Source organism: Macrobrachium rosenbergii, chromosome 13 (assembly GCF_040412425.1).
Source record: "Macrobrachium rosenbergii isolate ZJJX-2024 chromosome 13, ASM4041242v1, whole genome shotgun sequence".
Taxonomy (NCBI): Eukaryota; Metazoa; Arthropoda; class Malacostraca; order Decapoda; family Palaemonidae; genus Macrobrachium; species Macrobrachium rosenbergii.
The window spans coordinates 54,415,694-54,559,872 of record NC_089753.1 but is presented as its reverse complement, the minus strand read 5'-3'; the positions used below and the strand labels follow the sequence as shown (position 1 = coordinate 54,559,872).

The 144,179-nt window shown below is 43.8% G+C and overlaps 2 protein-coding genes across 2 annotated transcripts; both read right to left on the bottom strand.

The window, feature by feature from the left end:
• Positions 1-37,593: 37,593 nt before the first annotated feature.
• Positions 37,594-101,317, bottom strand: mRpS2 (mitochondrial ribosomal protein S2). The gene is made up of 3 exons (XM_067115536.1): positions 101,222-101,317; positions 60,364-60,656; positions 37,594-38,121 (listed from the first exon to the last, which is right to left on the bottom strand). The coding sequence occupies exons 1-3, from the start codon at positions 101,262-101,264 to the stop codon at positions 37,765-37,767; spliced, it is 693 nt and encodes a 230-aa protein (XP_066971637.1). The 5' UTR covers positions 101,265-101,317; the 3' UTR covers positions 37,594-37,764.
• LOC136845318 (uncharacterized) lies at positions 101,222-136,427 on the bottom strand. Its single transcript, XM_067115534.1, has 2 exons — positions 124,753-136,427; positions 101,222-101,317 (listed from the first exon to the last, which is right to left on the bottom strand). Exon 1 carries the CDS (start codon positions 128,108-128,110, stop codon positions 124,853-124,855), a length of 3,258 nt encoding a protein of 1,085 aa, XP_066971635.1. The 5' UTR covers positions 128,111-136,427; the 3' UTR covers positions 101,222-101,317; positions 124,753-124,852.
• Between the last annotated feature and the right edge of the window lie 7,752 nt (positions 136,428-144,179).

Genomic DNA, 144,179 nt, shown 5'->3' with positions numbered 1-144,179 from the left:
GATTACTTTCCATAATTGTTAAATGATCCACTATCAGAGGGATTAAATTATTTACATATCCTTTTCGACCAAAGGAAACATTTCCAAACAGCCTGAGCTTGCTTTACTTTTCCAAATCATTAGCTTTATCTGTGAATGCTTTTATTTTGTAGGTCGACGAGAGGAGATTTTCATTTCCTTTTTGCATAGATACATTAGAGTTTCAAGTGTTGGAACATTTCAGTCAAGTATTCTAACTTTGAGATCCAAAATTCACATTCTAGAAGTTCACAAAAGTTACTTTTATTTTCTTTTTCAAAATATCCTAGCACTTCTGGTAGAAGTTCAAATACGTGGCAGAGTACCTTATCTCTTGATAACTACCTCATTTCTGTATGCAAAAGTAAGAGCTTGTTTTTCTAATCCATATTTTCACAAAGTAGTCCAAATATACAAGGTTTTCCTGGTAAAGTTTTAATGATATTTACCATTACTACAGCTTTCAATTTAGTGCCTAGCATTTTTGCCATTAATACTTCTGTGTGCAAGAAGGAACGAATTGTTATATGTTTGGATTCTGTCGTTTTACAAACAATAAAAGATTGTTCTGACACGATATACAAACCGTCAGTCCTTTACATTAGGAATTATTTTCAGCATAGACTGGAAGCGACCGTTGAACTTTCAAACAAGGTGGTTAGGCAGTTAACCCTTAAACGCCAACTGGACGTATCGTACGTCGACTAAAATTGTCTGTTGGGTGCCAAGTGGACCTGGGCTGCGTTAGTCGACTACAAAAAATTTCAACCTCCGGTCATCTTTGACTGAAAAATGGTCGAAAAACACAATTATAAGCTAAAATTCTTACATTCTAGTAATATTCAATCATTTACCTTCATTTTGCAACAAATTGGAAGTCTCTAGCACAATATTTCAATTTATGGTGAATTTTTGAAAAAACTTTTTTCCTTACGCCAAGACGGTAACTCGCCAAAAATTTCAGAAATTCTTTCGTCATTTTGTCGTAATTTTTGCACCGCTTTATATTAGCCGTTACATAAAGTTTTATATATGAAGATGTGCGCAATTTCATGTAAAATACAACTAAAAACAACCCATGGTTGTAGCTTTTATCAGTTTGGAAATATTTTCATATAAATCACGATAAGTGCCAAAATTTCAACCTTCGGTCAATTTTGACTCAACCGAAATGGTAAAAAACCGCAATTGTAAGCTAAAACTCTTACATTCTAGTAATATTCAATCATTTACGTTCATTTTGCAAAAAATTGGAAGTCTCTAGCACAATATTTCAATTTATGGTGAATTTTTGAAAAAAACTTTTTCCTATCGTCCGCGTCAGAAATTCTTTCATCACGTTGTCATAATGTTTGCACCATTTTATATTAGTCCTTACATAAAGTTTTATATATGAAAATGTGCAAAATTTCATGTAGAATACAACAAAAATAACTCATGGTTGTAGCTTTTATCAGTTTTGAAATATTTTCATATAAATCACGATAAGTGCCAAAATTTCAACCTTCAGTCAACTTTAACTCGACCGAAATGGTTGAAAAATGCAATTGTAAGCTAAAACTCTTACATTCTAGTAATATTCAATCATTTACATTCATTTTGCAATAAATTGGAAGTCTCTAGCATAATATTTCGATTTATGGTGAATTTTTGAAAAACTTTTTTTACGTCCGCTGCCATGTAAAAAGCGAATTCATGCATCATTTTGTGATAATATTTTCTCTGTGTTGCTTTGATTGTTTTACAATTTGTTATATACCAAAATCATTGCAATTTAGTGTACAATACAAAGAAAAAAAATAACTCGTTAGCTTTAACCGCTTTGCTCACAGTGTCGATTTGTATACAATTATATATGAAATTTTTTTTTTTGCTGTCATATATTTCAATATTTATATATGATAATGATATTTTTTTCATTTCTATGGTTGCATACTAAACTTCAGGCAATGACAAAAAAGGAGCCAAAAATGAACTCTTAATCTTGAAAACTAAGCGTGCTGTGATTTTTAAAAAAACTTTTTTCCGCTTCAGCGCTAACTCCCGAACGTCCGCTGGCATACGACAGACACTTTTTGTAAATAGAGGCTTGACGTTTAAGGGTTAACTACCATCCAGGAGGTGGAAGTACCGCCTGCCCCAATGTAACATTCCAATTTGCTTTCGGCCGTCAGAGACTGTGGACGTTGTTTCTCGCTCTTTGCCCAACTGTTGAGCTTTTTTCCCCGGTGGGAAATTTGCTTTTTTTTCTAGTATGAATGTTGATAAGCCCTTCAAGCCCTCCTATCCCCAGCGTGTGTGTCCTAGGGAAGGAGGCAAGAAATGTCATACCTTTAGATCTAGCGTTGACACGACCCATCAAAAAGCTGTCCCACTTGCAGGGGACGTGTGTGTTCACGCAAAGCCTTTAGCAAGTGTTGTTCCTGGTCTCCCAAGCAATAGAGGAGGTTTGAGGGGAGGAGACACTACCATAGGAAACCTGCAAGGAAATCACCCGAGGGTAACACGCCCCCGACGACTCCTGTGGTGGCTGATCCGTCAGGGTCGTTTCTCCCTCCCAGCAAGCTTCGTGTTCTTTCTGCCTCTCCCTCGGATGAGGACTCCCCCTCCCCTTCCTCATTCATTTCATTGGGTGTGGAAGGGCGCGGGGGAGCAGTTGCTCAGGACATCCTCTCTGGGGCCTCTCCTCGCTCTGGGGGCGAATTTCTTCCCCCGGAGCGAGTAGAGGCTTCCCTTTTTGACCCGACTTTATCCTCAGGTTTGGGGGTGGAAGCGTCTTCTGTTGGCCAGGTACCCGATCTGACATCTGTCTGGCTGCACCTGGGTCTGCCTGGTGTGCCGTCACTGGAGGGCCTGGTGTCACACTTGTCTGGCGCTCCGGTGACGACCCACACAGCCACCGCTTCCACCACCACGACTGTCACCGTGTCTTCTTTTGGCAAGCTGCCTGTGTTGGTGGCCTCGCAGCTCTACACCCAGGTTTCAGCTGCGCCTGCCACATTCCACTCTGTGCCGCTGCCTCCTGGGTTCCTGGCTCCGTTGTCCCTGCCTGGCCCCTCACACATGATGTCATCGGTGCCCTACATGACTATGCCTGCTCCTGTTGTTGCTGACTCACACTCGTTGTTGACCATGGTTTCGGCTCCTTGCTTCCCTGACACTTGGCCCGGCCTGGATCCCCATGCGCCACCCGTGCCTCCGACCCTGGCTTCGTCCTTGGACCCTCCTGGCTCCCGCACTGCTGTATCTGCCCAGGTAGCTGCTGGCCCAAGCACCATCTCCGCTACCCAGGTTGCACCTGCTTCTGTGGCCCCCCTGGTTGCTCCTGTGACTTCTGCTCCTCCTTTGTGGTTTGGGAACTTGACTTTGATCCTGAGGAAGATGGCGAAGAAGAAGTCAAAGAAGAGATCGAGGAAGGTGTCGTCGTCTTCATCTTCATCTTTGTCGTCACCATTGTCGTCTGCTGCCTCTTCTTCCTCTTCTCCTTCTGAGATTCCCCAGCCAAGGAAGAAGAAGCCTGCCTCTGTCCCCCCGACAAGAAGCCTCGTACTGAGACCTCTACTCTAAGGGACTGCCATCTTCCACAGGGAAGGCAGTGGGATCTCTCGCTGGCTCTTCCCGATCCACAGATCAGGGAACCGCTCCGCTGACCCCCGGGTCAGTCGTATCTGGAGCCTAGGTTGTGCAGACCACGGTTCGCACTCCCCCTGCTGCACCGAAGAAGCTTGCCTCTAAGGCTAGCGGGTCCGCGTCGGACACTCACTCGTGAGTTACTCCGAGTACTCAGGTTTCTAAGGAAACCCGAGTACCCCAGTCTGGTATGGGAGAAACCTCTCTCCGTACAGACTCGGGCATGGGGCGAGAGAAAGAGTCCGGGCATGCAGGTGCTTCGACTCTTCCTGCTGGTACTTCTTTTAGTACCAAGCCAGGTTCCCGGGAAGGTGCACCGGCCCCTCGGGTCCAGACACCTGGAGAAGCAGAGAAGAGGTCCCCTGCGCAGTCTTCTCGAGAGGTTTCGGCCTCGAAAAAGACAGGGGCGCATCAAGAGGACAGCGCAAGTTCGTGCCAGCCAGCCGCGCGCTCAACTCCTCCCAGTCCCCAGCCACATCCGCGCGGCCAGCCTGGCTCGGGGGAGGCGAGCATGTGGCTTGACTCGCATGAGCCGCTCCACTCTCCTCGGGAGACTGCTTCACCCAGGCGAAAGTGCTCTCCTTAACCCGGGCTGCTGTCACCACCGTGGGTTGATGACCACTCCCGGCCCACTGCCCCTGTGGGAGCGCCCGATCCTCCTCGCCTGTCCCCTCTACCTCCTGGGCTCCTTCCAGAGGGCGCGAGTCAGACAGGAAGAACTTTGGCGAGTTGTCTCCCCAGAGCTCTATCTCGGGGTGTACGTGCCTGGCTTGGTCTTGGTTCAACCAGGCCTTATGCCCACGTGGTGCAGGAAGGATCACGGGGTCTGCTGAGGTTCTCCCTCCTGCAGGGAGAGTAGATCAGGAGGACCGCACTCTGGAAGGACTCGAAGGTCCTCTTCCCCCGGATGCGGACACCCCCGAGATACAGAGGACGTTTGCTGAGGTAATTGCGCTAATTCTTCAGCACAACGACCTCGGGGAAGGGACCACGGCCTCGTCTGTGGATCGTCTGCCACGCCTCAAATCCTACTGGGGACCCAAGAAGGAACCCAAGGCTTCGGTGGGGCTGCTGTGGTCCATGCTTGCCGAAGGGGTACTCGATCAGGTGAATGGTCTTGTGTCTGGGCAGGACAATTCTCTCCAATCGAACCGCTCGGACAAGCTTCTTCCCCTCCCTCTGCCTCACCAGAAGTGTTTCTACGCACCGTTGGAGAGGTCATTGCCGCCTAAGCAGGTTAACCCGGACCTGGTTCATCTAGATCCGAGTCTCTTGTTGCCGCAACTTACTGCAGAGAGCATCTCCCTCTCTCAGCAAGAAGCCACAACCCTGGAAGCCACTGCCATGGCGGCCTTCCAGGCGGTCTCCTGGCTGGATCTGTGGTCCTTCACAGTATCCAAGGTGGCTGCTTCCTTGGGCGCTATCGTACCTGGAGAGGACTCCGCCTTCGGGAGACTGTGCCAGTCTGGAGGTAGGGCCATTTCCTACCTCGCTCACCAGACGGCAAACCTGTGGGCTAACCTGGTCCTGAAGCAAAGGGACGCTGTTCTTTCTCGCTTTTCCAGGTCCGTGGGGCCTGAGTTGGCAAAGACCCTGCGGAATGGACCAGTGCTGGGTTCCACCTCTCTCTTCCCTAGAGAGTTGGTGGATGCTGCGGTGTACAAGTGCCGGGCTGTCCACCAGGCAGTGGCCAAGACCTCTGGGTCTTTGTGATCCACTGGCCAGGCCCTCGGGTCAGGCTAGCTCTTCCTCGGCCCCTAAGAAGTCCCAGTCTTCGAAGGGATCCTGTGGAAACACCCAGCCGTCTTCTTCCGCAAGAAAGGGTGGGTCTTCCCGCCCCTTTCAGCCCGTTTTCCAGTCCAGAAAAGGGGGCAAGGGAAGAAGGGGAAACGCTAGGGGCGGCGTTCCCCCTCCAAATGCTGCCGAAGGTTGGGGGGTGCATGTCAAGCCATTGGGCAACATGGTAGCAACACGTAGCTGAGACCTGGATAGTGGATGTCCTTTGGGAGGGATTACTACCCTTCGAGTCTCAGCCTCCCCTCACCTACACTCCGGTCTGTCTCTGTACATACGTCCAAGGAACTCTGAAGGACTCCGCACCACAGCAAGAAGTGCAAGCCATGCTGAGCAAGGGTGCTGTGGAAGTCATGTCGGACCAGTCTCCAGGCTTTTACAGCTGTGTCTTCCTCGTAGAGAAAGCCACAGAGGGATGGAGACCAGTCATAGACCTCTCTCCCCTGAACTGATTCATTCGCCAGACTTGGTTCACGATAGAAACAGCGCGATCCGTGCTTGCCTCCATCAGGGAGAACAACTTCATGCTTATGGTGGACTTGAAGGATGCGTATTTCCAAATACCCATTCATTCGTCCTCTTGCAAGTACCCCTGCTTTATCCTCGGGGAGACGGTCTTCCAATTCAGGGCACTTTGCTTCGGGCTCTCAACCACTCCCCAGGTATTCATGAGAGTCTTCTCTCTCGTGTCAGCTTGGGCCCACTTGCACGGGATACGTCTATTGAGGTATCTCGACGACTGGCTCATCCTGACAAGCTCCCACTCGCAGTTGCTGCAGGACAGGGATCGACTCCTCGAGTTTTGCCACAATCTTGGGATCATGGTGAATCTCGAGAAGTCAGATCTCACCCCCAGACAGAGGATGAAGTACCTGAGCATACTGATAGACACAGTAGCAGCGAAAGTCTTTCCCTCGGACTTTGTATCAGCAGGTTCAGGCCGGCAGCACAGCTGTTCCTGTCACGACAAGAGCAGCCAGCCCGGGAATGGCAAGTCGTCATCGGTCACCTGTCGTCACTGGAGAAGCTGGTATCTCATGGGCGTCTGCACCTGCGGTCTCTACAATGGAGACTGAAGGAGTATTGGTCCCAGTCCCAAGACCCCCATCCTTTCTCATCCCTCTTGTCGAGGAGGTGAGAGAGGACCTCTGCTGGTGGATGGACGACAGGAACCTCTTGATAGAGTATCCCTGCATACTCCCCCTCCGGACATGCTGCTATTCTCAGACACATCGACCGAGGGATGGAGCGCACACCTGGAGGAGTTGCTGACTTCGGGAGTGTGGCACCGAGACAACAAGCACCTTCACATCAACATCCTGGAACTCAAGGCAGCCTTCCTGGCTCTCCAAGAGTTCCGGGATCAAGTGATGGGACACTCCGTGGTACTGATGAGCGACAACACCAAGGTAGTAGCATATGTCAACAAGCAGGGGGGGATCTAGTATCCCTCCCGCTCCACCAGTTGACGATGCAGGTGCACGAATGGGCCGTGGCTCACTCAGTAGAGCTGTCAGCCAGGTGCATTCCAGGCAAGAGGAATGTCGTGGCAGACAAGCTTAGCCGCCAGAATCAGGTGATAGGAACCGAATGGTCCCTTCACTCGGAAGTCACGGAAAAGCTATTCGACCTGTAGGGCCATCCAGTCATCAATCTGTTCGCCACCCGGCACAACAGAAAACTCTAGGTCTTCTGCTCTGTTGTGCCGGACCCATGGGCCGCTGCAGAGGACGAACTCCAGCACCCGTGGGACAACCTCAACGTTTACGCCTTTCCTCCATTCTGTCTGATTTGCCAAGTGATCAACCAAGCGATGATCACCCCGAATCTCAAAGTGATTCTGGTGGCACCCAAATGGCTGCAGGCCATTTGGTATCCCAACCTGCTAGCTCTCCTCTCCGAGGTGCCGAGAGAGATCCTCTCCCCCCCCCCCCCTTGGCCCAACCTACTGTGTCAACCCCACATGGAGCAATACTACCAGGCAGTGCAGTCCCTATATCTTCACGGCTGGAGGTTATCCACCATCTCCTGTGAGCGAGAGGCTTTTCGCGTCGTGCAGCAACGGAGATGGCCAGGTACCTCAGACGATCCTCCGCAGCAATATACCAGGGGAAGCGGTCCGTCTTCTCTGGTTGGTGTTGTAGATGGGGTATCTCTCCAGTTGGAGCTACTGTTCAGCAGGTCGCGGACTTCCTCGTCTTCCTTTGCCTAGAGAAGCTTCTCTCCATTTCAGTTGTAAAAGGCTACCGCACCGCACTCAGCCTAGTCTTGAAGCTGAAAGGAGTAGACATCTCTTCCTCCTTCGAGATCTCCTTACTGATGAGAAGCTTCGAAAAGTCTTGCCCACTCAGGCCCCCTGCGTGGGATGTGACTCTCGTTCTAATGAGCCTGACTCGTGCACTGTATGAGCCTTTACGAGAGTTCATCAGACAGGGACCTGACCCTCAAGACCGTCTTCCTGCTGGGCCTGGCATCAGCGAAGAGAGTTGGCAAACTGCACGGACTTTCCTTCGATGTTAAACACTCGAGGGGATGGGGATCAGTTACGCTCAATTTCGTCCCGGATTTCGTGGCGAAGACTTAGAACCCTTCGGTCCCTGACACACGGTTCAAGTCCTTCACAATCCCCTCCCTATAGGACTTTGTAGGTAATGAACCAGACGAGATGCTACTGTGTCCTGTTAGAGTGCTGCGGCGCTATCTGAAGAGGACTCAACGTCTCCGGCCTGAGTGTCGACGACTCTTCGTTAGTAGTGGCTCGACCAAGAAAGAAGTGTCCAAGAACACAATCTCTTTCTGGCTTCGTGAGACGACAAGGAGAGCGTATTCTGCTGCTGGAGAAGATGACACCGGTACGCCTCGTCCGAGAGCTCATGAAGTCTGCAGCATTGGTCCGTCCCTCGCATTCCGGAAGAAAATGTCGGTTCTGCAGGTGCTGAAGGCAGGTGTGTGGTCCCAACAGACCACCTTCACATCCTTCTACCTCCGGGATGCTGTTCACAAGTCCTTGGACACTTTTTCCTTGGGTCCTATGGTGGCTGCTCAACAAGTTGTGTAGCTTACCCGGCTCCTCTAACAGGACAGGTTGCATCTCACCTAAGATGTACGGTTGTGATTGGGAGAATGAATGTGGAGTGATTGGCCTCTCTTCCCACGGGCAAGAGCGGACGTGCTGTTACATGCTGGATCTGGCAGTCGATGCAGGTAAGCACCCATTGGGAGCTCCCATTCTATTTTCCGTTTAAGTTTATAGAAGCAACCCCACTCCTTCCCCTTGCAAGGGGGGAAGGAGACCATGACAATAAGACAAACCCAATGCTTGTGATTGCCTTAATGTCATCCGACTCCAAGTTCTTCTTGGCCTACTTTGCATGAACTGATGATTCCTCTTTCATGCAAAGGGACCCAGAAGTCTGAAAATTGATCCCGCGTTTCTTACAACCTGATCATTTTGTCAAGAGGCAGTTCCCTTCCTTTTTCTATCGACCAGGAAGGGAAGACAAGGTGTGGTGAACTCAGTCAGTTCATAGAGACTCACTCAGATTCCTCCCTTCAACCAGTGAGTCTTCCTAATGTAAAGGATCAATGTTTGTATATTGTGTCGGAATAAATCACAATTTTTAAAAGTAAATTGTATTTTTCCTAACTACACAAACCCGAGGTCCTTTATATTGTATATCATGCCCATCTCATGACACCTCTCAATCTGATACCTGGGCTGAAAGGCAAATTGGAATGTTTACATCCGGGCAGGCGGTACTCCCACCTCCCAGACGGTAGTTAACTGCCTAACCACCTTGTTCGAAAGTTCAACAGCCGTTTCCAGCCTATGCTGAAAGTAATTCCTAATGTAAAGGACCTCGGGTTTGTATAGTTAGGAAAAACACAATTTACTTTTAAAAATTGTGATTTTGAAATGAAGTGATACAGTATTTTGATTAGATTTCATACATACTTCAACACATGCAATCATGGGATCTTCTAGTCTTAGGAAAAATCTTGGAGAATATGCCTTTATATTGGAAAAATGTATATTTTGTTCATGAGATAGATGCTTGTGTATTTTTCCATGGAAAGAAAGGGCTGTTTAAAGGTACCTGATGTTTGTTTGTTGTAGTTGAAAGATATTTGAAGTGCTGTTTCTGCATTGGAGGTTGCATAGGCATCTGTACAGATTGCTTTCAAAAAAGAAAATTGAACAGCAAACCTTCATTATTGGTAGATTTAGTGGCAGTGTGTTTAATCCTCAAACTTTTGGAAGACTGCTGTTTACTGCCTTTTATTTGACTGAACTTTCATAATCTAGCAGACTTTTATTAACAGAATTGAGCTACTGTACCCTTTATTTGCTACTAAAATTTCTGTACAATGCAACCCCATTCATTAAATATATGTATATTTGTCTCAAATATACCCAGGTTTACCATTCTTTTGTCTGTTGGTAGGATGAAGGTAGTCTACCATTTGAATGTGTAGACCAGTTGTCAGTACTCCACCTAACTTTATGTGAATCTGCTATGCTGTAACAGCTCTTGTCTATGATTCTTATTTATTTAGTCATTTTCTGTTAATGTTCATTTAAACTTTTTCTTTTTCATCCCTCTTTGAATACATGACAAACCCTGATAACATCATTTAGTTGGTATTGCTAGATATCAGATTTGTTTGGAGCTGTTTGATGCCACCAGTGTCATCTCTGATTAATTACCCTTTATATTATTAGGGAAATTCAGTTTGGTCATACGTGGAACAAACCTGGGTCTTAACATTAGGATAAATCCTCTGGTGCCAGCTGGAAACTAGTAAAATACAACAATAATTGTTTATGCAAGGAATTGGTGGCATCTGGCATTCGTCACGGAGGTGAGATGGGAAGCAGGCAGTGACCTTATTTCAACCCCATGATGTCTTAAGTTTTCTTCTTACAGCCACTGAGAGAGGTCATTTCTTTCTCTCCTTCTTCTCCATAGCCAGTTGTTTTTGCCTTTACCTGTGTTTCTTTGTTGTATTTGTGTTCAGTGTTTGTTTAGTGTGCGTGCGTTTTGGTTTTTATCATGCAATCCCAAAACCCAGCTAAAAGTTCCTGTAAACCTCAAAAGAAATGCCCTGATGTAGGTGTGTATCCTTGCTCGCATTTTTTGACTTCCTTTGAGACTGACCCCCATTCAACTTATAGTAGGTGTGAATCGAATAATTGTAAGGTTACTAACCACTTGCCCTGCGTGTCGTAGGTGTGAATCGAATAATTGTAAGGTTACTAACCACTTGCCCTGCATGTCGTTTTTGGCCTCCTGTGCAATGGAAGAGATTTGCCAAGAAGCAGCAGCACAAGAGGAAATCGGAGGTGCTGTCTTGGGAAGGATTTTCTCCTCCTTTGATGGATGTTTCTCAAGTTCCTCATTGCTCTGCTTCTCCCCTTTCTTCTTCCTTGTCAGGTTTGTCTCCTTCCTTTTCTTCCATTGATTCATCTTTGGAAGCTTTGGGAGAAGGATCTCTGAATATGCCTCATGCTGCCCCGTCTCTCTCAGGGGAAAGTTCTTCCTCGCCGGGAGGGTGGGGGCAGCACCACCTTTTTCCTCTGTTTCAGGCTCAGATATGCAGAAGATGTCGGTTGTTTGGGCTTTGTTAGGACTATCAGGGGTACCAACCATAGATGGCCTGCTGTCCCATTTCATTTCTTCATGCATCCCAGTGTCGGACGCCATGTCAGTTTCCAACCCTCCCAGCCTCCACTCAACTGGGTCTCGCACTACGCCTTCCCATGAGATGCCACTGGTTCTCTCTGAGCATCATCCTGGGTCATCTCCCGTTCAGTCTACGGTTGCTCCAACAGCTTGTGTATAGAGTTTGTCTGCTCCCTTGACATCACCGCCTAGTTCTAATATGACATCATCTGCGGCAGCACCATCTGCTTCCTCTCTTGTTTAGAGTGTGCTTGACACTGTCGACTCAGCCCTTCAAGAGAAATATGGCCGTATTCTTAAGATGAGACGATGTAGATCTCCACCTTCATCTTGGTCATCTTCTTCGTCATCCTTATGTTCGTCGTCTGACCCTCCAGTTCGTTCCTGCATCAGATATTGGAGGATTAAGGACTTTGTTGCAGCTCCTCGCCCCAAGAAACAGACCATCTCTTCTTCTTGACCTTCGGACCATGGCCATGTTTCTCCTGCACACATACGTGTTCATGTGGAAAATGTCTCATCCATCAACCTTTTGCTACCAAGAATCTCATGCTGAGAAGTAGTCTACAGTTAGGCAGATCATACACGTAAAGGACTGACGCGCTGATTTTGCCGAGATTGGCACGAACCAGTCAATCTTTATCGTGTATTCTTCTTATTTTACCCTGCTTTTTCCCATTATTTGTATGGGGTAAGCATGATGCCTTCTTTTGAAGGACTTTGATTTGGCTTTGGGGTAGACTGTAGTCTCGATCGGCTGCCCTGCCTGACATCGCTTAGACTCCAGTGGCTCATGTACACATATCGTACCAAATCACCAGCTCCCTTTCTCCCAGCAGCGAGGAGAGTTGAGCGGTTAGGTCGACAGTTCGAGACATGTGAGGTGTCTGTTATGTTTTTAGAAGATGTTGGAATGGCTCTGTTTGTATGTGTATTAGTCTGTAATACCCGTTTACTTTTAGCAAACCTATCCGTTGATTACATACATAATCCCGGGGTGTCTGCACGGATAGCAAAGTGTTCGCCTCTCTGACCAGTGGGCTGCGGATTTGAACCCGCGCCACAACCTCTGTGAAGTCCAAAGCTGCTCTACTGACCTGGCCATCGAGGCTCTCCAATCTTTATCGTGTATGGGGTTAAAATGACAAACCCAGAGAGACTAGCCAGTCCTCTCATCTTCTCAACATGTTCAACCGGACAGGTCAGTCTAGCCAAGATTGGCATTATCCCCACCAGTCTGTGGTGTGTGTGGGGATGGATTAGCAGGACGACTGGGTTTACCCATTTATTTTGACCAGTATCATGCAGCACCATCACTTGATCAGAACGCGTAAACATTCAGTGGTCTGTGATGCGTACGCGTACTTCCTCCAGTTCCATAGAGATAATAGGACCATAGAGAAAGGATGTCTCAGGCCGCCAAGTATTTACCTCACGATTTTGTGTGTGTTTATCAAAAAATACAGAAGTCTGCCATGTTTGTGGAAAATACGAAGTGCAGAATATTCCAATAAAGTAAAAAGACTGGCAGCTTATGAGCAATTAGTTGAATTGTGTAAGAAAATGGATCAAGATGCAAACATAGATTATGTGAAAGCAAAAATTGCAACATGTAGAGGTTCATTTCGAAAAGAGTAGAAAACAGTTTTAGACTCGAAGAAGAAATATACACCCCATCGTCAGTCATTCGCAAATAATTTCTGAAATCGCATGGGTTATTTTCCTGCAGTTCCTTTAACAAAGACGCGAAAACTTCTCCTTGTTTTTTATCCGTGTCTTCACCCATACATCACGCTTTTTCTTGCTTATTTCAGGCTCCTCTTCCTCTTGTAATAATAGCACTGTTATTATCGCACTTATTTTTCTTTTACTTGGCGCCATTATGTAACCATCTATAGAGTACGTATACACTGTGAGGGAAGAGGAAATTAACTATCCACATGTTGGAGCAATGCTACGTCCTCTCCCATGTACGTATGATATGTGACTAAAAATTACGTAACCATGTTTACAGTCCTCTTGAAATGTGCCGGCAAGTCAGTAGCGTGTGTGGCTATTTTTTACCTGACAGGAGCCCGTCCAGTCCAGTGGGACAAACCCACTGCCATTCCTTTACATGTATGGCCTGCTTTAGTTGTTCCTTCATTTCCAACGTGTCCTGTTCAAGCTAGGAGAAAGGATGACAAGGCTCCACTCAAGAAATCCCAAGTGGTTGAACCTCCTAGAAGTCCTATCAGGCCTACTCCTTCTAGACATCTTCGTTCCAAATCATGGTCTCCCAAAATAAATCGTGATTCTTCTCCTGATTCCCTTGGACGTGGATGTGTGAATAGACATGGCCATGTAGATTGTGATTGACGTGCAACTGACGCCGCCATAGAGGTGGATATGACCGCAGTTTTTCATCTGACTTGCTGCTTCACCGTTCTCGACGGTGTTCTTCATCGTGATCTTCAAGAAAGGACCATGGCCGTCATTTGCCTTCCGAAGTCCATGGCTGTTGTTTGCCTTTCCGCATCCACAGCCATCATTCACCATCCCATGTCCACGGCCATTGTTCATCTTCCCGCGTCCGCAGGCTGCAGGATGATGCACATCCGTCGTACGAGAAAGGGTGTTCTGCATCTTGAACCAGTGATTAAAACCTCTCTCTTCCCTCTGCATGAAAACTTCAAGCTCCTGCGAAGGTATTAGGATCTGACAGATCTTATGCTCAATACTAAACCCTGCAAATCCTCTGGAGGAGGCAGACAGGGTGTCACGTTAAGTGATGGTTTTGCAACTGCTGGTTCCCGCTTCGTTCCCTTTTGTGGATTGCTGCCTCCTTACCTTCAAGTTTTTTTATTTTGATGTTTTCGTGGTGAGCTGCCGTTTTCTGTCTGCAGTCGGGTCTGGTAGGGCAGCGAAGGTAGCGGTTGTGGCAGCAGCAGCAGGCAGTTTTTGGAGTCGACGTTGGTCGAGTTTTTGAGCAGCAAATTGGAGCACGGCTGCGAAGTGGAGCACGACGAGGTGGGAGTGTGACCATGAGTAGTCGTGTGACCACGAGCTGCTCATCTTTGATGACAGCGTGAGGCTGTCCTGACGCCTCCATCGGGTATTCTGGTTTGTGGGTTCTTGTCCCTGTTGTGCAGCTGAGGGCTGTCTTGGTGCCCGATGGAGGACGTATGTTTGGTTTTTTTTTTTTCTGCCTGCTGTTGTTTATTTTTGCCTTTTTTTTTTGTTTTTTGTTTAAAGCTACTTTTTGTTTAACTTGGTTTTGTTTAGAGCTGCCTTTTGTTTCATTTTGTATTTATGGTTTTATCTTTTACCAGACCTGACTCACTTGTAAATTTTTGTAAATAAATTAATTTTAAGCTTTTTTATTGTTTTTGTTGTTTTCTCCTCCTTTGTTTGTTGCATCTGCCGTCAGTCATGACAGCCCCATCCTGAGTATATTAAAGAACCTGCATAATGGCCCACTCAGGTCGTTACAATGGCGACCATGACAGGATGGCTCTGTTTTGGCTGGCGGGGTTGTTACGACATTGGAGGGGATCATGAGTGTAAAAAAAAAAAAAAATAATCTTTTTTTTCTTTTAGGTGGGGAGGTGTCACGTTAAGTGATGGTTTTGCGGAACTGCTGGTTCCGCTCGTTCCCTTTGTGGATTGCTGCCTCCTTACCTTCAAGTTTTTTTATTTTGATGTTTTCGTGGTGAGCTGCCGTTTTTCTGTCTGCAGTCGGGTCTGGTAGGGCAGCGAAGGTAGCGGTTGTGGCAGCAGCAGCAGGCAGTTTTTGAGTCGACGTTGGTCGAGTTTTTGAGCAGCAAATTGGAGCACGACTACGAAGTGGAGCACGTGGAGTGGAGTGTGACCATGAGTAGTCGTGTGACCACGAGCTGCTCATCTTTGATGACAGCGTGAGGCTGTCCTGACGTCTCCATCTGGGTATTCTGGTTTGTGGGTTCTTGTCCCTGTTGTGCAGCTGAGGGCTGTCTTGGTGCCCCGATGGAGGACGTATGTTTGGTTTTTTTTTTCTGCCTGCTGTTGTTTATTTTTGCCTTTTTTTTGTTTAAAGCTACTTTTTGTTTAACTTGGTTTTGTTTAGAGCTGCCTTTTGTTTCATTTTGTATTTATGGTTTTTATCTTTTTACCAGACCTGACTCACTTGTAAATTTTTGTAAATAAATTAATTTTAAGCTTTTTTATTGTTTTTGTTGTTTTCTCCTCCTTTGTTTGTTGCATCTGCCGTCAGTCACTGACAGCCCCGTCCTGAGTTATTAAAACACAAAAACAAAATCACTAACAGTTACAATTGACCTCTGTCCAGGAGGCGGAGGATTTGGAGAATCATGAGTTTCTTTCTTCTTCAAACAAAGAGGTTTGCACAAATAAACGCCCGATTAAAGCTTCTCATGACTAAATGCACTTTTTGTGATAAAACTATTAAAATACTCAGGTATAAGCATTTTTAGAGGGTTTTTTGTGTTCGAACTCTCAAAATAGGCAGTTCTAAGTGTTTTTAGAGGAGTTTTAAGTATTAGCAGATATTAGCTATTTGCATGAGGGTGTGGTACACATTCCCCGTGAATACGGGGGTTTACTGTATTGATCTCATTTGTGAGTTTAATAATCATTCTAAAAAGACTGTGACTCCTTCTGGGATTGTACCAACAAGAAGAGAAGCCTTGCTGGGACTGAAGAAGGATTCGAAGACATCTTTTGAGTTGCCTTGTTCCAGTCACACTGTTTCAGTACTTAGTCATGTAAATTCCTTGATTTTGGGATGGGAAAACTCCCTTCATTCCAGCAGATCGTTCAAGTGTCTCCCTCCTCCTCAACCTCGCCACAGGAAGTATTATGCAACACCTCTCGTGCCCTTCTGAGTAGACAGGTCAACTCCAGTGTTGTCCATCTGAAGCCGGGGTTTGACCCTGGATCAGGTGAGAGCAGGTTCGTCTCTTTTTTTTTCAAGAAGCTGCTTCTTTGGAGTTGACTGCCTCTTCTGCCTTCCGAACTGTTTCTTGGCTGGATTTGTGGTCTTCAGCTGTTGTCAAGATTTCTTCTTCCCCTACGTCAAGGAATAAAGTCAGTGGTTCAGCTTACATCAGATTGTTGCAGTCTGGTGCTAAGGCTATTTCCTACCTTACCCATCTGAGTGCTAATTTGTGGGCTAATATCCTGCAGATGAGGAGAGAAGCAGCCCTCTCCAAAGTAGCTCTAAGTCTGTCAATGTGGATTCCTTGTTATCCTTCAGGAATGGCGATATTCTGGACTCCCAGCTGCTTTTCTCCAAGGATCAATTGGACGCAGCTGTTGACAGGCATCGAACAGACAACAATTATTGTCTTGTTCAACAAGCAATGAGTAAAGCAGCAGCTCCTTCTCATCCAAATGTTCCAAGGCAGAATCTGCAGCCTACTCTCAAGAATCCTATAAGACCACCTTCTATGAGCAAGACTTCTCAACCTGTTTTGTCACCAAAGAAGCCTTTCCAACAACATCCCTTTCAGTCACGCTCTTCCAGACCAGGAAGGGGAAATAGGAGCAGAGCTAGGGGAGGTAGATGATAGAGTGGACACCCATCCCCACTCTGTGCCACCAGTGGGGGGGATGCCTGGTGAGCCATTGGGCTACGTGGCAGAATTACGGAGTGGAGCCGGGGATGGTAGACGTCCTTTGGGCAGGATATCTCCTACCTTTCGACTTCGCTCCTCCTCCTCCTCTCTAATTGTCCTCTCCCCTCACCTCACTTATGGCAACTGGCGATTGAGACCGGTGATAGACTTATCAACATTGAACCTATTTATCAGAAAGACAAGGTTCACTGATGGTGACTCCTCCAGTCTTAGCAGCCGACAGAGACAACAACTACATGCTGACCATAGATTTGAAGGACGCTTGCTTCCAGATCCTATTCATCCCTCCTTCCGGAATTACATACCTGCTCTGAGAACTGTTGTTCCAGTTCAAAGTCCTTTGCTTCTGTCTGACAGCTCCCCAGGTGTTCACAAGAGTTTTTATCCTAGTGTCAACATGGGTTCATGCTCAGGGAATTCGCCTCCCAAGATATCTCAACGACTGGCTGGTCTTAGCAAGTTCTCAGGAAAAGCTAATTCGAGACAGGGACCGTCTTCTCCAATTTTGTCACGGCTTAGGAAAAAGTCCAATCTTCAACCCAGTCAAAAAATCCTTTACCTGGGAATGATCATAGACACTGCCTTGTTGAGAGTCTTCCCATTGGACCAGAGGATAGAGAATTTCAGACCCAACTGGCTTGGCAATGGCAATTGATCCTATAGTGCATTCACATCAGCCGACTCACTTGGTGCCTAGACTTGCTGTCCTCCTTTGACATTCCTGATTGGCTAGTGGTCAGCCAAAAAACCTGGTGTGCACTGCAGTCTTCTCTCAAAGCTCAGGAGAGTGAACATTCCAGAGACCTGACTACATGTCTTTCAAAAGTTATAACTTTATTTAAACCTCAGTTTTACCCAAAGGTTGACTTTCAGTTTCATCACGCCAATACATGTCAAGCCAATGGTTGAAACATTATAATGATATATGAATTATTTACCTCAATAAACTTGATGGTAAGATGTTTAGTAGTGAAATAAACAAGAAATTTTTAAAGATAAAATGTTATTTCTGTATTCTTTCATTCCTTCTGTGTTTGCAGTTTTTCATCATTTTGTATTTTTTGTCTCATAAAATTTGCATATATTGAAATTAAATGGCAATGCTACAAAATGTATTTCTGTCTCATCAATCAATATAAAATGACAAGCAAGCGATTAGGAATATTAAAATGTGCAGTTTAGACCTGTATAAGTTTTAGGCAACCATCCAGCTCTTTACAGTATTCATTTTCCTACTTCTAGAGGAATCTCTTGCTTTAGAACCAACATCTATTTGGGGCCATACTGAAGGTTTTGTATGTCAGATCTTGCATTATAGTTCAATAAACAAGCCTAGGATTATGTAATGACTCATCTATGGCCTATCTGCAACCAGCTACACTACTAATATTGTGAGCCTCCTTGCCCCCTGAAAAAAAAGTTACATACACAACCATACTTTTTATGTATCTACAAATGTATGTAGTCTATAATTACTCATTTTGTTTTCCGTATCGCAGCCCCTGATAGGGCGCTTTTCCGGTGAGGCCTTCTGTCAGTCAGTGCAGCTGGTCGCACCCACGTAGAGAAGTTACTCTTTATTCGGGGGCCATAGACAAGTCATTAAATAATTCTAGGCTCGTTGGTTGAACTAGAATGCAAGATCTGACATACAAGCACCATTCAAGTATGGCCCCAAATAACAACAAGCGAAAGCAAGAGATTCCTCTAGAAGTAGGAATGTGTAAAGAGCTGGCTGGTTGTCCGGGATAGGCTATAGTTTGCATGCATCCCGGCACATTTTAATATTCTTAATCGCTTGCTTGTTATTTTCATATTGATTGATAGCCCTACCTATACTTTTTAGGTAGCATTGCCATCCATGACATTTATGCTATGAAATTTTATGAGACACAAGACGATAAATGATGAATGCACTGCGATGCCATGTAAGGAATGAAAGAATACATTTTATCTTTAAAAATTTCTTGTTTATTTCACTACCAAATATTATACCATTAAGTTTATTGAAGTAAATAATTCATATATCATTATAATCTTTCAACCATTGGCTTGACATGTTCCGTGATGAAATTGGGAAACACTACTATTCTTTGGGTAAAACTGAGGTTTAAATAAAGTTACAACTTTTGAAAGACATGTTCCTCAGGTCTCGAAGCGATGTTCACTCTCCTGAGCTTTGAGAGAAACTGCAGTGCACTGGCCATTTTCCAGCGCTGTGATTGGCTGACCACTAGCCAATCAGGAACGTCGCTAGGCACCAAATGCACGGCTGATGTGAATGTACTATAGGACTTTTGACATTGCTAGAGAAGCTGGTTCCTCACAGCCGTTCATCTTCATTCCTCTGCGTGGACTGAAGGAATTTTGGTCTCCATCAAGGGACTCTCATCAGCTACAGGTCCCTCTGTCATCAGAGGTAAGAAGCGACCTTCTGTGGTGGTTGGACGACGAAAACTTGACAGTGAGAGTGCCTCTTCATTCATCCCCTCAGGAGCTCCTCCTGTTCTCGGACACTTCTTCCGGAGGTTGGGAGCACATCTAGGCAATCTCCTGACTTCAGGTGTGTGGAGTCCTCAGGACAGGAAACTTTACATCAACATGCTAGAGTTGAAAGCAGCCTTCCTAGCACTTTAGGAGTTTCAAGAAAGGGTGGTGGGGCACTCCGTTGTTATGATGTCGGACAACACTACAGTGGTAGCTTATGTGAACAAACAGGGGCTGGCTAATGTCATGCCAACTTCACTTGATAACAGTTCAGTTGCACCAGTGGGCTATTAACAACTCAATGGACCTCATGGCTAGGTACATTCCAAGCAAGAGGAATGCAGTGGCCGATAAGCTAAGTCATCGGGGGTAGGTTCTAGGGACGGAGTGGTCTCTGCATCAGGAGGTGGCAGACAGCCTTTTTCATCTGTGGGGGAGACCAATAATAGACCTCTTCGCGACAAGGTTCAACAGGAAGCCAGAGATCTCTTGTTCAGTAGTTCCAGATCTCTTTGCTGTGGCAGAGGACGCCCTTCAACATCCTTGTGACAACCTGGACATCTACACCTTACCCCCCTTTTGCCTGATCCGTCATGTCCTGAACAGAGTGATGGTTTCCCAGAATCTCAGGATGAGATTCCTTTATGACCTCAAGCAGAATGGTTTCCGGATCTCTTAACTCTGCTCTCAGCGGTCCCAAGAGAAATTCCCCCTTGGCACAATCTTCTCTGTCAACCTCATGTAGAGTGGTACCATCAATCGGTAACATCCCTATCTCTTCACAGTTGGAGACTATCCAGTATTCCCTGGGAGCGAAAGGCTTTTCTCGCAGATCTGTGACACAGATGTCTGATACCTCAGGAGATCTTCTTCAACCATGTATCAGGAGAAATGGGCTGTCTACTGTGATTGGTGTTGTCAACAGGGTTTCTCTCCACTTGGAACCTCTATTCAGCAGATAGCTGATTTTCTGATGTTCCTCAGAACAGAAAAACACCTTTCTGTTTCTGCTCTCGAGGGCTACAGGGCTGCCTAGGGATTGGTTCTTCGTTTGAAGGACGTGGACCTAACTTCATCTCGGGGAATCTCTGTGCTGCTTAAAAGTTTTCTCAAAAGTTTTGAACAGTCTTGTTCTAGAGAACTGAAACCTCCTACCTGGGATCTGACTCTGGTGTTAAGTAGTCTCACTTGAGGCCCATATGAACCACTGCATTGGTCATTGGACAGGAACCTGACCCTCAAGACAGTTTTCCTTCTAGCCTTGGTTCCTTCGAAGAGAGTGGGTGAACTCCATGGCCTAGGTTTTTTATGTTAAACATACCAGGAGTTGGGAGTCAGTAGCATTCAAATGTGTTCTGGAATTCGTAGCTAAGACTCAAAACCCCTCGGTTCATGATGACAGGTTTACCTCCATTTCCATCCCTTCCCTTGGGGATTTTGTTAACAACGATCCAGGTGAATTGCTCCTTTGCCCCGTCTGAGCACTGCATTGCTACCTAAAAAGGACTCGGCATCTCAGACTGGGATGCTGAAGACTTTTTGATAGCACAGGCTGGATCAGGAAAGAAGTGTCTAAGAATACTTTTTTGTTTTGGCTTGTGAAGTGATTAGGCATGCCTACTCCTCATTATTTTCTATTGCCAATACTGTGCATGCAAGACCACATGACATTAGAGGACTAAGCTCCTCCTTGGCATTCAAGAACAACTTATGCGCTCATAGAATTTTGAATGCTGGTTCTTAGCTCCACCAAACCACATTCACTTCTTTATACCTGAGGGACGTTGCCCACAGGTCCTTGAACATTTTTTCCTTGGGTCCGGTGGTGGCTTCTCAACAAGTTGTGTAGCTCATCCAGTGCCCCCAGCGGAACAGTTTTGTATTTTGCCTAAGATGATGGTATGAGAGTGAGAATGATTGAGATGACTGGTCACTTTTCCTTTCTTCTAGCTATGGGCAGTAAGAAGATGGTTCCATCATATGCTGGAACGGGCCATATACAGAACACGTGAGTGAAGTAGCCTTACTGTTAAATTGTTTTTATTCTACACAAATAAACCTGGCAGTAGCAAACCCTTCCTTTCTCTAGCAAGGAGAGAGGAATGATAAACATGTACAGGTGGCTACCTCAGTTTGTTATCCGAGCAGATATAACTTTTAACTTCCTCTAATGCAATGAATTTCTGCATTGGACTAAGCTCAGTAGTCTGACAATTGGATACCCATATATCTAACACATCAGAGGCTTAGGTTTCCTTCCTTTGAATTCCGTTATTCAGGAAGTATGACCGGGTGTGCCGAACCTCCAGTCGGTTCAGGATTCTCTTACTTCCCACCAAGAGTGAGTCTCTCCTAATGTTAGGACCCAGGTTTGTTCTGTGAATGAACAAATGACAAATTTTAAATTAATTTGTATTTTTCATAGCTAACAAACCTATGGTCTTAACATCTACTGCCCACCTCTAGCAACCCCTCTTTCAGTTAACCGTGGGCTAGAAGAAAAATAAAATGTCATGGCATGGAGTTGAAATAAGGTCACTGCCCGCTTTCCATCTCACCTCCATGATGGATGCCAGATGCCACCAATTCCTTGCATAAACAATTCTTGTTTTTTACCAGTTTCCAGCTGTCACCAGAAGATTTATCCTAATGTTAAGACCGCAGGTTTGTTAGCTATGAAAAATACAACTTAATTTTAAAATTTAAATTTTCTCCAGTGATTGCTTTATCCTAGTGCTTTTCTTTGAGTTGGTTGTGCATTTTTTGTTACATTAATTTGGCAAAATTTTTTTGTTTTTACATTACACTAAGCAGTTTCAACTCATTTGTCAATCCACAGGTGATGAAATGGCACATTGTGCATGGGCAGCATGCGATTGGCTGGAAATCAAAGTTTCTGATGTCGTTGAATTATTGTAATATTCAAAATATTTCTTGAGTAACATACAGTATTTGAATGTTTATAAATACAAAGACCCCTCTCACCTTCTTATATAAGTCATGTACATTTTGATATGTATTGATAATATATTAATATAAGCACACAAAAGATGATCTTGTATCAAACAGTTTACTGTACAGTAAACCACCTGTATTTCGCGGTCTCACTATTCGCGGATTTCTCTGTGGAATGTATCTACCCATTATTCGTGGAAAATTCGCCCATTCGCGGTATTTTCACTGAGAAATACTCACTAATTACTGCATTTTCATATCATTTTCATGACTGAATGCATTTTTTGTGATAAAACTATTAAAATACTCGGGTATAAGCATTTTTAGTTTTTTTTTGTGTGTGTAAACTGTCAAAATAGGCAGTTCTAAGTGTTTTTAGGGGGGTTTTAAGTTTTTAGGGTTTTTTTGCTATTCACAGGGCTGCATTCCCTGAGAATACAGGGGTTTACTGTACTCAGATCAAACACAAATGAACGGTGGGCTTTAAATGATTGTTTTATCTAATTTTAGGTCAATAAAATGTGATCTGGTTATGCAAGTGTGAATAAAAGGTATTTTAATAATTTCTTGCAAGTAAATTACAGGAGTAGGCTAATATTTTAAATAGCATGAAATATTGTTGAATAAGAGCTGTCTGGAAGAGGTGAATAGTACGGCTACCACAACATTTGCCGGTGGCATGAAATTTCAGTTAATGCATGGCAATGGTATTTTAGTTTTCTTTTCAGAATACTTTGCATATTTACATGAACTCGAGTATGCAGATCATTATAATAGCTCAATGATTGGGTGCTTTTGCTTAAGTTGTGTGTGAGGCATTGAAACGATACTCAAAAATAAAATATCCAGCAAACCACTACTATGCACATGCCTAGTGTTTGCATGTCCATCCCTTATGTTGTAGTGGTTAACATCATTCAGGGTTTTTCTTATGATACTTTAGTATCTTAAAGTTATTTCTATGCGAACATAGGTCTACATGTAACATGGGCTATACCAGACTTCAGAGAGAACAATATTTCATGCTATTTTGAATATTAGCCTACAAATATACATGCAAGAAGTCATTAAAAAAAATTATTTGTGCTTGCATAGCCGAGTATCTTTTTATTTACCTGCAGTGAGGTCAAACAATTATATAAAATTCATCATTCTTATTTGATCTAAGTAGACTGTTTGATACAAGCTTGTATTAAATAGTTGAGGTCCCCGGCATTAGTATGGGTTCTGTTCTTGCTAAATCGTCGTAGCAACATCGTTGAAAATCGTCATAAATCATAAGAAAACCTTACTTTTAATGCTCTGGGTGCATTGAAAACGATGTAAACTGCATTATTATTGAGTTTTACATCAAAAAACCTTCAAATTATGATTATTCTGCCATTTTGGGGCCATATTTCTTCCGTCGGATCGGCTGCCCAACTGTAAGAACATGCTGGCATAAGGCCAGAAATAAATGAATATATTTGAAAACTCATAACCTAAACGACAATAAACCGTCAAACCGGGGACTGCCTGTATTATCAGTACAATCAGCATGTTAACCCTTCTGTGCACAATTAGTGTGCTTGCACACTAGTAAAGATATTTTTTTTAAGAAACCCAGTAACAATCAGGAAAATGCACTTTATCAAAGAGGTTTGAATATAATGTCATGAGATATATGTATATTTATGTATTTTCTCTTTTTTATACATTGCATTATTTTATGGTATTTTTTAAATGGTTTATGGATGTTTTCTGAGTCCAGTCCCGTGTCAGCCGGTGAAATTCCATTACAGCACGAATTTCTAGGTATAACCTTGCTAGATATACCAGAGAAAAGAGCTTTCAGGAAAGCTGGGGTTACTACCCCAGTCGAGCGTCTTCTAGGAAGGCGCTCGGTATAAGAAGGGGTGAGTGAATTACCACTACCACGGAAACCTACTCGAAAGATCTCTCCTTATCAAAATCCCCGAACAGAGCGGTGAGCCGTTACAGCCCCCACACCAAACACCGCCAGGACGGCGACACCAGCGCCACCTACCTCATTCCATTTTCTAGCACGTGAAATCGCTGTTTCTTTTGTGTGCTCATCTTCATTATTTTGGGTTTTTCTGCTTTCTGCGATGGCGTCGAGCAGCTTTACCATTTCAAGTTAAGTACCATCTTCTTGTGGGGTTTTGTTCTATTTTTGGCTGTTATGGTCTCGTATTTTCATAAATATTGAGATCTTATTATGTCGCCACGGCGTCCCCAGCCAGCCATGTCGACGCGGCGTCTCCTTCTGTTCTTTTCAGTTGGTGTTGTCTCCTCGTCGTTATAGATATATTTTGCCCCCTTGGTTCCCTTCCTGGTGGTTCCTTGCGTGGCTCCCCCCTTATGAATTACGATCATTGGCCTACTGGCCTTTGTGGGAGTGATGCCCGTCTAGGTACCCCCAGGTTGGGTTCCTATTGTTTTTGGTCTTACTAGGCTAATTAATTTTGATTGAAGATGGTGCTCTCTTGTAGTTTTATTTTTATTTTTATTGTTTTTATTATTTTATTGAGTGGTTTACCTCGGGTGCTGGCGGCAGCCTCAGATCTAACCGCTTCCCCGTGGTAGGCTACGCTCTCTGTTGAGCACATTTTAGTTTTTATGAGTGATGGTTATCTTGTGGAGTAGGCTTGTTTGCTTCCTTCCCTTGCCCTGGGTGGGGAGTTCAGGTTGAGGGAGTTTTGTTGCTGTTTTCCTCCGGGATCGTTTTTGGTGGGCAGAGTGAGCCCCTTGGTTCTCTTCCTCCATTTGGGGGAATCGAGTTCTTGGGATGTGTTTCCTCTAGGCTATTCGCCCCCTTGCCTGCCATTCTCGATCCCAGCTGGTTCTCGGCACAAAATTTCTCTCCCAGTTGCTTCCTCCTCCCTTTTTACCCTCCTCGTCCTAGCCTATACTAAGGTTAGGTCCATATTAGGCTTCGCCTAGGTAGGAGTCGGGCTTGGGTTGGTTGCTTCCAGTCATATTACCCTCCAAGATTCATGGTCTGGGAGGTATGGTGCAGTTGAGCGGGTGAGCTTCTCCCGTCTCCTGTTCCTTCCTGGTAGCCTACTCCTCCTCCTTCCCCCCCCCCCTCCTCTCCAGCCTTGCTCTACTCGTGCGGGTGACGCTAGATGGCGTTTTCTCCGAGTTCAGGGACTTCTCCTGTTGGTTGAGGGATTCGCTCCCTCCCATATCGTCCCTAGCATCGCTGTATTGGGGTTGGTGGTTTGTTTACTCGAACGTGTTCGAGTCACTCCTCGTCTCCCCGTCGGGTTACGTTGATACGGTAATATATATTGCTTCAGCCTATGTTATGAACATACGAGCATTTTACCCGTCTTGTTCCTCCGGCGGGGAAGTAAGGGCGGAAGGTTTTTCATTATAGGGGAACGGATCCCTCCGTCCTCTTGAGTTCTTACCATCACTTGTTACTGTTTTTATTTTTAGATAAGTCTGTTATCTACAGGAGTACTCTCCTTTATTCATTATATATAAATAAATTCGTGAGTCCGGTCCTATACCAGGGTCTCCGCCGTTATTTTACTGGCAGCCCTTATGGTTAGTTCCTGGTCTCTCTTTCCTTCATTCCCCGGAGTACTCCGGGGTCTGAAATCCTACCTTCCACTCTGTGTAATTTAGAGCTTATTGGCCCAGTTTATGATAGGGAGTTCTTCTCCGCCGGAGTATTCCGGTTGCAGTTGAGTTTCCCGGCCTCGCCAGCTTTAGTTTGCTTAGGGTGGGAGGTTCATGTACTTTTCTACTTACAGACTGTTCGCTGTGAGGAGCCGGGTGCACCGCCTCCTCCAACAACCTTTGCACGGTCACGTTTTTGCCGGACCCACGCTGGTTGTGCGGTCCGCCTGGATGACCTGGTTGTTTGGCACCCTGATGGTTGTGAGGTTTGCTTCGCTCTCTGCACAACTGTCCAGGATGAGTTGGTAAGTGACAGTCTTTACATTACTCCTGCTTTATGCTCCTCATATTGTATATTATATATTGTTTATGAGGTTCCCGGAATGGTTTTCGTCCTAGCTAATTGTTGGTTTTCTTACAGGCGGACGAAACTTCCAAGAAGTCTGCCTTGAAATCCCTCCGGGCCTGGGTGGCTGGGTTTGGAAGGAACGTTCCGTCGGGGAAGCCCTACGCCCTCGACGCTAGGTTGAGGGACTTGCTCTACCCCTCGGCGCACGGGTGGCGGCGCAGTGCCTGAAGACCTGGCCACCCCTATCATCCAGCAAATCCGGGATGAGACCCAGCCACCCCAAGCGGATATCCTCTACGCTGAGGTCTCGGAGGATGTTGCCGCCATTAATCTTAACCTGGAACCAATGAATATAGAGCAGGACCAGGTGGTAAGTGGTGAGGTAAGTGAGGTTGTTGGGGCGGGCCCCCCTTTATTTGACTCCCCTGCTTCATCCATTTCTTCTTTTGCAGGCTTTGTGAAGTCTTCCTCCTTGGGTGATAGAGCTCCGTCTGCTATCCCCAAGTTGAAGTTGAAGACTTCATGGAAGGCGAAGGGCTACAAGTCCTCGACTTCCAAGAAGGCATTGCCCTTCCCCCCGTCGAAGGCTAAGGTCTCAGGACCTGTAGCCTCCGGGAGCAAGTCTGGTTCCTCCAGCAAAGGCGCGAGTAAGAGGGCTGCAAAACCAAGCCCTCCTCGCCAACCTGCTTTCGACGCAGAGGCCTTTGCCAATCAGCTTTATAAACGTTTTAACGGAGGACCTGGATTCAAGATTTAGTGAAATCTCTGAGAAGTTGGCCAGTCATGATAACATACTGGCGGGAATGGCTCACCCACCCCCAGCCGAACCACAGTATGTTATCCCCGACACTGCGGACCTCCGCCGTTCGATGTCGGTAACCCTTGGCGATTCGCTCTCCGGGCCATCCAACATGATGGCAAGCTGACACTTGATGGTCTTGGCACGAGACGGTTGGAGGAATTGGAGTTCTTCCCCGATCTCCTGCCCCCTTACCCAGGCTTCGTGAGGCTTACGGAGGAAGCTTGGGTTCGGTCAGACAAGGTTCCTAGGGACTGTCATCGTCCCCTAGGGACCAAGCTCAGTCGGCTCTCCTGCGCACTCTGACGGAGTGGCAGGCAGACAACACGGTTGACTCCTTTCAAGGGCAACTTTACCATGTTCACCCTGGGAGACAACCTACCCACCCCTTGCTTGGACAAAGTCGCTCTGGCTACGGCCCGAGCGTGCTTCGATGGTAATCCGTTACCACAGCTAAGGGAGACAGACCCTACTTCCCTGGTATTCCCAGGAAGTAATGAGTTCTGGTCAGACGCCCGTCCACTTTCACGGTCGGGAAGCTGGACCCCTCTGCGCCTCCACGCAATTCAGCGAGCAGCTCCCCAAGCTGCCGGAAGCTCTTTTGAAAGCGGAGTTTGATGCTCGGGTTAAGTTAGCCCGGTCGTTGAACTCTGTATGCCTTACTGAAGCTACTGCCGTCTCCTGCTCGGACGAGCCTTTCTTTTCAGGTTTTGGCTAAATCCTTGCTGGCAGGTTTCAGTCTGACCTATTTGAATTTATCATGGCCAGACTGGAATGTAGGAAGTTCATCTTCGCCGATGCGACTATCCGCCACGAGCCTAACAAGCTCGTGAAAAGCTCGATCTGGGGACCTAACCTCTTCCCTGAAGAGGAGGTCACGAGTGTTATGGCCGAGGCTACACGGGCCAACCAGAGTCTTCGTTCTCGCTGGGGTATTTCAGCCTATAAGCGTAAGACCCCAGAATCGGCCGGCCCCAATCGAGAGGAGGTAAACGCTTCAGGAGGCATAAGAGGCCCCACCATCAGGCGGTAGTCCAAGCCGTCCCGGTCTCGGCAGTGGCACAGCCTTCCACTTCTAAGGCTCACCCCAACAATATGTGCTGGTCCAACCAGCTGCACCCTCCTATGTGGCCTCACCGGCATACAACCCCACATATGAGGGCCGTGGTTATTTTCACGGCCTTAATAGGGTTGCAAGGGGAGGAAGAGGGAAGCCCAACACCACCCCAAGGGGAAGACCTGGACGTGGTAGGGGGAATAAACCCGCTCCCTCCCACTGAGAGAACACAGGTAGGCGGTCGCCTGTTTTGGTTCAGGGACCAATGGACCTTCAGCCCTTGGGCACACAGCATTGTGTCCAAAGGTCTAGGATGGAGCTGGATCAAAAACCCTCCTCCTCTAACCAGGTTTTACCAGCCACCCACATCAATCCTAAAGGATTATGTGACAGAATTGCTCAACAAACGAGCAATAAAGAAAGTAAGGCACCTAAAGTTTCAAGGCAGGTTATTCACTGTTCCCAAAAAAGACTCCGATCAGCAAAGAGTGATCCTGGATCTGTCGCGTCTAAATCTCTACATAAAATGCGACAAATTTCGCATGCTTACGGTAGCTCAAGTACGGACTCTACTTCCGCGTGGAGCCGTCACCACCTCTATCGATCTTTCAGACGCTTATTATCACGTCCCAGTTGCGCGAACTTCTCTCAGTTCCTCGGTTTCAGACTCGGGAATCAAGCCTACTCCTTCAGGGTCATGCCCTTCGGTCTGAACATTGCGCCCAGGATATTCACAAAGCTGGCGGACACGGTAGTACAGCAACTCCGGTCTCAAGGGATATCCCTAGCAGCATATTTGGACGATTGGATAATTTGGGCACCAACAGTTCCGGAGTGTCAGAAAGCCACGTCCATAGTCATCAGTTTCCTGGAGTCGCTAGGTTTCCAACTGAACAGAGAGAAGTCCCGCCTGACTCGGAGTCCCGGTTTCAGTGGTTGGGTCTCCAATGGGATCTGTCATCTCACACGCTGTCCCTTCCGCCTCCCAAGAGGAAAGAGATAGCATCTCTCACCAGGAGATTCCTCAAAAATCCATCAGCATCCCGCCGGTCCCAAGAAAGGGTCCTTGGATCTCTTCAGTTTGCCTCAGTGACAAACCTGCTATTAAAAGCAAAGTTAAAAGACATAAACAGAGTGTGGCGGAGTCGAGCCAATGTCAAGCTCAGAGACAAGGTCTCCTCTCCTCAAATCTTAAAGACAAGGTTGCGACCGTGGGCCTCGGTCAGAGGCCTGTCCAATACAGTTCCGCTTCAATTTCCCCCTCCGGCACTAGTAGTTCACACAGACGCTTCCTTAAGCGGCTGGGGGATATTCACCAAAACAAAAGTACAAGGAACGTGGTCCACAATGTTTCAGCAGTTCCATATAAACACCCTGGAAGCTATGGCGGTATTTCTAACTCTGAAGAAAATCCGCCCCAACCGATTCATATCAGGTTGGTATTGGACAGCGCAGTGGTAGTTCATTGCATCAACAGGGCGGCTCCAAATCAGGCCGAGTAAACCAAGTAATGGTTGCTATCTTCTCCCTGGCGAACAAGCACGGCTGGCACCTGTCAGCCACCCACCTAGCGGGGTGCGGAACGTGGTGGCGGATTCCCTGTCCAGGAATACCCGTTGGAGACGGAGTGGTCCCTGGACGTGGAATCTTTCAAGTGGATTTGCCGCCGGGTTCCGGGCCTCCAAGTGGATCTGTTCGCAACAGAGAGCAACTTCAAGCTCCCCTGTTATGTGGCCCCCAACCTGGACCCTCAGGCGTTCGCCATAGACGCAATGACAGTAGATTGGAACAGTTGGGAGAAGATTTATCTTTTCCCCCCAATAAACTTACTGCTGAAAGTTTTACACAAACTCAGGACATTCAAAGGTCAATTAGCCCTAGTAGCCCCCTATTGGCCGAAGAGCAATTGGTTCCCTCTTCTTCAGGAACTGGGATTACGGAGTCTTCGGATTCCCAAGCCCATTCTGACTCAGACAGTACAAACCAAGACTGTGTCAGCTTCCTCAAGAATTCAGAATGCCCTAGTTTTATGGACTTTATAAAATTCGCAGCTCAAAAAGGAGCGAACATTGACCCTGTCAACACTCTGTTTTTAGAATCAGATAAAAGAGATTCTACTATTAGACAGTATGACTCAGCAGTCAAAAAAATTAGCCTCCTTCCTAAAAGCATCTGAAGCCAAAATCATGACAGCTAATTTAGGAGTTTCCTTCTTTAGATCATTGTTTGAGAAAGGCCTTGCTCCGGCCACTATTACCACAATCAAGTCAGCATTAAAGAAAGTATTTCTTTACGGCTTTAAAATCGACCTTACAGATTCCTACTTTTCATCTATCCCCAGAGCATGCGCTCGTCTGAGACCAGTATCACGCCCACAGTCTGTTACGTGGTTTCTCAATGACGTCCTCAAGTTAGCATCAGAGATGGATAACTTTCATTGCTCTTATCAGGATCTGTTAAGGAAGACTTTATTTTTGATTAGCTTGGCTTCAGGTGCTAGAATCTCAGAGCTGTCGGCTCTCACTAGAGGTGATAATTATGTGAACTTCCTCCCATCTGGAGAGGTCCTCCTTTCCCTGACCCTAGATTTTTAGCTAAGAACGAAGACCCACAGGACAGGTGGTCTCCTTGGAAGGTGGTGCCCCTTCCTCAAGACCAGTCTTTATGTCCAGTTTATACACTTAAATCTTACCTTTTAAGAACTCCACAGAGTAAGTCGGGTCCTCTTTTTATCAGGGAGAAAGGTGGTACTCTTTCACTAAATGCTATAAGACAACAAATTTTATATTTCATTAAACAGGCCAACCCAGATTCAGTCCCCAAGGTTCATGATATTCGAGCAGTTGCTACTTCCATTAATTACTTTCATAATATGGACTTTTCGGAGTTATCTAAATTTACGGGTTGGAAATCACCTCTAGTGTTTAAACGCCACTATTTAAAAACGCTCGAAGCCCTGAAATTTTCTACCATAGCTGTGGGAAGTGTCATCTCCCCACCTTAATTAATCATATCCTTGTCCTTTCCTTTCCCCCCCGCCCGCCTGCCTCATTTACTTTTCTGCTTATTCTCCTGGTTGATTATACCTCACTGCCTGGCTCCTCATATTGATGTTTCTTGTACCTGTTGATGGAAAAAGTGTAATCTGACATGCCATGATTGTTTCTCTTGTGGGGTACTGGACAGTTTTTATTTGGCTCCACGTACCCCAGATGAATGTATATATTAATGCTCATTGATTTTGTCTCTTACGTGTTTAGCCTAAGTTTACGTGTATAGTATTAAGGTTATATTTGCAGTTATTTTGTGCGCTTTTCATGTTTCACCTTGCTTTAAGTAATTTTAAGGTTTTTTGGGGCTTTTTCTCCGTCGTGCCGGGGACCTGCCCATGTTTCATAGTATTAAGTTTTTTAATGTGCCTTAGATTTAATATGCCTTAGTCTTAGTGTTCTTGCTACACGGAAGAGATTGCTTAATTAAAATTATTTTGGTAAAACTTTTGCCTTTTCTTCAGATTACCCCTCCATTTCTTTTTCCTGGTAGTTGCAGCCTTGGCATGATTCTCTATCACGATTTCACCGGCTGACACGGGACTGGACTCAGAAAAGGGATTTTGACAAAGGAAAAATCTATTTCTGAGGAAGGTCCCGTGTCACCCGGTGACCCTCCCTGAATTACCTAGTACTCTCCCCCCTCTTGCACATGCCAAGTCTGGGGTTAGTGCTAGCATGGAATGAGGTAGGTGGCGCTGGTGTCGCCGTCCTGGCGGGTGTTTGGTGTGGGGGCTGTAACGGCTCACCGCTCTGTTCCGGGGATTTTGATAAGGAGAGATCTTTCGAGTAGGTTTCCGTGGTAGTGGTAATTCACTCACCCCTTCTTATACCGACGCCTTCCTAGAAGACGCTCGACTGGGGGTAGTAACCCCAGCTTTCCTGAAAGCTCTTTTTCTCTGGTATATCTAGCAAGGTTATACCTAGAAATTCGTGCTGTAATGGAATTTCACCGGGTGACACGGGACCTTCCTCAGAAATAGATTTTTCCTTTGTCAAAATCCCTTTTTTTTTCTTGTGCTTTTGTGTGTAATATGTTTTTGGCCAAAAATTTGTATGATTTTGAACACAATTTATCTTGCATTTGCAGATTTTTTGTAAATTTTTAATTGAACATAACTTACAACATTTTACTGTATGCATGAGTTCTTCTTGGCTGCTTACATGAGTAAGTTTGTTTATTTTTTTGGGAGGGTGGTGAATGCGTTGAATTATGTATCTTACTGGAAATGCAAATTATTTTACTTTTTCAGTGTGTAAATAAAAGGTGGATATCTCAGTTTACCTAATTTTTCAAAATTTTTAAATGTAAGTACATGTGAAATTTTTGCTTGTGTAACTTCTCTGTGGCTTTTCACACAAGTTTTACTTTATTTTGAGGGGTGCATTGTGTCATACATAACACATGTAGTAGTGAATTATATACTATATCATATGAAATGTAAATTATAGTACTTTCTCAGTATGTGAAAAATAGTACTGTATGCCATTTTACCTAATTTTGGTGAATTTTTGAAAAATAGTAACAAAAACAGGTGTCATCAATAACCTGCGCTATACATTCATTTCATTGTGCTTTGAATTATATATCAAAAAGGTAATTTATTGTAATTTTGTGTTGTATAAAAAAAATTTGGTATCTCCATTTACTAATTTTTGGTGAATTTAAAAAAGTAACAAAAAATTTACTATTTTGGCTAACTTCAACTCATGATATGGATTCTTTATTGTTTTAGATTTTTATAACATATCATAATACAGGACAACTCCCTAGCTTAACAGTGACATAAAAATTTATTAATGTAGCATAAAAGTTAAAGTTACACATAAAAAAAAATGACTGCTGCACAAATTTGCACAGCCCATGAGGACAGTGAATCTGCCACAGACCAAACCTGACAAGGTCATTATCATGAGAGGTAATATGATTTATATAAGGTGTGAGGTTTTGTATGTATAAGCACTGAGGTATATTAATGAAGAAATAGTTTACATCTTTATCATGGTAAGCCAACAATATCAAAAACATTGTTTTTCAGCCAATCACAAACTCGCTATGCATATTGCTTCATCAGTTGGTCTATGTTTAAGAGTGGACAATTTTAATAAAAATCCTGCAATTCTTCAGTAATATAGCTTGTACTAAGGTATGATGCCAGTTCTTCACAAGCTATGTAGTTAATTATGAGAAATGTATTTAAATTATGCTAGACAGTCTTATTTTTCTTTGTAATACAGTAAAGCAGTACTGTGCATGTACTTAACTGCATTTTCTTGGCAGCTTTCCATGTGATGTCAGTTGGTCTTTGCAATCATAGATACTATACATTTAGTGCTATTGTGTAATTTAACTTATACTCATTACCTTTGGCTGGCCATAATTTATGATGTTTCATTTTATTACAAGTATACATTAGGTAATATTTTCTGTGCTTTTTGTTTATTGCTCATATTCAGTGCACGTATTTTGCTGTGCAGAGTATTAAGCATTTTGCATTTGATATGTGTAATTAGTCACTTTACTATATAAACTCTGTTATGCGTGAGCATACCTACCAAGATATTCCAAGCAGGGCCTGTCACACGGTCCTGTCTTTGCTCTGCACCTATTGCAGTCATTTTATTGTATAATCTCTCTTCTGCCTTGGTATACTTGCCTACGTACTCTAGGCAGGAGTTTATGCCCTCTCACCTGTGAGATTTGCCCAAGTGGGTTGTGCTACCAGCAGTTTTGCTATGGTCAAACATACCAGCTCAGACATTATAAGAGTGCTGCTATGGATGTGTCTTTTTCCTGATCTGAGTCTCCTCTCCAGGTTTATGACAAAGACTTTACTGTATTTTTTATGGTTTTTGTGGAAGAGTATCAGGTCATTTCATGATGCTTTTGCACAGTCCAGCTTTCTTGTCCTTGTTATCAAATCAAATCTGACCCCACTCTTACCTCCAACCAACCTTTCCCCATTGACCATTCTGCTATCTCCAATCAACCTCTCCCAGCTGACAGCTGTGCTATGGCCACCTGTCCTGCAGCACTCCAACCCTGCTCGCCTGCTTTGCTAGTAACACCCACTCCACACCTGTTTTGCCAAAAGACTACAATAACCTGCCATCTTTCGCCTGTCTTGCCTGTTGACCAGACTGCATGCTCACCTTTGCCCTCTCTGTCTACCCAAACTAGTTCTCCTGTTCCCACAGAGCAACTTACTTGTTTGTGCTTCGCCTTGCTAATTGCCCAACAACAGGATGTGTTGGAAGTGGAAGATGATTCTCTCACACTCTGCTATAGTAAGTTCTTTACTTCAATGCATATACACCTTTGCTAAGTCATTAGTGCAGTGATTGAGATCGTGCTATACCCCTATAGTCATCTATCTTTATTTAGAGGTGCCTGAAGCTGTAACTGCTACACTGAAGTCACCCTCTTTTGACTATGACTGCCACAGATGATGATATCCCGTTGCTATTCACCCTCTCCTGACTTCCCTTTACTCCTTTATGGTCTGAGGTTACACTTTTATGCCACAGGAGCACCGACAGAAATTGGGATCCTGGCCATTGATGATTGTGTTGTCATGCTGACTTTGACTGCCTTCATATACGTGAAAGATGGAGAGACTGGACTGATGGTGACATAAGCAGGGCCTGTGACTGTGACCATCTTCCACTAGAAAGGATCACAAGGAGTCTGCTCCTCCCCAGCAACATTTGCCAAAGAAACTTAAAGGTATTTGCCCATGGGGCAGTGACTCTTCTGCAGAGATAGTTAATCCTAGACCCATTCTTCCTTCCAAAGGGAAGTTCTCAACTTGGTTGCTGCAAAACAAAGCTCAAGCATTGACAGGAAGGTCATTACACATCATCCATACTTCAACTTCTTTGAGCATTAATTTTATTGTCACTAGCTTCTGTTTGATGGAAGAGAGGATGTAAGACATTATAGGAAATTAACTTGACTTGCATATCTCTAGACAGCAAGTCAGGTGGTCAACCAAACTGCCACTCTGAAGGTGCCTTCTTTGTGGATAATCTCAATGACACTTAAGTCAAGGATGACCATGATACTAAGTGGGCTCTGTAGAAGTTAACCTTGATTCTGTAAGGGTTCTGCTAGATGAAGCCTCCATCTCCAATGTCTTCCAGTTTGGAAGAGACCCAAGGTGTAGGCATCAACTAATGAACTGAGGAGTGATGTAAGCAGTGCCTACATTTAACCAACAGTCTAACCTTCCTTAAGCTGCAGCCATTTCTCATGTTGCTGACATGCCTGCAGATGGAAGGGAGAGATCCAGCAAGGATTGCAACCATCCTATGGCTTCCTCACACTCTTTGTTACCTGACAAAAGTTCTTCAATAAGCATGTCCCTGCTTCTTTTACTCTAGGCCCTACTTCCTCATGTCAGAACATGAAAAGAAGTACAACCAAAGTGTCTGCTATGAAGGTGTGTTTGGTGGCATAATTTCTCAGGTGTCCAAAGGTTTGGATGTGCTTTCACCCAGATGTACATCCATTCTAGAGTTCTGTGTCATCGTCTACCTCCTAGTCAAGTCATGAAGGACATGGCTACAAAGGATCTCCAATCTGGTCCCTCACAGATGTCAAGAATCTGCAAGTCTATGATCCTTTCGACCCATTCCTGTTCTAGGATAGTTTAGCCCAGGGCCTTGCAGGGAAACTCAACCTCGCTGTAAACAAAGCACCGATCTCCATCATCAGTGCCTTGTCTTTTTCTTCATGACAGCAGTGAGTGCAGGAAAATTCATTGATAATGCTACTTCTTCTTCAAGTAGACTTAGGACAGCCAAGTCTCAACCTTCTACCGTCCCTCCAACAGGTCAGTTCCAGCCAGGAGACAGTGGTTACCCTTTTGAGCCATAACAGCGACATGTTTTATTGGGAAGTCCCTGGTAGAGGAGGGAGAAAAAAGTGAGGACAGTGTTCCACCATTGATGGTTCTTCAGACAGTAGGGGTTGTCTCCAGAAATTCAGGAGATTGGAGTTTCAATCCAGCCAATAAACTTTGTGACATACAGCTGCAACTTGGAAAGGTTCCAGGTCTTGGGCAGATAGACGAGTTCAGTAATTTGGAAACAGGCTATAAAGGAAGTGAGCAACAAGTCACTTGGTTTTTAATCTGCTATTCAGTGTATGAAAGGCAACAGAAATTCAGAGACAGATTATCAGCCACAGCCTGCTGAACAAGCTTTGTCCAGCAGCCTGCCTCCATGATGGAAACAGAGTAGGGGAGTTGATCCATCAGCAAGGATGATTTATCATTCCTGGACTTGAAGGGTGGTTATTGCACAAGCCACATGATTCATCTTCATGTAGGAAGATAAAGTTTTCTGGCTTTGAGTGTTGTTTTGACCTGGCAACAGCTGTTGACCCTTCCTGCCCCTTTGTTGGTCCAGAGACGGGTATGATATAGACAAAGATATGGATGTAAGTTAAAAGAATAGGGGGAAGAGGAGGGAATGCATGACTGATTTTTCTGCTTAGCCTCTTCTACACAACTATGAATGAGGTCTGGGCAAGTGTCTAAGAAGAACCAGGCGTACAAGCAGCAGGTGATGCATCAAGATTCCTTTCTGAGGTAGGAGTGCTTGCATTGTGAATAGCAGGAGCATTGGGGGTTGCATTGGCCAAGGCCACATGCAACAGAAAAGGTAAGGTTATCTGGTTAGCCTGAAGGATGTTTCCTGCAGTTTCTAGAGACAATTCCAGCACATAGTGGCATGTTCGGCAGCAGCGGCTCTGAATTATGCTAACTGTCAGCACGCCTGGCCCATTAATCCAAGAGTGAGGAAGAACATCCAGCAGGCCTCATCATTCCCAGGCCACACCTCTATGGCAATGGTCTCGCCAGAAATGGAAGCAACTCCAGAAGTATTTTGGGTGTGGAGGGTGGAACATTCCTACCTGATGATACTTGAGAGGACTTCTTGCCCCTCATCTTTGAACCAAACTAATGCCACTGAGAAGGCAGCCATATTTCACACTCCTAATAATGGAAGCCAGGGTACAATCAATCACAAAGATAGTTTAGGTAGTCACATACCCTTCAAGGACCACTAAAAGTTGAGAATCAGTGCCATGAGAGACTGACCTACCTCATGCTTGCCATGGTCTTGGGCACCATTGCATGAATCAGCTGTCTCAAACAAGGAAAATATTACCAACAGTGAAAATCACAACCAGATCAAGCCACAGATTGATGATGGCTTAAGAAAAAGTGAAGGTTCTGGAACCCCCCGCCCCCCACCAGCTTCCTTGTTACCAAGCTGGAGCAGTTTTTTTTTTCTTTTTTTTTGAACTTTCATCCTTCTTTTATGAATTTTATCAATAAAAAGAGATTTTCCATGGAAGGAAACATATAGAGGGAGAAATACAAAAACAGACAATTGAAACAATAATATTAAGTTGTTAGACCCTCATATTTTCCAAAATTTATTTAACACCCTGCTTTGTTTAAACACATTTTTTCCATGCAACAAAATATAGTCCAGTACACAAATTACACAAAATCCAAGGTATATCTTTATTACAAAAACTATTTACATATTCACTAATACAGTTAAAAGTAACCATACATCATACATAATATATTAACAAATAGCCTACCTTAATCACATATGAGAATAGTCTACAGCTTATAAAAAAAAATACTTTTGATAACACAGAACATTGATATTGCCTTATAATTTTAATAATTCTTCCCGTTTTTCTTTGCCTCTGAGTATTGCACTCTTGAACAATTTACAATACAAATGAATTGATGCAGCAGTATCGTCATTGCCTGGAACAGGGTATGTGATAAGATTAGGGTTACAATTTGTGTCAACGACTCCTACTGTAGGAATGAGCATTTTTGCTGCATCTTTAATACCTGTATGTTGTTGTAAGCCAGAGTCTAGTGTGTTTAGGAAAATAAGGAGATCTGGTAGTCTTGTAACGCAGCCAAACGAAACTGCTGAATTTGTTAAGGTTCCTTGGTACCAGAAACGTGTGTGGGCATATTCTCCACATTCTTTAGCACAGTTTTCTACGGTAATCTGAAATAAACAAAATTTTTTTCATTAAATCCATTACATTTACCACAAACTGTTGCCATTAGTATTCAAGAATAACACATTTGATAGTTACAGTCTACACATTTTCTATTAATGAACAGTTTCTATTAATGAACAAAAGTAAAAATCTTTTCAGACCCTGAATAAAGGCACTCAGCCATAATTGTTCCCATGGAAATTCAAACCCCTGCCTTTTCTTGATAAGTATTTCTCAGTGTGAATGGGGGCTGGGGAGGTATCCCACTGACTTGCTATGAGCCAACACTTTCTCTTCAGCCTTGAATGAGTATGGATGTGTATTGAATGCTGTTGAAACTTGATTTTCTTTACTGTGTGTACAGTATTTGTCTTGTTTACATGAAGAGTGCTAAACAAAAGTAAAGAATGGATGTGAATAGGTGTGTGGCTGCTCTATGTCCTGTCTGGTATAAACATTTTTACTCATTCTGCAGTCCTGTGAAAAGTGTGCTGGCTGGTCTTCACAGTATGGCAAAAAATGGAGGACAGCATTTGTTGGTGTCTTCTGGGTCTGGGTGCATGGAGCTTTTAATACTATGCCCTTGACATTGCTGAAGCTTTTTGGTGCCTTCCTCCTGGAATGCCCTCCCTCTCTCCCTTCCTCTTTTGCTCATTCTTCTCTGATTTGGTTAGAAGGGGGTACATGCATGAAGGCAAGTAGCATGCTCTCAAACAGTCATGGGCAGGTAAGACCATAACACACATGAACTTTGATAGTCACTGCCTATCCCTGTTACATTAGCTGCTCCTGGTATGTCTGCATCATTGGAGCACCTGCAGCTGATGTCGCCCACCTCACAAACCTTCTCACAAGAAGGTCCATTGGACTTCAAGTGAGCACCGTTTCTCAGGGTTTGTGGCAGTGTTCGCTTACCCAGGCCAGGGTTGACATAAGATTTTCTGAGGTGCTTGTAACCCCGTGAATCTCTGTTTCTTCCAAGGCAAGAGGATTGCAGTGGACTTTTCCTCTGTTCATACTTCAGCCAAAGTATACAAAAAGAAAATGGTACTACCTTCTCACTCGGCCCACTCAGCTCACTCAGGTGGTTAGGCAGTGACTACTGCCAGGTAGGCGAGAATGCCCGGATGTCAACATTACAGTTTGCCTTTCGGTCCAGGTTCAGATTGAGGGGTGGCATGAAGCGGGCATAATATGTAATATAAAGGACCTCAGGTTTGTATAGTTAGGAAAAATACAATTTACTTTCAAAAATTGTGGTTTGTTCCAACACGATATACAAACCGTCGGTCCTTTACATTAGGAAGACTCACTGGTTGGAGGGAGGAATCTGAGTGAGTCACCTGAAATGACTGGAGTTCTGCACACCTGGGCTACTCCTCATGGTTGAAAGAGCGAGGAGGAGTACCATGCCTCTAACATATGATCAGAGTGTAGGGACTGCAAGATCAAATGTCAGATACTGGACCTTTTCCAATGAGTGAGGAAACGTAACTCCTATGAAATAGGCTGGAAGGATCTAGAGTCGGAGGCAGTAAGGAAAAGCCGAGATAGGGTTCCCTTATTGTCAGTCTCTCCTTCCTCCCCTTGCTAGAGGAAGGAACGGAACTGCTTCTAGGATTCTATAAGAAAAACAGAACGGGTGCTCGATGTGTAGTCTTACTGCATCAGCGCCAGGTCCAGCAGCAATTCGTTCGAGTCCTATTCTCATCCTGAAGGAGAAGAAGTTGGAGGATGGGGAAGGAGGAGGAAGAGAGTCCAGTCGCTCTTGGAATCCTTCTCACTTCCAGAACCAACAACTTAGGTGAGATGCTACTCATCCTCTTGAAGGAGTCTGGTAAGACAACACAACTTGTTGAGCAGCCACCACAGGGCCAAGGAAAAAAGGTTCCAAGGGCCTGTGGGCAAGACCACAGGAAGACAAGAGTGTGGTCTATGAGACCAAGTCTTGCTTTCATACCAACAGAAACTTCCGGAATGCGAGTGATGGACCAAGCCATCGACTTCATGAGCTCTCGGGTGGAAGGTACCGGTATCGTCGTCGTCTTCAGCTGCCGAATACCTCCTTGGTCGCTTCATGAAGTCAGGAGGAAGATGTGTCATTAGACACTTCTTCCTTGGGAGAGAGAGTACTAGCAAAAACGTTGATGACATCCAGGTTAAGAATGTCAAGCCTTTCGTTAAATACCACAGCTCCCTAACCCTTTAACGCCGACTGGACGTATTTTACGTCGACAAAAGTTGTCTGCTGGGTGCTGAGTGGACGTAAAATACGTCGACAACAAAAAGTTTTTTTAAATCTTCGCAGAAAAATACTTATAGGCCTCGTTTACGAAAAATTTTAAATCACGCGCTTGAGGGATGCTGAGAGTTCACGGATCATGCTGTTTTGTTTACAAGCGTGACCCAGCTACGCATGCGCGAATTTCTTTCTTCTCGCACTACAGAGTATCAGCGACTCATCGTCAGAGAGCAATTTCTTGACGCATTCGTGTTTTGCCAAACTTGTGTTAGTGTTAACATGTTTGTGACGCAATAGGACGTACGCAGAGATGTCCCAACGTCGTCAGGACTCTGAAAGGCACGTACTGCCTGTCGGTAGTGAGTGTGTGAGATGCGTTTTAGACTTGGATGCTGGAGAGGGACCAAGCACCCAAGGTGATCCATCTTTTCAATGCCGTGTTGTACGGACATGTGTGGCCGAAAGTGACTGTGGGCCCCAAGGGCCATACCCTGTGCCTTTTACGACCCCTAGGAAACATCGGGGTGTCCTGAGAGGCATTCGTAAACATTTGGGAGGCCTCCAACAAAAGGACACTGATGAATACTTGTTGGAGCTCAATCGAGAGCAGGTGGAAAGTCCTCATTTTTATGGCAGTTGGTCATCCAGTGATGAGGACATCACGCCCGATGACAGTGATGACGAGTATTTTCCCCTAATGTCCGTACGAGAGCCAGAGCATGAAAGTGAACTCAGTGGTTTCAATGCTTATGAGGGAGAGTCTGAGGAGGAGGCGGTACCTATTGTGGCTGGTGGGGACGAGACAGAAAGTGATGGTGAAAGTGAGGGAGATGGGCCAGTGGGGGTGATTGATTGATTAATTGAGGGTTATCTGGCACAACTACCAGGGTCACCGACGCGAATACTAAGTGTGATCTTTTCATTTTCATAGTATGTTATAAAAATTAAAATTAAAATTCTGCTAAAAAGAACTACATATAAATTTTATTAAAAAGGAAAAACAAAAGAAAACTAGCTAAAATAAATAAATAAATATATAAAATTCTGCTAAAAAGAACTATTAATAGATTTGATCAGATAAACAGTATAACTTTTAGAAAAAATATATATATATATATAATTAAGACAGCACAGCTGTCAAATATATTTGAGAAGACCAGCTTCTTTGATAAAAGAGATAACATTATTAATACACATACTTTCTCCCAACAGTTTTGCCATGTTATAAATTACCACCTGCTTCACTGCTATTTGATAAAAAATCATTCCTAAGTTCCACCAGACTGGGACACTCAACCAGCAAATGCCTAACAGTCAGTGGAACCAAGCAATCATCACAGAAGGGCTAATTCTCCCCATTCATCACAAAGCCGTGAGTTAAACGTGTATGGCCAATACGTAATCTACACAATACAACCTCCCACTTCCAACGGGGGGGGGGTGAAGTTGTGCCCTTGCACGCGCACGTGCCCGTAGAAGGTCGCAACATTGCGGCAGCCTAGGTGAAGGCCGTTCGTCCGAAAGTGATGAGGGGTGGTTGGAGGACCCCATCCCACCTAACATGCACCCATTCACGGCAGTACCTGGACTGACTGTCCCAGTGCCTCTCACTGCACTGGGGTCATTCAGCTCTTCCTTATGCGGGAATTGCTGGAATACCTCGTTGCAGAGATGGCGATTACTCTCGGTACTGCCGTGAGGAACTGCAGACGACGTTGTCGTACCGATGGCAGGGCTGCAACCTCACGGACATGGCGCATTTTTTGGGGCTCCACATTTTTTTTGGAATGAGGCCTGCTGCCGACATCAGGCAATATTGGAGGCGGAATTTTTTTTTAAGTACGCCCAATGTGCCCGGCATTATGCCCCGTGATAGTTTCCTGGCGTTGGACAGGTACAGGCAGTCTCCGGTTTATGACGGGGGTTCCGTTCTGACGACGCGTTGTAAGCCAAAAATCGTCGTAAACCGGAAAAATCGTCGAAAATGAAAATGACATAACCATTTTTATTGAGTCTTTCATAGAGAGAAGAGAGAGAGAGAGAGAGAGAGAGAGAGAGAGAATCTTTGAGAGAATTATATTATTAGAGAGAGAGAGAGAGAGAGAGAGAGAGAGAGAGATCTTTTCAAACAGAGAGAGAGGGAGAGCGTTTATCTCTTTAATCTCTCCAGGAATGTTAATCCATTTCTCTTTACTGCGACCGACAACAAAAAATTGTTTTTTTCTTTGTCTTCCAAAGATGTATGCTACTACTTTTGCTAAGCATTTTTAAAGCACCATGAACACACACACACACACACACACACACACACACACACACACACACAGTGTGCATAGGTAAAGAGACTCAAATTAGCAGTATCTTTTTCTGAGAGTGAAGGGCTGAACTTAGTATCTATTTATAATATATCTATCCATTTCTCATAGAGAGAGAGAGAGAGAGAGAGGAGAAACTGATCTTCTAAACTCAGTCTGCTTTGAAAATGCATAAATGTTGTAATTTCAGTATACTGTATTATTATTATTTAATTTAATCTTATTAATATTTGAAAATTTGTACTTATTATTAGGTAGTCATTTATACATCATAAAACGTAGTTAGTCGTCATCTTTTTTGTTAGAAAAATCTTATGTCATTCTCTCTCTCAGGAGAGAAAAAACACTAAGCACCCTTTTATAGTATCTATTTATAAAGCTATCTAAAATCCACCCTTCCTGCCAATAGCATGTCTCATAAGGAGGGCGGGAAGGGAAGAGTTGTTATTGGCTAGTCCTGCCAGCCAATAGCGTATCGATGGAGAAAGGGGTTGCTGAGCTCTGTTACTGGCTAAAATCCTCCGAGTCTATCGCTTAAGCCTACTCAAAGCAAAAAAAAATTGTCATAAATGGGATTTTAGTATATTTTATGTTTATATACAGGTAGTATTATTATTATTTAATAATTAATCTTAGCAATTAATATCGATACGACAATATTTTGAAAATAATTTTTAAATTTGAAAACTTGGCAACAACGTTATTAGCGTCACGTATAGGTACATTAATTCAATGTCACTTGCTCGTTGTTTCAGTGTTCGTTTGCATCAGGTAGTGCAAACGATAATTTGTCTTACGATAATCAGTTTACTGGAGTTAGCAATTAATACAACAACAATATTTAGAAAATATTTTTAAATTTCGAGTCAAGCAACAGCGTACACTACAATTGCCGGAATCAGGCAGCAAGAAAGAAAAACACAATAGACAACCTCCATCTTTTATTCCATCTTCTAGTTAAAAAGTAAGAGAATAATAAAAGCATTGTTAGTAACCTTATACTCTTGCGAAAATCGTATAGTACAACCGCGAGACTGTTGTTTTGCTAATAACCAAATCGGATAACAACTGTTTTGCTTGTATTTCAACCATCGTACTGTTAAACAATTATCGTAGTTATATTAAAAATGACGTTAAGTACTGATATGTTTTTACACTACCCTTATCCGCTTTGGAGAAAAGATCGGCAAGGAAATATACTGCTACAGTAAAATTAAGCTTCAAGTTGTAGCTGACGCTGAGAAAAGAATGTTCAAGCTGCTAATGACTATAAATTATCGGGCAACATGGATGAAACTCGACCGCAAATAAAATTGGAAAGTATTTTAATCAAAACTACTGGACATGAAAGAACACATATTACTGCTGTTTTCATTGGCTGGTATGATGATGAAATCAGAGAAAATAGCGAACCTTGATTTTTTTGTTTACACAAAACAAAGCCAGCCGCAACGTCATCTACTAACATGGAAAATAATTTCACAACGAGACATATTTAAGGGTTATAACAAAAAATACACATGTCCCTTATAAATAAAGTATCTAGAGATTCATTTACTACTTCTTGAAGCAAGAAATGCCTCTGAACCGAGTTAAATGCATCAAAATAAAGACGCGTGATCGATTCGCCAAAACATTTGATAAGCCTGATCGAATTTATAATGCAAAAGCAATAAAAATATTTACGATTGGATACAGTGTAGTAAAGCATAACATTTTAAAAGATCCATGGAAAAGATGATTCGGATGTTTGTATAATACGTGTTATGTGAAAATAGAATACAGTATAATGTTATATGATACTGTATAGGCCAGGCCTTGTTTGTTATTCAATTTCTTTAATGATGTCAGTCTGATTGAACCTGCAGAATTAGCTGACACTAATAATTACTATACCATATATGTATAAAGTATACTGTGTAGTGTAGGCTAGGCTACCATATATGTATAGATGGTACTGATTACCCTAAATATTCGAAAAGAAAATTTTTTTTCAACAATTTTTTGGAACCTAACCCCATCGTAAGTAGGGAATACCTGTATAGTAGTCGATATTTCTTTGAAGGATGTATGCAGTACAGAGAGAGATATGGGCAGTTGGACTTACTTAAATCTCAAAAGTGAAATTATTCGGGGACACAGAGAGAGAGAATGAAGTGATTACATCGGTAAGCAGTTTTATGATTTCACGGGATTTTAATTTAACTTTTATCGATACTTTGTTGTGGATACCTTAATATTAATATTTTAAAATTAGTGAACAATTTTTTCTTCATGATAAAAAAATGTATGGAGTCATGAAAATAAAATAAAAATCAGTAATTAGTGAATATTGCTCTATGAAAAATTCCGCGAATGTAAATGTTCTTCCGTCGTATGCGTTGGACACCGAGTCATCCCAAATATTACCGTCGAGAATCACAAGAAAACTTTAATTTTAATCCTTTGGGTGTCTTGAAAACAACGAATCCTGCATTTATATTGAGTTTTTCATAATAACAACCCTCCTGATATTGACCATTCTGCTATTTTGGATGCATATTTCTTCCGATCCTCGTCGGACTGGCGCCGTCCGAAATACCGTCGAAAATCGTAAGAAAACCTTACTTTTAATCCTTTGGGTGTCTTGAAAACAACGAATCCTGCATTTATATTGAGTTTCTCATAATGAAAACCCTCCAAATATTGACCATTCTGCTGTTTTGGATGCATATTTCTTCCGATCGTCATCGGACTGGCGCCGTCCGAAATACCGTCGAAAATCGTAAGAAAACCTTACTTTTAATCCTTTGGGTGTCTTGAAAACAACGAATCCTGCATTTATATTGAGCTTCTCATGATAAAAACCCTCCAAATATTGACCATTCTGCTGTTTTGGATGCATATTTCTTCCGATCGTCGTTGGACTGGCGTCGTCTGAAATACTGTCGAAAATCGTAAAAAAAACCTTACTTTTATTCCTTTGGGTGCCTTGAAAACAATTTATCCCGCATTTACATTGAGTTTTTCAACAGAAAACAATCCAAAATTGACCATTCTGCCATTCTGGAGCCATATTTCTTCCGTCGGACCAGCGTTGTCAGCGTCGTAAACCTGGAACATGCGTTGTAACCCAGGAAATAATTTTTTTATGAATATATTTGAAAAGCGTCGTAAACTCGGAACGTTGTAAGCCAAGACCGTCGTAAACTGGAGACTGTCTGTATTTCAACGCCTTCAACCGAAGGGCCATACCCCGGAATAACCCAGATCGCCTCATCTTAGTCCACCCAGTGTTGGAGTACATTCGTGAACGGTGCCAGTTTCTCGTGGTTCCTTCCAAGAACCTTTCTTTGGATGAGGGGATGATGCCATACAAAGGACGTCTAAGCATAAAAGTGTACAACCCCAAGAAGCCAAAGAAATATGGTGTGAAGTTATTTTTTATTACGGAATCCAACGCTGGATACGTCATTGACTTCTCTGTGTATTCCGGGGTCTTCTCCACGCTGCGTGACACTCTTCAGTCTTGTGGATCGTTCCCGTAACCAGGGATACCACCTGTTTATGGATAATTATTATAACTCGGTATCCCTGGCCCAGGAACTGGATGAAGCAGGTGCACGTGCACGTCAGTGGTACCCTTCGGTTGGTGCATGGGGCCCCGAATGTCCTCAAGAGGTTTGCTAGCCACCTGCAACATCTGGCAAGAGGAGAGACAGAGTGGCAGCGGAAGGGAGATGTCTTCGTCATCTGTTGAAAGGGGGTCTGACTCATGCCCATGATTACGACCAGTCATGAGCCCATCCAAGAAGAGGTCATTCAGCGGAAGAAGACACATCGGCAGGACCGAGTCACATATGAGGGGTTTCGTGCCCAACGGCCTACTGTCATCGGGCACTACAATAGGCACGTGGGAGGAGTTGATCTCTTTGATCAACTCGTCCAGTATTATCCCTTCGCCAGGAGAACCAGGAGGTGGACACAGAAGCTCCTCAAATACCTCCTTCAGTTGGCCCTCCAAAGTTAAGTATACCTTAGTTTTACCAGACCACTGAGCTGATTAACAGCTCTCCTAGGGCTGGCCCGAAGGATTAGACTTATTTTACGTTGGCCCTCCAGAATGCCTACATCCTCTACTGTGGGTACAATTCGGACACCCGGAGGTTGTCCCACATCCAGTTTCTCAAGGTGGCCGGGAATGCCCTCATAAACTTCAATCCTGAGGAGTGGCCTTCCAACACCGGCCCCCTGCCCCGAGCTCCAGATCTGCCCCGAGAGGATAGGGCAGATGTCGCTAGGAGGGCCAACCTCGGTCGTCTTGCTCCTGCCGACGCCGTCCCTGCTGCCGCCGCCCCTGCTGTCCCTGCTGCCGCCCTTCCTGACATTCCAATGTCCCGTCGGGTAGTGGACCCTGTGTGTCGGCTGCAGGCAGGGGATCACACACTGGAGCCCCTAGAAGGGCGTAAGCAGAAACAGTGCTGGTGTGCCATATGAATGGCAGAAGAAGAGACACCCGGTTCGTCTGTCGCACCTGCAAGGTAGCACTTTGCAGGATCGGGGAGTGTGACCACAAATACCACACTGCGGTCATATATTGGAGTGCGCCTACCCGAGGGACACTTGAGGGCGCAGCGGACCGCCGAAGGGTGGCCCATCTGCAATAAGGGTGCGCGTCTCCCTCCTCCACCTGTACCTCATCATGTTGAGAGGAAAAAAATGCAAGACTCTTCAATGGAGGAGGGATGTGTGCAATTTCATGTAGAATACAACAAAAAAAACTTCATGGTTGTAGCTTTTATTGGTTTTGAAATATTTTTATATAAATCACGATAAGTGCCAAAATTTCAACCTTCGGTCAACTTTGACTTGACCGAAATGGTCGAAAAATGCAATTGTAAGCTAAAACTCTTACATTCTAGTAATATTCAATCATTTACCTTCATTTTGCAACAAACGGGAAGTCTCTAGCACAATATTTCGATTTATGGTGAATTTTTGAAAAAACTTTTTCCTTACCTCCACGTGCACTAACTCTGCTGAAAATCTCAGAATTTCTTTAGTCACTTTGTCGTAATTTTTGCACCGTTTTCTATTATCTGTTACATAAAGTTTTATACATGAAAATGTGCACAATTTCATGTAGAATACAACAAAGAGTAACTCATGGTTGTAGCTTTTATCAGGTTTGAAATATTTTTGTATAAATCATGATAAGTGCCAAAATTTCAACCTTCAGTCAACTTTGACTCGACCGAAATGGTAAAAAAATGCAATTGTAAGCTAAAACTCTTACATTCTACTAATATTCAATCATTTACCTTCATTTTACAACAAATTGGAAGTCTCTAGCACAATATTTCGATTTATGGTGAATTTTTGAAAAAAACTTTTTCCTTACCTCCGCCCATGCTAACTCTGCTGAAAATCTCAGAATTTCTTTAGTCACTTTGTCATAATTTTTGCACCATTTTCTATTAGCCGTTACATAAAGTTTTATACATGAAAATGTGTGCAATTTCATGTAGAATACAACAAAAAATAACTCATGGTTGTCGCTTTTATCAGTTTTGAAATATTTTCATATAAATCACGAAGTACCAAAATTTCAACCTTCGGTCAACTTTGACTCTACCGAAATGGTCGGAAAAAGGCAATTTTAAGCTAAAACTCTTACATTCTAGTAATATTTAATCATTTACCTTCATTTGCAACAAACGATAAGTCTCTAGCACAATATTTTGATTTATGGTGAATTTTTGAAAAAAAAAATTTTTTTACGTCCGCACGTTACGAATTCATGCATCATTTTGTTATAATATTTTCTCTGTGTTGCTTTGATCATTTTACAGTTTTATATACCAAAATCATCGCAATTTAGTGTACAATACAATGAAAAAAAAAAACTTATTAGCTTTAACCGTTTTGCTCACAGCGCGATTTGTATACAATTATATACTGTATGAAATTTTTTTTGCAGTCATATATTCCAATATTTATATACGATAATGATATTTTTTTCATTTCTGATGGTTGCATACTAAACTTCAGGCAATGAGAAAAAAAGGAGCACAAAATGAAGTCTTAATCTTAAAAACTAAGCTTGCTGTGATTTTTAGAAAAAAACTTTCTTTCCACTTCAGCGCTAACTCTCAAACCCCGCCAGCATACGCCACACACTTTTGTAAATAGAGGCTTGGCATTTAATGGCTAACAGGACAAAGTAACGAATGATCTGGATCATCGACACAAAGTCCAAGGAGGAGGGGAACAAGAAGGACTCGAACCCGACAGTACATGCCAATTGATTTGGAGTCCACCTACGACATCCGAGAAGGAGTCGAGGTATGATCCCCATCCCTGTTCTTCCATCTTCTACGCCAAGGCTGGAGTAGGATGAGAGATGGTCCTAAGAGGGCACATCTCTATCCGACGACTCTCGTAAGGTGTGTGCAGAGCACGGACAGGAACCCTAAACAAGAGTCACATGCCACAATGCCAGGGAACAGTTCCCCAACTTTTGTTTGACAGCACCCAGGAACAGTTCCCAGACAGCACGACTGAAGAAGCTTCTCGTCCGTAGCTAACTCTCGACTGAGGAGATGAAGGCTACTTCAGACAGAAGACTAGGTTTCAAGGACCTATGTTCTTCACAAATGAAAGGGAGAGAAGCAACCCACGGTGGAGAAGACGAGGAAGTCCAGACTTGAAGAGCGACTCTGACCCGAGAAGAAGTTCCGTCAATGACACCACCAGCGAAGATGGATCCAGTCCCTGGGACAGTGTTGCAGAGGACTTCTAGGGATATCCAGCTACAGGCAGTCCCCGATAACTGAAAATCGGCACTTTTCGGCACCGATAACCCCGAAAATCGCCAAAAAAGCGCCGGAAATCACCGATTTTCGGTTATCATCACACCCCAGAACAGAACCCCCGCCAATAACCGAGGACTGCCTGTATATCCGTTGCCACTCGGCGAGAAAGCCTGTGCTTGCAAGGAAAGCTGGAAGGTCTCCCAGTCCTGAACACACAGGGATGTACTGTTAAGAACCGCTTCTAGTGTAGCTGCTACAGGAGGTTGGGTCAAGCAGAACTCTTCTCGATGCCTCGGCTATCAGGTCGGATGAAGGTGAAGTCTTCAAGTATTTGTCTGTAACTCGGGGCAAGCAATGCTTGTGAACCCCTAGCGAAACGGACAAATACGGAGGGAAAAAACAAAGATATCGAGTTTTCCTCAAAAAGACAACTTGCCTCACCGTAGTAGCCCCTTGTCTGGTATGAAGGAGCAAGAAAAACACTACTGGCTTGTTGTGCAGGGAGGCAACAGAAGGACAGTAGGGGTTTCTCAGTCGAGCAGTCTCTGCATGAATCTTCGTGAAGAAAAGAGTGAGCAGCACGTTCTGTCCCGATCACTCAAGCCCGAGGCCAGGCTTGCCTACCAAAACATCCCCACCAGGAATGCATCTGGTTAATTGAGCTGTCAAGTGTGCAATAGAACACTCGAGTACCTGCAAATGTCGATAGATGAATCAGGAGGAAAAAAATTACCTCTTGTTTGTCGACAAATGCCACTACTGTACTGTGGTTTTGTTGTTCAACGAAACCAGTGAGTGTCGCAAAACTCATCCTGAATTCTAAGACGGCCAAAAGGCTGCCCTGAGCCCAGGACGGTGATGACAAGGTACTAATCGTCTCAGTCACACACCTTCAAGACAAGGTCTTACTGGTGTGTGCCTATTCCTCAATCGGTGAACCCATAAGTAGACACAAGATGTGAGGGGAATATGCAAGCATATTCGAAGGTTCCTTCAATCAAGCATTAGCCTAACTCTTTCCTCATACTTCGAAGAGGAAAGAAGGATGGAGGAACGGAAGCAGACATCCATTCTCCACCATGGGGAAGCTTCTGCAAGATGACAGGGTACTGAGACAATTAGCTCTAATTGGGCTGGCATTTCCGGAATTGGGAGCACAGGAGAGGAGGCGGGATGGAAGTTCGATGAAAAGAATTGCCGAGACCTAAGGGAAATGGATACTTCTCCTGAAGGAATCCATTCCCAGGTCTTGGCAATGTTACTGCCAGTTCCAGAGACTCGATAAGTATCATTTCATCCAGGCATCAGCAGTAGAACTACTTCCGGTCAATACTTCTTCTCTCTCTTTCTTCTTCCCTCCTCCCATATGGGAAAGAGGGTGGAAAGAGACACTGTTATGTGCACTTTCCTAGAAGGAAAGAAGAGGACTATGTGTTCTGCAATCTTCTTCTGAAGCCTAGGACTTCTTAGCTAAGGAGTTGAGGGGGGCTGGCTTGAACTCAAGGTCGAGTCGAGATGACTCAGACCCAAAGGTCTTGGCCGTTGTCCAAAAGATAAGGCAGTGCCCTGGTACGAACCTTGATTACCGAGGTATCTGGCAAATCTCTGAAAGAGAAAGGCAGAACCAGGTAAAGGTTCATTTCTAAGGGTCGAGTCAACTCGGGACTTACGAAACCGGAGATCTGAATTGGAACAAAGTCCTTCTTCTTAGCACCAGAGCTGCCCAAAAACTGCAGTCGGCAAGACCCTTTGAGGCAAGAAGAATTCATATTCTGTCGAGGCAGGGGAGAAGCTTGGTGTCTCGACCTGAATTAACGCCTTCAAAGAAGAGAATTCATCAGGTCGAGAACGCTTGTGGAAGCCAGGACCGCGGCTTTCCACCCTCTCGGCCCCTCAGGAACTGCAAGGGTTGCGAGTGATGAAGATTATTCCTTGGGGGAGCTGTGGTCCTGTCCTGGGGATCCTCGCGCCGATCCATCGGCACGAAGTTCTCTGAAAACACAAGGGCGATCGCAACCTGAAGAGGTAGAGCCTCGCTATTTCCAAAGCGTGAAACTCCTGTACCTCTCCCCTTGGAGGGAGACCTTGACAGATCCCATGAAACCCTCCTCGGCTACCTGGTTATACTACGAGAGAATCGGGGAACCGACACCCAAAGCACGCCAGGCAGCCAAACTCCAAAGAAGTTCATCGGAGCTCTCTTTGTCCGTCTCATGCCTCTCAGAACAACCGAGAGGAGAAGAGAATAGGTGAGGAGAAAGAGTACCCCTACCTGTCCTGCCAGTAAGATAAGCAGGAGAGGCGGACCGTGAGCGATAATCAACCGAAGGAGATTACTGCCACACAGGGGAAGAATCGGAAGAGCAAAAGTTCACTCGAACAGCTGAGAACCCGAATCGGAAAAAACCGAGTAGGGCCGAGCCGAGCCGAACCAAGCCAATCACGCGAACGCGATCCAGCTGGTTGGTATACGGTGGACCAGGAGGCAGGCAGGGCAGCCCGAACCAGTCTTGCAAGCCAAGCGAGCCAGTCTCGTAAGCGTGATCAGGGGCCGAGCCAATCAAGTGAACAAAATCGGAACTGGGCAGGGCGGAACTCGTCTGTCATGAACTTTTGCTAGTTTCCCGAACCCTAAACTCCTTCGAGGCCGAGGTCCCTCAAGAAGAAGGTTCAAAGGGGAACTCTGTGTCTGCTATCTTGCATGCTCTAACCCTCAGGTTCAAGACACAAGAATGAAGCCCGGCCGAGCAACCGAAGCAGCTGGCGGGCAGTATCGAGACACCTGATGTCTCGGCACTTTCTCTCGTCCTGTGCCTCTCGTCAGGAGAGCACTCGTGATTCATAGAATTCGAGCTACCCACGAGACTCCCAAAAATCGGGAGCAACTGCTTTCAGTTTCCTAAGAGATCGAAAGAACCAAGCACAGAACCAGTCTTAGACGCAGACTTCCAAGACTGGCAACGAGGGCGTGGCCTCGAGAGGCCGTGCTCTCGCGACCCCCAAAACGCAAGACCCTACAGGAGAATGGGAATCAATTCCCGCCCGAGGGCGGGAAGAGCCAACGAGAGAAACTTGTCTCCCGGAAGACAGTCCGTCCCTTAGAAGTCCCGCAGGACTCCCAAAGGGAATCTCTTCCCTGCTTCTTCTGGTGTTCGAACCGACAGGATTGAGACACCAGGCTGAGAACCCGACCAAGCACTGGCAAGCACTCGAGGAGCGCTTGTGGTGTTGGCAGGAAGAGCTGAGACACCTGGGTTCCTCGGCCCTTTCTCTTGCACTGCTCCCAAACTGGGCCGAGGAAAATCTCTCCAGACCAGATCAGGATACTCGATATTCCATAGAATCTCGAGCACTCAGAGCAGCTTGTGAACAAGCGCCCAAAACAGACCCCGTCTTAGAGACGAAACCTCTAGGACTGGGAATGGGATCGCAAACTGAGGTCTGCGCACCCACAGCTTCCAAAACACAAAACCCAGGGCTATGCGAATTGGTTTCCTAACCCAAAGGTCGGGAAGAGCCAACGAGAGACCAACCGCCTCCTCGGAAGGAGGCAGTCCCTAGACGTCCAAGGGCATCAAGGGGAAGAAGCATCGTAACCTCTGGGGCAGCTGGCAGGAACACAACGGAAGCAGCCCCGGGCACGACCGCCAGGAGAAGCGGCAGGCATGATCAGGACAGCTGATGCAGGAGCTATTGCAATGGCCAGGAACGTCACTCCCACAAGGCGACTTCCTTCACCTTCACGCCAACATCATCTACAGGATGGCAGACATCATAACCTCCACGGCAGCTGGCAGGAACACAACGGAAGCGGCCCCGGGCACAACCATTAGGAGAAGTAGCAGGCACGATCAGGACAGCTGATGCAGGAGCTATGTTAGCGGTTCAGAAGGCAAGAGCTACTGCAACGGACAGAAATGTCACATGAAAGTCACCAGCAGCGACAGGAACGATCAGGGCGGCTGCAGCAGGAGACCAAGAAGAGCAGCCCAGAGACTGTCGTCGAGCTAACAAGAGTATAACACAGGGAACAGCAGGAGCAGATGAACCACAGATACACCAAAGATAGTGCGACAGCATACATGAAGACCAGCTATGACAGCGATCGATCCACATCGGCGGGAACAGAGTCAGAACGATCCCGACGTCGAAATATGTCATCTAACCAGGTAATGTGGTCGATCCCGAAGCAACACTAAATGAATGTCCGGACTGCTTCATACAAGATAGCCTTTGAGATATCCAGCCAACTACTGCTGTGTCTGCAATGCTCACTGTCAACCTGAAAGAAAAAGCAAAGATGACTAGTAGAGGGAGACTCCTCTCGCTACAAGGGTAACTGCCCTACGCAGCGGGAGGAGGTACTCCCGTGGTCTTTGCCCAACGAGTGAGCGAAGAGGGTGAAGGAGAGAGATCTACTAAAGGGGAGAAGGAAGAACCTATAGGAAGAAAAAAAGGACGGAGGGGAGGCTACCAAGGGCGCCGTGGAAGCGGAACTTACAGACGACGCCCGCAACCTCCCACCCGCCCTGTAGTTCTCCAAGCGCAGGCGGCGAGCAACGCTCAGCATAAGTAGGAAGGAAGTAGTGATGCCCCTTATACACGGAGGGCAGAAGACCAAGAAGGGAAGCGAACTCTTACGTCCCGATCATGTAGGGGAGCGAAGATATTACATCCCAAACCATATCTCTTGAATGTACAGGGGTGCCTTCAGTATCTACATAAAGGGCTGCTGGAAGAGAAGCATTACGACTCGGTTACGCTTCTCAAATTACGCCCTTTGGCCGTCAAACCCAAGACACAGCGCAGGGAACGACGGCTTATGCAAGGTTATCACAAACCATGGGTTTGTATTAATAAATATCAAACACACGTATATATATACAAAAATACAGAAAGATCCCACCAGGATATTAAGAGCTTAACGACAGTCAGGCAGAGAGAACCAAAATCACGTCTGCAACGCATGACGGTCGGAAGCAAACTGGAATGTTTACATCCAGGCAGGCGGGTATTCCCGCCTACCTGGCAGTAGTTACTGCTTAACCATCTTGCTCAAGAGTTTAACGGCCGTTTCCAGCCTATGCTGAAAGTAATTCCTAATGTAAAGGACCGACGGTTTGTATATCATGTCAGAACAAATTAATAATTACTATACCGAGTATGTAAAGAATATATTTTATAGTGTAGGCTAGGCTACCATATGTGTATACATGGTACCTTAGAGTAGGTTACGATGTTAGAGATACGCCTTTCTTATGTTTTTTCCAACAAACGATGGTTATTTTTGGAACCTCTCCCCATCATTTTTTTTTTTAACGTTAGTTTAACCAGACCACTGAGTTTATATTAACTCTCCTAGGGCTGGCCCGAAGGATTAGATGAGCTATTTAAACTCTAATTAAACCTAGCGACATATGTTAATCTAAGAACTAATTAAGTTAATTAGGAATATATTATAAATTATTCTATGAATCTTATATTTTATCGTATAAATGATTAAATTTAAATTTAAGGAATTTTAAAATATTAAAAAGTGAAAATTTGTCATTTTCTGACAGCATATCTTTAAGACAGTCAGGCAGAGAGAACCAAAATCACGTCTTGGAATGTTTACATCCAGGCAGGCGGGTATTCCGCCTACATGGCAGTAGTTACTGCTAACCATCTTGCTCAAGAGTTTAACGGCCGTTTCCAGCCTATGCTGAAAGTAATTCCTAATGTAAAGGACCGACTTTGTATATCATGTCAGAACAAATTAATAATTACTATACCGAGTATGTAAAGAATATATTTTATAGTGTAGGCTAGGCTACCATATGTGTATACATGGTACCTAATACCCTAGAGTAGGTTAGGCGATGTTCGAGATACGTTTTGGTATTTCTTACGTTTTTTCCAACAAACGATGGTTATTTTTTGGAACCTCTCCCCATCATTTTTTTTTTTTAACGTTAGTTTAACCAGACCACTGAGTTTATATTAACTCTCCTAGGGCTGGCCCGAAGGATTAGATGAGCTATTTAAACTCTAATTAAACCTAGCAACATATGTTAATCTAAGAACTAATTAAGTTAATTAGGAATATATTATAAATTATTCTATGAATCTTATATTTTATCGTATAAATGATTAAATTTAAATTTAAGGAATTTTAAAATATTAAAAAGTGAAAATTTGTCATTTTCTGACAGCATATCTTTAAAGGAATATCTTCTAAATAAAATGTCTCTTTGGATTCTATATTTTGGACATACCTTTAAAATATGCTTTACTGTTATTTGTATATTACATATTTTGCACATAGGGATAGGGGCATGGGGGTTACTCGTCAGGTAACCATGTGTCAGTTTAGTGTGACCAATTCTTAGCCAGTGTCAACATTACTGAAAACCTCATGGCAATTCTGATAGGATGATGGCCACGGGTCTACAGTTTCTTTTATTTCTCTTAATTTATTGTTAAGATTGCTTTCCCTCCAGTTATTTTGCCATTTCTTCATAAGTAGGATAATACCTATATAAGCATTTTTAGTTTGTTTTGTGTTTGAACTATCAAAATAGGCAGTTCTAAGAGTTTTCAAAAAGGTTCTAAGTATTCGCTGGTTTTAGCTATTCGGGTGTGTGTGTGTGGTACGCATCCCCCCGAATACAGGGGATTTACTTTATACACAATATGATGAAATTATGCTTTTGAACAAAATTTTAATGAGTGCATGATACATGAGCATAAGCAAATTATGGGTCTTTTGTACACTGTATACAGGCAGTCCCCAGTTATCAGCGGCCTCAGTTATCGGTGACCTGGTTTTACGGCGCCGATATGTGCTGATCTTTGGTTATCAGCGCCAATCCCCACCTACCAGCGGCGCCAGTCCCCACTTATCGGTGCCAATAAGCACTGTGATCGGCTATTTTCAGTTATCGTCTCTGCCTGTATTTTATTTTTGAGTTTCACAAGATGTTTTCATTGGAAATAAACTGAGCTTGTGTATTTACAGAGCAAGCTTCAGTTCTGAAATCCAAAAAAAATCCAAAAACTGAAATGTGTGGTGCCACCTTCAATGCCGGTTAAGAACTAATGGCGGCTTATTAAAAAAATGCCGGTCAAGAACTAATGGAGGCTGATTCAAAAACGTCCCAGATCATGGGCGTTCCTAGATCATGGATTGCTGGATTTAATAGGTCGGACTGCTTCCATCTTTTCTTGATCAAGCCAAAAATATTTTTGTGAATTAACAGAAAGCTACATTTTATGAACTTAAACCCCCATTATGTGTCGTCAGTCAGATGTATAGTGCATAATTTGTGTCGTCAGTCAGATGTATAGTGCATACTTTTAAACTTAAAAATTGATCAATTATGAACCTAGATAAAACTACTGTACATAATGCTTTATAAGGTGAAGTCCAACTGATCTCATTTTCAACACTATAATCTACGTATGTATTAAATGGTACTGTGAGAGAGCACAGTAGTTGTATGAAATTTCCCTAGTGATCCAAGAAAGTATAATTTATCTAAAGCTATACTTGTTTCTAAGATCAGGAATAGGATTTCAAAGCTTGTTACAATGTCTCACCAACGATGGTGATTTGTGTGTTCTTTATGTTGATCCTAAATTACTCTATTAAATCTGGATGTTCCTGAATTACTCTATTGAATTTGGATGTTGGTTTTGCAGGACAATGCACTGTTTGTTAGTGATTACCATACACATATTTGTTTTTGGCAGATAGGCACAACAATTTTAAGTTCTGTTTGTTAGTGATTACCATACACATATTTGTTTTTGGCAGATAGGCACAACAATTTTAAGTTCTATATCTCCACAAAACATCAGATGATGTCAATGCTTTTACATTTTTTCTTTAGAGTTATTGTTTTAATCTCAGTGTATAACAGCTTGGATTTTTATCACCAATCAAGTAGTGTATATATCTTCCTTTATGCACTGAACAAAGTTTTCTGAGTTAATGTATATACAGTATATTTCTGTGTATAAGACAACCTTTAAAGCCTAAAATTCACCCCTAAAAATTGGGGGTCATCTTATACTACCATTCTAAAAATCAAACCTTGAATTCTAAGTGATGTTTATTGGTAGGCTAGCCTCGGCGTGATAACTACCAACATACTGTACATGAAAAGATTCACATTATGTAATAAACTGATAATAAAGGTAATAAAATCATTTTTATCTTATATATTATTGGCACATCTTCATAATAAATAGCCTACTTGAGAAATAATTTCATATCAATGAAATCAACTTTTACCTATGCAAGGCCAGCTGACAAAACGTAGCCTAAATATCGAGTTATTGTTGCGCTCACAGCAACTTTTATCTTTCGGTAACGTAGTGTAATTATGGAAGTAACAACATTTAGAACAACATAACATTAATTTTTCATTAAAAATTACGGCTGTTTGTAAATGTTTAGAACAATTCAGTCATACAAACGATAATTATGTACGATAATGATCATACTTTATCATGTTGTTAGGGGTTGCTTATGTTCGGCGATGAAACGTAAACAAAACAAGGTTTCCCTTCTAGGCGACGTGTATAGGAAAAAACATGATATAGAATAGACTTTATTTCATTTACCGTATATACTCGTTAACAAGCGATCTCGTGCATTGTGCAACCCCCATATTTTCACCCATAAAAAATTATTTTATCATGTATCTTGTGCATCATGCTAGTTCCATTTTTGAGAGACCAGATTACTATGGACTAACCTCTTTTACTCCATCTCTTTATCCAATGTTCGAGTTAAATAAGTTAAAAAAGTAAAAGCGAATGATAAAGGTATTGTTAGTTACGTTCTACTCGTTGAGTAAACAAGTATAGCCATAAACAACCAAGAGAGAAACAACTGTTTTGCTATGAACAACCAAATCGGATAACAACAGCTGTTTTCCTGCATTTCAACCATCGTATGATAGTAAACAATTACTGTAGTTATGTTACAAATGATGTTAAGTAGAATAGAACTGATATATATTTTACATAATACCCTTATTTGCTTTGGAGAAAAGATCGCAAGGAAATATGCTGCTAAATTTAAACTGCAAGTTGTAGCTTCAGCTGAGAAAACAAACAATATTCAAGCGCTAATGACTAGAAAATTATCCTACATCGGCAACATGGATGAAACTCCTAAACTTCGATATGCCATCAAACTCGGCTGTAAATAATATTGGAGATGAAAGCATTTTAATCAAAACTACTGGGCATGAAAGAACACATTTTACTGTTGTTTTTACGTGTATGGCAAATGACATGGAACCGTTCCCCGCTATTAAAATGGAAATTGAATTGATGCCAAAACAAAAATTCCCGGAATGTATTGTTGTCCACGTTCGCAAAAATCTTAACAATGCAAATGGCACATGATCGCTAGTTTGTGTTTTATAATACAATTAGTAATATGCAAATACATACAATATTACTGGATACAGTGAAGTAAAGCATAACTTGTTAAAATATCCAGGGAAAAGATGCATATTCGTTATGTTTGTATTTTATAATACAATACTAATATGTGAATATTAAATACGCTAATTTTATATTTCATGTATGATGTGACCCCCTTAAAATTAGCTTCAAAACTAGGTCTTCAAAAGCTGCATGATACGCGGGTATATATGGTATTTTGAATTTCTAAGGATACAGTAAATAAAATATCATTTGTAATAACATCATCTTTACATAACCAATATTTCATAAGATACCTGTTGTTGCAAAAGCTAGCCTATACACAGATGGTTTTATAACTTAGCAGTGTCTTATACTACAGATATGAGATAAATTCATGAAAAGGTGTCATAATTTTTTACCTTGTCTTATCTAAAGGTCGTCTTACACACGAAAATATACAGTAAATAATCAGTGGGATGCAAGTTCACTACACCAAGTTAGCCTATTGTGCCACGGGTTATCAAGTCCAACAACCTCACCCTACTTACAGCTTTATATAATTTGGAAATGAAGAGTTAGTAAGACTTACTATGTGGTGAGCTCAAATTTTACCACTAGGATGAAAAAATTAAACTGAATATTTTTCTTATATTTATCCTAATATTCTATTTATCAATCACCATCTAAGTTCCTAGAGCATATGGATGGCAAGGACATTACTGTACTTTGCTAATAATTCATCATACAAATGAAACAGTACAGCATTATGCTAAGATCAATTATTACAAAACTCAGAACTTTACAGGTGGCTTAGTGTCAAAATTTAACAAGTAAACTTCTGCGCAATCAAGTTTTCTGTAGTATATCACATAATCAAGGCCACCAAAAATAGATCTATCTTTTGGTGGTCTCGGTATAATGCTGTGTGAGCCGCGGCCTGTGAAGCTTTAACCACAGGCCAGTGGTGGCCTGACCTAATATCATTCCCGGATGCACGATTATGGCTAACTTTAACCTAAATCAAATAAGAACTACTGAGGCTAGAGGGCTGCAATTTGGTATGTTTGATGACTGGAGGGTGGATGATCAACATATGAATTTGCAGTCCTCTAGCCTCAGTAGTTTTTAAGATCTGAGGGTGGACAGAAAAAGTGGTGACAGACAGACAAAGCTGGCACAATAGTTTTCTTTTCAGAAAACTAATAACCAAAATTATTCCAAACTCAAAATAAAACCTGAAATTTTAAAATACATCAACTTTAGCTAAACTGAGGGAAACTTACCAATTTTATAGGCATTTTTATTATGTTATTTCAAGAGTAGACATCACCCAGTCTTTGGGCATACACCTGACCAATGTCATCTTGAAACACAAAGACTTAATGAGTTTTAAGCAATATTCCTTATAACAGTAAGTAATGAAATGGTTAACATAACAAAAATCCCAATACAGTACAACTCTATACGTACCTGGTGTTGTGGAGTACGACTGACAAAAAGAATAATGCCCCCTCGAAAGGCAATATGAGCTGTGAAGTTTAGAGCCTGACGAAGATATTCAGCTGTTTGGTCTAAATCAATGATTAGATGGCCTAGGCGTGATCCAAATAAAAATGGAGTCATGTTGACATGCATAGAGCCTTCCTTATGGCCCAAATGAACACGAGCCTTGAACAAATCTTCTACAGTAAAGAGTTCAGCAACTTTGAAAAAATCTGGGTGTTTCAAAACTTCTTTCAACTGTTTTTCATGTGAAGTTAAATCTGCAGAGTAGACAAGAAATTACCACTTTATAACAGCCACAGACTTTTAAAACAAAAAACCAATTTCTATACTTATTACATTATTTGAGCTGGTTCTCACCATACACCATCATGACAAAAGATATATGCTGAATTTATAAAACATACAACCAACCATACACTATTACAATCACATCACATAAAAACAAGTAAAATTCTGCATCTATGCGAACATTACTAATTTAAAAATAACACGAGCAAGAAAAAATAATTTCATTATCTTTCTGATTTTTAAAATGCTTGTCTAGGGAACACCAAAGGAATACAAATGTTATATATACTTCCAAATTCAACCAAAATCATAACACTTATAAAGCCTATTATTGTTTAAAAAATAAAATCTAAATGAACCTAGTTCTTCAAAACAGTAAGGAGCCAATATTTCTACATGACATACCAAAGCCTTTTATATATGAGTATCCCTTACTCACTGACTGTCACATAAGACTATTCCTTCAGCTGCAAGGACTGAGGTTGTTTTAAGCTTATTTGTTCCTAGGGAAATACAAACCAACTCCTTCTATATAACAGACTTACTCCTTAAGAGGAAGGAGGTCCCCACAACTGACTGGAGTTGAGAACCACCACAGAACTTCCATGCCCTTGGTTGCCTTGCAAGCAGGGAATGGCAAGACTCCTGTAACCTCCTACCGGTCTGGAGAGATGGTTGGCCACACCACTAGGGCCCTGGGCTCATGGAACCCCAAAAAAGAAGGATTACTCACATAAGGAAAAAATTTGGGAAATCAAGAGATCTTCCATAAGAGACTTCTTGTCAGTAGGGAGTTCAGTTCTGGTTATTACCCAGTACTTGGTTCAGGACATTACAGGAGACAGGTTGCAGGGATGCTTCCCTAGTTCTTCAAAACAGCAAAGAGCCAATATTTCTATATGACAAACCAAAGCCTTTTATATACTCGTATGAGTATATCTCTCACTCACTGACTGTCACATAGACTATTCTTTCAGCTGCAAGGACTGGGGTTGTTTTAAGCTTATTTGTTCCTAGGGAAATACAAACCAACACCTTTTATATAACAGACTTACTCCTTAAGAGGAAGGAGGTCCCCACAACTGACTGACTGGAGTTGCGAACCACCACAGAACTTCCATGCCCTTGGTTGCCTTGCAAGCAGGGAATGGCAAGACTTCTGTAACCTCCTACCGGTTTGGAGAGATGGTTGGCCACACCACTAGGGCCCTGGGCTCAAGTAACCCCAAAAAGAAGGATTACTCACATAAGGAAAAAATTTGGGAAATCAAGAGATCTTCCATAAGAGACTTCTTGTCGGTAGGGAGTTCAGTTCTGGTTATTAACCAGTAACTGGTTCAAGACATTACAGGAGACAAGCTGCAGGGATGATTCCCTATGCCAGATAGAGAAAGGATACCCAAAGTGTAACGTGTACAACTCCAGCACATAATTTGGTCTTGATGCTACTCTTCAGAGAATCCAGACATTCCACTTTCACACCTTGCAGCCCTACACCTACATACATTGGATGAGATACTGACCCTCCCCGAATCCAAAGCTCAGGTGACCACACAACTTGTTAGGCAGTTACCACAGACCCCAAAGAATGTGTCTAGGGACTTGTAAAATTTCTTCTAAAAAGTGAGGGAAAGACCCAAGCTCCTGACTTTGTAAGCCCTCACACAGATAGGGAAGCTGACCTCCTGTTCAGAGAAAGTGTGGGCTGTCTGATCACTTCACAAAGCCAAATTGAAAAAAGGAAAGTATTACTAGATATCTTCTTCTTGAACTTACATGTAATAATGAAAGGTCTTCTACACTCTGAACTTCAGGAATGGTTTTTTTTTTTTCAAGTAAAGTGACACCTCATCTTGGAGCATTTCATTAATTAGTAAACTTACCGGAGTCCGATAAAAGCAATAAAAACTTTTTGTGCCTACTGGAGAAATCCGTAAGTGCAATAGGATTATCAGACAGTGGACCAAAGCTTTCCTGTCTGTGCCTGTGAAGGCGAATGATGAAGAAATGTATTCATGCTGACCGAAGCTTTCCTAGCTGTTCCTGAGAGAGTGGATGGTGAACAAACATACTTAAACTCACAACCAATGCCTTCCTTTTCATCCATCACATTGGGGAATATATAAGCTCTCTCTCTCTCTCTCTCTCTCTCTCTCTCTCTCTCTCTCTCTCTCTCTCTCTCTCTCTCTCTCTCTCTCTCTCTCTCTCTCTCTCTCTCTCTCTCATACATTATTTTTTAGTGACAGTGTGTACAGTACTAAACTTAATTAATAAAACAGTGTAGTGTTACATATTTTTCAGTAAATGTGCATGTGTACAGAGTATATGCACCTGTATGCATCATGTTAGGATAAACACATTTACGATGTGTTCTCTCTCTCTCTCTCTCTCTGTGTTTTTTTATAAAGAATCTGGGGTTACTTGGTTACTTAAGTTTAAAAAACAGAATCTGGCATTACTTATGTTTAAAAAACAATGTTGTGTTTTACACTGCATGGGTTTTGTACAAAGTATTTTATATACTAAATGAATTTTGTACAAAGTATTTCGTATATCTTGTAAGCATAAATAATTACAGTTTTGTATGCATATTATTATTATTATTATTATTATTCAGAAAGATGAACCCTGTTCAAATGCAACAAGCCCACAGGGGCCATTGACTTGAAAATCAAGCTTCCCAAGAATATGGTGTTCATTTCAAAGAAGTAACAGAAGGTACTGTAATAAGAAATATAGAAAGAAGAGATCAGTTATTAAAAAAGACAAAGTAAATTAACATATTGACAAATAAATAGATAAAACTGTAAGTACCTGATAAAACGCAAGGAAAATTGCTTTTAAGGTAGTAATGCATTGCATCTTTGCTTGAACTTTAGAGGTTCCAATTGCACAACATCCTCAGGGAGACTGTTCCACAGTCCAATGTTGTGGTGAATAAGGACCTCTGGAACTGAGAAGTTTCACAGTGCGCCACAGGGATCAACTGTGAAAGTGAAAGATCTCTGTTAATATGCAACTTATGAAAAATTTATAAACATGAAATCACCCGTCGAATGCCAAAGTCATAACTGCCAATTTAAGAAACAAACTTAACACCGCAAACAACTCTGTCCAAAAGAGAGAAATCTCTGGCAGAATCAGAGAACAGTAGTCTATTATAGGAAAGATAAATGGTCTACAAGACTTGCACTGATTTTATCACTTCCATGCAGCATTTGCTGACATTAGATTTTTCTCAAAAGTAAGATGCAAGTCAAAAATTACACCAAGTATAGTTAAAGCTTCAGACTCATTCATCAGAGTCCCTTCTGCTTGAAGGGGAGGATGGGGTGGAAAATCAGACAGAGATCTACTAATCAGCAGCGTTTTCGTTTTGCTGAAGTTCAGCCTCATACCCCACCGACTACTCCATTCACTAATCCACTCCATGCCATGATTGGGACTAAGGGCACTTTCATTTTTCATAATTGGAGACTTTACTACACCCAATTGTGTTGCACCATCGACATACTGAACAATCTTGTTTTTCCAGCCAACAACCATATCACTTATATACACTAAAAATAACAGTGGACCAAGAACACAATAGGTCTTGGTTCACTAAAGATCCCACCAACAGCAACTTGCCACTGCCTAACCATAAGGAAATCTTGAAGTACAGTAATCCTAAAACATATCCACCCACTCCGAGATTCTAAATTTTATATATGTGTCTTATAATTTACTAAATCTACACTCAAAACTCTTATCAAGGTTCTGTTGCAAATGGCATTTCAAATCTAAAAGAGCATCGCAGATACCTAACTGCTTCCTATATGCATATTGACTATCAGCTAACAATCCTTTGAATTCCACATATTTTTAGAATCAATTTGTTGAGGTGACACTTTATCACCTAACAATGTGAACCTAGCAAAACAGCATCTCGTCCAGACCTCTACTTACAGTCTCGGAGTCCCCCTCCCCCACCCAACCCATGTACCTGGCAAGCACCATTTCTCCTTCCTCCTCTTATTTTTAACCCACTATACTGTATAAGTATGTGGAATCTAAAGGTTTGTTTTCTGACAGTCAATATGCATATAAGAAGCAGTTAGGTACTTGTGATGCTCTTTTAGACTTGACGTGCCATTTGCAAGGGAACCTTGATAAGGGTTTTGAGTGCAGAGTAACTCAAATAGATTTTACTGCTGCTTTCGATTTAGTAAATCACAAGGCACTTATTTATAAACTTCAGAATCTTGGAGTGGGTGGCTATGTTTTAGGATTACTTCAAGATTTCCTTACAGGTAGGCGGCTGTGGACGGGATCTTCAGTGAACCAAGACCTATTGTGTCTGGAGTTCCACAGGATAGTGTTCTTTGTCCTCTATTAATTTTAGTGTATACAAGTGATATGGTTGTTGGCCTGCAAAACAAGTGTTCAGTAAGCCAATGATGTAACACTTGTGGATAGTGTCAAGTCTCCACTTATGAGAAATGAAGCTGCCCTCACCCCAAATCAGGCCATGGACCAGATCAGTGAATGGTGTGGTCGGTGGGGTATGAGGCTAAACTCCAATAAAACAAAAACACTACTGATTAGCAGATCTCATACAGATCTTCCTCCCCCTCCTCCCCTTCAGGTGGATGGAACTTTGCTGAATGAGTCTGAGACTCTTAACTATCCTAGGTGTAACTTTTGACTCACATCTTACTTCTGAGAAGTATCTAATGAAAGTTTCAGTAAATGCTGCAAGATAATTAGGTGGTGTTTGTAAGACCTCATATGCACATTTATAACCTGCTTTGGGTCATTTGACCTTCCTTTACTAGAATACTGTTCTCTGGTGTGGATGTCTGCTTCTGCCAGAGATTGTTTGAGATAGAGTGGTTCGTGGCAATACGTTTCTGTTTCTTAAAAGCAGCAGTCCTGGGTTGGACCATTGACGGGTGGTCTCTGTTTGTCACTTTTTCATAAGTTGTATTTTAATAGAGATCTTTCATATTCACAACTGGTCCCCGATCCCTTTACCTGCCGAGAGCAACCAGATTCGCTGAACAGCAGCACCAATATGCAGTAAATGTGCCTCACTGTCAAACTTCTCAGTTCCAGAGGTCCTTTATTCCTCACACTGTTGACCATGGAACAGTCTCCCAGAGGATGTCGAGCAATCAGAACATGGAACAGTCTCCCAGAGTTCAAGTCAGAACTTCAAAGTTCATGCAACATGCATTACTACCCTAATACTATTCTCCTTGCATTTTAATATAATGTTATCTATTTATTAATTTATAATTTTCTTGTTTTTTTTTGGTAAGTGAGATTTCTTTCTATGCTTCCCTTGACTCTACCTCCTCTTACTTCATCCTGATGAACACCATATTCTTTTCCAGGGAGCTTGAATTCCAAGTCACTGGCCGCTGGGGGCTTGTTCCACATGGATAGGTTTATCATCTGAATAATAATAAAAGGATTTTGACAAAGGAAAAATCTATTTCTGGGGAGGGGCCCGTGTCACCCAGTGAAAAAGTCCATTCAGCACTTATTTCTAGGTAATTCCGTTGCTAGATACCAGAGAAAAGCTAAATGTAAAGCTGGGGTTACTACCCCAGAGCGAGCTCAAGAAATGGAGTCGTGTATGGTAAAGGGTGAGATTGTCACAATCACGGGACCCTGCCCTATAAAGATTCCCAATGTCAAAAGTCCCAACGAGAGAGTGCCGATACAAGCCCATGCACTACTCATGGACTGTACACAAGGCAACACTAGCCGCATTCCATGTTAGCACCCACCCCACTAGAATGATGTTTACCATGGGAGGGAGAGAATGAAAAACAGGGGTGGGTCACCGGGTGACACGGGCCCCTCCCAGAAATAGATTTTTCCTTTGTCAAAATCCTTTTTCTGGATCGGGTCCCATGTCACCCGGTGAAATAATAACAGAGAAATAAATATCATTCTTATGCTATTAAAGACTTAAAATAGAGGCACGTTGAAAAACTAGAGGAATTTCCACCTTTAAGAAAAGATTTTAAAATAGAGACGTTGAAAACTAGGTCCACCCTGAACATTTGGTAAGGTCCTCCGAAATTCATGTAATGAAAATAATAATGTAAGTGGTCACTGCTCTAAGATCATGAGCTTGAATTGAACCTGAATAGGCTTGTATTAAGAAAATACTTGCTGCCTAATAGCAGACACAATGACAGTGCCCCCCCCTTTTTAAAAAGAGAGGACCTGACAAAATTGTGAGGTCCTGTCTAAAAAAGCCTGTAAGGAGAAAACTGGGCACAGAAACAGACCTTGTAAAAGGGGAGTACTTTCCAAGGTGACCACCAAAAATGAGGACCTTCAACTGTAGATAGAAAGTTAGGGTGAGGAATTCACAACACTACCCTGATGAGGGGAAACCAAAATGATTGGTTCCAAACTAGACAGGGCAGACAGTACAGGAAAACTAACACTAGAAGCTAAGCTGATTAAAAATTTTGGGTCTTCCCCAACAAGGAAAGGTAAGAACAAGATGATTGTTGGTTACCGAAGCTAACTCCGATACATTACTCAAAGACCAGGAAACCAAATGTGGACGGAGTACTGGTCTCAGACGAACACAGACCTTAGGGATGAAAGTTAAGGGCCTGTGAGTCTGGTTCCAACAAAACACTTTCTCTCGGGCCCAATGCGGCTGCATCATTACTGTAGCTTCAAAAACTATGTGAAGAGTGCTAGTTACTTAACTGCAGAACCATACTGCAGTAGAGTAGAATCCTTTGTCTGATTTTAGGAAAACAGTAATAACAGGACCAATATCAGTTTCCTCCTAAACTGTAAGATTTCACAAAAACCACAAAGCCAGGGCATCAGAACTTTGAGGGGCTGACGCAGGCTGAGTTTATACCAGACGGCACGACAGCTTGATAGTTTGTGGCTGAATTGGAAGGACTTAAAACAACAGCAAACAGACCTACTTCCAGGTCCAGGAAAAGGTCACAAGACTACCTGAATGACGCTCCGGTCCGGAAGGACTATTCCGACACCAGGGGAGGCCCTGGATAGGGAAAAAGTAGTGACCTTTTGGACCCCTACGAGAAGGGTGGCAGACAGAGGCACTTGTGTCTGTTGGTTATGGAGAAGAATGAACCATAACCTGAATGATTCAACTCGAGTTCAAAACCACTTGTTTACGCAGCGCACTATTGCTGTTTTGTTCAGAACCAGCCTAAAATGAAACCTCTTGGGAGGAAGAAGTTTCCCAAGGACAGGAAGACTGCCACAGCCCTCCAAAGCGTTGATATGGAACTGCCGAACGTGACCGACTAAGTTCCATGTACTTCATGGGGCCAAAAATATCCACCCCACCCGCCAGAGAGGTGACGGTGTGGAATACTGAGGCCGGAGGGGAAAGCTGAAGAGGAACTGACTTCGATAAGCACTTGACAGTTGTGCAAGGCCGGAGGCCACTATTCAAATAGGAGGAATCAGGAGACACGTCCCTGACTCCACCATACCCGTTTATAAACTCCAGCTTTGACTTCAGAAGGAGAACCGTCACTGAAGCAAACTGGAGAAAACCCAAGACCTTTTCTTGGGCACGGGAGAGGTATGCTTGTGTTGATGAAATGATAAGTTGCCCTTGCTATCTCTTTCCACTTCCACTGGATTCACAACCACTGAAGGCTACCCTCCGAATCAGGTGGGATTCCTTCCTGTGTTACTTAGAAGCCCAGAGACTCTAGAAACCGATTATAATGACCGGCACCCTCAGGCAATTCCCGACGCTGGGTGCCCAAATGAGCCAGGCAACTAGATATGCAGCTAGCATAACCTTCTAATACCGGAGCTGTTGAACTACGGTATTGTTCAAACTGGCAAAGACTCTGGGGCTGCATTGAGGAGGGCATGAACCTGAAGGGGTACGCCTGCTCCCGAGTCTGAATCCCAAGAAGGATAGAACCTTTCTGCAACCAAGATGTGAAGGAAGCGTCGGAAAGGTCTATAGAGGTGGTTACGGCTCCACGGTGCAGTAGGATCCGAACCCACAAGACTGTAAGCAACCGAGACTTGCCGCATTGAATGAGGAAATAAACGGGACACGCCTGGAAAAATTTTCCAGTGGAAGGGAACTTCCTTGGCAGACTGAAAAAGCCTGACAGGCCATTCAATGCCAAAGACCTCCCAGAACCCTGGCCGGAACTGATTGAACCTGATTGGGGAGGGGGGACAAACAGTCCAGCTCCACCCCAGGCCTTGATAACTATACTCTGGGCCCAGGGACTGAAGTTCCAGTGGCCCCGAAAATGGTACAGCCTCCCACCCATATGAGAAATACTACTGGGAGGAGGCTTGATTGCCTCCCCTGAGCCTTTGCCTTCCCAATTTCTCGGAGAGGAGCAGGATGCTCCCCTGCTCTATGATAACCCCGAGGGTCAGAGCCTCTGGCAGAATGTCTAGTGAAAATTCTTTCCTTGGGTTTTCGTATGAAGCAAAGAAAACCCCAGCGGCGGCATATGGGGGGAGGCAGAGACACACGGGGAGTTACAAGGGGCTGATGTGTTGGCTGAACCAGCACACATCGAGGTGGAGGCTGGGAGTGAGAGGCTGACGGCTGTCCAGGGGCAGAGACCTGAAGAGCCTGCACCACTGCCTGAGCAGGGGGCTCTTGAACTACATGAACTTCTTGCCGGACTTGGGATAGGGCCCGGCAAGATCAGATTGTTTCCGCTCAGTAGGGTAGACACCCATGAGAACGGAGGCTCTGATTAACATTAGTAGCCCCAGACGGGCCGATTAATTCTCCAGGTAAATGTAACGCCCACCTGGGAAAAGATTAATTCTCCAGGTGAAACTGTTCAAAAGATTTTTCAGCTCATTCGGACTGATGAAATAAAGCATGGACCTGAACCTGACAAGAGGCAAGCCTGGACCCGAAACAACGAACCCTTTATACCACAGCTTCCGAAAAAGTCAAAGAATTCCAGACTGGCAAGCCTGAAGCTTGTCGGAATTTTGCTTCTATATTAGCTTAGGAGCTGTACGCTGAATAAATTAGAAAATAGTCCATGGTTAGAAGATTCACTGTGAATGTATCTGTGATATCTGTCTCCCGGAAATGCCTCAGCGTTTATTTTCAAAACAAGCCTGTTGATAAGAGGGCTACATTCGAGCACAAGGGGTAGGAAACAGGGCTCTCAAAGAGAGCACGGTAAGACCCACAGCTGGCGTGAACTTGGAATTCTCCGCCTGCCACTCCGTTAGAGTTCTCAGGAGACGATGTGTCCAGCCCCTAAACTTTTAAGATGAGGGCTCACTTATGGATCCTGCCAGACAGATGCCATGCTCAGTTCTGACAGTCTGGTAAAACCCGGATAAGAGGGATACCAGACCGGAAGGGAAGAAATGCCCTTCCACCAACCTCCGTGTGCCCACACCCCGATAGGAAATTCTTTTCGGAGGGTGCCTTCATGCTGGGAAGCATAAAGGGTTAAGGCACCAAGATTCCCCAGACTGGAGGGGAAAAGAGGTGGAGGTGTCCGAACGATAGAATTCCCAAAATTTCAACGGAGCAGGATTTAACAGGTGATCCATTGACAATGAGTCTTGAGATTAATCTCTTTGGGATTTAAGCTCCTGGGAAAGGGAAGGCATGGACCATGAGGTAGATAGATAGTTTGATAGGTTGACAATGACCCTCAAAATCGAGCTCCTTATAAGGAGACCCGTAAAAAGAGTTTTCAACAAAGGAAGGAGGGGGTAACCGCCTTGCTTTGCTTGGGCCGTGTCCCTTTCCAGAAGACGAGGCCAAACTTTAACTTGTAGATGGCACCGATTAGAGATCCGAGACGCCCTGAGGGGGCCCTGAGCACTTCTTGGTTTTTTGAAAAAATTTTCTTACGTCTTTTTTTTTTTTTTGTGACTGATTTCACCTTAGGGACGGTAGACCAGGAACCGTCGAAAAGGGATGAGAAGCTAACGAATCCTAAAGGAAAAGTTTGCCTCACCTAATTCCCAATATTTATAATGAAAAGGTTTGCCTCAATTATTCCCGCACCTACTTATCGCTCCCAAAATGACGATGTTCACAGGTTCGAGAACGAGACAGAAGGCCAACGTCTTCAGAAAACTCTCCGTAAACAATTAACTTGATTTTAAGAGTTACCTCAGACTTGGGGCCGCCTCCAGGAGGGGGAAAATTAGGACCCCAGACACCGGAGGAACAACTATCAATAAGTTATATAAGACGGAGTTTGGCAAAGGAAAAACCGATAGGTGTGACATAGAAACCTACCAATTTACTCTCCAGAATCTCGCCGAAAACGGAGTTTCCGTGGAGGAAATCCCCGATAGGCGTCATATGAAACCTTGACGATTTCACCTTAGGGATCTAGACCGGGAGAGCCCAAACACCGATGAGGATCAACTATTAATAAGGAAAAAGCAAAGAAGGAAGAGAGAACCGATAGGTTTATATGAAACCTACCGAAAAATTTGTCTCAGAATCCCGCCCTACTTAGAGGGACGAGTTTGGGGAGAAAATCGAGACTGAAGGCCGCAACGTATTTAGTAAACCCTCCGATTCAGCTAATTTATTTTAAGAGACCCCAAACACTTGGACCCCTAGTAATAAGCCATCTTCAGAGGCGGAGCTTGATCGGAGGTAAAACCGACAGGTGTATATGAAACCTACGGATTCATCAGGTAGCCTGCTCGAGAGAGCATAGCGACACAACGCAACCTGCCGGGTGCCAAACGACTAATAATAAGCCATATGAGGCGGCGTTTGGCGGAGATAACACCGACCGGTGTAAATAAAACCTACGGATTCATCAAGTAGCCTGCTCGGAGAGAGCATAGCGTAACAACCTTCCGAGCAAGAATAAGTCACATGAGGCGGAGTTTGGCGGAGACGAAAACCGACAGGTGTATATAAAACCTACGGGTTCATCAAGAAGTCTGCTCGGGAGAGCATAGCGCATACTTCACAACCTTCCGTGCCAAACTATAAATTCCAAAACAGACTGCGCACCGAATGGGAACTATAGACTCCGTGACCGCTGGTTTGTTGCAGGATAGCGGAGCATTCCTGCACTTGACAAAACCAGCTGAAAACGTATGAGAAAAGGGGGCATGCTGGAACGGATGCCGGAGCAGAGTACCGTAGCAGCGACTTAGCCTAGTCAGACCAGGAAAACCCCGGAGAAAACCGGAGAGAAAACCGGGCTAACAGGACAAAACTCATAGACATAAAAACAGAGTCAACGGAACATTCGGAGCGATCATGTTTGAACAATATGTGACGGATACAAACAAATGGGAAGGTTATGAACTGTTATGAACTGTTCGGAAGTGGAGAGGAAACTCAGAGCCAAGAGAGAAAATATCCTGAGGAGGATATCCTGAACGAAGGATAGCGGTGGGGGAATAAACACCGACCGCTAAACACTAAAACCGCCGGAGCAGTAAGCAAGGAGAGCGCCCAACAAGATAATGAAACACCGAACAGGTAGTAGCAAAATGGAGGGGGAATGCCGAAAGTAAATAAAACAGAAGACAGTTAGGTGGAAAACGCTAACTGGCCTCGTATGAGATCCCAACAGTGAGGTGCGAACATGTAGGAAGCACCACGAAGGGAAAACAGTCGACGTAAAAGGAAGGGGGGGAAGGATAGGCCAGGAGGTTGGTAACCCAAAGTAGCGACCAGGGGTGGGACAGCACTCCCGGGCGCCCAGAGATCCTCATAGATCCCCTCGCTATGTGAGCTGTGTTGCACGACAAGAGCGAGAGAAAAAAGGGAGAGGAAGGGCAAAAACCTCTACGGCCAGGAGAGCAAAGAAAGGTAAAAGGAGTGTGAACAGGAGTGGGGAGAGCACTCCTGGTCACCTCCAGGTCCAGGTGGAGTGCCAACCGATCAGACACACACCGAGGACAAACCAATCAATGCAGAGGGAGGGGATGTAGGCTACAGCACAAAATAAGGATAAATTGCTCTCAAGCCTTGGAAAGTTAACAAACCTTGAAAACAAACCAAGGGGAGAGAGAGCAAAGGATAAAAGGGGAGAGAAGGGGACTCTCGAAACCACAAAATAATATATATAATAGTCGGTAAAAGAAGTGTGAACAGGAGTGGGGAGAGCACTCCCGGTCACCATTGGTAAACCCAAAGAAGGATTGAACTAGGATAGGCTACGCAGGTAAACCCTCGCTATTCCAGCTTAACCTATTAGGAACATTAGCCTAAGTGAAAAGCCAAACAGGAGAGAGGGTGGACGTAGGCAATATATCCAAGCCAAAACCAAACAAAGGGAAGCACCAGACATAAAACACATATGTACAGAACGAGATCACAGACATGAAACTCATACGTACAGATCGAGATCGCCCCTCCCTTAACGATTTTTCCCCGAAGGGAAAAAGTGCTATAGCCAACCCCTAGGCTAACCTAACTGAGGCGATGCAAAGGAAGGAAGCCTAGGAGAGGGATAAAGACTAACTAATAATGTATAATAAAACAAAAATTTTCTATAAGGTACATGTAGGAGGATAGGCAGGCCCAACACGACATGAACGTGAAGGGAAAAGGCCGACCTCCAGTTAAATGAAAGTACCCAAAATAATCAACAAAATTCAAAAGCATCCGAGCACAAGGTCAAAACTTAAATGTAATCTTAAATGAAAAAAATCATGTTCCCATAAGCTTAGAGAAGTGAGAGTCTAAAATAAGGCAAAATAAAGCCAAAATAATAAGCGAATAGGCCCGAGGGGGAACCACGTAGCCTAAACAGCAAGACAGCACTTGACCAGCAAGGGAACACAAAATTCACAAAAAACAAAATTATAAAAACAAAGTAAAACCAAAGTTAAAAAAATTGCAAAAACAAAAAAAAAATGAGGCCATGATAACAGTACTAATGAAAATAAGATTCCTAAGAGCTAAGAGAAGTGAGGACAAATTAAGGCATAATAAAGCCATGACAAAAACATCACTCTCGTAATAATGGGCCATGATAAAAGCGAATGGGGAAGCTCGTAGCCTAAACGCTAAACACACTTCTCGTAGTAAATGGGCACAGAACAAACATAAAATTAATCAAACCCACTAAAGTTAGGAATCATTAATTGGGAAAATATCCCAAACAAAAAAAATTACAAATAAATTACACAAAACAAACATGCCGACCCAAGACCAAGAGAGGTCAAGAGACGCCGTGAGAGGAGATCGAGACGGGCGTTATAAATCCCTTTAATTATTAAACTAAAGGAAAATAAGGAGCCTCAATCGCCTAAAAACAACAAAACACTGGTACTCAAGATTTTGAAGAAGAACCTTGTGAGGATGCCATAAAAATGCCAAAATAGAGCACAAAATAAGGATCACACAAAAATTACGTGTGAACGAAATCGCGTGCTAAAATGGAATGCGGCTAGTATTGCCTTGTGTACAGTCCGCGAGTAGTGCATGGGCTTGTATCGGCACCTCTCTCGTTGGGACTTTTGACATTGGGAATCTTTATAGGGCAGGGTCCCGTGATTGTGACAATCTCACCCTTTACCATACACGACTCCATTTCTTGGAGCTCGCTCTGGGGGTAGTAACCCCAGCTTTACATTTAGCTTTTCTCTGGTATCTAGCAACGGAATTACCTAGAAATAAGTGCTGAATGGACTTTTTCACCGGGTGACACGGGACCCCGATCCAGAAATACTTGGAATTATCAAAATCTAGTTACTGACAGTTTTAGGCTGTCTGATGTCTAAATAAACATCCTAAACTGTTATTGCTCAAAAAACATTTTTAGATGGGTTTAGAGACAATTTTGTTCATCACTTTGATTGCCCATGAGCAACAAATTATTGCAAAATCTGTGTTTAATCTTCTAATCCTGTTTAGTTGGGAATAAGTTGTATACTTTAGTTACTAAAATATCACTATTATCTTTGATGGAAACATTGCTCTTGAAAAATGTAAAATCAGAGTAGGTAATCTTAAAAAAATTTTTCTGCACTCATAACTACCACATTGGTACCATGCCAACTAATTTACATATGTATTTCTTTACTTATTTTTACAGTAAAATAACCAAGATATGCAATAAACATGGCAAGCTTCCTCATTAACATGTGTTCTCTTAAGTGAAATATTTTATATTTCCTTTTTTTGACAATGATAAAAATAGAATTGATGTTATAACGTTTTATTTCCTCGGGATGTCTTTATAGGGTATCTATTTACAAATATCAAAACACGAAAGTGTACGGCAACATTTCCTTACTGCACATCACATGCCCATTTTACATTATTTGTAGTGATGTGGTATACATTGTGAGTCATGTCACTGCTTTTAGTGCATTTCTGAGTACACTTTTTCCCATCAAAATGGGAGCAAAGAAGAAGAGAAGTATTATAAGAGAGAGATATAAAAAAAAAGTGTATGCACTACAAGAACTGAAAGGACAAAATAAATCAGAAAAAATGGCATGAATCTCTATTGGAGACATGCTTGGAAACACATTTCTTTTCATCAAATTATTTTGTAATTATCAGCAGATATTTATCGGAAGGAATACTTCAACTGCAAAAATCAGCTTTCTACCTATCAAAGTTTCAGTGTTATTGCAAAATAGGCAATATATTTTTTCCTTTTGATGTTCTCAAAATTTATATTTCAAAAAAGTCAAAAAATTACATTTTATAATAAAATAAAGTTTTATATATACTTACCCAGTAATTACATAGCTATTAGTTTCTTTTAACTGGCAGCTCAAAATTTTGAAATTGCAGGTCCGCTAGTTTGTTATGGTTATGGCGACATGCTCCGCCCACTTTCGGGTGTAAGGGAAGGTACAACATAGCAAAGAGCTTCAATTTGTTTATGCCCTTTATGTCCAAGTGAGGGGAGGTATGGGCTCCCCCCGATTATGTAATTATTGGGTAAGTATATATAAAACTATTTTATTATAAAAATGTCATTTTTATATAAGTAACTTACCCAGTAATTACACAGCTGATTCCCACATTGAATGGAGGTGGGAATGTTGGACATATCTATCCCAAAACATTATTAATAGTAATGAATTTGAGAATAGAAATTTGCTAACATTGAATCAATGTTGTTGAACCTTTCCTGATAAGAGAGCTGCTACAGTAAGATGCTGCCTCTGGTTGGTGCTCATCTTATACAGGAGAGGCGAGGTGGTAAAGCCTTGAGGGCCTACTACTACAGTGGGTGCTTTGTAGCGATGGACTAAAAATGGCTAGCAAAGTACAACAAGATGCCCCTCCCAGGGCGCAGTACCACACACCCTCATAACCAGAGTAAATAGTCACCATAACCACCAAAAATCAAATTAAAAACACCAACACCCAACCATAACCAAAAGAATGGAGGGTACTCCAAGTACATAGTACTCCCAAGCTCACCAAAACTCAACACCCTAGGCAAGGCGAAGAGACTGAAGAAAGGACATTGCTTTCTACGTTTCCTTCCCCAACACCACTCCAGCTGCATAAAATGGACCCAAGGTACTGCATTAATCTTAAGCCATCTTGATATCCCTTAAATAATGCGATGCAAACACCGACTTGCACTTACAAAACATCACTTGTTCAATTGACGTAAGGGATAGATTGCGCTTAAACACCAAAGACTTAGCAACTGCTCTTATCTCGTGGGTTTTATCTTTAAAGATGAGAGTGAGGCTTCATTCACCATGGAATGTGCTTCGGAAATCAGATTCCTCAGAAAAATGCCAGGGCATTCTTAGACAGATGTCTAGAGGGATATTTCACAGAACACCAAAGGTTTCTTGAAGTACCACAAATGTCCTTCGTTCTGTGAAGATAAAACTTAAGGGCCCTTACTGGACAGAGAGTTCTTTCTTCTTCAGACGGACCCACTATCTCGGACAAGTTCTTGATCATAAAAGAACGAGGCCATGGATTCAATGGCACTTCATTCTTAGCCAGAAAGTCTAGGGAAAAGGAGCAAACTGCCCTCCCCTGAGAAAATCCTATGTTTCTGTCTAAAGCATGGATTTCACTGGACCTCTTAGCAGTGGCCAAGGCAACCAGAAAAAGAGTCCTCCTAGTTAGATCCCTTAAAGAGATAGATTGCATGGGCTCAAAACGTGACTGGAAAGCCACTTAAGGACCACATCTAAGTTCCAGGACAGCAAAGATTTTTTCTTTAGGCTTTGCAGTATCAAAGGACTTGATCAGGTAAGACAAATCCTAGTTCAACGATAAGTCCATTCCTTTATGGCGGAAAACTGGGCTAAGCATAGCTCTGTATCCTTTAATGGTAGAGGTAGAAAGTCCTTTAGCGGAGTGTACGAACAGGAGAAAGTCCACTATTTCTGTTACAGAGGTCTTAGAAGAGGACACGTTATTTTGTCTGCACCAGGACCTGAAGAGGGACCATTTTGCCTGGTAGACATTATCTGAAGACTGTCTTCTACACGTCTCAATTGTGTCTGCAGCCGCTCTTGAAAAGTCCTTCTTTCGGAGCAGTCGCCAACAGTTTGAACCCTGTCAGGGCCAGAGCAGACAGGTTTTTGGTGGAACCAACAGAAGTAAGTTGCCTGAGAAGTTGTTGCTTCTGTGGCAGCATTCTCGGGAAGTCCGCAAGAAGTTCTAGTAGGTCCGGGAACCACTCTCTTGTTGGCTAGAAGGGAGCTATCAAGATCATGGATAGGCTTTGATGAGACCGGAATTTGTCGATGACTTGCCTCACTCAGCCGAATGGGGGAAAGGCATACAGATCTTTGTTGAACCAATCCTGCAACATTGCATCGGTCGCCCATGCCAAGGGATCTGGAACTGGTGAGCAGAAGAGAGGAAGTCGGTGATTTCTGGGGGACGCGAACAAAGCTACCATTGGTTTCCCGCAGAGCTTCCACAGATCTAGACAAACCAACAGGTCTAATGTCCATTCTGTGGAGAGGATCTGTCTTTGATGGCTCAATTCATCCGCGAGAATGTTGAGTCTTCCTAGAATAAAACGCTTTGTAACTTGAGTTTCATTCTGGTGCAACCGAAGAAGAATGTCCCTTGCTGCTTCGTACAGGGAGAAAGATTGGGTACCTCCTTGTTTCTTGATGTACACCAGTGCCGTCATGTTGTCTGAATGCACTGCTACTGTCCTCCCCGTATTTCTGAAATGAAGCACTGTAGGCCCAGAAATATTGCCTGTAATTCCTTTATGCTGATGTGCCAGTTTTGCTGTTCCTGGGACCAGGTTCCTGACACCTCTTTTAATCTCAAAAGAGCTCCCCAACCTAGGTTTGCCTTATCTGAAAATAACTCTAGGCTCGGGATCAGATGATGAAGAGATTTCCTTTCTGATAGTCTCTTCCTGGAATTCCACCAACGAAGATCCTCCTTGATTTCCGTTGTTATCGGGAACACAAACGAGCCCAGAGACTTTTTCCCTGTTCCAGCTGGCTCTGAGGAAGAACTGGAGAGGTCTCTGGTGAAGTCTTTCCAAAGTAACGGACTGTTCCATGGATGAGAGGGTACCTAGAAGACCCATCCACTGATCGGCCGAGCAACAGTTTAGATTTGGAAATTCTTCCACTGTCTGGAGACACCTTTCTATTCTCTTCGGGACTGGAAAAACCCGAAAAACCCAAGAATTGATCGTCATCCCTAAAGAAGGAATCTAGTGAGAAGGCGTCAGGAAGGCCCAATTCCTGAACCAAGAGAAGAGTTATAGAGGGATGAATAAATTTGTTTGTATTTAGCATTTCCCAACGTTTTGTGAGAGAGAGAGAGAGAGAGAGAGAGAGAGAGAGAGAGAGAGAGAGAGAGAGATGAGAGAGAGAGAGAGAGAGAGAGAGAGAGTCCAGTGTAATTGTTGTGAGTGGTTTAAATGTTGGAGTTTTTTTAGTCGCTGTCTGTCTGTCTGTCAGGAGTTTTTCGGTTTTGGGGAAGTCTTGGGCAGTTGAGGTCAAACCTTGAAAGTGGACAGGGAGTTCGTCTGTTTTTTTGTACCAACATTAATGGTTCATGTCTTGTTCTTTTTTTGGTTCGTTGTTGGTGGAAGGTCGGTTTAAGTTTTTTTGTTTGTGGGTTTTGTGTGCTGTGATTGGCAACCGTGGACCTTTATCCATCTCCAGCAACCGAAGATCAGGTGAGTGTTGTGTGTTGTTTTGTTTGTGGGTTAGAATTCCGCCACATTATATTTGGCGCCCAACGTGGGGCAGCTGGTGGGCAGCTGCAATTGAGATTAGTGGCTAGTAGTGTGACTGGAGGGAATGGAAGAGGAACTGGGGAGGTTGAGAGAGGAGTTGAGGCAAGAGAGGAGAATGAGAGGCTGAGGGGTGAGAATGAGGAGTTGAGGAGTCAGTTGGAGGAGATGGGGGAATGCTAAGGAGTGCGAAAAGAAGAAATGAAAGGGAGATGAAAGAGTCAGAAGAGAGAAGAGATGGATAAAAAGTTGGAGGGTATGATGAAAGGTGTGGAAGAAATGGTGAAAGGTATGTTCAAGGGTGTTTTTGGAGAAGGGGCTGTTGGAGGCAGGTTCTCTGGAACGTGTGAAGGGGCAAGAGAGAAAGAAAAGGAGGAAGAAGTGAATGGAAGCGTGAGTGATGAAAGTGATATGGGAATAGGAAGTAAGAAACGAGGGAATGAGAGGCAGGGTAAGGAAAAGGGGAATGAAAAGCAAGGGAAGGAACAGAGGGAAAGTAAGGATAAGTCAGGGGAAGGAAAAGGGAAGAAGGAAAGGAAAGGAAACTGGTAAGAAGGGTAAGGAAGTGGGAAAGGCAGGAAAGAAGGGAGAGGGTGAAGGCAGTAGTGATAGTGAGGTGGATGGAGGTGAGTGGATAAAAGTGGATAAAAAGAGGGGGAAGAAGAGTGTAATGAGTAAGATGAATGTAAGTGCAGAAGTGGACTCTTTGTATTCAAGAGGGTATGAAAGGACAGAGTGAAAGTAGCAGAAAGTGGGAGTGAAAGTGAGAAAGAAGTGAGAAAGGCTATGTATGTGAGGGAGGTACCCCTTGTGAAAAGTATAATGAGTATGGAAGTAGGGATGTGCATGATTTCTTTAGGGAGTATGAAAGGTTTTGTCAGGATAAGTATGGGGAAAGTAAGAGAGTGTGGGCAATAGAATTAGGAGAATATTTGACTGGGTTTTTGCTTGATATGTATAGGGTTATTATGAGTGTGGGAGATGTTGAGTATGACAAGGTGAAAGCTAGACTAGTTGAGCAAGAGAGGCGTATGAAAGCTCTTGTTAAGTATAAGAGGAAGAATGAATTTGATGAGGCAAGAATGAAAGCTGGGGAAACCTTGCCACTGTATGCTTGTATGCTGGAAACGTTGGCAAGAAGAAGTTTGGGGATGATGGGATAGATGAATGTAAGGAGTTAGTAATGAAGTTGTTAGGGACAGTGCCAGATGGAGTTAGAGAATTTGTGAACTTGAAGCGGAAGGAGAAGAAAAGATGGACCAATGAAAGGTTGACTTGGGGAGAAATTTTGGAAATTGAGAAGATTATGAGCTTGACAGGGTTATAAAAGAGAGCAGAAGTGTAAGTGTAAGGGCTGGGGTAGATGAGAGAGTACCAGAGTTTGGAAGCTTTAGGGATGCAGTGTTGAGGGGCCCAATGAGAATGGCCGATAGTGTAATAGATAGGAGTGTAAGAGCAAGTAATGTGGAGGTGCCAGTGAGGATGAATGGTGGGTTTGTAAGGGAACAACGGGTTGGACGGGTTAGGGATAGTAGTGTACAAAGGGGAAGGTCGATGAGTGGAAGTCGAGCTTCCTTTTAGATGTGGAAAGGAAGGACATACAAAGAATGAGTGTAGGTGGGCTTTAGGAGCGTGTTTGGTGTGGGCAATCGGGACATTTGGTAAGGGAGTGTACGAAAGATAGGGAGGTTAAATGCTACAGGTGCGGACAGGTGGGTCATATTGCTAATGGCTGTAGGGGTACCCGAGTGAATGTAATATGTGGCAACTGTGGTAAGAATGGGCATTATGAGAGAATGTGTTCAGAACCAAGAGCGAAGTGTGTCGAATGTGGAATGGAAGGGCATGTATCAAGTGTATGTAGACGAAAGAGGGTGACTGTGACAGCGAATTCGGGAAACTGAGTGTGAAGGGGGTTCAAATGGTGGATCCTCCAGGATGCAAGCGGTGCGTGTGATGCATGTACGTGAGGGGTTGTTGCATAAGGATCAGCAATTTGTTTTGATAGAGTATGGTAGAAAACGTAAGAAAGGGAAGAACGTAAGTGAACGGAATGATCGTAAGTTGTGTGATAGGGTGTGAATGCCAAAGTGAAAATGAGTGATAAAGCGTGTAATACGGATGAATGGGATGGTATGAATAGAACGTTGGTAGCATATGAGGGTTTGATATAACTGAGTTGACTGAACGTGTAGGGTAAGTGAACGTTGGAGGTGAGCGAAAGTGTAAGAGTAAGAGAGCGTAGCAGTGATATAGACGAGTGATTGAAAGCATGAATGAATCGTTGCAAGAATTGGAAAGGTCAATGAGCGAATGGGATGGGTTAGTTGAAGAACTGGGGAGGTATTTGGGAACGAGTTAGAGGGTATAGATGAGATTGTGGATGAAATTGAGAGTGGTAATAGTGAAGAAGATAGCGTGAATCTGAGAGAGAAATGGAGGAGAAGATGTGAGTTTGAATGTTGCTAGAAGAGAGAATGATTCTGAGAGAATGATTATAAGTGCCGAACGCGATCTAGAGGAGCTGCTAGTGAGTATCCGTGGGTGTTGCGTAAGGCGATTTGAATGCAGTGTGAAAGGTGTTGGTTGGGAAATGCTAAAAGGGGGGAGAATTATAGAGGGATGAATAAATTTGTTTGTATTTAGCATTTCCCAACGTTTTGTGAGAGAGAGAGAGAGAGAGAGAGAGAGAGAGAGAGAGAGAGAGAGAGAGAGAGAGAGAGAGAGAGAGAGAGAGAGAGTAATTGTCCAAATGAGTGGTTCGGTTGTTGGAGTTTTTTTACTGTCTCTGTCTGTCTGTCTGTCTGTCGGGAGTTTTTCGAGTTTTGGGGAAGTCTTGGGCAGTTGAGGTCAAACCTTGAAAGTGGACGGGGAGTTCATCTGGTTTTTTGTATTAACATTAATGGTTCATGTGTCTCTTCTTTTTTTCGTTCGTTGTTGGTGGAGGGTCGGTTTTAAGTTTTGTTTGTGGTTTTTGTGTGTGCTGATTACACCGTGGACCTTATCCATCTCCAGCAACCAAAGATCAGGGTGAGTATTGTGTGTTGTTCTGTTTGTGGGTTAGAATTCCCCACAGTCGTGCGAATGTCCTCCATACATTGCGCTTTTGAGCGGGAATGCAGTAGCTGGTCGTTTAGATATAGAGAGATCTTTATCCCCATCAAATGACGCCATTTTGCTAGTGGAGCCAATACTCTGATGAACACCCGCGGAGTTGTTGAGAGGCCTGGTTATAGAATCTCGGAGAAATAATGTCCTCTACTAGCTCTATAGCCTCTTTCAGAACAAAGGACTTCACCTCTAGCAAGAGAGCAGCAAATCTCTCTGAGCCTGGAGAGTAACCTGTCAATTCGACAGGCTTGCAGATTAGAGGAGGAATGTTCAAAGAGGAGATAGTGTAGCCCTCCTTCAGGACAGACACTATCCAAGATTCCATCCCCTTTTGTTCCCACCATTCTCAAAAGTGAAGGAGCCACGCTCCTTCTGAATACAGAGGACTGTGTTTTCATTTCTTGGAGTAAGACTTTGAAGAGGACTTCTTGATGGAACACTGTGGGAAATGGATATAAGTTCTTGTCCTAATCTAGGATCTAGAACGGGAGCTCCAAAAGGGAGTAGGTTGCAGCAGAGACGAAGATCTGGGAGGAAGAGCCGAAGAATCCTTTAGGCGTCTCATAGATTGAGTGAGCAGGTCCTGAGTGTTCTTTTTCTGCAGGTCAGAGGCGATGTTCAGTACTGTAGCCTGTGGAAAAAGATACGTCTTGTCCAAGGGGAGAATAGGAGGGCCGATCTCTGATACGGAGTGACGCCTTTCGAAGTAAAAGAGCACCAAAGCTCCCTCTTCTTAAGAATACCCATGGCGTACAGACTGGCTAACTTCTGCGTACTACCGCGAATGCCTCTGTCAATACAGGAAAGTACTCCCAAGAGATTCGACGAGATCTCTTGAGGTAACAAAGAGCACTCTCTAAGTTTGCGCGCAAGAGCGCCCACCGCCCAGTCAAGGAAGCTCATCACTTCGAACACCTTAAAAATATTTTTAAGAAGGTGCGCAAGTTCCGAGGCCGAGAACATAATTTTCTACTTCCTCCAGTGTCTTCTTAGCTGAAGAAGAAATAGCTGGAGAGAAGCAGCTTGGATAAGTTGCTAGCAGGAACCTCAACAGCGCCAAGTACGCCGATGAAGGCGCATCTTGATTGGGAACAACCTCTTCCTCAGTAGAGACAGGAGAAAGCGATAAGTCCGCTGTTGTCTGAGCTGTAGGAGGAGCCTTCTGAAGCAAACTGAGAATATTATCCAATTTGCTCTGAATCGGGTCAACTGGAAGAGGAACAATGTATGAGACGGCATTACTAAGAAGCGGTGGAGGAGCAGGCGCCAACGGCGCTGAGGAGACGGGAGCCAGTAGCGAAACTTGTCGAAGAACGGGCACCAATGGGCGCTCGCGGGCACTGTGGAGACGAGCCAGTAGCGAAACTTGTCAAAGAACGGGCGCCAATGGGCGCTCAGGGGCACTGTGGAGACATGAGCCAGTGGCGAAACTTGTCAAAGAACAGGCGCCAATAGGCGCCTGGGGGGCACTGTGGAGATGGAAGCCAGTAGCGAAACTTGTCGAAGAACGGGCGCCAATGGTGCTCAGGGGACGTTGTGGAGACGGGAGCTGGTAAGCGAAACTTGTTGATGAATGGGCGCCAGTGGGTGCTCAATCACAAACGGGAGTTTGGGTCCTTCAACACTAGTTGCTGGTGTAGCTGATTGTAGAGATGGAGGTGCTGGGTGCACAACTCGTGATGTAGTAGCTCCTTTATTCGATGACGAACATCTCTGCGCCACAAGGCGCTTATGCACCAATTTACCACCATCGTCAGAAGAAGCAGAAGAGAATTGTTCCGGGATATCCCAGTGACTACACGATGAGCGCACTGAATCCTTGCCCTTCTTACAATTGACAGGTGAAGAAATCTCAAACTCCGCTGCACACCGCATTAGCAGGCGTGACTCATTCGCATAGCGCTGTGCGCGCTTGGGACTAAAATCTTCGAAGCTGGAGGACATACAGTGAGCACTCACTTGAAGGCCTTTCCAATGGCCTTTGTTTGCAGTCTGGGATTCATCAACAGACTGAACCGAGGGGGCAACTGCTCAGGGGCAGACCCCACCGACCTCCCTTAGGCTGCCAGTATGACTCCTCCCAGGTGCTGGGGAGTATGACAGGGACCTTGGCCTAGGAGAATCAGCGGGCCGAACAGCCACCTCCTCCACTACCACTGCAATTGCAGTGGTGCCATGAGGCGATCTGACTCACTTTCAGACTGAGCTGAGGGGGCGACTGCTCGGGGGCAGATCCCACTGACCTTCCTTAGGCTGCCAGTTTGCCTTCTCCCAGGTGCTGGAGAGTTTGACAGGGACCTTTGGCCTAGGAGAATTGGCGGGCCGAACAGCCACTTCCTCCACTACCACTGCACTTGCACTGGGCACCACGGGCACTCTGACTCGCTTTTATACATAAGCACTTTCACCGATGACGCTAATTTAGCGATCGATTGCACAATCAATTCAAAGCGAGTGTCGATTTTCGACACCAAACTGGCGATGGTGTTGGGGGTCAGAAACATGAGAGCCAGGTAAAGGAGATGGTTGCACAAATGGAGATGGAATGGGATTGGAAGAAATTGCATCCGACTTAGTGGATGAATCCTGACTAGATAAAGCTTTTACTAGATTCCTTAGCAATAGCTTTCATCTTCCTATCTCTGGCTAGTTTCTGAGATGTGCATCCAAAGTCTTCCACTTCTTAATATCCCAGTCATTACACTCCTCACAACGTAACTCTACCGAACATGTTTGTCCCCTACATGGAACACAGACAGTGTGCAATCATAAGATTATCAGTTAGTCTAGTATTGCAGCTTTGCTGCAATACCTAATGTTAGCACTACTAGTGTCAGACATCCTAGAAAGTCTAATACAAGTCCAAAAAACGGGCAAGAGTCATCAATTAATAACCAAAATTCGCCTAACACTATCTTAATTATGCTGAAAGGCTATGAAATTAAATACTTCACCAATTGAAGATGAGTCAAACAACCAGCAAAGTATAAATTCCAAAACTCGAGCTGCTGCCAACTACAGTCCTTCAACCACAGCCGGCAGAAACAAATTGAAGCTCTTTGCTATGTTGTACCTTCTCTTACACCCGAAAGTGGGCGGGGCATGTCGCCATAACCATAACAAACTAGCGGACCCACAATTTCAAAATTTTGAGCTGCCGGTTAAAACAAAACTAATAGCTATGCAATTACTGGGCAAGTTACTTATACAAAGTCACAATTTTTTAAAAGTAAATTGTATTTTTCCTAACTATACAAACCTGCAATACTTTACATTAGGAATTACTTACGGCGAAGCTGGACACGGCCGTTAAACTCTTGAACAAGGTGGTTAGGCAGTAACTACCATCAGGTAGGCCGGGAATGCACACCTGCCTGGATGTAAACATTCCAGTTTGCCTTTCAGTCCAGGTTAAGATTGAGGGGTGGCATGAGGTGGGCATAAAATGTAATGTAAAGGACCTTAGGTTTGTATAATTGAGAAAAACACAATTTACTTTAAAAAAAACTTTGATTTGTTCTGACACGATATACAAACCTTGGTCCTTTGCATTAGGAAGACTCACTGGTTGGAGGGAGGAATCTGAGCGAGTCTCTCGAGCTGACTGGAGTTCTGCACAACTGGGCTACTCCTCTTTTCAAAAGCGCGAGGAGGAGTACCATGCCTCTGACATATTGATCGGAGTGTAGGAACTGCAAGATCAAATGTGAGATACTGGACCTTTTCGCATGAGTGAGGAAATGTAACTCATATGAAATAGGCTGGGGAGAATCTTAGAGTCGGAGGCAGTAAGGAAAACTCAAGATAGGGATTTCCTTATTGCCAGTCTCTCCTTCCTCCCCTTGCTAGAGGAAGGAGCGGAACTGCTTCTATGATTCTAGAAGAAAAATATAACGGGTGCTCGATGCATAATCTTACCGCATCAGACGCCAGATCCAGCAAGTATCGGTTCGAGTCCTATGCTCATCCAGAAGGAGGAGAAGTAGGAGGGGGAGGAAGGAGGAGAGGCCAGTCACTCTCGGAATCCTTCTCACTTCCAAACCAACATCTAGTCGGGATGCTACTAGTCCTCTTGAAGGAGCCAGGTAAGAAAACACAACTTGTTGAGCAGCCACCACAGGACCATGGAAAAAAGGTTCCAAGGGCCTGTGGGCAAGGCCACAAGAAGACAAGAGTGTGGTCTATGAGACCACATCTTGCTTCCAGACTGACAGAAACTTCTGGAATGCAAGGGATGAACCAAGCCATTGACTTCGTGAGCTCTCAGGTGGAAAGTACCGGTATCGTCATCGCCAGCTGCTGAATACCTCCTTCAATTGCTTTATGAAGCCAGGAGAAAGATGTGTCCTTAGACACTTCTTCCTTGGGAGAGATAGTACTAGCGAAAACGTCGACGACATCCAGGTTAGTAATGTCGTGCCTTTCGGAGAGTACCACAGCTCCCTAATAGGACAAGGTAACGATTGATCTGGATCATCGATATAAAGTCCAAGGAGGTGGGGAACAAGAAGGGCTCGAACCCGACAATAGATGCCGATGGATTCTGAGTCCACTTACGACATCCGAGAAGGAGCCAAGGTATTGATCCCCTTCACCTGTTCTTCCATCTTCTATGCCAAGGCCGGAGCGAGATGAGAGATGGTCCTAAGAGGGCACATCTCTGTCTGACAACTCTCATAAGGGCACATGCAGAGCACGGAACAGGAACCCTGAACAAGAGTCACATGCCACCCAGGGAACAGTTCCCTGGGACAGCAAGACCGAAGAAGCTTCGCATCCGTAGCTAAATCTCGACTGAGGAGAAAAAGGCTACTTCAGATAGAAGACTAGGTTGTAAGGGCCTACGTTCTTCACAAATGAAAGGGAGAGAAGCAACCCTCTGCGGAGAAGACGAGGAAGTCCAGACTTGAAGAGCGACTCTGACCCGAGAAGTTCTGTCAATGACACCAACCAGCGAAGACGGACCCAGTCCCCAGGACTGTTGCAGAGGACTTTAAGAGATATCCAGCTATATCCGTTGCCGCTCAGCAAGAAAGCCTGTGCTTGTAAGGAAAGCTGGAAGGTCTCCCAGTCCTGAACACACAGGGATGTACTGCCTAAAGAACCGCTCCTTGTGTAGCTGCTACAGTAGGTTGGGTCAAGCACAACTCTTCTCGATGCCTTGGAAGCAGAGCTATCAGGTCGGGCGAAAGGCAAAGTCTTCCAGAATTTGTCTGTAACTCAGGGTGAGAAATGCTTGTGAACCCCTAAGGAAACAGACATATACAGAGGGAGAAACTTAGATATTGATTTTTCCCAAAAGATAGCATGCCTCACCATAGCGGGTCTGGTATGAAGGTGCGAGACAACTACCGACTTTGTTGTGCCATGAGGCAACAGAAAGATGGTAGGGACCTCTCAGTTGGGCAGTCTCTTCATGAGGAAAATAGTGAAGAGCACGTTACGTTCCGATCACTCAAACCCAAGGCCAAGCTCTCCTACCAATACATCCCCACCAGGAATTTATCTGGCTAATTGAGCCATCAAGTGCGCTATAGAACACTTGAATACCTGCAAATCTTGACAGATGAAATAGGAGGAAAAAACGATTCCCTCGTTTGTCGACGTATGCCACTACTGTGGTTTTGCTGTTCAACGAAACCACTGAGTGTCGCAAAACTCATCCTGAATTCTCAGAAGGACAAAAGGCTGCCCTGAGTTCAGGATGTTGATGAGAAGGTACTAATCGTCTCGGTCACACACCTTCAAGGCAAAGTCTTACTGGTGTGCGCCTATTCCTCTATCGGTGAATGGGGAAGTAGACACACAATGTGAGGAGAATATGCAAGCATATTCAAAGGTTCCTTCAATCAAGCTTTAGCCTAACTAAGGATGGAGGAATGGAAGCTGATCTCCTTCATTCTCCACCATGGGGAAGCTTCTGCAAGATGACAGGATACCAGGACAATTAGCTCTAGCCAGGCTGGCATCTGCCGAATCGGGAGCATGGGAGAGGAAGAAGGATGGAAGTTTGATGAAAAGAATTGCCGAGACACAAGGGAAATAGATACTTCTGAAGGAATCCATTCCCAGGTCTCGGCAATGTCACTGCCAGGTCCAGAGACTCGAGAAGTATCATTTCATCCAGGCATCTGCAGGCATCAGCCGGTTGCAAAGAGACAGTTATTTTCCTAGAAGGAAAGAAGAGGGCTATGTGTTCCACGATCTTCTTCTGAAGCCTTGGACTTCTTATGAGTTGAGGGGGGCTGGCTTGAACCTAAGGTCAAGCTAAGATGACAAAGACCCAAAGGTCTTGGCCATTGTCCAAAGGACAAGGTGGTGCCCTGGTACGAAACTTGATTATTGCAGTATCTGGCAAATCTCTGAAAGAGGAAGGTAGAACCAAGTAAAGGTTCATTCCTAAGGGTCGAGCCAACTTGGGACTTACGAAACTAGAGATCCGAATTAGGACAAAGTCCTTTTTCTTGGCACCAGAATTGCCCACAGATTGCCATCTGGTATAGGACGACCCATCCCTGGACAGGACCACTCTCCAGAAGGCAGGGTTCTTTCCAGGAATGGTAGTATCCGATGAGAGAAAGCCTAAGAGTGAAGGATCATGGATCCATCAGGAGACTGCCTAAGGGAAACCAGCAGGTATCCTCCAAGATCGCCGCCTCTCGTTGCGGAAGAGAATACCCTTCACGGCAAGAAGCAGAGAACCCAGTCCGGATGAAGCAGAGTCAGAACAACCTGCAGTCGGCAAAACCCTCCGAGGCAAGAAAAATTTGTACTCTGTCGAGGCAGGGGAGGAGCTTCGTGTCTCAGCCTGAATGAACTCCTTGCCTGAAGAAAAGTATTCATCTGGTCGGGAATCCTCTTGCAAGCAAGGACCGCGGCACTCCCAAAACTCTCGGCCCCTTCGGGAACTGCAAGGGTTGCAAGTGATGAAGATTATTCATTGGGGAAGCCGCAGTCCTGTCAAGGGGATCTTCACACTGATGAATCGGCAAGAAGTTCTCTGAGAAATGAGGGCGATCGCAAGTTAAAGAGGAAGACCCTTGCTGCTTCCGAAGTGTGAAACTCCTGTACCTCTCTCCTTGGAGGGAGACCTTGACAGATCCCAAGAAACCCTCCTCGGCTACCTGGTTGTACTATGAGACAATCAGGGAACCGACAGCAAAAGCACGCCAGGCAGCCGAGCTCCAAAGAGAGACAAATTCTTCAGAGCTCTCTCTGTACGCCTCACACCTCTTGGAGGAACAACTGAGAGGAAAAGAGAACAGATGAGGAGAAAGAGTACCCCTACCTGTCCTGCCAGTAAGACCAGCAGGAGAGGCGGACCATGAGCGATAATCAGCCAAAGGAGATTATTGCCACACGGGGGAAGAAGAGCGCTTGTGCCGAGGCAAAGAGCTTTCCTGGGAAGAGCAGAAAGTTCACTTGAAGTGCCGAGAGCCCGATTCGAATAAACCGAGTGTGGCTGAGCTGATCTGTACCGAACTGAGCCGATCACACAAACGCGATCCAGACTGGGTGGTAAGTGGTGGACTGGGAGGCAAGTGGGGTGAGCCGAGTCAGTCTCGTGAATGTGACCAGGGGCTGGGCAAGGTGAGCAAGCTGAGCGAACTGAGCCGATTACACGAACACAATCGGAACTGGACAGGGCGGAACTCGTCTGCCGTGAACTGGCCTCTCAATTTCTGAACTTAAACAGAATTCGAGGTGTCTCTTGTACCAAGGCCCCTAAGGTTCAAGACACGAGGATGAAACCTGGCCAAGCAACCGAAGCAGCTGGCGGGAAGTATCGAGACACCTGGCGTCTCGGCACTGAGACACCTGGGTGTCTTGGCACTTTCTCTCATCCCGTGCCTCCCGCCAGGAGAGTGCTTGTGATTCATAGAATTTGAGCGACCTACGAGACTCCCAAAAACCGGGAGCGGCTGCTTTCAGTTTCCTAAGAAATCGAAATGAGCCAGGCACAGAACCAGATTAGATGCAGACTTCTAAGACTGGCAATGAGGGAGTGGCCTCAAGGGGCTGCGCTCCTGCGTCCCCCGAAGCACCAGACCCCAGAACCTTTTCCCTGCTTCTTCTGGTGTTTGAACCGATAAGATCGAGACACCAGACTGGGAACCAGAGCGAGCACTGGTAAGCACTCGGAGGGTGCTTGTAGTGCTGACAGGAAGAGCTGAGATGCCTGGGTGCCTCGGCCCTTTCTCTCGCACTGCTCCCGAACTGGGCCAGGGAGAGTACTCTCCAGACCAGATCGGGATACTCGATATTCCACAGAATCTCGAGCACTCAGAGTGGCTCGTGAACAAGCGCCCAAAGCAGCCCCCATCTTAGAAGCAGAACCTCTAGGACTTGGAATGGGAGCACAAGCTGAGGTCTGCGCACCCGCGGCTCCCAAAACACAAAACCCGAAGGTCGAGAAGAGCCAACAAGAGACACACTGCCTCCTTGGAAGGAGGCAGTCCCTAGATGTCAAAGGGTATCAAGGGGAAAAAAGATGCCTTCCTCTCCTTCAGGCAACAGAGGTCTATCCAGTTCCCGGGACCCCTTCGAACCTTGGGAGAGGAAGGGAAGAGGCAGCAGAAGATGAAATCGAAGATAAGTTGAAGAAGGCAGCAGCTACTTCCACAGGGCAACTTCCTTCACCTTCACTCTGACATCATCTACAGGATGGTGGACATGAGACACCGTAACCTCCAAGGCAGCTCGGTAGGATCAAAACGAAAGCAGCCCAGGACACGACCACCAGGAGAAGCAGCAGGCATGATCAGGACAGCCGATGCAGGAGCTACGGAAGTGGTTCAGAAGGCAGGAGCTATAGCAATGGCCAGGAATGTCACATGAACATCACCAGCAGCAACAGGAATGATCAGGATGGCTGTGGCAGGAGACCAGGAAGAGCCACCCAGAGACTGTCATCGAGTCAACAGGAGCATAACACAGGAAACAGCAGGAGTAGATGGACCACAGACAGCAATGCAGGAGGCAGTGCCACAGGTTACACGAAGGCCAGCAATGACAGCAATCGATCCACATCAGCGGGAACAGAGTTCCCTTCACGATCCCATTTTGGAATTATGCCATTCCAACCAGGTACAGGCAGTCACAACAGAAGCTGACAACCACTGGCTTACTGACGTTCAGGACAGTTGATGCAGGACTTTTCAAATATTTCATCAGAAATTATTTCCCAGTTTAGACGCATGTTCTGAGGTTAAAGTCACCAGCAATCCGACAGAAGAAATATGGTTCAAACGGCAGAATAATTAAAATTTGAGACTTTTTATTGAAAACTCAATAAAAATGCAACAGTTTAGGATCAGATTTCAAGACACCCAAAGCATTAAAAGCGTAAGGTTTTAGGAATTTGATGATTTTCGACGAAATTTTTCGGAACAGAGTCAGAAAAACGATCCCCGTCAAAACTGGGACTAACCAGGTACTGTGGTCGATCCCAAAGTAACGCTGTATGAACATCAGGACTCCTTCATGCAAAGATATCCCAACTGAGATATCCAGCCAACTACTTCTGTGCTGCGAAGCTCAATGTCAACGTAAAAGAAAAAGCAATGATGATTAGTAGAGGGAGACTCCTCTCGCTCCGAGGGGAACTGCCCTACACAGCGAGAGGAGGCCCCTGAGAAGAGGTCGCCAACCGCCCGCGGCCCCCACCTCGAGGTCTTCACCCAATGAGCAAGCGAAGAGGGAGGAGGAGAGATAAAGGAAGAACCTACAGCAAGAGAGAAGGAAGGTAGGGAGGCCACCAAGGGTGCCGTGTAAAAAGAAAGTAGTCATGCCCTTGTACACAGAGGGCGGAAACCCAAGAAGGGGAGCGAACTCTTTATGTCCCAATCAATGTAAAAGTGTAAATAGGCTACATGTTATAGCAAGACATTTAGAAAAGTTTGGTAAAGTGTCACTGCAAAGCTAAATTTAGATGCTGAGAAAAACTGGTACAACTGAGGCCGCATGATGATCCACAGATGGGAAACTGGAATCAAGACCATGAATAGTTTTTGCCAAGAAAGAGGCAGCTTAACAATGGTTTAAAGTGTCATATATAAAACCAATATTTCTACTGGTAGGTGGAGCACCAGTCATACACCTTGTTAAAAAAATTTACATATACAGTCGACCCCACCTACTAGTGGTTCGGGGTTTGCAGCTTCATCTATTTGTGGTTTGTATGTGGAATTTATCAAACATTCTCTAAAGTATATTAAACAAAAATACAGATTTTTCCCACCAGAAAATATCCACTAATTACTGTATTTTCATTTTATTTTTGTGACTACAGGCAGTCCCTGGTTACCAGCGGGCTTGGTTATCGGCGATCTGGTTTTATGGGGCTTGTCTAGCGACAAAAATTGGCAATTTTCGGAGCTGAAAAGCCCTGAAAAACTGCCAAAAATCGCCGATTTTCAGTTATTATCACGCTGTCAGAACGGAACCCCCACCAATAATTGGAGACTGCGGTAAATACATTTTTAATAAAAAAATTATTTACTAAAATTTTCAAATACAGTATTAATATTAATGTAAACACAGCAAAATTTTTTTTTTTTTTTTAATGCATATTAAATATTTAACTCTACTTGTGAATTCCCAGTGTTTCCCCTATGTACTGTAAAAAAGAAAATGGGATTGCTTCAATACTGTATAAGAGAAAATGGATGTTCCTGGATATAGGGGTAACTTGAATAGTTTTCACATTTTGCTGAAAGCCATATATTTAAGATGACTTGGAAATGACGTAGGCAGTCCCTGGTTTATGATGGGTCCAGCTCACAATGTTCCGAGGTTACGACGCTTTTCAAATATATTCATCAGAAATTATTTCCTGGCCTAATTTTCAGGGGTTGAAAACAACTCGTTTCGCAGATCCAACGGAAGAAATATGGCTCTAAAATGGCAGAATAATCAAAATTTGGAGGCATTTTATGAAAACTCAATAAAAATGCATTTACGTCATTTTCAATACACAAAAGCATTAAAAGTAAAGTTTTCTTAGGTTTTTATGATTTTCAACCAATTTTCAGTTTATGAAGATTTCTGGTTTAAACACGGCAAGATAAACAGAAACCCAACAGTTGTAAACAACTGCCTGTAATGTTTAAAGATGACTTCGAAATTATATTAGAGAGTTTTAGATGATAGTTTTGGGTATATTTGCAGTAGAATGATAGTTTAAGATATACAGTTGGTGTTTGAACTATTAAAACAAGTATTGTTTTTAGACAGTAAGTTTCGGTGTTTCAGGATGGATGACACCAAACTGATCCCCACACAAACTGGGGATGACTGCACCATAAACAGTAATGTAAACTATAATTAGTAATGTAAAAAAAACGTTTTTTTATGTTGGGTGAGAAAAAAACAGTATTTTTCAGTTTTTCCTAATTTTTCCACAAACTTTTTTTTTCTATCTCAGAGTTGCCAACAGCCAAAGAATGAATTTTCTTTAAGTTAAATTGTTTACATTAATTAATAATTTCAACAACTGACATATTATCAGGCTTATAAATTGATAATACAGTGTCCATTATCCTATGTATCTATTACATAAGTAAACTTATTACAATGATAATTCTTAAGAAATTAATACAGTATTACCAAACATGTAGCACAATATTTTAAGCAAATTTATAATAACTGTAAGGAACAGTGGAGAAAGATACAACCCGACAGGTATTAGACATGTACAGACTTGCCTACACAGCCACTCCTATAAAAGTTGTCATGTACTGCTGGATATTATAAGTGGTGTACTGTGCATTAGTAAATAAATATTATTTAAAGCTTTGTTTAAGAAAGTACATAAGACCTGGTGTTATGAATTACAACAAAATCATTTTCTAATTAAGAAAATAATGAAAAAGAAATAAATTTATTTGATCTATTGCCTTTGGCATCTTTGGCTTCACCTACTTGCTGTACGGGAACATTGTTAGTAGTAAGTTGGCAATAGGACTGTAAACATGAGGAGGGCAAAACCCCTTAGTGAAGTGTGGAAACACAATACAAGACCTGAGTGAGGTATATAAATCCAGTACTAATCTGTTTACAAGCTTCTTTCATGCTATGTATGCCCTGTCTGTTATGTTAAATGTATGTTTTTTGTCCAAAAGAATGCTCTCGATCTTGTGTTTACGTTTGTTAAAATGTACGTTTTAGCGTCTAAAAGAACACTCCCTATCTGTTTACATTGTATCAATATGTGGAAATTTAAGTAGATTTGCTGAGTATTGCTAAACTTTACTTATATGACAATTGTGGAGTGTGTTTAATCATGTATATATGTGTTTGTGTTGTAAAACAAATATTGTTTTCCCTTTATTAGGGTGATGCCTTTGGAAGTTACCCCATTCCCTGTGCCTTGTCACCCACACCCTGTGCTGTGTCGTATTTATGCCCTTTTCTTTTCAGAGTTTCTTGCTATTTTTATATTGAAATTGTAAATTGATGTACCAATTGTGTTTTGTATCTTGTTTGTACCATTATTGTGAATTTTTGAGTGAACTGGGAATTATAAAAAGAACTGTGGAACCTGTTACAGTTCTCCCAAGCTGTTTTGAAATTTGAATTTTTGTGAGAGGAATAAAGATATCAAGGAAGCACGCATTTCCCTCTCTCCCGTGAGAAAGTTGAGTATTTGAGGAGATTATGTCTCATGCTGAGGGGCCAGAAGTCCCAAAAAATCTACATGGTGCCCAGACCCCAGGAACATAAGAAAGTGACAAAGATTTTCCCGGATTTCCTGACATTTCGATGAAACTGAGAAGTCTTAAATTGAAGAGAGTCAGAGCTGAAACATGGCTGCGTTGTGCTGCGAGAAAATTAAGTGGACTTCTACAAGGCCAACCAAGCTGGCATGAGTTGACTAGCCTAGTAGACGAATTCGACCACCGGAAGTCCAAGTGGGTTGAACTAGATGATGCGGTGCAAGACTTGATAAAAAATCTTGAAGAAGTCAAAAGATTAGTCTATGAAGCCGACGGTTTCCTCAGTGAGGTAGACCAAACACGTATTGCTGCTGCAGAAGTTTTAGAAAGGTTAGGCAATGGTAGACTTGTGAACTTGAATAGTAGGGCTACTGAAGGCAGTATAATTTCTGCAAGTGAGCCTAGTAGTGAAGCACATAGTGTGAAATTGCCTAAGCTTGAGTTATTAAAATTTTGCGGGAAAATAACTGAGTGGATGCCGTTCTGGGATCAGTTTAAGGCTATTGTTGATGACAAGCCTATGCCTCCTGTTAACAAATTTATGTACATGCGCTCTGTGTTGGAGGACAAGGCGAGAAGAGTTATACAGGGTCTGGCTCAGACGGCAGCTAATTATAAATCAGCATGTGAACTGTTAGAAGAGAGGTATGCCAAACCAAACAAGATAATTTCTGCCCACATTCAGGACCTAATGCAGCTTGCGTTGTCAAGGAGATCAATAACAACAATCAACTCTTGGCGTTAATAAGTTGCAAGACGATGTGATAGCCCACAGTTCGCAGTTTGGAGGCTCTTGGGGTAGGAGGGGACCAATATGGGCTGGTATTGGCACCCATGATCTTGTCCCTACTCCCCCACGAGATTAGACTGGAGTGGTCTCGAAGTCAGCAAGAGGAAGGAGACCTTAAAGGGCTGCTGGAATTCCTACAACGAGAAGTTGAGGGGCGAGAAAGGGCTGAGGCCCTTCAGGGGCTGAACCACCGAAAGACTGAGGATCCCGGCGTGGAAAAAAGGCAGAAAAAGCTCATCCAGGGTTCAGCCTCAGCCCTTCAAACTTCATCAGAAGATAGTGCCTCTAAGCAGCAGTGTGCATTCTGTGGAAAACTGCATCCTAGTGATAAGTGTTTTGGTATAGTGAAGCTCTCTTTCATGAAAGAGAAAAAGCCATTCGTGGAAAGCGGCTGTGTCTTAAGTGTTTATCTCCTGGCCATTATGCAAGGGGTTGCTGGGCCAGGTGTTCAAAGTGCAAAAAAGGCCATCACCACGCACTTATTTGTTGTAAGTCCGAAGACGATACCCCTGTAACAGCTAGTGAGAAAACCCCTGAAGGAGAAAATTGCGGGGAGAGTGAATCTGTTACACATGTGGGAGTGGCTCCTTGTGAGTCAAGGGCTAGGGCTATTAAGCAGTGTTGTGTATTACAAACAGCAAAGATAAAGGTTGTAGGCTATCAGGGTATAATCTCTGCAACTGTAATGTTTGATACAGGATCGGATCAATCCTACATTTCCAAGGACTTGGTCAAAAGGGTCAGGCCCAAGTGGCTGACCTCTGAGTATTTATCATTTTCTGCCTTTGGGGGAGGGAAGGCCTCCAAGGCAGATTTGTGTAGCATTTATGAAGTGATGAGTTTAGGGGCTAATAACCACAAATATAGCTTTAAGGTTGCAGAGATTAATGTAATTTGTCCCCCTTTATGTAGGACCAAAGTGGATCCTAAGTGCTTAGAGCCTTTTGCGCATCTTAACCTAGCTGATGAGTATGGATCCAACCGAAAGATATAGGTGGATATGTTGATTGGATTAGATTTGGATTGGAAGCTGATGCTCCCTAACAAAATTGTGTGTCATGAAGGGCTTGTAGCCCAGGAGACTGTTTTTGGTTGGGTTTTGTCTGGATCCTCAATTAGGTCCAAAGATAACTGTGATGTAGGTGTGCAACTGTTAACATTTTCTAATTTTCAGGAAGATAGCTTGAGTAACTTTTGGGATTTAGAATCTGTAGGTATTCAAGCCCACGAAACACATTCTGATGCTATTAAGCCTGACCCTATTCTGGCGCAATTTGAGAAATTGGTAAATTACAAGGAAGGCCGTTATGAGGTGGCCCTTCCATGGAAATCAGAGTCTGTAAAGTTAATGTTACTTGATAACAAACACCATGCCTTGAGAAGATTGGGTAATCTGAGTTGTAAGTTAGATAGGGACCCTGGTCTGCAGGAACAATATTATACGGTGTTTGAAGAGTATGAAAAGGAAGGTATTATAGAAGAGATCCCACCCCATCAGTTGGAGGGTGGGTACCCAGTGTTCTATTTGCCTCATAGACCTGTGGTGCGGGAGGCGAGTATCTCCACCAAAATCAGGCCTGTGTTTGATGGGTCAGCTCGTGGCAGTAATGGTGTGTCCCTAAATGACTGTTTAGAAAGTGGTCCTTCCTTAAACCCTGATTTAGTAGAAGTTTTACTGAGGTTTAGAAGATGGAAGGTGGCCTTAACTGCTGATATTACAAAGGCTTTCCTTCAAATTAAGGTGAGGAGGGAGGACCGTGATGTTCACAGGTTTTTGTTGAAGAAAAAGGATATTGTAAAACATTTCCGTTTTGTAAGAGTACCCTTTGGAATAAGAGTAGTCCCTTTTTGTTGAATGCCACTTTGAAATTTCATTTAAAGAAATACCCTCCTCAGAGGTGGTTTCTGAATTGCTTGAGAATCTGTATGTTGATGACTGGCTTTCTGGGGCTGATAGCCCTGCTGAGGCCTGTGCAAGATTTGATGAAGCCTGTGGTATGTTGAAGAAGGCTGGTATGTCCCTATCAAAGTGTACTTCTAATTATAAAACCTTGCCCATGACAGAAGATTCTATTGTAGAAAGTGTAAAAACCTACGTTAGGCTTACAATGGGATTCCTCCTCAGGACTGTTTTACATTTAAGGTAGAGAATGTAGATCCCTTTGGGGATATTGTTTGTACTAAAAGAAATGTGTTAAGCCTAATTGCTCGATGTTTTGACCCCTTGGGGTTCATATGTCCCTTTGTTATGCATGCAAAAATACTATTCCAAGAAATCTGGAGATTAGGTCTAGATTGGGATGAACCATTACCTGAGGCTATGCAAGGCAGAGTTAAGTTGTGGGTAGTAGGACTTTCTGTACTTGAATCATTGAGAATTAATCGTTACTTATTTTCAGAATTGTCCTGGAGAGATCTTCCTGCTATTGAACTTCATGCCTTTGGTGATGCTTCGGAAAGGGGGTAGAACGGTGCTTGTGTGTATGTGAGAGTGCCAGAAAGGGTAATTTCAAGGTAACATTGATTGCTGCTAGAGGTAAGGTAGCCCCTATAAAGAAAGTTTCCCTCCCCTAGGCTAGAATTACTTGGTGCCTTATTGTGTGCTAGACTGGTTGTATTTGTGAAGTCTGCGTTGCAGCTGGTCCAGGAGGTTTCAGTTCGATGTTGGACTGATTCCACTGTTGCCCTAGCGTGGATTAAAGGAGAACCAAATAGATGGAAAACCTTTGTAGCCAACAGAGTTGTGGAAATTCAAGGATTGACTCCACCATCTTGTTGGCAACATTGTCCTGGAAAAGACAACCCTGCAGACCTGATATCGAGAGGTGTTTATGCGGAGCAACTAACAGTCTGATGTTTGGTTAGTGGGTCCTTCTTGGCTCCGCACCTCATCTCTCCTACTTAAGGAAGATACGAGAGAGGGATTCCCACGAGAAGAGCAATGTGAAACAGACACTGTTTGTGTTGCTGTTGAGTCTGATCAGCCCTTGTTTGAGTTTTCCCGATGGAGCTCCTTTCCGAAGGCACTCAATGTAGTAGGTTGGGTGTTAAGATTTGTTGGTAATTGTAAACCTTCATCCCTTAAAGCTGGTGGTCCTTTGACTTATGGAGAATTGATGAAAGCCAAAGTCAAACTGCTTTACTATGCTCAAAGAGAGGCCTTTGCAAGAGAAATACAGTAAATGCTCTGGCTTTGTCTCAACCCCTCCCTAAGGGGTCACCTTTGGTCAAGCTTGATCCTTATCTAGATGAGGAAGGGTTGCTGAGAATAGAGGGGCGCTTAGAGAATGCCGAATTGAGTTTTGAGAGTAAGCACCCTATCATTGTCCCTGGTACTTACATTGCTTTGTTGTTGGTTCGTTTCCAGCATGGATTGCTTAAACATGCTGGTGTTGCTGTGCTTGTTTCCATTCTGCAAACAATTATTGGATCATTCGTCTTTCAAACAGATTGCTAAGAGGGTTTGCAGAGAATGTGTCGCTTGTCGTAGATGTGAAGCCAAGGCCTGTTCCCAGCCTGTGGCTCCCCTTCCTGAGTTAAGAGTTAAATCTGCCCCTTTTCACTGTTACAGGTCTAGACTTTGCTGGTCCCTTATTTTGTGTTGATTTCCCCTCCAAGAAGTTGTATATTCTTCTTTTACTTGTGCTGTTGTCAGAGCTGTCCACCTAGAGCTTACTGAGTCTCTAATTTGGTTTTTTTACTGATTGCAATTTTTCAAAAATTAAAAGTAAGGTTTTCTTATGATTTTTGACGATTTTCGATTTATTCTCCTTTTAATATCGGAACAGACGTGGTGTACCTTATGTGTTCTACTCTGACAATGCTAAAACCTTTTTGGGTGCCTCCAACCTGTTGAAATGCAAAACATTATGGCCCCATGGCCCCAATGGAAGTTTATTGTACCTAATGCGCCTTGGTGGGGAGGCTGGTGGGAACGCCTCATTAGATCAGTGAAGGTTGCGTTGAGAAAGACATTGTCTAGGAGTGAATTAGAAACCACTCTTCATGAGGTGGAGGCATGTATCAATTCTAGACCCTTGACATTTGTAGGTGAAGAACCTGATGTTGCTAATCCCCTTACTCCATCTCATTTTCTTATTGGTAGTTCAGCAGGTTTTCAGGTGGAACTGGCAGATGACTCTGCCTCAGGTGTGACCTCAAAGGATTTGTGTGTGAGAGAGGCTGTGCGTCTGAGTCAGTTGGAGAAATTCTGGAACATCTGGCAATCCGAGTACCTTAGAAACCTGCCTTGCATGGTAAAGGGGTTCAAAGCTAATTGTAATTTAACAAGGGGTTCTGTTGTAATAGTAAAGGAAGAAAGAGTGCCTAGGCTGCTGTGGCCACTTGGAGTTATTACTGAGTTGTACCCTGGAAAGGATGGAATGGTGAGAAGTGCCAAGGTTAAAACTAAATGTGGATTTGTAACTAGACCTGTTCAAAACCTATACAATTTAGAGATTTCAGATATCAGTGAGGAAAGTGTTTGTAATTCCCTGATGAAATAATAAAGGAAAATCCAGTTGTAGGGGATCCCATGGACCCAGTTGAATCAATCACTGAGTCTACTGTAGGTAAAAACCCGAAGGGGAGATCTATTAAAGTACCTGTTAAACTTGACTTGTAATTTTCAGGTTATGAGATTGTAGTGGAGGTTCTTATGATGATAGGAGTGTTGAGACACCTATGGTGGGAGGATGTTAAATGTATGTTTTTGTCCAAAAGAATGCTCTCGATCTTGTGTTTACGTTTGTTAAAATGTACGTTTAGCGTCTAAAAGAACGCTCCCTATTTGTTTACATTGTATCAATATGTGGAAATTTAAGTAGATTTTCTGAGTATTGCTAAACTTTACTTATATGACAATTGTGGAGTGTGTTTAATCAGGTATATATGTTTGTGTTGTAAAACAAATATTGTTTTTCCCTTTATTAGGGTGATGCCTTTGGAAGTTCCCCATTCCCTTTGCCTTGTCACCCACACCCTGTGCTGTGTCGTATTTATGCCCTTTCTTTTCAAAGTTTCTTGCTATTTTTATATTGAAATTGTAAATTGATGTACCAATTGTGTTTTGTATCTTGTTTGTACCATTATTGTGAATTTTTGAGTGAACTGGGAATTATAAAAAACTGTGGAACCTGTTACGTTCTCCCCAGGCTGTTTTGAAATTTGAATTTTTTGTGAGAGGAATAAAGATATCAAGGAAGCACGCGTTTCACTCTCTCCCGTGAGAAAGTTGAGTATTTGAGGAGATTATGTCTCACGTTATGAGTTGACTAAATGTTATTTAGAACATATCAACTACAAAATGGACTAATGATATACAGTATGTATATAAACATACCTGTTGATGGTATAGGCCTAGAGAAGAACTGTAATAATTCTATTATGTGAATTTTAACTAAGTTTTTGTTTATTTAACACGCAAACAGCTTGTTTTCCCATTATTTACGGATTTTGTATGAGAAACGAAAAAAACTTTTTTTTATCTTGGTGGTTTTTTCCACCGGAAAAAAACCATTTACATCACAAACTATAATTATTTTTTGTAAAGAATAGTGTACGGTACTGAAAAAATTGTTCATGAAAAACCTGAATAATAATAATTATCAATTCAGGTGACAGGTCTACAATTAGCAAACTTGCCCAAATTTAATAGCTTCACCATATTAACTTAAAATCATCTATGAAAAATTCACATATGCTGAAATCCAATAACAGTTAATAATACAAAAAATAAGATAAGTATTAACCTTCACTAGATTCTGGCAGATAAGCTGGTTTTGCTGAACCCATCACAGGAGCAGACGATGATGAAACTGGATGCCATTGTGACCTAAACACTCCAACTGAAAAGGAACAGTTTTATTAAGAATTTGCTTAGTAGGTTGACAAATAAGAAATGCAATAAGAAATATTATATCCAATGTAATTTTATACATAAATGTAATACAGACACTACCCTACTTATGAACTTTCAGGGATATAAACAGACAGGGTCACAAGTTAAAATTGTGTTCAGAGCAATCCCCTTTGCCACCCATAAGTTCAAATTTTGCTCTAGGTGCCTATTCTGCTAGTAAGAATTTTTGCAAAGAACAGCGAAACATGAGGAAGAAGAACCTGTTCCTATAACACCTTTCCTGATTACCTTAGTACTCTTGTGACTAACTACAGTGTATTCTTCTTACAATGACAAGAATATTTGTTCATAGTCTTAAAATACTCCTACTTGTTTCTATCTTCTCGATTTAACTCAGTCTGTGATAAATAACCATTTTCTACAGTACACAGGCAGTCCCCGGTTATCGGCGGCCTCGGTAATTAGTGATCCGGTTTTACAGGGCTTGTCTAGTGATGACGATAACTGGATTTTCGGCACCAACATGCGCCGATCTCCAGTTATCGGTGCTGACTCCCGGTTATCGGCGCTGATTTTTTAAATCATTCAGCATTATAAAGTTACTTTGGATGTTAGAATGGTAAAAAAAGAAAATGACAAATTTTTAAAGTAATTTGTATTTTTCCTAACTAAAGAAACCTGAGGTCTTTATATAGGAATTATCTTCAGCGCAGCTGGAACTACCCATTGAACTTTTAACAAGGTGGTATGGTAGTTAACTAATGAACGACCTGGTGGGAGTCCCACCGGCCCAGTCGGTAGAGTGTCACTTTACCTTGAGGCCAGGTATCAGCTTGGTGTCAGCTTGAGGGGTGGCATAAGGTGGGCATTAACTATAAAGACCTCAGGTTTGTATAGCCAGGAAAAATTACATTTTTATAATAAAACTAAGTTTCATATACACTTACCAAGTAGCTACATAGCTAACTTTTCTATTCGCGCAGCTGCCTTTTAAAAATTCGCAGTAGCACTTCTACTGTTTTTGTGTAAGTAACAGGCTCTGCCCACTTTCAGAGCATCCGGGGAAAACAACTAGCAGGTAAGCTCAATTTTGTTTGTGCCCTTATGTCCAAAGAGGGGAAGAGGGTGGACTCTGATTGTGTAATTACTTGTAAGTGTATATGAAACTTAATTTTATTGCAAAAATGTCATTTTCATATAAGTAGCTTACCAAATAATTACATAGCTGAATCCCACACTGAATGGAGGTGGGATATATGGAGATATTCTACTCCAAAACATTAAAGCATGGTAATAATTTTGAAATACAAAATTTTGCCAGAACTGATGCAATGCTTGTTGTTTCCTTACCTGGTAAGAGAGCTACTGCAGGTGAATACTGCCTCCGGTTGGTGCTCATCTTAACCTGTAGTGGCATGGCAGTCGAGCTGTGGGTCGCCTCTATTTAAGTGGGAGCTTCGCAGTGGAGGGTAGGCCTGATGGCTAGCAAAGCATATGAAAGTCCCCTTGCCCTGGGCACTGTACCAAACTTAAAAACAACCAGACAACACTGTCACCTACTCTGAAAACACCACAACCCATCCCCTAAAACTGGAGGGTATTCCAGGTACACTGTACCCTCAGGCTCCCACAAACTCGAAAACTCGTACACCAAGGCGAGTCCCAAGTTACTGCAATTATCAAACACTGTTTCCACCTTCTTCAAATAGTGCGATGCAAAAATAGACCTGCACTTCCAGTAGGTCGACTGAAGAATGGAAGTTAGGGACATATTGTGCCTGAAAGCCAACGAGGTAGATACTGCTCTGACTTCATGAGCTTTCACTTTAAAAGTTGGCAACTTGTCTTCCTGGATCCATGAATGTGCCTCTGAAATTAAGTCCCTTAGGAAGAACAACAAGGGTGTTCTTAGACAGAGGGTTAGAAGGGTTCTTAACTGAACACCAGAGGCTACTGGATGGACCTTTGATCTTCTCTGCCCTACTCAAATAGTACCTCAGAGCTCTGACCAGACAGAGTACTCTCTCTTCTTCCTCGGAGCCAAGGATGTCTTAATGGTGAAAGAACAAAGCCAGGGCTTGGACAGGTCCTCGTTCTTGGCCAAAAAACCTATGGTAAAGGAGCAAACTGCATCCCCTTGGAAAAATCTACCCTTTTATCAATGGCTTGAATTTCACTAATGCATTTCGCAGTGGCTAAGGCAAAGAGGAAGAGTGTCTTATGAGTGAGATCCCTCAGAAAAGTGGAACGAAGGGGTTCAAAAGCTGGGCCTGTCAGCCACTTCAGGACTACATCCAGATTCCAAGAGACCAGATTGCCCTTCCACTGTTTTGACGTATCAAAGGACTTGGTCAGGTCGTTAATATCAAAGTTTGATGAAAGATCCAGGCCTCTATGTTTAAAAACTGAGCTAACCACAGCCCTATACCCTTTAATAGCGGAGGAAGACAAATTCCCAGAATTCCTCAGATATAGGAGAAGGAGATGTCTCAGAAGTAGAGACATTGTAGTTGTGGCACCATTGACAGAAAACTGCCCACTTGGCCTGGTAGACGAGGCTAGAAGATCTTCTCCTGCATCATGCAATAGCCTCTGCAGCTCCCCTTGAAAAACCTTTTGCTCTGACAAGCTTGCAGACAGTCTGAAGCCTGTCAGGGCAAGAGCAGACACCCTAGGTGGTGTCTTCTGAAGTGGAGTTGTTGAGTAAAGATGGTTTTTGGGGAAGGAGTCATAGAGAATCTACCAGTAACTGAAGAAGGTCCAGGAGCCACTCCTTCACGGCCCAAAACGGGGCTATGAGGGTCATAGTGGTGTTGTGGTGGGCTTGAAATTTGTTTATCACCTCCTTGATCCTGCTGAAGGGAGGAAAAGCATATAGATCCAGATTGGACTGTCTTGCAGCATGGCTTCTGTTGCCCATGCAAGAGGATCTGGGGCTGGAGAGCAAAAGAGAGGAAAATGATTGTTCTTGGAGGTGGCAAACAGGTCTAAAGTTGGCTTGCCCCAGTTTCCAAAGACCTAGACAGACCAGGGGATCCAAGGTCCATTCGGTGGGAAGGACCTGCTTCTGATGGCTCAGCTCATTGGCCAAAAATCACAAATTTTGAAAGTAATTTGCATTTTTCTTAACTATACAAACCTGAGGTCCCTTACTATAGGAATTTACTTCGGCGCAATTGGAACACAGCCGTTTAATTTTAAACAAGGTGATGAAATACATAGTTAACTACAGTACTGACTATGGGTGGTAGTCCTGCCCACCCAGTCAGTATATACTTACATTGCCCTTTGGCCCAGGAAGCAGAATGAGGGGAGGCTGAGGTGGGCATAAATTGTAAAGGACCTCAGGTTTGTGTAAAGAAAAATACAAATTAGTTTCAAAATTTGTGCTTTGTTCCTACACAATATACAAACCCTTGGTCCTTTACAACAGGAAGACTTACCTCTTGGAGGTGGAATCTGAGTAAGCTTCTGAACTGACTGGAGTTTGCCTCACCTGGGACTCCTTCCTGGTCATGTATGCACAAAGGAAGGAGACCAGCCTCTGACAAATTGAACAGAAGTGTGAATGACTGTATGTTCAATTGTCAGACTTCTGGACCTTTCAAATTAATGTGTGTACCAACATTGCTTTAAAAAAGGCTTGGATGAACCAACCCAGTGTTGGAGGCAATAAAACTAGGATAACCAATGGGTTTGTTTTATTGTCACCCCCCCCTCTCTCCCCTTGATAGAAAGAGAGAGAGCACTTGCATCTATTAATCTCACTAAGATTATAGACAGGGAGCTCAGTTATGTAGGCTCACCTGCATGACCTGCAAGTGACGGATGGCAACTCAACTCTTTCTATGAGAGAGGAGAGAAAAAGAGAGAAGGGAGGGAGCCAGTCCCCCACCCCCCACCACAACGTTGTCTCTTTGCCACCGAACACCTTAGACGAGGTGCAAACTGTCCGCAATGGAATCTTGGAGAGCTACACAACTTGTTGAGCAGCTACTACAGGACTCAGGAAAAAAGGAGTCCCAAGACCCGAGGGCAACATCCTGAAGGTAGAAAGGTATGAGTGGACAGCCTACGTCACTTTCTGTCCTAATACCTGAAAAACTGACAGGTGCTTCCGGAGTGCGAGGGACAGAGCAATGTCCCCATCCTCGTGAGGTACTTGCAACGAACTGCTAGCCACATGTTGGTCATCGAGAATGCTCGTTCGATAGCCTTACGAGGCTAGAAAGAACACGTTTTTGAACACTTCTTTCTTAGACGAAAAAGTACTAAAGAAGAGTCATCAACACTCAGGCTTGAGATGTCGAGTCCTCTTGAAGATAGTACTGAGGCACTCTAACTGGAAACAGTAGTATCTTGTACAAATACTACTAACCAGTTCGAAATGGGAATGAAAGTGACTAAAGTCTTGCTATGAGTTTTAGGACAAACTCGAGCATGACAGAACATCATCTCTTCAAGTGTCGGGGGTGAGGCCGTGCTTCAGCGTTGGACTCTCACTCTCTCTTATAAGTCGGGCCCAGGTCTGTAGACCCTTATTGGTGTCACAGGAGTCCGGAGGACCATGTGCAACAGAGGAAGAACCCTCACCTGCCCGGGAAAAGATTCCCGAGGTCGAAAATTATGACACAGGGGTCCTATCAGAGCCCCATGTACTCTGGTGACAGAGGTATCTGGGAGAGCCGTGTGCCTCTGGTGACACGCGTATCCACAGAATCCGTGCACCAAAAAACCTGTGAATTGGGTTCTACCAACCCTGTACAACGTTGCTACCGATACATGGGGATCAGAGGACCCCTGTGTCCCAATGGAATGTTCTTCACCAGCCGGGGAAGAGAACTTCTGGGACCGGTGTCAGAGGCAGGGTGTCCATGGAGACCCGTGCCTCTGTTGCTCTAAAGGCACAGGGTTCTGAAGAGCCCTATACCATGATTCCCAAGTCCGTAGACAGGGAGTAGCAACTGAGAAATCCCTTACCTCTTCTGAGGCTTGAAGACTGTTCCATGGGCTGGGAAATGTTTCTATTGACGACCGTGGAAGTGGAACGACAGAATAGTACACCGAAGCTTCTGTTGACTATTATTGTTGGGAGGCTCCAAAGGTTGGGAAATCTTCATAATGTTTAGGGGAGAGGGCCAAATCCCTGTCACCTGACAACGGTGATGAGCTTGATTGCTATTACATTCCGAACCCCTGGGATATACCTGGCTAACGGCACTGCTGAGTGTGCAGCCGCCCAATTCTATACTTGCATCGTCAACCTGTAGAGTTGGAGGGAAACCTGTCCCCATCCCATTTTTCTGATAACAGAAGTTACTCTCGCAGTGAAGGGGGGTGCTGACACTCATCCGCACTGCAGGAAAGTTTACCAAGATCCTGAAACTCTGGAGGAGCTAAGAAAGCTGTCCTGAGTTTCAAAAACTGGTGTAGAGATGTTTGCCGTACTGGTCCCACTAACCTGAAAGAAGCAAGTCTTCCAGATGAGCAAGTCCTCTCTCGGTTGATGTACCTGCGAACAGGAGCATGACGGGAGGAGGAATGTGCAGAGACACTCCAATGAAGCCTCTGTCATCTAGTCACCAGACTAGTTCCCAATTCCTTTCCTTCCCAAAGGAATGGAAAGGAACAGGGAGTCTCTTATTGGAGACAAGAATCCTTAATTCATTTCCTTCCCGAAGGGATGGAAAGGAATAGGGGGGTCCCCTATTGGAGACAAAAATTCCTGAAATAGCCACTGAAGGGAAGAAAGGAAAGGCCATTCCTGAAGGCCCGGTTCCCAAAGGGCGCAGGTGAATGAGGATGACTTGTTACTGTTGAGCTGTCTATTCCTTAGCAACTGGAATAACTGAACTCTAATCTGAACATACCGATATGGGACTGAGACCGAAATAGCAGCATGACAGGAAACTAAGTGTTCTGCTCGAGTATGAAGTCGAGCTTCTCAAACTTGAACTAGACAGCCCAGTAAGGACGTCATTTCCTGTTTCCAGAAGAAGAATGATGTGTGTTCGGAAATATGTATCTAAAAGGGTACTGAGGATACCGTCTTCAGCTATGTCTGCACCTACAAAGTGCCCCAGTCTTCTTCGAGGCCGAAGCCTCCTTGAGAGGAGACTGAGTAGGGTACCTCCTCGTTACATCTCCGAGTGCTCAAACCCTTGAGACGGAAGCACTTGGTCAGGAACCTGGCCGAGTACTTGAAGAAGTACAGGTAGGAGGTGAAGAAGCACCTGGATGATTCGACACCACCTCTCATACTGTGTCTGCACCAGACTGGGAAGCGGACTCTCCAGTACTGGTTTGGGGACTCGAGGTTTGGTAATACCCAAGCACCCAGAGAGGCTCAAAGCTCCCGAATCACATCCAGGATGATCCACGGGAGCTTCCTCTACCTAGTGTCCGAAGAGAACTCTGAGAAGAGGCAGGCACAACAACAGCCTCGGAAGAAGACTTCCCAGAACTGGTTCCGAGAATGCAGAACTTGGAGACCCACACACTCAAGCTCTCTAATCACAATACAGTAAACCGCCCGTATTTGCGGTCTCACTATTTGTGGACTCATGTATTCGCGTATTTCTCTGTGGAACGTATCCACCCATTATTCCCGTAAAATTCGCCCATTCACGGTATCTTTAACTATTCTCTAATTACTGCATTTTCATATTTTCGTGACTAAATGCACTTTTTGATAAAACTATTAAAACACTCGGGTACAGGTATTGCCCTACTTACGATGGGGTTAGGTTCCAAAAAACCCATCGTTTGTTGAAAAAATCGTATCTCGAATATGGCCTATCCTGCACTAGGGTAATTCAGTACCATCTGTAAATATATGGTAGCCTAGCCTACACTACACAGTATGCTCTATACATAAACGGTATACTAATTATTAGTGTCAGCTAATTCTGCAGGTTCAATGCAGACTGACTTATGATAATGCAGTATAAAGAGAAATTGAATAACAAACAAGGCTTAGCCTACACTATGGTATATCGTATAGGCTACATATACGGTAACCTAGCCTACATTATACTGAACTCTATTCACATATCAACAGTATTATACAAACATCAACATAACGAATATACATCTTTTTCATGGATCTTTTAAAAAGTTATGCTCTACTGCATTGTATCCAATTGCGTATATTCTCATATTGCTTTTGTATTATAAATTGCGATCAAAGTTTTGTTTTGGGAATCGATCACGCGGTGTTTATTTTGCCGCATTTAACTCAATTCACAGCGCTTTTCTTGCTTCTAGTTAGCGTAAATAAATATAGATACTTTATTTATTTGGGACAAGGATATTTTTCGTTATACTAAGTGTTTCTAAGTTGAAATATAATTTAAATACGTCTCATTGTGAAATTAATTTAGCTATTTTTTTCGTTAATATATCACGTTCACGGGAATCACGGCTGGCCATTTTGGGGGCATGTTTATTTAGCGTAAAAAAAAATCAAGATTCCGTTCGCTATTTTCTCTTGATTTCATCATAATACGAGCTTTACGTATTTATCTTTTATCGGCGTGAAAACTGCAGTACAGTAATTTGTGTTCTTTCATGCCCAGTAGTTTTGATTAAAATACATTCTCTCCAATTTTATTTACGGTCGAGTTTCATCAATGTTGCCGATGCACAATAATTTATAGTCATTAGCAGCTTGAACATTGTTTTCTCAGCTTCAGCTACAACTTGCAGCTTAAAGTTACTGTAGCAGTATATTTCCTTGCCGATCTTTTCTCCAAAGCAAATAAGGGTATAGTGTAAAAAACATATCAGTCCTATTGTACTTAACGTCATTTGTAACATAACTACAGTAATTGTTTAATCGTACGATGGTTGAAATACAAGCAAAACAGTTGTTATCCGATTCGTTTACTAGTAAAACAACAGTTTCTCGTTCGGTTGTTTATGGCTGTATGCATTTACACAAGAGTATAACATTACTAACAATACTTTTATCATCCTCTTTTACTTTTTTAACTAGAAGATGGAATAAAGAGATGGAAGAAAAGAAGTTGGTCTATTGTAAGTTAGTCTCTCTCGCTGCCTGCTTGTACGCTGCTGCCTGCGCCCGCGCGAAATCTAAAAATATTTTCTAAATATTTTTGTATCGGTATTAATTGCTAACCCCATCGTAAACTCGAAATATCGTAAGTTGAATTATCGTAACTCGAGCACTACCTGTATAAGCATTTTCAGAGGGTTTTTTTTGTGTTTAAAATATCAAAATAGGCAGTTCTAAGTGTTTTAAGAAGGGTTTTAAGTATTCATGGATTTTACCTATGCGCAGGGAGGTGCAGTACACACCCCCCACAAATACGGGGGGTTTACTGTACCTCGACAAGGTATATGATATAGCCCCTGAATCCGGAGACTGGGGTGAACTAATGAGAAATCCATCTGCCTTCACTGGGAGAGCACTCGAAGAAGGTGAAGAGGCAGCAGCAGACGAAGAACAAAGATGATGACTGAGACTTCCTTCTAGAAATCACTAAGATGGTGGTGAACAGTTGATCTCCCCTAAAGGCCTGCAAGTTTGCCATCAGGTGCCAGGTAGGAAATGACCCTACCTCCAGACTGGCCAGTTGTTCATTGGAGGGGTGGCTAGAGCTCTCGGCTAGCACGCTGTTGGCCCAGCGTTCGAGTCTCCGGCTGGCCAATGAAGAATTAGAGGAATTTATTTCTTGTGATAGAAATTCATTTCTCGTCATAATGTGGTTCGGATTCCACAATAAGCTGTAGGTCCCGTAGGTAACCAATTGGTTCTTAGCCCCGTAAAGTAAGTCTAATCCATTGGGCCAGCCCTAGGAGAGCTGTTAATCAGCTCAGTGGTCTGGTTAAACTAAGATACACTCAGCTCTTTCCAGACTGGCCCCTTGTGAAGGCCTATAGAAGCACTTCTGTTGAGGCGGAGAAGGGGGAAGAAGCTTCTCCAAGTGTATTGATTGAAGTGAATTTCCTGCCCCATCGAAGCTTTTGGTTCCTTTTTCAGACACCAAAAGGATTCGAGGCGTGAAGGACGATCCACAGAAGATGCCATGGTCCCTTCCCCGAGATCACTGTACTGTACTGACGAATCAGTAAGATGACCTCTGCAAAGGTCCTCTGTATCTCAGGGGTGCCCACATCCTGAGGAAGACGACCCTTGAGTCCTTCCAGGGTGCATTCCTCCTGATCCAGTCTCCTGCAGGAGAGAGAACCTCAGCAGAGGACCGAGTCAGCCTTAGAAACGAACACGGGGCGTAGGCCCTTGTAGCTGAACTCCGATAAGAAACTACCTCGTCGGAGTTCCTACTGTCTGACTCGCACCTCCTGGTAAAACCCGAAGAGATTGAGCACTCCTACCTTGTCCTACTGGAAGAACCAGCATGAGAGGTAGGTCGTGGGTGGTCAACAAACCCGGTGGCAGCAGCAGCACAGGTCTAGGAAAGCACCTACTCCTTGGTGAGGTGCTGTACCAAGGAGAGCACAAAGGTTCATGCGAACGCACCTGAGCAAGGGCTATCACGCAAACACGATCAGGGGCTGGCCGGAGCTGAGTGCCCAAGTACCATCTGACGTGAAGTTGCGCTATCCTCTCAATGTGCTCCAGCCTTATTTGAAGCCAAGACCTCCTGGCGAGAAGAAGACTGAACAGGAAACCTCCCTCCTGCGTCTCTGAGTGCTCAGACCCTCAAGCCCAAAGCACCAGGTTGGGAACCTGACTGAGCACTCAAAGCAGTACTGGCAGGAAGTGTCAAAACACCCGCATGTTTCGGCACTCTCTCACTCTGTGCCTAAACCAGACCAGGGAGTGAACTCTCCAGTGCTGGTTTGGGGTGCTCGAGATTCCCCAGAATCCCGAGCACTCGGCGTGACTCAACTTTGCCAAGCACCCGATGCTCCCAAACCTCTTACTGAACAATCAACAGGAGTGGTCTCCTCTCGAGTGTCCAAAAAAACTCGGGAAGAGACAGTCAAGGTACAGAACCAGTCTTAGAAGTGGACTTCTTTAAATTGGTTTCGAGGTCAAGGTTCCCAAGATGCAAGACCCAAGTGGGGTATGCAAGTCAGTTCCCGAGCTTGAGGGCCGGGAAAAGCCAACAAGACATCCCACTGCTTCCCCTGTGGAGGGAGACAGGCCCTTAGAAGTCCAGGGGCAGGACCTCTTAGGGGAAGGAGAGGTGGCCTTCTTCTTCAGCCGGCAGGCCTCAGAAGAAGAAGGGGAGGAGGCAGCAGATGACAAAGTCAAAGACAAAGACAATGATGACGACACCTTATGACCCCTCTTCTTCGATTTCTTATTCAACATCTACAAGATGGCGGTCAGTTTATCCCATCCAGAGGGGAGCGGCAGGAACCACAGGAGCAGCTAGGGCAGCAGAAGCAGCAGCAGCTACACAGGCGGCAGGAACACCAGGAGCAGCTAATGCAGCAGGTGCAGCCATGGCAGCAGGAACAGCAGTAGCAGCTACTCAAGTGCCCGAGGAAGCTCAAACAGAAGGATATACCAGTCCATGGAGGTAACCCCACGATACTAGTAAGGGTAACTTACAAGTCCCGGGCTGATCACGTTAATGCGATCGCAGGCTGGCCGGAGCCGAGTGCTCGGGTATCAGTGCGAACGAACCCAAGCACTTGGCTCAGCCGAGGGGGGGCGATCACGCAAACGCGACTGAGGACTGGCCAAAGCTGAGCACTCAAGACTCACACACCTGGAGCTCCCGAGTCACAAGTGAATCGATCATCAAAAGCTCCCTCTACTCGGGTGTCCAAAGAAACTCAAAAAGAAGGGTATACCAGTGCATGGAGGTTGGAGGTAACTCCCCGAACCTGGTAAAGGTAACTCAAGGTTTAGAAGAAGCCTGAGTACCCTGGGTGACACAACTCTCCTAATAGTGCAGCAGATTGCTGTAAAAATCGTTCAGATAGTGAAACAAGCATGAAATTTGGCACAAACATTCCTAAGACTACGCTCTCTTAGAAAAGGGCGCTGGCCACCTGAAAATCCAAGATGGCGGCTATTTTTCAAAATGGCCGCCATCTATGTTGAGATTCACTGGTTTGGGAGCATCTATTGGATGGAATATGCCAGTTTTTTTTTAAACCTCGACTTTTAGGTTATAAAAATGTTCCATACCACACATTTTATTGAAAACCCTTACTAAATGAATTGTAACCAAGATGGCGTGCAAAATGGTTGCCATAAAAGTTTTTTTTTTTTCTATCCACAGCGCTAGCAGACATAGAGACCAACTGTTTTTATTTAATGGTATATTCATGTGATCAGACAGTTTAACTAATATGCTATTTTCAACTGAAATAGTAATGGTATGGTCACATACAACATTGTGTCTAAGACTGTAACCATAAAAAGAAAAGAAGAGAAATACGGACTAAACGCAACCAATCTATGTATAGGTCTCTCAACCTACACCTTTGAAAAATTCGAGGATAAGAAGGTAGGCATAGCATGACACGTTGGATGCTCAAGCTAGATTATCTACTGAAGAGAGGGCAATATTTATCTAGACTTCACATTTGCAAGTGCACAGAGCTGTGCAGGAAGACCCAGCTTGTAGCACTTGCACCTTTCCCGACAGCCTGCTTTGCATCCACATTTGGTAAGCTGTTGGCAACTCTTGGCTAAGGGCGAAAAGTTGGTTGTCCAGAGGACTTGCCATGCTTCACCAGACTTTTGCCATCCCCACTCAGCAGGGTTCTCTGGCTGTGGCTGACACTGGGTGGCCTGCCCCACACACAACCAGCCTGGTACGCAGCATGCTTGGTGTGTTGGAGGAGAGCTCCCCTGGTTGGTGGAATGGCCTCATATGCCCTTTGTTTTCTGGCAAACATATCAAGTCTAGCCTCATCCACAGTGCCAGCAGTGCTGGATCTTTCATACATAAGTATGACAAACCTCTCCAGGACCTTCAGGTCACTCTCTTCCACTCTGAGAGGGTAGTGACTCAGTTTGGAGAACACAGTGGAGGCCTCTGGAAAGATGTTCCATGTCTGCCAGGCGGTCTTCTTGCCCTTGCTCCGGAAGGCTGACACTGCCATGAAGAAGAGTACCAAGAGATGTCATTGCTGCCATCTCAATGTGCAGACCACCAAACATTACCAGATACTTGTCTTCGCCATACTGATCAGGCCACTGCCACTGCACCTGCTTTGCTACGGCATAGATTGGCTGATCAGCTGTGATTATGGGTATCTGGCCAGGGTTCAGAAAATCAGTGACATCCTGCACTTTCTGCATCACATGTTTGATCGTAGCAACAGAATGAGCCTGATCACGCAGGAGAGGAAGCAATGAAGTTATGGTTACTTCAAATTCTGGGCTTCTCTTCATTGAAGCGTGATGAGCTGACCACGCCAGATTCACTGCATCATCTATTTCCTGGGTGACTATGACCTTGTCTAGCCACTGATACTCCAGTGCAAGCGGTGGCCCCAAGATATCTGTGGGTGGCTTTGGTATTGCAGTGTTTGGTGGCACAGGGTTCTTTGTTTGAAAGGAAGCTGGTGAGATGTTTGTGAATGTGTCCGGCAATTCAGGCACCGACCTCACTTTCTCAGGTGCAAACTTTAGTTGCTGTCTTTCCTGTCCAGTGTTCTCCTTGGTGGGGTGCTGAAATATGGAGATGCTAGTTCCATGGAAGGAGGTAGTGGCAGTAGTTGCAGATGGGTTGTGGTCGATGTTGTCCATCACTGCAGTGGTGAACAACCCTTTTCGCAGTACTGGGGACAGACCACACCCTCCTCCACATATTTGCTAACTGTGGCATCTCCTAACTGTGCAGAGACCTCCAGTACTCTGTCATAAGAGATACTGAGGCCATACTGATGTAGCATTTCAACCAGGTTTCTCTTCCTGGTTTTGGCATAGACTGAGAGTCCCATGTAGACTGGGAATGGTGTTTCTCTGTCTTTGGAGTGTCTATGAGTTGTTGCTCCTCTTTGTATCGGGAGTAGCAGTTGAACTGCATGAGCTGTGCAATGGCCTGGTCTGACTTTGATGCTCCAAATCGTAACTGTGACTTGATGTCAGCCCCATGCTCAACCATCCCTACAAACTGGAGCAGGAGAGGAGGCACAGAATTTCGTACACAAGCCTCAGAAAATGTGCCATCAAACCGTGACTGATGATCAAGTATAGACTTTCTGAGAATATTTGCTGCTTTAGCAATGATAACTGCCTCTGAAAGATCAGATGATTGAGCAAGTGCTTTTCCCACATCCTTTTGAAATGCAAGTAATACATCTCTGCCAGATTTATGAGCCTCAAGTTCTGGAATTTCTGCCAGAAGTTTGTCTTTGAGTCTCGTGGAATTTACACTTGGTGACTCTACACCTAATTGTTCCAGACATTGTTGGTAGAGGTGGCAAATATCTGCCAGCCGAAATGTGACTGGATCATCTGAACAAAGGTTGTTTTCAACAATGTATGTCATCAGTTCTGACAGAACTAGTGGATACACATCTGATTCTGACTCAGTGCTACCTTGGTCTTTCTCAAGGCTCCTCAGGTAGGACCTTTTTCTGTTGTAGAGGGCACAAAGACAGGCATGGTGATACTTAAACTCCTGTGCAATGACATCCCCACCAGTCAACTTAGCAAGGAGCTTGCCATCACTAAGTATCTCTGCACATTCACGCAATTTCAAGTCAAGGCCCTTAGTACTAGCCTGTCTGAGATCAGATGCAGGTGCCACTTTCTCACAGAAAATGCAAACTTCATTGTCGCGGACTGGTTCGGCGCAGTTTTGCACGACTAGTCTCAGTGTTGCTGGTCTGGTCACTGGATTGTCGCTTTCTTGCACGGTCCAGTTTAGTGTTGTTAAACAACAAGCGACAGTTCACATGGTATTTTGCTCCATTTTTTCCTGAGAGTGGCCTCTATGCCATCACCTTCATCCAGCCTTGCTGGATCCATTATCAGTGGCATTTCATTAATTTCACTGAACATGGGAATGTTCCTTGCCAGCATTGTGTACCCATCATGGTCTAGGACATGATGACTTGGAGGTGATGTCAAGTGCTCACCTCTTTTGTCCTTCTGACAAAGACAACACAAACTCAGTTTGTTTTTCTGCTGCTCAATATTGGATTGGCATCACATTCTGCCATGATTTCACTTTTGATTAAGGCCGAGGGTTATCCTTTTACCACCTTAAACAAAGCACACATTCCTGTATGGGATTCAACTAGGTTCGGTCTCCCTACACCTAGCCCGATCATTCATCCAGTGCCATTTAAGTCCCGTGTGATCTGTACACCATCCGGGTAAGTACATGAACCATCATGTACAGCCCCCATACCCTTGGCTCGGCTCTCCAGCGCTGGCACATCCTGTCTATTCAGGTGCGGCTATCTAACTATAGCTGGTCTGGGGCTGTTAGAAAGCATTTGGGACACTAAACTAAACTATACTACAACTACTAGTCTAAGACTACAGGATTAGTAAAGCTGGATTAGCTGGCACTGAACCCCATGCTGAGTTACACAGCAGTGATGTCACCAGTGTGCCCTGGTTGTGTGCAGACATGCACTCTTTTACATTTATTAATTTTCCTTCAAAATTGATGAGTTATTCGAAAGAGATGGCCTCATTAGGATCTAAAACCACAGAAACCAAGATCCATGCTTAAAATGATAATTGTTGAACGGGCATTATTTCTCATTATAATTATTGTTTCTACCTTTTCTTGGCAGCCATATAGCCCCCATATTTAAAGGTAAACTGTACTGGGAAGCTACAGAAACATAATATTCACAAGAAATAGTATGGAAGAGCTTTACCATATTGCTAGAAGCAAATACATGCCATTCTAGTGAAAAATTAGCCAAAATCTGTCAATACTGGCCGCCATCTTGGAATTTGGCTTTCCATATTAAATTTTTATGGCCAGCGCCCTTTTCTGATAGAGGGAACTTTAAAGAGCACTTGTGCAAAATTTCATGCTTGTTTCACTATCTGAACGATTCTTATGAAATATGCAATTATCTGCTGCACTATAAGAGGATTGAGCACTCAAGCTTCTGAGTCATGTACAGGATGACCGTCAGTTGCTCCCTCTACCCGAGCACAGTATATACTAGTCCAGGAAAAAATTCCCTGGAACTAGCATAAGTGACACCAGTTACCTTTTCAACTTGTTGTATCTGGGGAGACGCGCGCACCTGGTGCTCCTGTGTTGTAGGGTCTCAGGGAGACCGCAACACAATTCCCGAATCCGAAGATGTGGGAGAGCACCAAGAAAGAAGGCGAAGATGACGATGACGAATCGATTCCCTCTGACTTTTACTGCAAAACCATCGCTGTCCCGGGAACCTGACATCATCGCTGTGCGGGAACACGAAGGAGGGATGAATGCATACACACTCTGTACTTTCTCTCTCTCTCTCAGTCGAGCCTCAGGTTCAGTGAGAACCCACGCAACAGCTGCTTCATGCCCGTAGCATCAGAAAAAGAGCAATCGGCAACATTGCCGAGAGATCCCTTACTTCCAGGACCGAGCTCTACAACATCTGAAAATACTAAACATTACAAATGTCAATGAAATTTTCAACAAAATAAACTCTCCTTTGTAATGCGAAGAAATAAAATTCTCCCTGAGAGAATAAAATTCTCACCAAGAGAATATGATTCTCACCAAGAGAATGTATGTCAGAGCTAAATACTTAAGCCGGGTGAAAAAAACTAGTTTAAGCCTGTTGCCTTGGCATCAGCTAATAAAAGACGTAGGGTTTACAAATATCAGTATGAATCACTATATTAGAATACTGAAAGCGTAAACTCAAGAGAAAAAGTAGTAGTTGTATTTGCATATACCATGTATGTACTACGTACTGAACCTAACAGATGGGTGCCTTACAAGATACTTACGAAAAATGTAAGAGATATAGGGAATTTTTAATGACCAAAAATATAAAAAGCTTAGTGAAGAAAAGAAGGAAAGGAAATTTCATATTTTTAAGTAATTTGTATTTTTCCTAATTATACAAACCTGAGGTCTTTACATAGGAATATGCTTCAACACAGCTGGAGACCACCCGTTTAACTCTAAACTAGGTGGTTAAATATGTAGTTGACTACCAACTATGGGTGGGAGTCCACCCACCCAGTCAGTATGCATTCACTTTGCCTTTTGGCCCAGGGAGCAGAATGCAGAATGGCATGAGGTGAGCATTTAACTGTAAAGACCTCAGGCTTGTATAGTTAGGAAAAATACAAATTACTTGAAAAATTTGTCATTTGTTCCTACACAATTTAGCAACCATCAGTCTTTACAAAAGAAGACTTACTTCTTGGTGGGAGGATTCTGAGTAACCTTCTGTACTGACTGGTAGTTTGCCTCACCTGGGCATCCTTCCTGGTCATGTAAGAGCAAACGAAGGAGACCCTGCCTCTGACATGTTGAACAAAAGTGTGAACAACTGTGTGTTCAACTGTCAGACTTCTGGACCTTTTGAATTAATATGTGTGTAGCAACACTGCTTTGAAAAAGGCTTGGATGAACCCAGAGCGTAGGAGACAATAATACTAGAGATAACCAACACGTTGTTTTATTGTCAGCGCCTCTCTCCCCTTGCTAAAGAGAGGGGAGGATGTGACAGCATATGACAGATTGCTACTTGTCTCTCTCTGTGAGAGAGGAAAGATAAGAGAGAGAAGAGAGGGGGGCCAGTCGCCCACTCACATTCACTCTTTGCCATCAAACACCTTAGGCGAGATGCAACCTGTCCACTATGGGAGCTGGGCAAGCTACACAACTTGTTAAGCAGCCACCAGAGGACCAAAGGTGGAAAGACATGAGAGTGGACAGCCTAGACCACTTTCTGCTTTGATACATGTAGAACCGGCACGCTCTTCTGGAATGCGAGGGATGAACTAATGTCCCTATCCCCATGAAGTCCTCAGAACTAACTCCTAGCTACATGTTGGGTGTAGAGTCCGCTTGTTGACAGCATCACGAAGCTAGAAAGAAATAGTGTTCTTGAACACTTCTTTCTTAGCTGAGCCAGTACTAAAAAAAATGGTCAACACTCAGGCCTGAGGTGTCGAGTCCTCTGAAGGTAGTACCATAGCACTCTAACTGGACACAGTAGTATCTTGTTATGATCACTACCAAGCAGTTCCTAGATGGGACTGAACGTGACTCGAAAGTCTTCGCTATGAGTTCCGGGACATGCTCGAGAGCGACAGAACCTCATCTCTTAGAATGCTGTACTGTAGTCTTCCTCGAGGCCGAGGCCTCTGCAGACACAGGAGACTAAGCAGGAGACCTCCATCTCTAGGTGAGCTTACCAGTGGGTCTGCAATGCATTTCTGGGACCCTGGCACCATTCCTATGCGAGAACGTGCAGGGGGTGTTGAGGCCGCACCTGTGTGCTAGGCCTTCACTCTTTCTCGTAGGCAGAGCCCAGTTCCGTAGACCAGGGGACCTTACCAGTGTTACAGGAGTCTGTGGGACTCCAAACAGCAGCAGAAGAACCTTACCTGCCCGGGGAACAAAAATTTCTCAGGGCTGATACTGGTGACACAGAAGCCCCGTGCAGCCCCGGTGACACAGGTGACTGTGGAGAACCGTGTACCTCTGGTGACCCATGTGCCCACAGAACTCATGCACCTGTAATTCCTGTGGCACAGGGCTCTGTGGGACCCCGTGCAACAGTTACTACTGATACATGGGGGTCCAAGGAGTCCCCTGCTGCAGTGAAAGGTTCTTCACTGGTCTGGGAAGGCGACCTCCAGGGACCTGTGTCAGAGGCATGGGTGTTCATGGATACCAATGCCTCCGTTGCTCCCACAGCACAGAAGTCCGAAGAGCACCGTACATCGGTCCTGTGTCCATAGACAGGGGGAGAGCAATTGACAGATCCCTTTTGCCTCTTCCGAGGCCTCAAGACTGTTCCACAGGTGTTGGGATATGTTTCTGCCAATGACCACAGAAATGGAACAATGGAATAGCACACTGATGGTTCTGTTGTGCTGATCTATCGTTGGGAGGTTCCAAAGATTGGAAAATCCTGTGTAATGTCTGGGTGTAAGGTCAAATCCATGTCATCTGACACTGGTGATGACTGAGCTTATTTGCCATTACAATACGTTCCAGTTCCCCAGAATGTACTTGGCAGACAACTCTACCAAGTGTGCAACCGCCCATTCGTACACCTGCTCCGCCAACATGTAGAGTTGAGGGGAAACCAGTCCCCCCTCCACCTGTTTGTTGATAAAAGTTACTCTTGTGGTGATGGGGGTACTGGCACTCATCAGCACCACAGAGTAGCTCGTCAAGATCCTGAATCTCTCTAAAAGCTAAGGAATCTGTCTTGAGTTCCAAAATGTTGATGTGGAGATGTTTGCCATTCTGGTTCCAATCACCTGAAAGCAGTATATAACTCTTCCAGGTGTGCGCCTTGTCCCTCTGTCAATGCACCTGAGAACGGGAGCAAGATGGGAGGATGAGTGTGAAGAGACACTCCAACAAGGTTCCTATTGTCTAGCCACCAGGCTAATTCCCGATTCAATTCCTCCTGGGAGAAATGGAAAGGAATAGGGAGTCCCTTTTTGGAGCCTAGAACCCTGCATCCTTCACTGACCTTCCCCAAGGCGACAGGTGAACAAAGACAACTTGTCACTGTCGAGCTGGTTGTTCCTGTAAAGACAGGAACAACTGTACTCTTCTCTGAACCTGCTGATATGAGGCTAAGACCATAACACCATCATATCCAGACACTAAGTGTTCTGCTCAAGTGTGAGATCAAGCTTCTCATACTTGAACAAGACTGCCAAGTCCCAGCAAATTAGAGTCGTCTCATCCCCAGACAAGATGGATATAATATTCAAAAATATGCATCCTAATGAGTACTAACCTTACTGTCCTTGGCAACACCTTCACCTCTTCCCAAGGGCGAGGCTGAAGAAGACCCGGGAACTGAAGTCTGGAAGCAGACCACACATTGGAGAGGGGTGGCAGGAACTTGAAGCTTTCTGCCAATTATGGTGCCCTGTTGCTTCATGGCTTGTCAGGTATCCCTCTTCAATAACAGAAGGAGGAAAAGAATGCTGCCCCTAATTTCCTTCCCTTTCCTCATACCCTTGCACCTTTCCAGGCTGGACAGGGGGCTAAAAGGAGAGCTGCTGTGCCCCTTTCTGGTAGGGTAGAAGAAGACTGGGTGTACCTTTGCAGGCCCTTAGAAGCCTGGGGATTCCTGTGAACTGATGAGGAAGAAACAGTCAGGCCCAAAGGCAGAGCTGTAAAATCATCAGAAGACCTGAGGGTCTTGGCCACTGTTAGTGAACACAGAGATCAATCCCTGATCCTACCTCTGTCACTTGAAGCATCAACTTCTACCAATAGCCAGAGGGAAGTGGATCCCAGTATTGGTTCATTCCCGAGAACCAGTGCCAACTCGTAACTGACAAACCTGGTTACCAGAGTCAAGACAATGTCTCTCCATTTGGCACCAGATTCGCACACAGGTTAGCTGTCTGGTGGGCTAAGGAAGTGATCTAGGCCACACAATGGAACCAAGATCCATTCAGGAGACTGAATGGAATGCTGCCATGACAGTCAATTCCGTTGTCACTGTCCGGTGGAAGAAAAGTTCCTTCTGCAGGGAGGCAGTTAGCGAAGGACTCGAACATCGGGTCAATCTGTTTGGTCGGCAAAGGACTCTCCGAAGTACTGAGGAATTCCTCTAGCAATTCAAAGGCTGAGGACGTGTCCTGCATGATAGGAGAAACTTGAGTGAATTGTCCTGGTTGTACAAGAGAAAATTCACTTGTCTAAAAAATACTCCTTTGGCAAGTTGCGACTATGACAAGTCCATCGACTTTGGTTTTCTATAGGGGATCCCTGTAAGCATTGATGGTTGATGAACAGCCAACAGAGAGGCTAAGTTTCTTCCTCTACACCATAAACTGCCGAATTCACAGACGATCCCAGGGAAAAAACTTCCAGAGGCGCCTCATGATCTCTCTAACACTCAATGATACAACTGGTTCAGTCCACAGACCGAATACAGAGTACAGTATATCTTACTGTGGTTGGGGAAGGATGGAAGAACGAATGTTTCCAGTCTCGATCCCAAAACTGTCTGATACCTGGTCCTTGGAAGACTCCAAGGAGGTAGGAGAACAGGTGAGAGAATCTAGCACCCTTACGATACCTGCCGGAAGCCTAGGACCTTGCAAGTGTGTAAGGCCGTGGGCGGTCGTCAACTTATGTTGACGATGGCCATGAAAGTCTGGGAGAGGGAACGTAATCACACAAATGTGCATGGAAGCTATCCCCAGATGAGCAGGCTCGTTCGAGCGGATGCAGGCAAGGGCTGACCCAGGGAGAGCGATCGGGCACTCTCAGGTGTGAATGTGGGCTATCCTGAAGGCGCACCAAGTCTGTGGCCTCTGCAAGAGAAGATCGAGTCAACGAAGATTTGGGTTCCTGCTTGGTCTCCAGAAACTTTGAGGGCAGACTTATGATCCAAGGAAGCACCCATGGTCTCTTCCCAAGATCACTGATACATCAGCAACATGACCTCCGAATAAGTTCTCTGAAGATCGGGGATGTCCGTGTCCTAAGGAAAGAATCTTAAGAGCCTTTCCAGGTTATAGAATCCCTGGATTACTCTCGGCAAGAGAGAAGCAATGAAAGAACCCCAAGGCCTTCTCTTGAGGGGGCAAGCATCTCTCTCTGATCTGACAAAGCCGAAGCTCTGACAGGAGAGGGAAGCCATAAAAGATCGTCAACCTGTGGTGATGATGACTGCACGGGTCTAAAAGAGCAAACCCACTCTCGCTAACTTGGGCGGGGGCTGTCCCGAGGAGAGCGAATGGGTCCACACAACAAGCGAATGGGTCCACGCAACATGTACACATGCTATCCCCAGGTAAGCAGGCTCATTCGCAAGTATGCGGGTGAGGGATGATCCAGAGAGCGAGCGAGCGTGCACTCTCAGGCATGGGCTCAGGCTGTCCTCTCGACATACCTCAGTCTTCTTCGAGGCCGTGGCATCTGCATATGAAGAGGACTGTATGGGGAACTTGCTCAAGTTTCTCCAGGTGAGTGAACTTGATGCTGCCAAATCTCGAAAGTATCATGCATCAGTTGCTTCCACTACTTGAGAATTCAAGGAATCTCGAGCCAAGGTAAGCTCTATAACAGCCCATTTTCTAAATTGCCTGAAGCTTCAAAGAAACTGCACACATTAATTTTTGTGCAATTATCTTTACTATTACTGTATTGAGAAAAATGAAAAATCTATGAAATAGCATCAGTGAAACTGAAGGAAGACTACTTTTCAAATTACATTGCAATTGCTGATTATAAGGATACTTTCATAAGAGACCCACATCATTTTCAAAAACATAATGCTGCTGATCCTATTCCACCATATACAGAAAATTCAAACATGAAAGAAAAACCTTTGAAGTATTACTTCCAGCACTGTCCATCAGAAGGGCTGCCTTCCCGTGCTCTCTAAGTAAGGCTAGCTGCTCAGTCTAGTCTTCATTACACTAGGAACAAAAAAATAATTGTGTAGACAGTTTCACTTTAAATCCACGATAACAATGTTAATCTTGTATCCTTGGTACACAAAGATTCCAAGTTGGTCCTCGTCTCAAGAGAGAACCAACCAGATATGAGCTATCTCACGAACCAAACCAATTGCTCCATCCAGTCAGAGATCCGAGATGTCTGGGAGCGCGACAGTGTGAAAAAATAATTCTGTCAAAAATTCAGCAAAAATAGAAATTTTATGCCAACAACGTTCATTTTGCTGTCCTTTTTTTCTCAATGTTTATATTTTATGGTGGAATATTCAGAATAAGAGTCCCAGCCCTCTAAATACGGAAAAATTTGAGTTATTTAACGAAAAACTTTTTACTTATTTTTACATCTTCATTCGCAGCCCAAAAACTATGAAATTCAGGCAAATTAATTTTTTTATGAGAAAGTCAACAAAATTCTCCAAATATCGATATATAAAATAATGAAAAACGAATAAGTGCAGTTGGTGAAAAAATTGATAGAAAAGAGGGTAAGAAACAGAGTGCTCTGCCCGGCGTACAGTGAGAATTAGCGCTAGAAAGTCATTTTTTTAAGAGCTCTACCTCGGTTACTTTTCATAAGAATTACTTTGTTAGTATACAAAAATGTAGAGGAAAGGTTGAGGAATACATTGAGAGTCAAGAAAAATGGTTTTGGTAACGGCAACAGTTTCATTTTGACATTATAAGTTGATTGAAAAAAAAAAAATGTTACCGTTCTCAACATTATCGTTCGTAGCTCAAATTACTTTTTATGAGAAAGCCAACAAAATTCTCTAAATATCAATATAAAAAATAATGAAAAACGAATAAGTACAGTTGGCGAAAATATTGACAGAAAAGAGGGTAACAAACAGAGCGTGCTGCCCGGCGTACGGTGAGAATTAGCACTAGAAAGTTATTTTTTTTGAAGAGCTCATCTCGGTTATTTTTATTAGGAATTACTTTGTAAATATAAGAAAATGTAGAGGAAAGGTTGAGAAATACAGTGAGAGTCAAGAAAAATGGTTTTGGTAACGGCAACAGTTTCATTTTGACGTTATAAGTTGACTGAAAAAAAAAAATGTTACCGTTGTCAACATTATCGTTAGTAGCTCAAAAACTATAACAGTTAGGCGAATTAATTATTTTTCATGAGAAAGCCAAGAAAATTCTCTAAATATCGACATATAAAAGAGTGAAAAACGAATAAGTACAGTTGGTGAAAAATTTGATAGAAAAAGAGGGTACGAAACAGAGTGTTTCCAATACAGTAATGTAATCCCACATACAAATCCCACATTTTATAAAAAATGTAAGATACAAACCCACATTTTACAAAAAAAAAAATAAGATACAAACCAATATAAAATCCCCACATTTTATGAAAAAAAGTAAAAAAAAATTAGATACAAACCCACATACAAACCCCACATTATAAAAAAAATTATTAGAAGAGAAATATTGCATGGGAAAAAATTAGAAATACAGTGAACCCCCGTATTCGCGGGGGATGCGTCCCACACACCCCCGCGAATAGGTAAAATCCACGAATGCTTAAAACCCCTCTAAAAACAGTTAGAACTGCCCTTTTTGATAGCTTGAACCAAGAAAAACCCTGTAAAAATGCTTATACCTGAGTATTTTAATAGTTTTATCACAAAAAGTGCATTTATTCATGAAAATTATATGAAAATACTGTACAGTAATTAGTGAATATTTCTCAGTGAAAAATACCGCGAATAGGCGAATTTTCCGCGAAAAATGGCTAGATATGTTCCACAGAGAAACCCACGAATGCGTGAGTCCGCGAACCATGAGAACACGAATACGGGGGGTTTACTGTATTCATAAAAACCCATTACCAGAAATTTGAATACTGTACTCACCAAATATCATGACCCCTCTTGAATTCCTATGTACAACTCCTCCCTCAGGTGAAGGGCCTGCCATCTGAAGGGATGCTGAGGGAGGAGGAAGCTGCAGGAGTTAGATGTTTATCTTTGGTCTCCCTACACCTCTTTTGGCAGGGCCTGACCCACGACTTGGTGAAGGCTTGAGTTGCTTCTCTGTGTGGTATCTGTAGAAGCAATTTCTTGGTGCCCTACACAGAGGAACTCTACATGCCTTACACACCCATGATGTGTCCTTTCGTGTGTCGTCTAGCAAGCAGATGTGGCATCTCAGCTGTTTTGACTTGACGGAGGGACTCTCCCTTATATGAATGAGGCTATGTTCCCCTGGCACAAGACGCTCATAGCTCTCCAGGAAGTTGGCACGTCGGCGTGGCACACCTAATAGTTCTGGTTCAATACCAGTAACAGATGGATCAGCACCAGAGGGACCAGCAGCAGAGGGACCAGCACCAGAGGGACCAACGTCAGCAAGAGAAGGCGGCACAGAAGAAGTACGAAGAGGAGGAGGAGAAGGAGGAGGTGGAGGAGGAGAAGGAGAAAGAGAAGGAGAAGGAGAAGGAGGAGGAGGAGGAGGAGAAGGAGAAGGAGAAGGAGGAGGAGGAGAAGGAGAAGGAGGAGGAACAGGAGATTCAACAGCAGCCTCAGGACTGTCAACATCAGAATCCATACGATGGGGATCATCAGGCTCAGAATCTTCGCCAGCAGGTGCAGCAGCAGCAGGAACAGGAACAGGCAGGCCATCTAATCTGTCAGCTACAGGTAGGTCAGGTAAACGAGCAAAAGAAATACCACTCAAGGGCCAGTCTTCTATGCTGAAGTTTGTAAGTGCTTCAGCACATTCATACATAAAATCAAGAAGTCTGACTTTCTTACCTTGTGGGTGGTATTTTGCAAACATAGTGTAAGCATTCTGTATTGCCATCTGCAATAAATATAAGGTAAACTTGCGGGTCCACTTCATTCCCTTCCTGGCCATTGAGTAGTATTTCATCAGCTGGTCAAACAGGTCTACCCCACCCATATACTGACAGTAGGTGCCAATAATCAAAGGTCTAGACATTGTGACTGTTTCAAGATCTGTTCCAGTAGCTCGCCTTACATGCCTCCTGTGCACAAACTCTTCCGTTTCTGCATTGCAAGCTGTTGTGATCATTGTGACAAGTCGGATGTCCTGCCAACAGATGACGAAGACGTTCCCCCTCCTAAGGAAGTGCATTGTATTACGTGGCACCTGTTGACGAGTCAAAGTCTTTAGAAAGTTAGGTGCTCCCTTCCTTAGAAGACGAAGTGTCCCTGAACAAAGAACACCATGAGAATACAACTCCTCAGCCAGTTCAACAGAGTTGTAGTAGTTGTCCATGAAAACGTGGTAACCTTTATCAAAGAGAGGGCCCATTAGTGTGAACACAATGTCCTTCAAGGTTGAGGTACTTCCTCCATATGTCAGGAAGTCAGTAACGTATCCACTCTTGGCTTCACACAACATATAGAGTTTGATACCATACTTGCTAGGTTTCCTGGGGTTGTAGGTCTTGATAGACAGCCTACCCTTGTATGGCATCAAGCCCTCATCCAATGAGACATTGCGTTCTGGGGTGTAGGTGGCCCTAAATCGTGCCTTCAGGTAATTGATGACAGGTCTCACAAGGAACAATCGGTCGTTGTTACCTCGAGGTATGGCCTTTCGGTTTGCGGTATGAAAGTACCGGTTGATGGTGTCAAACCGGTTCCTTGACATGATCCGAGCAAAACCTGGCATTGAAAAAATTTTGCCCGTCTGCCAGTACATTCGCTTCTCTGGTGCTGGAAAAATCCCCATGATAATGATGAGGCCCAGGAACATAGCCATCTCTTGCACAGTTACAGGCACCCAGGATCCCTTGTCCCCACGACGCATCTCGTTGCGCATGTAATCAGCGTACGCATTGGTTTCTGCAGCCAAGTATACCAACAGCTCTCTAGTAATAAAGAGCTGTAGAAACCCGAGAAGTGTCGTAGGGGTGGGGACATTCAACCCTGGCATGCCTGTGAAAGGTGGAATCACTGGAGGTGTAGGATCCTGGGTCCACTCCTCATCAACATCATGGGTTGGTTGCCTGTCACGCTCACCCATCCTTGAAGATCCAGACCACCTCCTCCTTTGGGAACGCTCACCATGGGCATGACGGGGACCACCTACATCTACACCACCAGCAGCACCCTCTGCCTCGACATCAGAACCACCGCTTTCACTACTACTACTACTCCTCCTGGCACGCCTACGGCCTCTTTGAACCCCTGAGGCATCACCAGAACCCAAGGCCTCATCACTCCCAGCATCATTAAGGGCACCATAAAATCCCTCAAAGCCTCCCTCATCATCACTAACACCCCTCCCAGCATCACTGCCTTCAAGAAATCCCTCAAAATCACATGAATGCCTCCCAGGATCAGCAACACCTTCCTTTGCACCTCCAGGATATACAACAGACACAGCAGCACCCTTAAGATTTACCACTACAACACCATCATCACCAACACTCCCAGCATCACCATCTCCTCCTCCAGCACTACTCCCAGCATCTCCAACACCCCCAGCATCACCATCTCCTTCAACACTGCTCCCAGCATCCCCAACAGCCCCAGCATCACCATCTCCTCCTCCAACACTACTCACAGCATCTCCAACACCTCCAGCATCTCCCCCCAAAACACCAACACCAGCAGGCCCTCTCACAAACTTACCCTCTGTCTTGGCATATATGCCCTTCTTACCCTTACCTTTACTCGCCATACTTACACCACCTGTTGCACCACCTCCAACAGGCATACCAGTAGAAGCACCAACAGAACCCCCAACAACAGAAATACCAGCAGCATCTCTCCCCAACTTACGTATTTTTTTCTTCTCTCTCTTGCCTCTCTCCCTGGTGCTTACGCCACTTGTTCCCAGTACTTCACCATCACTAATGGTGGCCTCTTTGAACTCTTCTTCGTGTACCGGTAATATATTTTCCAATGCTACAACTCCTGGGGCCATTGCCTCATCAGCATCACTCCCCTCAATCATTTCATCAGAATCTGCATCAAGCACTTCAGCATCTGAATCTTCTCCATATGCACTTGTTTTTTTGTCTTTTTCCTCCCATTCCAGATGAAGCAATTCCATGGCGTTCTTGGTTGGGGTCAGATTTATCCAACGAGCCTTCCAGGAACAGTCGTAATCAAGCAGCAGCCTCCTTATCTTGTCATCCTCTGGAGATTCAGAACCCTGCCTAAAATCCAGACGTCTCTTGTGTGATGCACTAACTCGTTTTCCACTAGCTTTACCACAAAAACTTCGCGAATGCATGTTGGAAATATATTCTATATTGATGTCACTATATGTACACAATCGCACGTATTCATAGTAGCTCGCACGTTTGGTCTCAAGAGAGAAGTGTGGGTGGGATCAGCTGATTTCATTGTGAGAATTTTACTACACCAGGGATTTGCGCTGTGCACTACAGGAACTGCTTGGCTGGCATATTGATACCTGAGTTACACGGTCCAAGGTATGCGCTTTAGCCTACGGAAACCACTAATTGTCAGAAAAAATAAATTTACTCCTAACACACGTACAAAAAATTTCAGTAAACTTTACGTAGAGGTATGTCAGTCGGATAGGAAGGGGAGTAGGGTAATTTTACGTACCACTATGTCGTTTGGGCGTGAAAGAGTTAAGCAAGGAACACATTCATTCCAGCTTTCTATTGACACCTGAATTCATGGGTATCAGTTTTATTTTCTATTCCAAAATGTTAATTTTTCAATCACCTTTTCTCATTACTTTTCCCTCTCTCTACAGGCTGATTTTGCTTTGGAGTCCTCTTGCGTTTACAGTCTGTTGTCTATTAATAATGGTTTTCAGCTGAAGATTTAACAAAAAAAGAAAAGAAAGGGATGATGTCAAGGTCGGTATATGAGAAACATCACACTTTTTGAAAGTAAACTGTATTTTTCCTAACTATACAAACCTGAGGTCCTTTACATTAAGAATGACTTTCAGGCGTAGGCTGGAAACGGCCGTTAAACTCTTGAGCAAGGTGGCTAGGTAGTAACTACCGCCAGGTAAGCGGGAATACCCGCCTGCCCGGATGTGAACATTCCAGTTTGTCTTTCGGTCCAGGTTCAGATTGAGGGGTGGCACGAGGTGGGCATAGTATGTAATGCAAAGGACCTCAGGTTTGTATAGTTAGGAAAAATACAATTTACTTTCAAAAGTTGTGATTTGTTCCGACACGATATACAAACCATCAGTCCTTTACATTAGGAAGACTCACTGGTTGGAGGGAGGAATCTGAGTGAGTCTCCTGAACTGACTGGAGTTCTGCACACCTGGGTTACTCCTCCTGGTCGAAAGAACGAGGAGGAGTACCGTGCCTCTGACATATTGATCGGAGTGTAGGAACTGCAAGATCAAATGTGAGATACTGGACCTTTTTGCATGAGTGAGGAAATGTAACTCCTACGAAATAGGCTGGAAGGATCTAGAGTCAGAGGCAGTAAGGAAAAGCTGAGATAGGGTTCCCTTATTGCCAGTCCCTCCTTCCTCCCCTTGCTAGAGGAAGGAGCGGAATTGCTTCTATGATTCTATAACAACAACAGAAAGGGTGCTCAATGTGTAGTCTTACCGCATCAGTGCCAGTTCCAGCAGCTATTGGTTCGCGTCCTATTCTCATCCCTAAGGAGGAGAAGTTGGAGGACGGGGAAGGAGGAGGAAGAGAGGCCAGTCACTCTTGGAATCCTTCTCACTTCCAGAACCAACACCTTAGGCAAGCTGCCACTCATCCTCTTGAAGGAGCTGGGTAAGACAACACAACTAGTTGAGCAGCCACCACAGAGCCAAGGAAAAAAGGTTCCAAGGGCCTGTGGGCAAGACCAAGAAAGAAGACAAGAGTGTGGTCTAAGAGACCACGTCTTGCTTCCAGACCGACAGAAACTTCCGGAATACGAAGGATGGACTAAGCCATCGACTTCGTGAGCTCTCGGGTGGAAGGTACTGGTATCATCATCGTCAGCACCCGAGTACCTCCTTTGATCACTTCACGAAGTCAGGAGGAAGATGTGTCCTTAGACACTTCTTCCTTGGGGGAGAGAGTACTAGCGAAAACGTTGACAACATCCAGGATAGGAATGTCGAGCCTTTCGGAAAGTACCACAGCTCCCTAATAGGACAAAGTAACGAATGATCTGGATCATCGACACAAAGTCCAAGGAGGAGGGGAACCAGAAGGACTCGAACCCAACAGTAGATGCCAATGGATTCGGAGTCCACCTACGACATCCGAGAAGGAGTCGAGGTATGATCCCCATCCCTGTTCTTCCATCTTCTGCGCCAAGGCCAGAGTAAGATGAGAGATGGTCCTAAGAGGGCATATCTCTATCCGATGACTCTTATAAGGCGCGTGCAGAGCACGGACAGGAACTCTAAATGAGAGTCACATGCCACCTAGGGAACAGTTCCCTGGGACAGGACGACTGAAGAAGCTTCTCGTCCGTAGCTAACTCTCGACTGAGGAGAAGAAGGCTACTTTAGATAGAAGACTAGGTTGCAAGGGCCTACGTTCTCCACAAATGAAAGGGAGAGAAGCAACCCTCGGCAGAGAAGATGAAGAAGTCCAGACTTGAAGAGCGACTCTGACCCGAGAAGAAGGTCTGTCAACGACACCATCAGCGAAGATGGATCCAGTCCCTGGGACAGTGTTGCAGAGGACTTCAAGGGATATCCAGCTATATCTGTTGCTGCTCGGCGAGAAAGCCTATGCTTGCAAGGAAAGCTGGAGGGTCTCCCAGTCCTGAACACACAGGAATGTGCTGTCTCAAGAACCGCTTCTTGTGTAGCTGCTACAGGAGGTTGGGTCAAGCAGAATTCTTCTTGATGCCTCGGCAATCAGGTCGGATGAAGGCGAAGTCTTCAAGTATTTGTCTGTAACTCGGGGTGAGCAATGCCTGTGAACCCCTAGCAAAACAGACAAATACGGAGGGAAAAAACGTAGATATCAAGTTTTCCCCAAAAAGATAGCATGCCTCACCGAAGCGGCCCCTGTCTGGTACAAAGGAGCGAGAAAAACTACCGACTTGTTGTGCAGGGAGGCAACAGAAGGATGGTAGGGATTTCTCAGTTGAGCAGTCTCTGCATGAATCTTCGTGAAGAAAAGAGTGAGCAGCATGTTCCGTCCCGATCACTCAAACCCGAGGCCAGGCTTGCCTACCAATACATCCCCACCAGGAATGTATCTGGTTAATTGAGCTGTCGAGTGTGCAATAGAACAACACTCGAGTACCTGCAAATGTCGAGATGAAACAGGAGGAAAAAACGATTACCTCTTGTTTGTTGACAAATGCCACTACTGTGGTTTTGTTGTTCAACGAAACCAGTGAGTGCCGCAAAACTCATCCTGAATTCTCGGACGGCCAAAAGGCTGCCCTGAGCCCAGGACGGAGATGAGAAGGTACTCATCATCTCGGTCACACACCTTCAAGATAAGGTCTTACAAGTGTGCGCCTATTCCTCAATCGGTGAATCCGTAAGTAGACACAAGATGTGAGGGGAATATGCAAGCATATTCGAAGGTTCCTTCAACCAAGCATTAGCCTAACTCTTTCCTCATACTTCGAAGAGGAAAGAGGGATGAAGGAATGGAAGCAGACTTCCATTCTCCACCATGGGGAAGCTTCTGTAAGATGACAGGGTACCAAGCCAATTAGCTCTAGCCGGGCTGGCATTTCCCGAATCAGGAGCACGGGAGAGGAGGCGGGATGGAAGTTCGATGGAAAGGATTGCCGAGACCTAAGGGAAATGGATACTTCTCCTGAAGGAATCCATTCCCAGGTCTCAGCAATGTCGCTGCCAGTTCCAGAGATTCGATAAGTATCATTTCGTCCAGGCATCAGCAGTTGCAATTTTCTTCTGAAGCCTGGGACTTCTTAGCTAAGGAGTTGAGAGGGGCTGGCTTGAACTCAAGGTCGAGTTGAGATGACTAAGACCCAAAGGTCTTGGCCATTGTCCAAAGGACAAGGCAGTGCCCTGGTACGAACCTTGATTACCGAGGTATCTGGCAAATCTCTGAAAGAGAAAGGCAGAACCAAGTAATGGTTTGTTCCCAAGGGTCGAGCCAACTCGGGACTTACGAAACCGGAGATCCGAACTGGGACAAAGTCCTTCTTCTTAGCACCATAATTACCCAAACAACTGCAGTTGGCAAGACCCTCCGAGGCAAGAATTCATATTCTGTCGAGGCTGGGGAAAGCTTGGTGTCTCGACCTGAATTAACTCCTTTGAAGAAAAAAATTCATCAGGTCGAGAACGCTCTCTGAAGCCAGGACCGTGGCGGTCCCCAACACTCTCGGCCCCTCGGGAACTGCAAGGGTTGTGAGTGATGAAGATTATTCATTGGGGGAGTTGCGGTCCTACCCCGGGGATCCTCGCGCTGATTCGTTCGGTCCCCTTGGAGGGAGACCTTGACAGATCCCATGAAACCCTCCTCGGCTACCTGGTTATACTACGAGAGAATCGGGGGACCGACACCCAAAGCACGCCAGGCAGCCGAACTCCGAAGAAGTTCGTCGGGAGCTCTCTCTGTCCATCTCGCACCTCTCGGAACAACTGAGAGGAGAAGAGAACTGGCGAGGAGAAAGAGTATCCCTACCTGTCCTGCCAGTAAGATAAGCAGGAGAGGCGGACAGTGAGCGATAATCAACCAAAGAAGATTACTGCCACACGGGGAAAGAAGAGCATTTGTGCCGTGGCAAAGCGCTTTCCTGGGAAGAGCTCTCAAGGACCCCGAAACACAAGACCCCACAGGAGAATGCAAATCGGTTCCTGCCCGAGGGCAGGCAAAGCCAATGAGAGAAACTTGTCTCCCTGAAAGAGAGTCAGTCCCTTAGAAGTACCATAGGACTCCCGAAGGGAATCTCTTCCCTGCTTCTTCTGATGTTCGAACCGACAGGATCAAGACACCAGGCTGGGAACCCGACCGAGCACTGGCAAACACTCGGGGAGCGCTTGTGGTGCTGGCAGGAAGAGCCGAGACACCTAGGTGCCTCGGCCCTCTCTCTCGTACTGCTCCCGAACTGGCCCAAGGAAAATCTCTCCAGACCAGATCGGGATAGTACCTGATATTCCATAGAATCTCGAGCACTCGGAGCAGCTCGTGAACAAGCGCTGGAAGCAGCCCCCGTCTAAGAGGCGGAACCTCTAGGACTGGGAACGGGATCGCAAACCGAGGTCTGCGCGCCCGAGGCTTCCAAAACACAAAACCCACGGCTATGCGAATCGGTTTCCTAACCCGAAGGTCGGGAAGAGCCAACGAGAGACCCACTGCCTCCTCGGAAGGAGGCAGTCCCTAGACATCCAAGGGCATCAAGGGGAAGAAGCAGCCTTCCTCTCCTTCAGCCAACAGAGGTCTGTACAGTTCTCGGGACCCCCTTGGACCTTGGGAGAGGAAGGGAAGACGCAGCAGAAGACGAAATCGAAGATAAGATGAAGAAGACGGCAGCTACTTCCACAGGGTGGCCCTTCACCTCCACTCCAACATCCTTTACAGGATGGTAGACACGAAACATGGTAACCTCCAGGGCAGTCAGGCAGGAACACAACGGACACGGCCCAAGACACCACCACCAGGAGAAGCAGCAGGCATGATCAGGACAGCTGATGCAGGAGCTACGGCAGCTGTTCGGAAGGCAGGAGCTACTGCAACGGCCAGGAACATCACTTCGACAAGGCGACTTCCTTCATTTTCACGCCAACATCTTCTACAGGATGGCGGACATCGTAACCTCTGGGGCAGCTGGCAGGAGCACAATGGAAGTGGCCCAGGGCACGACCACTAGGAGAAGTAGCAGGCACGATCAGGGTAGCCGATGCAGGAGCTACATTAGCGGTTCAGAAGGCAGGACCTACTGTGATGGACAGAAATGTCACATGAAAGTCACCAGCAGCGACAGGAACAATCAGGGCAGCTGCGGCAGGAAGAGCAGCCCAGAGACTGTCGTTGAGTTGACAAGAGCATAACACAGGGAACAGCAGGAGCAGATGGATCACAGATATGCCAGAGGCAGTGCAACAGCATACATGAAGACCAGCAATGACAGCGATCGATCCACATCGGCGGGAACAGAGTCAGAACGATCCCGACGTGGAAATATGTCATCTAACCAGGTAATGTGGTCGATCCCGAAGCAACACTAAATGAACGTCGGGACTGCTTCATGGGAGATATCCTTTGATATATCCAGCCAACTACTGCTGTGTCTGCGATGCTCACTGTCAACCTGAAAGAAAAAGCAAAGATGAGGGAGACTCTTCTCACTACAAGGGGAACTGTCCTAAGCAGAGGGAGGAGGTACTCTAGAAGAGGTTGCCCGATCACTCCCCACCCCTGGTCTTATCCCGACGAGCAAGCGAAGAGGGCGAAGGAGAGAGATCTACTAAAGGGGAGAAGGAAGAACCTACGGGAAGAGAAAAAAGGACGGAGAGGAGGCCACCAAGGGTGCCGTGGAAGCAGAACTTACCGACGACGCCCGCAACCTCCTACCCGGCCCGTAGTTCTCCAAGCGCAGGCGACAAGTAACACTCAGCATAAGTAGGAAGGAAGTAGTGATGCCCCTTATACACAGAGGGCGGAAGCCCAAGAAGGGAACGAACTCTTACGTCCAGATCAATGTAGGGGAGCGAAGATATTACATCCCAAACTATATCTCTGAATGTATGGGGGCGCCTTCAGTATTTACGTAAAGGGCTGTTGGAAGAGAAGCATTACCACTCGGTTACACTTCTCCAATTATGCCCTTGGCCGTCAAACCCAAGACACAGAGCAGGGAATGACGGCTTATGCAAGGTTATCACAAATCATGGGTTTGTATTAATAAATATCAAACACACGTATATATATATATATATACAAAAATATAGAAAGATCCCACCGGGATAATAAGAGCTTAACGACAGTCAGGCAGAGAACCAAAAACACGTCAGCAACGCATGACGGCCGAAAGCAAACTGGAATGTTTACATCCAGGCAGACGGATATTCCCGCCTACCTGGCAGTAGTTACTGCCTAACCACCTTGCTCAAGAGTTTAACGGCCGTTTCCAGCCTACGCCTGAAAGTAATTCCTAATGTAAAGGACCGATGGTTTGTATATCGTGTCGGAACAAAGTAAAACTATGTTCTTTGGAGTATCCCCAAAGTTAACACCACAGTAACATAAAGCTCAAAAGCTTTGAGCTCCTTCACAGGAACAATAGAAACTGTGTCAGGAACAGAATATCCCTTACTCATAGCAAAGTGGTCCAGAAATGTGGCAAGGAGTCTCCAGGGATACCTAGAGGTTACAGCCTTTTCAAGTTCTCCAGAGAATCTGTGATGCCAACTAAGCAAGAGGAAGAGTTTAATGTACCACGAGTACCCCCTAAGACATTAGCAAACATCTTTTGACCTCTCTGTGCTTCTTGCCAGACCTTCCACTGTGAAAGGGACCAGGCAGCAGCACACTCCTTGCAAGGAAATTTATGCTGTAAGCCTAACCCTGCAAAACAAACAATACTATTAAGGATCTACTGTACAGTAACTGAGGACATAAAATCTTAAGTGTTATCCATCATCATCATCAGTTTCAAACCAGTGCTGAGTAATTCTCCTATATAAAAAGGAATAGTTTGTATTTCCATAGGAATTACTGTAATTATAAAATGGTAACAGAGATGACTGGTAACTTCATAGGGTAGGTTATGTATTTATCACCTTCACAACAGGCTTTATATTAAATATACAAGCTAGAAAAATGGGTTTAGCTTGCGCTATAATGAGGTCTCAATAAAAAATTACTTTATGGTCAAAATTCACATTCCTAACCGACTTTATAGTCAAAGTTCACATTCTAACCTAACTAACTGACAGATATGTAGATATATTATCTAACCTGTTCTGCTTAGTGTTAATGATTACAGATTAAAATATTTTGCCATGAACCAGCATGTAACTTTTTATATTTTGTCAACATTTCCACTGTATTTGCAAATTCAGTGAATTCTGGATGGTATTTATCCCATAGGTGACACAATCATTGTGAAGTCAAAGTGTAGCAATGCAGACAGCAAGCCGTATGCAATTTCACTTCAAATCAAATAATGTGGAACTCCCTGAACCATACCCAAAAGGGCAACAATAACACTTAATGTGATAAAATGAGACCTAATCTAACCTAGGGGTCAGCACCCTACCTTACAAGAGAATGGCCATCCATTAACCTATTAACCTATCTTAAAATAACTTTACCTCTCCTCCCTAAAGCTATAAATCTGACAACAAAATACTTATACATCAGTCTGTTTACCTATTTACTCAGCTAATTTGTTTACAACAAATCTGAAATTGTGCATGCAACAGCAAGAGTGAAATATACAGAGCTGAAAAAATAGTTAAATCAAATGTGCAGTATCACTGGTTCAAAAGCAAAACTTAAAACCCTACAAAATAAAAAATAATAAAATTCCAGCAAAAAAGCAAAAATAGGTACCCCAGATAAAAGAACTATAACTGAATACTCATTCTGAAAAAATTAAATTGATAAAATCAAACAATGGCTCCATAGCTATTTCTTCAACAGAACACAGAAAAAACAAAATACAACTTAATCATACCATTAGACTCATAATGGGAGCAAAATATAAAATGGCAAACTGCTGTCCACATCTAGACGACCCTGAAGTTGGAGAGTTTGACTGCATACCAGTGACAATGAGGTCATCAGTAGCCTCAACTCCAGGCCCATTCCGCAATGTCTCTTTTTCTTGAAAGCTCAAAGTACTCTGCTTTCTATTTTCAGTACTTTCCTCAACTAATATTACAGGATCAGTAATGTTAACAGTGGCTATTGTTTTTTCTGTCCTTACTTCAGTGATAGAAAAGCTTTCTTCTGGTTCTTTAAGATTATTCAGAACTTCCCCCCTTTCCAGTAGAGAAAAACATCCCTTAGGGGCTTTGTCATTTAAATAGCATATGCCACAGTAAACAGCATTTTCATGAATGGAGTACCATCCAGAGGACTGCAAAAGTGCTAATGTGAGAGGGTTAAAACTGATCTCCTTTGATCTTAGGTCACCAGCTGACATTAAAGATGCCTTAGAAGAAAACATTTTGTCAGGCCAATGAAGTCCTGTGCGAGTTTCTGCGACACTTACACTATCAGATGAGTTGAAAAATCTCTCTGAATCCACGTGTCTATCATACAATGACATCTCATCACCTTGTTGCACTGCCTGCATTGTAGCATTTCCAATCCAATCATTACCATCTATTGAAGACAAACATTCATAAGTTATATTCCTAATCTGCAATGCTGCTTCATGCAGACTACCAAGTTTAATAACCAAGCGACTCTTTGCAACAACTTGTATGACATCTCTTCTTTTCCAGCAAAACATATCTCGATCAAACTTTTCCTCAAAATCATCATCATCATCATCATCAAGAGACAATGGTTCTATCAGGCTATCTTCATCGCAATCAATATATTCTATAATGCTCTGGTAATTAAATCCCAAAAGATGTATCATTTCATGTGCTATTATTCTCTTCAGTAATATTCCAGATATTTTATCTAACTCTGCAGGACACAGGTTGATACTTCCAGCAACTGGCCGACCACTTTTTACACCTCCAAGATATATGGATTCCACTCGGCACACAACTGAATGTGCAAACAACTTGGTACATGTACTACTTTCCCTAGAAATCAAGTACACTATAAAATTTGTACCATCATTAAATCCCTTCCCTTCTAACAGAGAATTGTTTAAATGTAGAGTACCATTGTAATTATAAACAGGCAGCCCTTCAAGATGTTCACCAGGAATTTGAACCAGTCCACAAAAATCCCCTTTATAGTTTCTATTAATCCTTGCACATCGTCCCGCATTACGACCATCGGAATAGATGAATCCACACGCATTGCGTTCCCTTGTTAACCTAAATGTTTTACCAAGCCTTAGCCTATTTTCACCGGTAGTTCCAAAATCGAACTCATGCCTATGCTTGCTCTTTAATGTGACAATCTTCGAGAATACCGATATTGTTTCCTTAATAACCATCTTGATATTTGGTCTGAATTCGTCAATGAAATGTACATGAACTCTTAATTCATTTGTCAACGGTGATTTTCTGGCACTAAATACAGGCGGCAAAAAGACTAGGCCAAAAGAAATCACTATGAACATCGTTATTTTCGATAGCATTTTCTAACTTTAGACGGAAATTGATTTTAAAAACACCACACCCTACATCCCTCAGCCAATCACGTCACCTATATAGAAAAGGTCCTTATAAAAGACGTCTTTGTATAATACATCCTACTGAACCAAACCAGAAAACGTTGCCACCACATCACGACCGTAGCCTAATAGCTATGCCTCGCTCATGTAATTAAAAATTCCAGTAAAAAGATGTGTACGGCTTGATCGAACATGAATCCACACTATAACCGAGTCCTTATTTTGTGACGTAGCTTGAAACCTATAAATTACCATTAAATTGTTGGAGAATCCGCCGACACCAAAGAGCCATGGCACTTTTAACAATAACAAACGCTTCGCGGATGTCCCTTGTTTTCGTCTTCGGCCGTGTTGGGAGAGGAAACTGGGGCCCAATTTGCTTGATTTTTGAAAAGCTGAAAAGGACGTTGCAGGATAGATATTCAAGAGAAAGGTAAAAGACATCGATTTCAAAACGATTATGATATATAAAAACTCATTATTGAAGAGAATAATATACTATACCTGACAAATAAAAAGGTCCAGCGGAAAGAAATAAATGACGATGAACAATATGTTTGATATTGTTTGACTTTCTTTATCAGGTCCTGCCTTCGGCGAAGGGGCTCTCAGATCCTCACTCTTATTTTTTTGCTCTTACATGTGCAATGATATTCACTAAATCGCCCTGCATATGTCATATTATCATATATATTTATTAAAACCTTAGTATCACAACTCTTAACAACAAGAATACTGCTCCTATTTGGGTCATAATAACCATAAGACAATCAACACACTGAGCAATTCATTTAACGTTATCAAAGAGCTTCTTATTTTTTAGCTCTAATTTACAGTGTTCTATTCCTGACTGATACAGTTCAAGAAATTAAAATTTATGTTCGCATTTAGTACTTACTGTTGCTCTTTACTTCCACATCAAAACCTTTGCAACTTATAGACGCCACCTTATATTTACTATCTTGTAAACTTCCCAACTTCACTGTTAAAGCCAGGTTTAGTCGGCAAGTTTTCACAAAGCAATCTCATAACCATGTGCCCATAAGTCATTTGCATTCCCATATGCAGTCTTCAAACCACGTGGGCGACAGATTACCTGTAACTCGACTTGCAGGCTGTAATAAAATGGTCAGAACTCGCAAAGAAAGTTTCAGGGGTTCTCTATGAGCAAGAACCCATGCTGGCACAACGCCAGCTTAATAAAACACGACAACAACAACGCTAATAAAGTCAGTTGTATATCAGTATCTCGTGTATGAGTTTTCTTACGCTGGTGACTTTGTAACGGACATTGTACAGTCATGCCTTCCCAACAAAATTTCTCGGCTCTGGCTTTGCTCTTGAAAGACAGCACAAGATCGTCCATCACCAAACCGGTAAATACCGCATGCTTTTCGCACCAAACTACATGGTTCATGGACTAAATACGGCCATGCCTACCAATACAAAAAAGCCACTAACAGGCTAAATACAGCATTTAAGCTCTAGATTGATCTTCCGCGGAAGTCCAAAGTTAACCTCAGTATGCCCTGCTTGGTTTTCACATAAACCTCACGATTCACGGACTTCACATGGCCGCAGGCCAAGCCTTTGGTAAGAAGTTCCCGGTGGACAAAGGCACCTTTAAATCCATCCTCCTGTTATCATTGGCAGACTTTATGACCCGTGGCACAAAGTCTCCTCACAAAGTAAAAATCTCAGTGGGATTTCATCATCGCTAACGTCCCGAGACCCCTGCTCAGCACCAACTTCCTCTAAGTCTAACACTTGAGGCTACTGATGGTTGATTGATTGAATGATTTAATGTTCTCTAGCAGCGTGGCAACTGAGGTCATTGACGCCGGCATCACTTGTTGAGAATAACGAAATTTGTATAAAAACTACAGACATGATGACAAGGTGATATACTGTGTATATATATATATATATATATATATATATATATATATATATATATATATATATATATATATATATATATATATATATATATGTGTGTGTGTGTGTGTGTGTGTGTGTGTGTGTGTATCTATGCATATATATATATATATTAAATCTATAGCTTTTGCAGAAGATCTGCTTACGAGTTACGATACAACTCTAAAATTGCCACTGGCATTGTAAAACAACTTCTTCCCCGAAGACTTTGGATAGAATGCACTGGCCATTCTCATCTCGGACGTCTAGGAGAAGGCTTCTCCTGGGGTCCTAAGACTGGGGCATTTAGTTAGCAAATGTTTGATATTTGCTAACTGAATAAGTGATAAAATGCCCCTCTTCTGTAAGTACCACACCAGTCTTGTATTTGCCATCTTCCCCATGATTTTGCACAGACAGGCTATCACAGCAGTCATTACGTAATTTGCTGCTAAAAATTTATATTTTTCAGGTTTTAAAAAAGCTAAAAAAAGGATAATTCCCAAATTGTAGGGTAACTGGTATCATGACATATTCTGCTAATTATCCTTAATGTAAATAACTTACTGTATACAGATGCATACTTTATCACTGCATATGGAATCTCGTTAGGTCCTGGGGCTGTATCTTTACAAGTTGCCAGAGCTGAAGCAAACTCTTTCAGTAAAGGAAGGATTGTAAGAGTCCTCTCTTTCTGCTGTAAAATCGAGTAATTTCTGTTCTTCAGCATATCTATGCTGGTGTCCTGGAACAACTTCTGATTTACATGATGCGTTAAAAAAAACGTTTAGCTAGGGAATTACTTACTTTGGATGCACCTGTCATGTTCTGACCACGAACTTTTCAAGTAGGAGGTGGATTGATGTACCTGCTATTTGTCTTACTTTCCTCCAAACAGCAAATAGTGAGGTTCTGCTGCTTACCAATGAAACCAAGGATGACCATGAATTTATTTCTGGTGATAGAAATTCATTTCTCGGCATAATGTGGTTCGGATTCCACAATAAGCTGTAGGTCCCGTTGCTAGGTAACCAATTGGCTCTTAGCCACGTAAAATAAGTCCAATCCTTCGGGCCAGCCCTAGGAGAGCTGTTAATCAGCTCAGTGGTCTGGTTAAACTAAGGTATACTTAACTTTTTAACCAGCATTGCCAGCATTGGCCTTTCAATGACAACAGTTCTCTGAAAAAAGTATTGAACCTTCTCCCAACCCTTCGGGGGAACCACAGCAAAGTTGTTGAAAGAGACTGATCTTGGCATAGAGTAAAGAGAGACGTAAAATTGTGGACTAAAAAGTCAAATAACCTTGCACATGGAATCCGGCATCAGCAATTTCCCTCAGCTTAGACAATAATTTGGTCACTTAACATTAACTTCATGAGATCCCTCCCACTCTCTGACAGATGGGGATGCATCTTCATGGCAATGGAAAGAACTTCAAGATGGGCGGAAGTAACACCAATTTTGTAAGTGATGATGCACGCCTCAAGCAATGCACTCCTTGAAGGCTAGGTTAGCCGTTTCGGCATTCCCAAAGTTATAGCACCTTCAACTTGGATGTCAACAGCATGGTACAAAGGACCCACCAATCCTTAATGGTTTCCCTCATCACCAGGTACAATGAACCCAACTGGAGATCACAGTTACCATGAGTCCTCCTCAGGTTCTGTACAGTGCCTAAAGAAGGAATCAACACCTCTCCCACAGAAATGTTACTTGGTAAAACCATCTGTGTGCTTGGGGAGTTTTTCCCCACTGACAACAATAGCCAACAAAAATAAAACCTGTCAAGACTTTGCTCAATCATAAGAAACGCTACCCATGTCAAGAAACATACAGAGAAACAAAGAAGCAATACATCCCAAAGAACCTATATACAAAAATCCCCTTTGACACCCCATATAGGGGTTCACTACCCCATCTTTGAACAAACACCTTCCACCATGTCATGTTCCCGGTACACAGCATCATATTCACTGCTTCCATCAGCATTACTAGCTACAAATTGCCATTTGAGGCAGACCTCATATCAGTAACTGGAACATCTTTCATTGCATTAGCAACCTCACTTTTCTTCTATGTGATTTTACTTGAAGACTATGAAGACCTTATTGCCCACAAGTTCTTGTACTCAATTTTATCTGCTAAGTTACCTGTCCTATATTTGGAATGTTCATCTCCCTCATATAAACTTTCAATAATTCAGCGTTTTTCATGAGATTATCAATTCTCAGGTCAACTTTCTTCAATTCAGTTTTCTTCGTAAGATTATCAGTTTTTAGGTCAATGTCCCAGGGCACGTCTTCAGAGTCACCAACTGGCAGTCTGCAAGTTCAGCAATCCTGGCACCATTCTCAGCACTCCCTTCATCTTTCAGCTCAGTTTCATCCCTCAGCATAATTAACGCATTCGTTGTTTTTATATGTTCATTTGCTATCAAATGCGCCTTTTCAAAGCAGTTATGAGACAGCCACAGCAGTTTCTTTGTATTGTCCTCACTGAGGCCACCTGAGGTTATGCATCTCTTTTGATGCCACTCATCATATTCACAGCCTACCCTATCTGTATCATTTTCTCTATTGGACATACAAGTGGAACAAATCAGCAATCCGTTTTGGTAACCATAATGCAATTTTACTATGACATGTATTTTTTAACGTTGGTGTTTCAAATACAACGAAAGAAGTTCCACACACAAAACAAAAATAGTTCTGTTCCCCTTGAAAAGCAAGAGTTCAGCAAGCACAACCACTCTCTGCCTCCCTCACAAACCCAAACTATAGCCTATCATGAAATATACTAAAATCAGTGACAGAAGATGATAAATGATTAGAAACTTAAGACTTCTAAAATAAAACTAGGAAGTATACCCAACAATTATCACAAGCAAAATCCACTGGAAGAAAAATCGAACAAAGTTAGGTAAGGATTGTAAAAGGCCATTCATGCTGCGTGATTATTGTCATTTATGGGAAATGTAAATGCAGCTGGTGAAGGAATGACGTCCGAACATTGCAAAATGTTGGTCGAGCTCTGTCCTGACCATCAAGGGACTATGACACAACTACTGAATCTATTTCAGGGATAATGTTAAGACAGTACCATTACGCACCAGCTTAGCCATAAATTCCATGTACTGGACAGAAGAATATGAAAAGCGTGATAAAAAAAAAAGACTGTTTAGGAAATTTGGAAATTGGAAAGAAAGAGGGTAACGAATGCTAAGAATGTCATTCTTATAAATTCCGGAATATATTCCTACAAATGCAAATAATAGGAAGTCAGATGACTTGATGGAAATACACTTATCCCTTTGGTGAAATATAAAGTATACGGAATCCAAACCCTAAACTATGGACAGGGACTCAAGATACGTAAGCCGTGGTTTTACCTACTGTTTTTTCATTTTTCATTCAAGAATGTTCAATCCTGGCTTCTGTCTATCGTTTATGATAATTGAGAACGCATCTATTTTATTTATAAATATAATCCCATCATTATGTACAATAATACGCTTTAAAAACTGCCGTTTAGGTGCAGGCGTCTGCTGTTGCTCGCTAAACTTGCACCTTATTATTACTGTATAATCTTGAACCATGAAAACACTCTTGTTGCCTCCTATGATCCATTTCTTTGGTTTTGTACTGATGTTGCGTCCCTCTCTCAATTTATCTCTTCACGTCACTAACCAAGGGATTTTTCTTCTCACTATCAGCTTTTGATGCAAGTCTCAGAAGGCACTGATTTTCTTATTTGCGTTTTCCAAACCATTTCTGAAGTCGCCTACTGTGAAGACAGTAGGCGACTTCAGAAATGGTTTGGAAAACGCAAATAAGAAAATCAGTGCCTTCTGAGACTTGCATCAAAGGCTGATAGTGAGAAGAAAAATCCCTTGGTTAGTGACGTGAAGAGATAAATTGAGAGAGGGACGCAACATCAGTACAAAAACCAAAGAAATGGATCATAGGAGGCAACAAGAGTGTTTTCATGGTTCAAGATTATACAGTAATAATAAGGTGAAAGTTTAGCGAGCAACAGCAGACGCCTGCACCTAAGCGGCAGTTTTTAAAGTGTATTATTGTACATACTGATGAGATTATATTTATAAATAAAGTAGATGCGTTCTCAATTATTATAAACGATAGACAGAAGCCAGGATTGAACATTCTTGAATAAAATAAAAAAATC

Excerpts from the sequence above, each read along its gene's own strand:
- mRpS2 (XM_067115536.1), bottom strand. The coding sequence starts at position 101,264 with ATGGGTTCAGCAAAACCAGCTTATCTGCCAGAATCTAGTGAAG. Across the intron at positions 60,657-101,221 it reads TCTGCCAGAATCTAGTGAAG|ATTTAACTTCACATGAAAAA; the intron begins GTTAATACTTAT and ends TCTACTCTGCAG. Across the intron at positions 38,122-60,363 it reads GTCGTACTCCACAACACCAG|ATTACCGTAGAAAACTGTGC; the intron begins GTACGTATAGAG and ends TGTTTATTTCAG.
- LOC136845318 (XM_067115534.1), bottom strand. The coding sequence starts at position 128,110 with ATGCATTCGCGAAGTTTTTGTGGTAAAGCTAGTGGAAAACGAGTTAGT.